Below are 144,179 nucleotides of genomic sequence, written 5' to 3'. Positions count from 1 at the left end.
CAACAGCAGGTGTACCAAATAAAGTACCTTCTGAAAATTCCTGAGCACAGTTCTCACTTCACCGAACTGCCAGAAAAAGAATTTAGAACTGAAAAAAACTTCTCTTTTGTCAACGTTGTGAGTAAAATACACACTTCACCTATTTGTCCTTGGAATGTGTGAATTTTAACATACCAAAATAGAAAAGCAGAAAATCTCTTCTAAAATTGGAGGAAAAAAACTATTGTTTCTTAGAAACACTGAAGATGTGCCATAATACCTAGGCTGCTACTTACCACATTCACCTCAACATCTCATTACTATCCTGTATTCCTCCATCCTTATCTTCTCCCTTGTTCTGTCATTTCTCACCAAGTTTGTAAACTCTTCAGAGCACGGTTCCTTCTTTATACAGGGCTTGACACAAGAGAGGGCATCTGTCCACCACAAAAGAGCAAGTGGTACAGATAATATTATTCTTTCATAAAATGAAATTGGATCTTAAATTGTCCTTTTATATTAGCTGGCTTCACTCGTCACTGATTTTTCAGTACGCTTTGAATTCTGCCTCAGAGGCATCATCTGACTGACACCGAAAGATCTGAGGGCTGGTTGGGGACAGCTAGCAAAGTGTAAGAGGCTATTTAAATTATGAATTAAGCATAACAGGTGAATAATTATGTTTAAAAGATGACCCTGAAACTATCAACTGCTAATACCACCCTGAGATCTCTGAGATAGCAACAAACTGAGATACATTAAACCTCCTCCTGAGAAAACCCAGTGGTTTCAGGTTGGCTGCAGATGGAGAACACCACTTTTGCCATATTCACAAGGTTTTCTTCATAGCCAGAGGGCTGGAAAAGTGGCAGAGCAAACAGCTGTACAAGGCCCAGTTTTGTAAGTATTTATGACAGATCAGGTATTATTTAGACTCCAATCTTCAACTTTTGATTTCCAGCCTGAGGAGCTTACAGCCTCCCTGCACATCTCCATACAAACCATGCTCAGGAGGCTGGATTCCCAGCTGCTGGAATTCGCTGCTCAGCTTCTGAGCGTGGCAGCTCAGAAGACAGAGGAAGGGCCAGAAGGCTGCGACTTGCAAAGGGACTCCATAGAAAAGACAGATTAAATAGACCATAAATTCTTAAACAGCTTGAAGAAGGGTTCTGCTGCTTAGCTCAGAGGAGGGGAAAGGTGGCTTCCCGCTCTCCAAGATTGTTCATCCCTTTCCTTTATTTGCAATTAAAGGATAATCTAGAGCCATTCACAGCAGCGGATGGGGAACAGACAATATCATCATTTCTTGTGCTGTTTTACAGAGTACAAAGGGAAAAACAAGATACGTACAGCAGCTATGATTTATTCCATACTTAAAGTCTCATACACTCATTTAGTACTGGATGAGACCATCTTGGGAGGGGAATTGTGCCTGGGTACTCAGAAGCTGCAGGTAGGGAATGTCTTGTAATACTGAAAGCAAATAAAGAACCTTCTTAGCCCTTGTAGTTGTAGGTAAGGTTGCTTACATACTGACAGTTTAAGATGTAGGCTACATAAAATCATGCAGCAAAAAGCGTTTTGCCTGGTAACTACTTTCACTGTTACATTATTCAGTTATTTTGAGTATGTTTAACGGGGGAGGGAAAATGCATCTTCCTTGTTTTGTATACTCTACTGCTCCAATAGGCAAAACATGAAATTGAACGGTAATAAAGAAATTTGGTCTGGAAATTAGACACTGACAAAATTTTATTTTAATTTTATTACAAGGGATTAAAAAATAACCTGCTAACACTTAAAGTTTAATTTAAACACCTTCACACCTCATCAGACTCCCAAAAGGGAAATTAATGTAGAGAAGGTATGTATGTAATGCATTTTGCTCCCCATTATAAACAGTCAGAACTCAGGAGCTTGCCATCATGAAAATCAGCTTGTCCAGCAGCTCTCTCTCTACTGCTGCAAATGAGTAAGTGGCAGAGGCTTCATTAAGTCTCCTTTTTTAATTTTTCAAAGCAAATTTAAGGGCAGCAAAGGACAAAGTGTACCATTCTTAAAAAAAAAAAAAAAAAAGAAAGGTCATTTTTATGCTAGCTGAAAAATACAGCTCACCGGCATGGCTTTTTTAATGTTCCAAGAACATAAGAAAAGAGATTTTTTTAAAATACCTATATTCTGTTAAAATTTCAGTTAAATCTAACAGCTGCATATGCAGAATTTATAAGATGTTGAGACTGATCTTTACAATGTATTCAAAGAATGAACACCATAAAGAGAAAGACAGAATTGCTGACTGATTCAAAATGTAATTTTACATAGAATGCGGTCAGTCAACAATTCACTTGCCAATTAACACAAGCACCAGCACTGCTCCTTTTGTTTCCTGAGGTAGACAGATACAAACATGTAGGAAGATACACTACCTCCATAATTATTTTAGTTCAAAACCCACTGTTTTGCGAAAAACGATCATCTTTAAGAAAACATATGTAATTCTGAACTGCCTACTTCCATTGCCACTCTTTAAAAATAACACATTAACATTCTTTAAAAATAATACATCACAAGTGTAACACTGTAACACTTATGATGCTCAGATTCGACAGCCGCAGTGAGAATACTTTAAAATATCTTTCTTTTCTTGAGGTTTGAAGAAGACAAGGATGGACTTACACTCTAACGTATCTCAAGATCATCAAAACAAAGGACGAGCTTGTACAAATGGAGATACCATTAAACGGATGTCCTGCCACTTCAACCAAATTGGGTTTGTTTCTGTTATCTTCTGAGTGTCCCATCAGTAATAAAGGCAAGTTCGAGAGCCTGCTGGGAAGGCGCGGCATTTCAGAATTAAGCTACAAGACCCAACTCAGTTTTCATTCTGCAGAAGAGTGAAGTAATCAATGTGCTGAAACTTCAAAACCTCGTTTCCCCAGCTGGTCCAGCCAGGCTGCAGGTTGCGAGCAAACAACTCCAAGCATTCCACATCTGGCTTGATAAACTCTGCCAGAACCGCTGTGCAGGAGAGAAAAAACAAAAAGAAAAGGTAACAACGGTGACAGAGGTACAAGTAACAACAGTAAACAAATAAAATCTCCCCTGTGCTGCTAGTGGATGAAAAACAGAACGTTTCATTAAAAAAGGGAGAGACAGCAAATTAATTTCGAGGGTTTCATCAAACACCTGGACTATTTATAGTGAGAAAGTCATTTAAAATAAGTGCCCTTGAGATTCGGAACAATATTGTCAAGGCCTTCAATAGCCTTGATTTATTGGTTTTCATTTAGAGAAAGGGAATGAGGATTTATTTCAGCCTCTACATAAATGAGTTCTGAATTTTTCACTAATATCAACCAAACACCTCCTAAAGACTCACTTAGTTCCTATAACACAGGGGTAACATTTCTAAAAATAAATGAAACCTTTCCTTAATTAATACCACATTATTTTCCTCCACATCTTAAAGGGGACACAAAAGCATTTTTTAATGACAACCGTTAAAAGGTAAAATAAGAAACACCAGTTAAATAACATAGCACTAAAAGGGCTATAAAAATGCAGGTACTTCTTTTTCCCCCCAAAACAAGCTTGGCAACTGAAGAAATATTTATACACTGTCGTCTTTCATTCAGTAACATAAATCTCAAATTTCTTCCACAGTGGGGCGTTTTTACTGCTCAAATCCAAATAAATAGATGCCTGTCATTAACATCGTGTCACTGATTGTGACTGGTATTCTAGAAGTGATAGAAAAAGATCTTGCATTTCACCTATAAAGTATTATTGCAAACAGTTTATTGCTAAACATGCTACTTGTCATAGAGAGCCATTTAGTTTGTGGTTAGATCAAACAAATTCTTAACTACACTTCCGTAAATAGCTACAAAGATATTACATATAAAAACATGCATGAAAAAAGTGAACATTTAAGGAATAGCCAGCACAAAGGAGGCAGAAACACTGAAAAACATTATCTATACTAAAAATTACATGTTAAGCTTTTATTTTTGTGACAGAGGACAAAAGAAAAAAGACTATGAAACCATTTCCTTTTTCAAAGAATATCATCGTCATTTTTGTTCAGATCTCCCAGTGGTTTCTGAGTTTCTGTGGCTTAAAAATACAGCTCAAATCCAACATTATGCTGCTTGACTCAGTCTCATCAGGTATGATCATTGCAGAAAGCAAAAATACATGCAATCAGCATACATCAGAGTACGAGAAGAAAAGCTTTTTTTTTTTTTTCTTTTCACGCAATCCAAGTTCTGACTTTTTGGACCAAGTTTGCCAGTCACAGACTGCCTGTGAGATCCCAGCTGATCTTGTCACAGATTGCTCCTGTTGCAGAAAGCTGAGCATCCACTTCACTTTCTACTGAGTGTTAAGCAACCCCAGATGCATTTCCTACCTACATGATAGCATCTTCCAAAGCTTCAATCCACTCAAAACTTTTTCATAAGTATTTTGTAATGGGTCTTTCCAGACTTTCTTGTATTTTGGCATGGCATATAAATCTATTCTCCTTCCCCCGGTCTCTAACAAGTGTCAAATGAATGTCTCAGATGGGTTATTACCTAGGCAGCTTTAAATCTAAAAAATCCTGCTACCAGCAGGAATCTTATTCTGCTTCTTTTAGAGGCAAGCTAAAATGTTTAAACAAACCAACATTTGCAGAGAAGAGTCTGGGAGGTTTAGAGGAAAATGTACCTTCTGACAGAAAACTTGCTGCACTGAACATTGCTGTTTGGTGCCACAAGTGTTCATCTAATTAGACACTGCTTATGAGTAGCTGCTATTATACCATTTCGCAAACCCACCATATTAAAAAAAATGTGGTAAAATTTATTGTTCTTTTTCCACACTTTATTTAGCTAAGTATTTCTTGTGCACAATTTGCTGCCAACACGCTCAAAGGGCTGGAGCACCTACCCTACGGAGACAGGCTGAGAGAATGGGGTTGCTCAGCCTGGAGAAGAGAATAAATTCCTAACTACGTTTCAGTAGTTAAGACTCCAAGGAGTCTTTATTGCAGCCTCCCAGTACCCAAAGGGGGCTTGCAGGGAAGATGGGGACAAACTTTTTAGTTCAAAACCATTAACCCTTTTCCTGTCACAACAAGCACTGCTAAAAGAGGGTAGATTCAGACTAAACATAAGGAAGAAGTTTTTTTATACAATGAGGGTGGCAAAACACTGGACCAGGTTGACCGCAGAGGTGGTAGATGCCCCACCCCTGGGAACCTTCAAGGTCCAGTTGTATAGGGCTCTGAGCAACCTGACTAGTTGAAGATGTTCCTGCTGATTGCAGGGAGGGTTGGACCAGGTGACCTTTAAAGGTCCCCTCCAACCCAAGCCATTCTATGATTCTATCACTTTAACAAAGGTCTTCCAAAAATCTGTTCTCTTGATCACCTATGCAAGCCCATGTTGCAGGAGGTTTCACTTTTTTCCACAGAAGAGAAGGAAGAGACTGTGGAAAGCAAAGCTCCAAAGCTTTCAATAAGCTCTCTGTAAGCAGATCCTGACATCTGTAGGATATCTTTTTGACCCTAATGGGCATAAGATCATGCAGAGCTTACTGCAGAGTCAGGCTTTACATAACTTTTTTCCACCCTCCATATAAAAACAAAATAAAACTATTTTGTGCTTTATACAGGCTTCTAAGTAGAGGAAGCAGTTATTTCGGTGACAAAATTTCATTAACAGCATATTAGTACCATTGACATTTGTTCTTAAAATGTATAGATTAAAAATATCATCACAGCACTAAGTCCAGTAATCAAAAACAGTTAAAACTGAGCACCAAAACCTTCCACGCCTAAGAGAACAAGTTTTAGAAGCACAGATTCGACCAACCTCAAAGACTGGTTTGCCAGAAAGCAAAAAAAGAGGTAGCAAAACCCACGGTCAGCTCAGCAGAAGCAGGAAGTTTGTGCCAATCTCTCAATCAATTTGGTTATAGAATTTAAAAAGGAAGTCCCAGGAGCCTCCCCCTCTCCTGCTGACAGAGAGGGGGTCCTTTTTAAAGCCAGAGCTTTTTTTAAAAACAGAGACAGATTACATATAATTCAAGATTACATTGTGGTATGATTTTTCATTGCTAGGTTGTAGGTATTTACATAATCACAACAGGCAGTAACTTCCACTGCAATGAAAATTACCATATCAAGAGGGCAATAACGTGGCTGTATTTTGTTGGCATAAAATCTCATTACACTGGTTTCCTTAAAATAGGAAAAGTCAGTGTTCAAGTTATAATTTATAGCTTCTTTGTTAGGCTTTTACGTCACCAGAAGGCTATCTTAACACAGATCTGACTTGCAGCCCTTAAGTAAACTCTGGGGGTTTTTTCCTCTGATAACAGGTTACAGGATCTACATCAGTAGATCAAATATAAGTTTTTCTACAATAGGAATAGATTAAAAAAAAAAAAACCAAACACAAAACACCACCAACAAAAACACCACCAACCACATTTACTTCTATCTGCTTACAGATACCACTGACAATAAACAGCTTAAACACACGATAAGTAGATTATTCTTTATCCCTTGCAGGTGTAATAACACTATGAGAACAACACAGGCATCTATACTTGGGCATGTAGTGCCCTAGGACACACAAAGCCAGCACAAAGCTGGCTGGTAGATAGAGCACTGGTCTTGTAGAAAAACCACTTCCTTCCAAAGAGCGATCCAGTGGTCAGGCAGGATACCTGCCATACCTGCTTATTCTTAATCCCCAAGAAGTATTGAAGATGCATGCTGCTAAAAATGTTTAAATAAGAAAAAAAAAATTCTGAAACAAGCAACAGTTTCCCCTTATCTTTTGGGCTTCCATCACCTAAATGGCAAGTTCTGCACACCACATAAAGTGAAAATTACTTTGTTGGCTATTTACTGTCTGATTTGTGAGCCATACAACACACAAAACATAGCACCAAACTCATTTCATAGTAACCCTTCAAAAGAGTTTGCAGTGTTTCTAATTATTGCCCAGTTTGCCTAATCCTTGAACAGAGTATGACCAGAAAAAGATGTGAAACTCAGCACAAAGATGGCTTTACATCTCTATCCTTTCTGAGCTTCGAGTTAAACCTAGATATTGATGGACCTATCAATTAGTCTAACAGTAAGGGCTCACACGGTGCATAAGGAAACAAAAGGCTTTTACTTCTTTTTACTTTCCAGAACACTATTATAACAGGGCCTAACAACCCAGGGTTGTTATAGAAGAGTGTTCCAAATATTTCCCATTGCACTCTTCTGCAAGAGATATGCAAAGTGGCTAGAACATAGCCAAGAATGAATTCCAATGTTTTTAGGCATAGTCCTATATTATTTTCTAGCCATAAACGTACATAATTAAAAATTGAAGGAGAAATGGCTGTAACAAGAAGAATCTATAAAACAGGAAAAGGTATGTTAGAAATTCTACATTAGTTCACATCGTCTGTGTAACACAGTAACTTCTATGTCTTCTAAGAGCAACATTGAATTGAATTAGGAAGAAAACCTGCTGTTATTTGAACCAAAACCTGGAGTAATAAGCTTCTTTATGCAAATGCGTTAAAATGAAATTTTAAGTACATTTACAATGACGTATTAAAGCTCCAAGTACTGAACAAGGCCCATGCATCACTAAAAGCCCCTACAGTTGCAATTTCATGGTTAAATGCACTGTAGGAACCCAAATATCTTTTTTTGATGGCTTACTTTAATTTACATCTTTCCCTTCCCCCAGAGAGATAAACTGTTATAATCAGTCATTAAGTGGATACATATGCACCAACATACAGTCTTTACAGTAGTAACGAGAAATAAAGTGCCAGACAGCATCAGTAAATACTAATATTTTTGGCTTTGTTACTACTTAAACAAAGCATGAAGAATGTGTGTGACTCATCAAGTGTCCTTCCCCCCCATTGCCAAATCTCTGCTTCTGTTCAAGTTTCTTCTGAACCACTCTAGGATGTAGCTCAGCTGCTCTCTACTGGCCACTTGAGAATACTGTCTGATCATGAAAGCAATACCCTTTTATAACACTGAAGTCAAAGCATCAGCTACTATGGTCTTATGGTCCCAGTCTTATGGTCTACCTTTTCATTCCATAGCCGTGTTGTTCTGAATGGAGCTGCCAAAACTGTAGGATACACATGGATTTTTGTGAAAACCTTGTAAATTACTGGTGTTCCTCAACAGCAGATTAATTTTTAATTAGACACATAAATGCTGCGCAATGGTATCAAATCCCAGCATTCAAGTAAAGACTCAAGAAATATATACATTAGCACAGACAATTTCTTTCAAAAGCCATTCAGAATCAAAGGATTCCCCAATGTGGTTTCTAGATTCTGCCCTACAAAATAATTGTTTTGAGGACCGTTCTGGCACTAGAATTCTCTGTAATATATAAAAGCTGCTGTTTTGCACCCTTGGATAGCTCACAAGTTTCCTGTTTGTGTCCAAGTGTGCTGTTGAGTATTGGTTTTCTGAAGAGGCCCTAGGTGGCTGCCTCACAAATCACTACCCCACCATTCATTAGCTTAAACACATATACTTTCTGCTGTAAAACAGGCTTCAGAATTGCAAAAAGATTCTCCTAGAACTGCCTTTAAAAAAAAAAAAAAAAGTTTTTAGCTAACCAAAGTATGTGTCTTCTCAGGTTTTTGAGCAGGTGTGTACGTGTATATATATATATTTATATTTATACACACATATACACACATACATACACACACACATATTAGTTTCATAAATACAAGCCCAAAATACAAATTTTGGAGCCTCCCTGAATGTATAACTGTCCAGATCAGCTTCCTAACTGAAATTTTCCTGTTTCTTGGGAAGAGAAAAAGGAAAGCATGTCAGTGAAGCAACCTGTGATGTCTCTCCTCTCTAACAGCATCATGCCTTTCCTCTACCTGCCTTTTCTGATGTGATTACATAGCACCACACGCACCAGGAATATCTGCAGATTCATCATGAGTCTTCCCCTTGGAGGATGAAACCATTTTTGTGTGAGGTATTAAATAATGTTTCTTACCATAGCATTGTAAGGCACTCAGGTCCTATAATGATGGAAGAAGTATGACTTTCTATTGATGAAATTAGTCAGTAAGCTTGCTCCAGAACAACGTGCAAAAGGTAACGTATGACACAGAAATCTTCCAATCCTTTGGACTAAACTCTGAAAAGTTGAATTCATACCCACACTAACCGGCCGGTTGGAGTTACTGCATCAATTTCAGTAAATTAAACACAGCTCCTCAGAAACAAGCAGGGCATGCCTTATTTGTTGCCTATTGTTAACAATTTTAAAATAATTAAGTTTTTGGATTTAAAGGCACAACCGTACTGCAGATATATAAGCAGCTCATGCAGAAATAAAAACATTTCTTTCAGGATGAGATAATAAAGAGGTTTCTGCTTTTACTAACCAAGTAGAAGATATCCTATTTTATACATTCCCAAAGTTCCCCCCTTCCCAGGCGCTTTAGGTCATTTGGCATAACTTCATACATATAGTATCTGTAAACTGTTCCTGCAGCATTTAAAACAAAAATTTAAAAAACTCAACTTTTGTTTACATGTCTACCCAAAATATGCACACAATAATGCTTCTTCTTCTCATATTCATTTTTAGAGACAAAAACATAGATTCCTGACAACATTTTTAGAAATGTTGAGGAATCATAAGTCCTGTTGGGCAAAATTGCTTGGCATATGGGAAATTAAGGCACCTCATATATAAAAATATCTCATTCTAGGTACATCATTTCAGACATCCAAGTCCAATGCCCTACAGAAACAATAAAACAAAACGTACCAGTAAGAGGGGGTTTATGCGAATGCAGACTGCAGGGTATGCTGACAATTAACTTATGTTCTGGAATTGGAAGTACATCTTCAGGTTTCCTGTCGCATAAATCAGAACGGGAAAAGAAGTATGTGAATGAATACCAAAAAATGTGAGGCTGCAGGTCTCCCAGGGCTACTTCAGATGGGAGGTAACACACAGGATGTTCCTTCACAGTCAAACTTCAGGTAAGTTGAAGGGAAGTTAAATGTCACTTAACCATAATATATAAAAGGACAGTTTGTGAAATCACTGAGGCTTTAGGCAAAACGTGGTTAACAATAGCCATAAAAAGCCATTGAGAACAAACAGCATAGGCCTGTATGTTTTCATGTGTAGAAAAACATCAGCATCCCCAAAACTGCACCAGCCTGTGCCAAGGACTCATGGTCCAAGGGAACCCGTCAGCCAACGAAGTCCCATCCACAAGGCTTTTTTATCTAAGCCAGCTCCCTAACACACAGACAGATATAAGGAACAGACAAATGTCCCCATCCTTTAATCTCACTAAAGCACTCCCTCATCCCAAAGCTAGTAAGGCTATTTTTAGGTTCAAAAAAATCAGACAAAAGACGACACCAAGAGAAGACTTTGGGACATTATATTGTATAATGAACAAGTGATATATACAAAGAGAATCCTAACAGCCTCAAAAAAGACATTTACCATAAATATCTTGGCATACCTTAAGGCTTCCTTTACTTCTCCTTGTACTCTCCCCAATACAAGAACTTCATAGGGCTTTTTGTGTAAAGAATCCAAAGGCAATACAAATTCTCCAGCTCTAGTAATCTGACATAAAGGAGTTAAAAATACACAGCGGAAGACTTTCACATACAATTTTTTTTCTGAGACACTTTCTTTGATAAAAAGGAAGATACTGATGATACCAAACCTTCCAAATACAAAAGCACATGGTGATAAACAGACAAATTATTAAGACTATAAAGTGTCACAGTGCAAGCTCTCTCAGTCTCCAAGAACGCCACAAAACAAATCGAGAACTTACTTTTACCCAGTGCCACTCAGCAAGTGTCTTCACAGACCAATGAGGATAAAGTTCATCCTTAACAAAACGTAAGTGTTTCTGTCTATTAGTCACCCAGATGACTACAAGACAATCTGGAGCAGCTAGTGCCGGTACAGGAATCTGCTTGATTTGCCATGAAGACAAGTAGCTGTATCTATATGCCAATACAGTGAGAAACCAAGTTAGTATATACCAAATACAAAAATTGCAAAGCAACACAAATTAATAAAGAAATTACACAGCCAAGACGTTTCAAGAATTATTTCCTGACAAGTCATAAAAATGGATCAAGACTGACACCCAGTGGCCAAATCTGATGGATTCTGACATAAAATCACTAGTGTACGTACTTAAGTTTTACTGAGCAGAACCTTTAACTACGTATTTCTACTATTACCCCAAATAAAGTATTGAGAGTTGTGACTCTGAAGAAGTCTAAAAGCCCACGCTTAATTTAAAAGCCCACGTTTAATTTAAGAACTATCATATGTAATTCAATACTCTCATCTTCACACCAGAAGAAAGCCATTTACTGAAAAATAGCTCTTTAGTCAATGTACCATTATTCGCTTTTCCTAATAAGCAGTCTCTCTTCTGAATGAAAATGACAAGTGAGTCATTTACAAGGGAAACGCTAATTTGACTGGCAAGTTAGAAGGTCATAAAAGAGTAATCAGTTCTCCAATTATTTGCAGAAGATATTCATTATTTTTAAATTACCATTCATGATAAAAGTTCTCTTGGTCATGCAGAAGAGTTCTGCACATTTTTGAGCTAACTATATGCTACACTGGTGAATACAGTATGCTTTCTAGATTCTGTCATTTTTCTCATGATGCTATTTTGGACTATTAGTGAGTTGCAATTCGTGGAACCTACACTTTGCAGCATCAAAAACATTGCCACACTGCCTACTGGAATTGACAACCACTGTCTAGGTACCTGGGATCCCTACACAATGCAACAGTGAGAAACGGGCAACAAGGATAAAATCCAAAGTACCTTCTGGATTAGACTGCCTAGAGAAAACAAGATTCACAACCCAGATGTGAAATGCTTAACAAAGATTAGCCGTCAACAAGGTAACTAATGGCAGCGATAGCTCTTCCACCTTTTCCCTTTATTTTGTAAGGGAGAGAGGGTCTTGCTGGCTAATTCGTGCCTGTGAATAATGACAGTTTTCCTTTGAGAAACTTACATACTTAAGAAAAACACTTGAATGAGTTTAACTATGTATTTCTAGAGGTTTCTGTAGAGCTTTCAAAGTAAAACCTACTAATAAGTCCCTGCATCTTCAAATTATGTCTTCATAACAAGCTTCAAAAGCTACAGTAGACGTTATTCTAGAAAGTTGTAAGGCCATAATTCCTGCCTGCCTTTCTTTCACATGGATACAATTTTATGTTAATCAAGAGAACTCCACTGGCATAAGCCTGATGTTACTCAGCGGAGAAGGAAGCCCATAAAACTTTAAGTTAATGACTTCATAAAATACAGTACTCAGAAAGTTCCTATTGCACTTGAGGATTTTACTGTTGCATTATCACTTCCTCTCTTCTACCCCAACTGAAGCTCAAACTACAACTCAAATTTTAAAAAAATTTAAAAACTAAAGCTTCTAAATTGGACCTCAGTCCTGGCAATGCTTACACATTTACCTAGTTTTATGCCCGTTAAAGTAACCCTATTAATTTCAACTGAATATCTGTATGATCTGGGCCTTACAAAAGAGCTGACTCCAGGCCTTCCTTATAAGTCTCAAGGACTAATATTCTCTCTCCAGTTACATAATTTAAGGTCTACTCTTGCAAATATTTCACAGGCAAAGTATCCAAGCCATTTCAGTGAAATACCTGAGACACTTCATAGACTTGAAGATAAGCATGTGCCAAAATATTTGCTAGTTTAAGCTACAGTCTCACGGTTATATTGGTCTTGGATTGCATCAGTGTTAAATATCCTTTGTAAACTACAATGACAAAGTTTGTTTGATATTAAAATAAAATTTACCTGTTACTTCTTTTAACAGACTTGTTCTCCCATGGTGGATCAATCACAATTACATCATATTTTTTCTTGTCTGAGAAGTGAAATTACAAAAAAAAGTGAGTAAATAAATTTTAAAATAAATCTACTACTTAAAACTCATAAATGCTTAGCTACCTACATACAGACAACACTTAAAGAGCCAATTATGCAGCAAAACCACAACTTTCTTCTATTCTTTCCAAATAAGAAGGTAAAAGGCTTCTAGCATACTTGTTTTAATCTATATAATCATATACTTCAGAGATTTTTTTAGGCTGATTAACCTAAGAAAAGAATATATATGTGATCTGTGTCAGATCCCTCCAAGAAATTTTGACCATCTTTGAGACTTTCAGAAAAAAAAACTGGTAGCAGAATGCAAGTCTCAAAGATGAAAATTTCCCCATGCTTCCACAGCGTCTATGTAATAAGGCTGCCAGCTGAGCTAAAAACTGCAGCCCTGAACACAGACTCCTGTCCCATTTGATCTTTCAGCAGGCCAATTGGGACACACAGAGCTCCAAACCAGCCCTGGAAAACTGTGTTTTGCACTACTGGAGGTGAAGAGAGACAGACAGCTAGACCCAGTGCATGAAATGGAAATTAAGGGACAAGAGGAAGAGAACTGAAAGAGTTTTCATGGGAGAAGCTGGATATACTTTAGTTGGAGGATAGAAGATCCATAAAAAGCAGGACTCTGCAATTTTATTTTTTCCACAGAACGTATTTCTCCCTTCATTGAGTCTGAAGCTAATTATTTAAATACATAATAAGAACAGCAGCTTAATATTTAGTGTCCATTAAGCATGCTTTCTACATCTTATTCCTTTATTAACACCAGAACTGTTATCCTGACATTGGGCTGACCAGCAAGGAATACTTCTCTTCTGGCAGGTGAAAGGGAAGAAGAAAGATAATAATTAAAATGGACAGCAGAATTCCTCAACCCCCCCCCCCCCCCCCCCAAAAAAAAAAAAAAAGCTTTCTGCATGACCCATTAAGGCTGCGAACACTGGTTTGGATTGCTTTTGATTTACTTTAAACGGGTTATTAATTCTAAAATCCCACACCTTCCCTGTCACTGATTTTGGTTTAAGACAATACTCTCAGCTGTGAGGTGCAGCAGCTGAGAAGTCAACTCACATTTGCTACTCATGTTCTTGCTAAAGTGGTGTTCACCTCCAGGGGGATGCAGCAGCTTCTCTGGGGGACACTGGGGTTGGTTTCACAATCAGTTCATGCCTATCTAAACAGACCCTGCCACTGAACAGGATGAATCTGTAAGGGAACCCTTGATTTAAGGCACATAATCTCATCCCTCTCTCATGGTCTAAATCTAGCTAAAGACAGAAGGAACCCACCCCAGCAGCAGCATGGACTTACCTATGTTAAAGCCTTATCCTGCAATCAGGACCCAGCAGCATAGCTAGTGCCAATCTAATGCATTTACACGACTTCTATACTGACAGTGGCTCAGAACACGCTCACAAACTGCCATATTTTGGGCTTCATGTAAAATGCTGCGGCTGAGATTTTGAAATGAGTTTCCTGGAGACAGATACCCCTCTACATGACATGAGCTGCTAACCACTCGAGATTCCTTTGAAAACCCTCACCTATTTGCACAAAGTTAGGAAATGCTGCTGCAAGCTTTCAAAGTGATATTTCTATCAGTGTGATGCTGTATATTAAAATCTGTTCATTGAGTCCTTAGTCATCTTGAAATTAAATGCCCTCCTCAGGCAGGAGAGAAGTGGTAAATTCTAATGCCTAAAGATACTTACAGTTCAGCAGGGGCTGTAAACATGAAATATCAGATAAAAGGAAACTGCTTTTTGGTGGCACCAAGTACTTCTGCCCCATTAACACAACTATCTTTGCACTGTTTGAGCTGTTTTCTGTAACACACGAGAGCAGGTCCTGCTCTGACATAGAGGTTTCATCATCTAGCAGATGTACAGCTTGATGGTCGCTTTCATTCACAGCTGGAAGCTGCTTCGCCATTTCACATAATTCAGCCAAGTCACAGCCAATGTGTCCGGGAACAACATTCTTCCTGCAACTGAGTTCTGCAGCAGTGCAGTGAAGAAAACCACTTTTGAGTCCTTCTTGGACTAAATGCAAAGTGCCTTCCCAAATGAGCTTCCTGACCTGTATGGCCATAAAGAAACAGGGTAAAAATAAATGATCTCTCAAGTATCTACTTGATGAGGGAATGAAACAGAAATCAAAGCATTTTCAATTTGCAGAGTGGGAAAAGGATCCTTGTCAAATACTGAGATCATTGACTCAAAAGCTACAAGGGCATGCTAATGAGGCCATGTTAACTTTTGTTGTTGGCTTTTTTTTTTTGGTGAAGTGGCAATAATTAGAAGCTTGGAGAAAGAAAGAGCGAGAAACTACTGAATAAAAAAATTTCACAGACAATAGAGGTAGAATATTATTGTTCCAAACAAACATGAATTTCAAAGCAATAATTTGAAGTATAAATTCAAATTCTAATCTAATTTCAAGTTACTGTTCCCATAAACACGTTTTTAATTGGGATGTATACTGGGATCTAAAACAAAAAAATAATCAGTATTTTTCCACATTTTGTTTCAAAAAACAACAGTTTATGCATTTTAAAAGTAATATGGAAGTGCAATAAGCAATTAAGTTATTAGAATTTGGTTTTGCAACTTTTCTAAGTGACACATCTCCCAGATAATCTGCCAGTGAGTCCAGGAAGACAAGATTCTTGGAGATATATATACACTCACATTGACTTCAGCACCATCCCTTAGCAAAATTTAGAGACCCAGTTTATTCCCAAATCATTGAGCCTTTGAGTTTTAATTACCAATGAGGCATTCTTGCTCATTTAGAATAGCAATATTTCCAGCTACAGTGGCTTTATCAAAGGTTTCAAATACTTATTATGGTCTCTAAAACTCTTCATTATAGAATCCTCAACTTTACAAGATGCTTTTACAAAATACTCTTTATTACAATTTCCAAATTAATGGGGGGTGGTGGTGTATTTTTTAAAAATAAGTTCTTTAATAGCACCACCATCTAGATATCTGAGGGGACACAGTCGTAATTTTTTATTACCTACACTTGTTACAGTAAAAGTGCATATTGCTTTAACAGAATTAGTAAATATATCCTTAGAAATGCTACAAGTTGTACAGGTGAATTAATGCAGCCAGCTTTTCTTCTTACACCCATGTGTTAATTCTCAGGTGGACGAAGCCTCTTGACTATCAACAGTAACTACTGACTTAACAATTTGTTAAAACAGTGGTTTTAACAAATGGCTGCTGAAGGAATCTACCATATTTTGTACTGTTCCCTATGTTTACTCTGACTGAAATTCATGTGTATTCAATGCCTACTTTCACTGGCAGACACAAATTTGGGTGGTTTTGATTCTTTTTGGAAGATTACTCTAAAGATATAAGTGCCAAAATAATCTGAATTGACTAGCCAACCTTTAACACTACAAATACAGTAAAAACCAATACACACTAACCTGTGAATGGTATCAGAGGCTAACTGCAATCACAGATATTTCAAAACTGTGTCTTTTTTGCGTATTCACTAAAAATGATTTGAAGTTACATAGGCCTTCGAGACATCAAACTTCTCTTCATTTCTTCCCTTATTCCTATTGTTGAATGACTTTATTTTAGCTTAAAGGTTTTCAGACTCATAAACCTATGTTGGATGTTGAACTTCAAAGTTCTCTCCTTTAAGGTGATTCTACAGATACATAGCTTATTCACAACAATAATCACAGGACTATACACTGTATCATAGCAAACCGTATATGCTTACTAGAAAACTGTTGACATATAGAAGAAGAAAAATTTAGTCATGTAAATATAGTCCAAGAGAAACAGAATTAAATAAAAAGCCCAATATAACTAACACCTTTGTCAGTGGAAAGAAAGCAAGCATAGGTTCTAGTTCAGGTCCACATCACTATTTAGGAAATCAGTAAGAATACATCAAACCTTGTCCACAGATCACATTTCTAGGATTTACTAACAGTGTAATTCAGTTGTAACTTCATCAGTACATCACTGACGTGAGCCTAAATAGAGACTTGAGTTCCCATTCATTCATGATGCTTTAGTATGAAAGTGTAAGATGTCAGAGGAAACAATCCCTTCTCATTAGCCAAAAAAAGACATCTTGGAGCACTTTTGCTGAGAAGCTTTGAATATCAGCATAGTGTCCTGATATACTAAAGATGAGTTGATTTTCAGAACAGGCTATGCTGATTATTTCAAATCAGTCACTTCCTGTTCAACTAATATTCAGCTTATCACTGTATAATGCTCAGTTATCAATAACAGTAAAAGGTATTCTATGAATGCAACTTCCAGCTCTTAAAAGTGTCTCAGACGCAGTTTTACGTCTAGTTTGTTTTGCATAGATCTACACAGAAGATACTGCCTGTATGCACTTACTTACTGGAGAGATGACCTTCCCATTACTTGAACAAGCTACAAGAACAGAACTTGTCTGAAACCACTCCATACATGATCCAAAGTCAGGTATCATGCAATTGCGAAATATACTTTTGTTCAGACTTACCTTTGAATGGTATTCTAAAGCATCCAGTTCACCTTGGTTGAATACACATTTCCTTTTACGTTTCTGCATAATGAGCAAATGGGGGGGGGGGGGCGGGGAACAAATCCATATTACTCCATGATGAAAGGAAAAAATAAGTAATCAAACGTACCCGAATTACAAATTAACTACTTTAAAAAGAGAAGACACTTTCCATCTCTTTCTTTTTCTACCACAAGTATAAGTCCAATAAGCAAAAAGACGATGGCAAAATACCTAGGCTGTTGTAGGCATTCTCAAGGTACATAGGCTTAAAGCTGTGTTATGTTACCCATGGCACTGGGATTTGAGAGTACCTACTGCATGCCACAGTTCACGTTCATGCCTCCTTTGGGCCCACACTAGAAGGTATTTGTTCAGTTGCCAAGCGCAGTTTACCAATAATTGGAGAAAATCAGCTAGGTCTTCATGATTACATTTTTTGGTTTAGACCTATGACTGTTATTTTGTTTGGTCCATAAGGAAAAGTACTGAACAACCTACATACTGAAAGTAAATTCCTACTGTCCTTCCCTCCATGTTAATCTGCACAGTTTTGACAGCTACCGCAGTTTCAGCTCAAGTGCCTGACCACAACCAACGTCAGATTTTGTGTGCAACCCACTGCTTTTGAGTCACAGGATGCACATTACTGACACAAGGGACACGAGAACATCCTCCTAAGTGCTTACATTTTCCATGCATCTATTGCGGAAAAGTTCCTGCTCTCCTATATAACCTCAGGAAACTGAAATGTGCAAAACAATGTCAGTGGTACATTACTTACCAGGGGATTGCTGTAGTTTACTGTATTACTAAGAACATACCTTCCTAGCACTGGCAACAGATTCTCCGACATGACTCTTGGTTCCTTCAGGGTGTTCCTCTGTGTTGCTGTTGGCCTTTACTTTTGTGAGACCCACCTCAGGGCATCCCTGCCATAGCTGCTCCTCAGGAGCTGCAGCTATATGGGGCTTAGAAACATCAAAGAACTCCTTCCGAAACACGTATCTCTTTTTTGATGTTTCACCTTCTGTTTCTATCAAATTTGCAGGACCGGGAATAGGACCATCTCTTGATGGGGAGGTGGCTGCAAAGGTAGAAGTAGCACAACAGCCTCCAACACACGCGACAGAAGTATTGAGAGTGACACCACCAGGGTACGCACAGGAGTCACAGACCTCATAGCCACACTGGTTGATGAAAGAGAGATGATCCACGAGCCACCCCGCTGTCAGCCGATGTACCACGGACATCGCAGCTCCCCTTTTCAGGAAGAAAAATCAACTCCCTGAAACCACAGCTGGTAATCATACGCACTTCTTGGAGCAAACGCCTCCTGGGGGAATTTTTTTTTTTAAGAGTACACTTTTCAGAATTCTCATTGTTCAACAAAGTAGCACCTATCTTCTGACAGACGTTACGTTGCACACACAGGACGCACTGCAGAAACTTCTGACTTCAGCAGGTTTCCCTATTATGACTTCTGTTACATCCCAATTTAACTTTTTTTTTTATACTAAACAAGTTTTTATAGTTTTATACTGTATAAGTTTACTCTAAGAGGACTCTTTGAACGAGTTAGAAAACAGCAGCACGGCACAGCAATTATACAAACCAAGACTTTATACGACAGCCCTCAGGAGGAGCAACACAAGCCCAGGGGCAGCGCAGCGGGGACCAGGCCACAGGGCGCACAGGCACACGGGGCCTGGAAGCTCGGATCTGCCCACAGACCCCCCCACCCCCTCCCTCCCCGGCCACATCCCACCGCCGCTCGGCGGGAAGAGCGGCCCAAGGGAAGAGCAGCCCCCTTCCCACCGCACAGCGGCCACAAGCCCCATGGAGCCGGAGGAGAGGAGCTGCGCGAGGGTTCCAAGCCGTCACGGGGGCAGAGAGGAAGGGGACTGCCCTCTCTCTACATCCCTTGCTGCAGCCGGAGAGAAGCCCTGGGTCTCGCCATAGCACAGAAGCGCCTCACGCACTTACCGCCGCTGCTCCGCTCCTTGTGGGCGCCGCCATCTTGTTGTACGGACACGACCTTTCCTCCTAACAATCTCCGGGGCAATCAAGCGGGCTTAGTAGGTGAGTGGCCAGGCAAGCGGAAGTGACGACACCTCTTCACGTCCCCTTCACTCTTTAGCCTGCCTCTTCGCTGCTCCGATGTGACGTCACGCGCTGCGGCGCGTTGCGTGACGTAAGTCGGCGGGCGGATTTGAAATTGAGAGGCGGGCGTCGGTGTCGTTAACGGTAACGGCTGGGGCTGTCGCGATGGGTTTCTCCGGGACGTGGGCCCTCCCCACTGAGGGATGAAGGGGAGGGAGGGCTGCCTGGATGGCCGGCGGTAGCCCTGGGGCCGGCGGTAGCCCTGGGGCCGGCGCCTGTGAGGCGGGTGTCAGGCGGCGGGTACCGCCGGCCGGCCCCTGGGCGAGCCGTTGGCCGCGCACCGGGGGAAAGCCTTGTTTCTGCTGGCGCGTGGGCTCCAGCTAACTCTGCTGGTTTTGGTGTGGTTGTGAAAACAATTTATTTTGTTTGTGCTGGATCCCTGGTAAAGTAATGGAAGAATACGGCTTCTTCCCCAGAGAAAATGAGGTCACGGGTAAACTGCCCGGCATCCTGGCCTGTATCAGAAATAGCGTGGCCAGCAGGACTAGGGAAGGGATCGTCCCCTGTACTCGGCACTGGTGAGGCCACACCTCGAGTACTGCGTTCAGGTTGGGCCCCTCACTAGGAGAAAGACATTGAGATTCCAGAACAAGCCCAGAGGAGGGCAGAGAAGCTGATGAGGGGCCTGAAACACAAGTCTCATGAGGAGCAGCTGAGGGAATGGGTTGTTTAGCCTGGAGAAAAGGAGGCAGAGGGGAGACCTTATCGCTCTCTATAACTACCTGAAACAAGGTTGTAGCAAGGTGGGGGTCCGTCTCTTTTCCTCTTGTCCTGTGGCTTGTTACTTCGGACATGGCCTCAAGTTGCGCCAGGGGAGGTTTAGGGTGGATAGTGGGAAAAATTTCTTCACTGAAAGGGTTGTTAAACATTGGAACGGGCTGCCCAGGGAAGTGATGGAATCACCATCCCTGGAGGTGTTTAAAAGACCTTATAGATATGGTTCTTAGGGGCGTGGTTTTGGCAGTGTTAGGTTGATGATTGGACTCAATGATATTAAAGGTCCTTTCCAGTATAGATGATTCTATGAAGTGGGCCTAAGCTAAACTGTCATGGTTTGCGAGAAGTGGAACTAGAAGTGTGATTGCGAAACACAATTTATATTGATAATGTGTTTTGGTAATGTTTGTAACGAAGGTTTTTCAATTAGTTATAATTCAGTCATTTGAGCCCACCGCAGAAATAAAATAGATCCTCTGTAGAGAGCAAAAGTTGGTATTTTTTGCAGAGTTTATCTCAACATCTCTCTTAACAACGTTGTGGGGACAGTTCGATACTTCCAGTTAGTTTATATTTTGTGTGTGAAGTCTGAAGATAGCCATGCTATTATCTCAGAGTAGGCTTTCCAGTTATTGTGCTATGATACTGTGAGATCATTTGCAAAATCAATAAGCAGTCTCAGAGTTAGTGGATAAGAAATAGGTGGATGGCTGAAGTGCTAGAAAGAGTAGCCATGTTAGCATGGCCTTCCTTCCAGCTGATTGTACCGGAAAACTTCTTAAGTCATTTTGCTTTTGGAACCTCTAGATTAGAAATGACCAGATATAAATAAGGGCAAAATAGTAAGTTTGGAACAAGCACTGGCACTTTCATCAATAAAATAGTTAATTTGAAAGTCTGTAGCTGTTGCTATGTAGTTCTGGAGCCTGGCGTACACCTCTTATTTTTATTTTTTTTTTAAGAGAACCTAATATTTCTGGAAACTGTCACAGCAGTTGGTCCAAAGTACAGTGTTCTTGCTTATTCTGACCCTTTAGAAAGTCATTATGGTGTTTAAAAAAGAAAATACTCTTAGATACTGGATTTTCCAATGCTGATGGATTGTGATTTACAGTTTAGTCACAATGAGACGAAGTTCAAGTATTGCTGGAAGCAGTGGTCGCCAATCTATGATGGCACTGAGAGTGCAGGACAACAACAAGATGGGTCTTCAAACACCTCAGATGTAAGTGTTGATGATCATCTTTCTGAGAATAGGTATATAAAACTCGCTCTGAAGAGATTTACTGTAGTGCATTTGAGTGTGTGAGTAACAACTGGGAAAAAAAAAAGAAATGGGAGCAGTGAGAAGAAAACTCCTTGCAGCCAAGGATATTTACAAAAGTGCTCCAGTTCTGCAAAAATCTTTTATCTATTTGATACCTATGACACATTTCAAATTGTAACTCTTTTTCTTATATATTTCTTAGGAGGTGGCTGTGTGTGTGTATAAAATGTGTACTTATAAATGTTGCAGAAGTGGTTTTGATAATGGACATGCATTAAAATTGAAATGCATTAAAATCTTTTCTAAGATGCGATACTTAGGCTTATACGATTGTGTTTATAGTTTTCTTACATAAGCAAAAGATGAAATGGTGGAAATAGTCACTTGAATCCTTCTTCCTATCTCTCAGGAAGGACAGAGGTACGTTTGGGAAGCTGAGCATGAGCAAACCTACACCTGGAACTTCGGAAAGAAAAGTCAGCTTTTTTGGGAAGAGGTATTGATAGCTCTAGATTGCTGTACTGTAAATTAAAATAATAATAGTCCCACATTGTTTTGTAATTTTTCTCTCTTGACATATTTTCATTATAGGAAATAATGGATCTGAGGCCAGAAGACATTTAGGTCTGCCTACCTATTTCTTTGATCACTAAACAGTAATGCTGTAGAGTAGGAATTGCTTTGAGAGCTATTCTTCCTCTTCAGAATGACATGCACTGCAGACCTTAAGAGCTCCTCAATACATTTGCCTATTTAAGGAAGAATGATATCTTCAGTACACTCTGCCTTAGTTTCTTCAAAGATGCAAACTTTCCAAAATTCTGTAATCTTTTAGATTAGTTCATGTCTTTCTGTGTTCTGATGTCTTACAGGTATCTTCTTTCATAGGACCCCACTATTGCAGGGATCTGTTCTTAAATATCGTAGTCTTTATTTTCAATCACCTACGTCATTTTGTCTCTTCATCTTTGGGGTGTTTTTCTGTTCTATTAAACTTTATTTCTTTCAATAAAGTGAAGAAAATATTCATCTAGGATGCAGTATTCCCTCTGTTCTATGTGTGCCTCATGGCTTCCAGGTTGATGTTGGTTTTCCAATCATACTAAATAAAGAAAAACCTTCAAGCATCCCTTTACATAAAAAATGCAAAAGAAATATAAAAATAGCAATTGTAGTGACTTAAACATTAAGAGAGGAGTTCTTTATATATATTGTCACAAGAACTATATTTATTTTTTGTACTTAGAACTAGTGGGGCTGGAGGTTCACGCAACAGTCAGTATGGTGTGTTCGGGACAGAAAAGATCAAGGATCCCAGGCCACTTCACGACAAGGCATTCATCCAACAATGTATCAAACAGCTTTGTGAGGTAACTTACTAACTTATTCTAAATGTTCATTATTAGGCATAAAAGATTAAAAAAAATATTTCTTTTTCATGGTTTCAACTTTAGATTTTATTTAGTAACTAATGTGCCATGTTTCTTTTTCTCAGTTTCTTGTGGAGAATGGTTACGCCCATAATGTTTCCATGAAATCGCTACAGTCTCCATCAGTTAAGGACTTTTTAAAAATCTTCACTTTTATCTATGGGTTTCTCTGCCCTTCTTACGAACTGCCTGACTCAAAATTTGAAGAGGAAATTCCCAGAGTTTTTAAAGAACTTGGGTAAGATCATTATTTTTAGTCTGTTGTGCTAATACGATACAAATAGAAACTTAAAAGCTAAGAATTCTGCATGATAACTGGGGAGAACAGGTAGGCTTCTTTATTCAGATGATACTTTTAAACTACAACGTTGTGATGATTTTGTCTCACTTTTGTTTAGTTCTAAGTTTGCTCTCTGATTCTCAGACTGCTATATATTTTAAATTTGAACTATAGGCTTGTGGAAGCTTGCTTTGTAATGTGAAATCTAATTATCTCTATTTGTATTAAACTTTGAAAGATAGACACTAATTTTTCTGACAGACTCGTCTGGTTCATTTGGTTAAAATCCAAGAACTAAAAAAAAAATTTCAGAATGTTGGATCCAGTTCATTTAGTTAAAAATAATTTTTCCTGTAATTTCTGTCATTCTGCTTTCAAAGCAACAGGTGGAAATAACAAAAATGACCTCTGAGGTGAAAAAACCACTAAGGAGCTGGGAGTTTTATTTCTAATCTTGTTCAGTTAGTGTTTGGAATCATTAATGCACTAACACTTTCCAAGAAAGAAAATTCTTTGCCTCTTGATAGCAGTGAATTTTCAGTCTCATTTGAAAAAAAAAAAAAAAAGTGAAACGTATTTTACTTCTGTAGATTTGAGCCCACGATGGTGTCAAAGCACCAAGGCTCCTTAGATGTAGGTATAAGTCTTTTCTGTTCGCTTCTCAGTAATTTAATAAAATTTTGTTTTAACCTATAACATTTGAAACTGCTGACCTACCTGAAATGTTGAAAAGGAAGTTGCTTTCAAGAGGCTTTACTCTGCTGCACCAAGAGTGTAATCCTGGATAAAAAGGCTTATTTTGAGAAATTGCTTTAAGTTGTTTTTTGAGAGTCAGAAAATGGACCTAAATAATTAATTTTAAAAAATTCTCAGGCTGAATGGCCCATGAGCACTTGTTTAGAACTGTCACTTTATCGGTAGCTTCTTGTCCTATATTCTTAAAATAACTTTAGGCAGCTGTCGGTCTAAAGATGGAATAAAATCTGCATTTCTGTGTTCCTTGATCTGTAGAAGATTTTGGGAGAATGTCTGTGATTAGCAGTATAGCCTTTGCGTGTTTAATATTTATAGGTAATATTAATACTTTGATATGCAGCTGTTCTGAAATTCTTTTCTGTAATTGCATGACATTAAGCTGATCGTCAGTTGCTTTTCTGTTTTCAAAATGAACTTGACCCAGGAAGCAAGAATCTTGCCCTCTAAGAACAGGAATCCTGTGTATCAGTTTGTTTTCATGTGTTAGGAAATCCTTCAGGCTTGCACACCCAGTTTGGAAGTCTAAACATCATCCATTGGACAGATGCTCCTTCCTTTGTGTTGCCTTTCCTTTGAGGTCTTTGTCTCATCATGAACCACCTCATTTTTCAGCCACTCCTTTTTCCTTAGTACTGCAGTACCCATCTCTCCTCCCATAGTAGCTTCAGAAGGAGGAAGACAGATCTGGATGCTACCAAGGCAACATACTAAGCTGAATAGGAAGAGGCTAAAGAGTATATGAAAGAATAGTTTGCACTTTTTTTGTATGAGGCCTTAATTGCTCCTAATATTTGGATATGCAAAAAAAGTCCATTTCTTCAATCATTTTTTCAATAGCTAGCCAGTTGAGGGAGGTGATTGTCCCACTCTACACCGCAATGGTGTGGCCCCCTCCTTGAGTACTGTGTGCTGTTTTGGGTGCCTCAGTATAAGAAGGACATCGAACTATTAGAGTTTGTCCAGAGGAGGGTGACCAAGATGGTGAAAGGTCTTGAGGGCAAGGCTTAGGAAGAGCAGCTGAGGTCACTTGGTTTGTTCAGCTCAGAGAAAAGAAGGCTGAGGGGTGGCCTCATTGCAGTCTACAACTTCCTCAAAGTGGGCAGTGGTGGGGGGGGTGCTGATCTCCTCTCTCTCATGACCAGCAATAGGATATGAGGAAATGGAATGAAGGCTCTTCACTGAGAGCATAGTCAGTCACTGGAAGTCATGGGAAGTGGTCACGGCACCAAGCCTGCATGATGCTCTTGGTCATATGGTTTAGTTTTAGGTCGTCCTGCAAGGAGCAGGGAGTTGGACTCGATCCTTATGGGTCCCTTCCAACTTGAGATATTCTATGATCACCAAATGAGAAACTCATGATAATTGAATAAAATAGTGCTGTAAGAACACAGTTTATCTCCCTTGATGTACAGTATAAAGTACAATTGAGTTTGTTCTTCCTTCTGTGCCTTGATCTACCTGTAAAAATGTGCCGTTTTGTTTTCATCAGTGTTTGCCACATCTATTAAAATGTATTTTCTTTTGCCTTGTAGGTACCCCTTTGCTTTGTCAAAAAGCTCCATGTACACAGTGGGAGCACCACACACATGGCCTCAGATCGTGACAGCTTTGGTTTGGTTAATTGATTGTGTCAAGGTAGAATTTGTCTTCTTTAAGCCAAATATTTCCACTTTTCAGGCTGGCATGTTAGTTTTAATACAGATCTCTTAAACGCTAAAAATCTTTGTTTGGTATTTGTGTAAAGAAAAAGGTAAGTGTTCATACCTGCAATCTGGGAACTAGCCCTTAGCATTACTTTTAGCAAGTTTTAAACTGAGTTTTTTAAAGTTTTATTATGATAGTTTTGTTTCGTTTTTTTACCATGTGCACTGGTTAAATTTGTGTATGAGAAAGGGGGGGAAAAATGACAATTATACATAAAATGTGAAAAAAGTATCATGTATTTTCAGTGCAGATCTCCTTGTGACATCTGCCATCTTCTAAGTTTGAAGTCTAAGGACGGAATTTTCAATAGCAATTATTCAAGTGTCCTGTGATTGTTGTATAAGGTATGGGGGGGGTGTGTTTGGGTGGGGTTATTTTGTTTGGGTTTTGGTGGTTTTTTTAATAGTGGTAAGTCTCTGTTGCCGCCAGCTCGGATCTGAGCAAAATTTGGCATCTGTGACAAGTTCACCACTGCTGAATTGGGCACACATGAAAATCACATCCTTTATGCTGAAAAGACACATTTGGCTTAGGAAGGCAATTTGGCGTTGTTGAATGTCCAGTTAATGCCTCTTCATCTGTGCTTTTAGTCAACATGGTCTCATTACCCTGATGTGATTGGTCACGTGCTGAAGCAACACCGTTACACCCTGCTTGTTGAAATCTTAATCCAATGTTACTCTGGTTCTTATTATGAACATGAAACTAATATGAAAACTAATGGGAATCTTCACACTTGTTCTTTGTATGTACCCTCGTGCCTTTCAGTTGTATGCTGCCATGAGGGAAAATGCACCATCGTTTGATGATGGACAAAACTGGGGAGGAGAGACGGATGATGGAATTGTACATAATAAGGTACCATAAAAAGTAAATTATTATCAAAATTGTTCAACCAAATTTTGCCATATGCTGTAACAACACAATTTAAATGTACAACAGAACAATTTTAACTGTATTTTATATATTCTGCTCGGTATATAAAACTAAGTTTTCTAGGAAGTATAGTTGTATTATATAAAAAGCCTGAGCAGCTAGTTTCCTGAGCAGGCATTGTGGTCAGTCTACTGGTGAAAACTGGGTATTTAAATTGAAATGCCTTATTCTCTGAGTTGCTTCTGTTTCTGGTCTCCTTTGTGGAGAAGGGGAGTCGTCATGCTGTTTGTTTTAGTAGGGTCTCAGGCATCTTTCTCTTTAGCGCTCTAGTCTGCTAAGGTTAACAGCAGCACAGTGTAAAGACAATACCCTAATTATAGTTGTGGTGCCTCCTGCCAATATCTACTCTGTTTACCATTTAAAAATTGGTCATAATGTTTAACTTCTTAGCCACAAAATAGGGTGGCAATGTAATTCAGGCACTTAAAAATCCAGACACTTACTTTCTTTCTAATTTATCATAGATTATTAGTACTATTCAGATTTTACTCAGTATTAACTCACAGCAGATGTTTGGAAGGGTTTCTATGATGTGCCAGAACATTTAATTAGAAAATTGCAAAAATCAAATTAAATCAGAATTTTGTACTAAGGTTACAAACCTGACAGATGACAAGTAAAAATGCTTTTAAACTAAATGTGTGCTTATACACTCATATTTATGCATACATGTTGAAACAAAAGTTACAATAGTGGTGTAATTGCCTCTGAAAGATGTGTAATTTAAACTCTCCAGTAAATTCTCTTGGGTAACCTTTCTTTAATTCTAGATCAGGTCTCTGACATCTCCACATCTGAAGTACAGTGCTGATATTTACCAAAGAGGTCTGTTAAACAGACCTATAGTTTCCATAAACTAGCCTGAGAGGATCATATGCATCAAGAGAATAAATTCTTAAATATTGCATCTACTATCCTTGTTAGGTGTCCCAGAAAAAAATGTATCAAGTATTTCCAGACCTTTCTTAATGTGAATTCTGTATGCCTCCTGCTGTCTGGATATAATCTGTTGATATTCTGTGTTTAAAGGGAAGGAAAAAAATTGATTTTTACAGAAGTGCTGTCAAACCGATGAAAGATATTTTTGGTGTCTGTTTAATTTCATTGGTTGAGTAGATCTACACTATCTAGATATTTTACAACCCTTTGAATTGTTGAAAACTTTTAAAATTGTTTTCAGCTTTTCCTGGACTACACTGTTAAGTGCTATGAGCACTTCATGAAAGGGGGTGATACTTTTGAAGAACTGGATGCAGAAGTGCGGTCAAAATTAAGTAAGTTTTCATGTTTTAAAGAAATATTTGTGTTACTGGTTTCTTTTCTCCTAGCATCAGTTTTGCTCATTATACAAGTGAAAGTGATCTGAGGTAAGGGAATCTGAAATTCTCAAGTACCTCTCAGTTACTTTGACTTAATTCTCTTTTTTTATGCATTGTTACTGGTACAGACAAGATAGGTCATGCTCTGCTATCAGCTGTCCCTGTGTAACCCTATTGTTTTCAATGCGTTTGTGATAGAAAAGCGGTATACAGTTCCTCAGATGCAAATTCCATCTAAGGAGATGACTCTTGTTTCTGTCTGACAAAGTTAACAATTAAAAAAAGAAAAATATTACCAGAGGATGCACATCTGATGAGTAAGAAAGTTCAGCTTCTAAAACCTCTGAAAATGATCTGCAAGGATTCTAAACTCTGTTGTGAAGGTTCCAGTATATGATTCAGCATGCACCTGTGTTTGATTTCAGAGAGATGGAAAAAAATTTTTTTTTGACTCCTTCATTTCATCACCACAGAAATAGAAACAGAATATGAGAAAAAGGAGGAAAAATAGTTCTTGCTTTCTGTGCCCTCCTATGAAAAGCCAGACTAAGGACATTTCTGTTGCAAGCTGGAGCCATCAGTTGGAGAGGAAACATAAGCTACCGGACTGTTACTAGATATTAGTAGGAAAAAGTAATCCTGCCGTTGTTTGGCAAAGACTGAGGGAAGTAAGGGAAAAGATGTCACAATAGGCAAGGAAGTATGTGGAAGAGAAAGTAGGATACAAATAAGACTACCTGTGAAGCTGGAACAGATGAAACTTATCTAACAACCACTATCCTACAGTGTAGACTGCATGAGAGTTTAGAAACTGACCTTGCAGTAGTGATTTTGAGCTCTTTTATAACATGAGGACTGAAAAACTAATTTCTTTTCTTGTTTGTTTTGGGTTTTTTGCCTATTTTGCTTTGTAATGAAAGGGGTTTTAGATGGGTTTGTTCGTTGTTTTTTTCAATGGGATTTTTTTACAGTTTATGTATATTACAGATAATGAGTTTTTACTGTGCTGAAGCTAAAGCACAGATATTCAGATTAGGTGATGACATTCAGTGAGATTACTTTGTAACCCCTACCACTCCCCCTCCTTTTTTTCCCCCCAGAGGATTTATTTAATATAGATGAATTCCAGGTAGAAGGTTTAGCAGCTGACAACAAAAGACTTCAAGAAGAGATTGCAAGACTAGAAAAAGAAAAGGAAAGCGAGCCGGTTAGTAAATTGTGTCTGTGCTTGTTTATATGGTAGAGTTGAATTTTCTGTTATTGACCATTATTGTCATTACTAAATGAAGATACTGATGATACATTACAACAAATGGAAAATTATTTTCAGTGCTCTATGAAATTTTAATTAGGCCAGGTTATTACAGACTCCTGTACCATTATAGTTCAAGGCATTTACTGCGGAGTCTTCAGTCACTACTTGTTTGATATTGTGCAGATATTGTATTGACTGAAATATTAATAAAATATTTGAGCCACTTTTTTTCTGAACTTTAACATTATCTTTTCCAAAAGTGTCAGTATGAGAACTTCCTAGGGGAGAGAGCATGGGATTAGAGAAAATATTTTGTTAGAAAAGATGGATTCTGCTTTTAATACACCGTGAGTTTAAAAATGGTTTAGTGTCTGTGCAGCTGGCAAATTGAGACTCCTGCCTACTGAGCAAAATGTACTGCTTGTATTCCCAGCTTTCCTTGCCCTTAGTTTTATCTGCCCTTTGTGTATTATTATACTTAAGTTATGAATTACCTGTAGCAAGAACTTTCTTAATGCAATGCCTAATGCAAATCAAAGACTAAATGCTGAAATGCAAGAATTAAGGTATAAACCATCTTTACAGCCTTTTTTGTTATTATTTTAAAGATGCTTACCTTGATTTGGCTGTCACGGAGATAAACATTTATTAAAATTCTTTAATTTTATATTTATGCTATTGAAGTTGACCAATTACTCTATTGTCTTGTCTGGAAAATAAGATCATTGTTTTAGATTAATATAATAGTGGTTGTTCTTTCCATCCATTTATTAGGATCGTAGAGTAACACTACGAAACCTGAAATCGTCTCTTCAAGCAGATGTCCAGAAATACCAGGCTTATTTGACTAATCTGGAATCTCATATAGCCATCCTTGATCAAAAAATGGAAGGTGTTAATGAGGAAGTTGAGACAGCAGGTAAGAAGACCTTGGTCACAAATGGGATAGTGAAGCTAGAAATAGGTTTAAAAGAACTGTGATTCTCAGCTTCAGGACAGAGTGAGATATTTAGTGTATGGCAATGCTACAAATAAACTTTCCAAAATGGATTGCTTATAAAGAGATTATTTTGGCTGATAGCTGTTTGTACACTAGAGTATTGAAATACAGATATTATTTATTCATAAAAATACAGAGAGATTAGGTTTAATAATATAGGCTGGTATTTTATATCTGTTTCGCAACTGTTATCTGAACTTAGAAATGGAAGTAGAAGCAATGAAGCAGGAGAATGCCCGGCTCCAGCACATCTTTGATAATCAAAAGTACTCAGTTGCGGACATTGAGAGAATAAATCATGAGAGAAATGAGTTGCAGCAAACCATTAACAAGCTGACTAAGGAAGTGGAAGCAGAAGAACATCAGCTGTGGAATGAAGAGCTAAAATATGCTAGGAATAAAGAGGCGGTATGTGAAAACCCTACTACACTGAGAGGTGGCTGTCAGTTTTCATCATGCAAACTTTAACTTGGGACTTAGACTATTGCTAACTTCCTTCCTAAATAATTTAAGAACATAGATATGTCTTAACAGGCTAAAGTGACAAGAATGGCTTCTGTTTACAATCTCTCTGAAAAATGTTTGGGTTTTTTTTCCCCTTTTCTGTTTTGAGCATAACAAAAATGTATTCTTTTCATTTTTTTCTGCATCATAAGGGACATAGCTAGAATATGCACCACTGTCAGCTCTCACTGCTACAGCATCAAGAGCTTTGATAACACTAGCTTGAAACTGCTTTGCTAACGCAAGCAATTTCAGGCTAATGTTAAGATTTCATAGCAAAGAAGTAATGCAAAGCTACTGCTTTGAATCAGTATCTCTGCATGCATTTAGAATCACAGAATTGCCCAGGTTGGAAGGGACCTTTCAGATCATCTAGTTTAACCATCAACCTATTTAGGGCAAGATTGGTGGAAGTTCTAATAGATTTTAAGGGCCAAATTCAATTCTGTCCCTCAAACAGAATGAAAAGATGTGGTCCTGTAAGTGGTAGGATGTAAAAGCTTTGCTAGATGGAGAACTAAAAAAAATAAAGTTTTAAATATGTTTTGCAGGATTATGCTTTATCAAGCAGTTGGTATTGAATTCCTCATACTGTGCAAGTATGAAGCACAAAAAACTGGAAAAATACTTATATTGTTTGGTGCTTGTATATAAATGGCACTCATTAATCAGAAAATAGAGCATTTAATAAGCTTTGTCTAGAGGTATACTCAAGTTAAAATTTGTTATTAGGATGTGTGGCTGTGGCATTTCCTGCCAAAACAAATGAAAAAAGGCATATCAACATGATGACTGATCATTACGTTAGTTAGTTGTAATATTTCCAAGCATGTTTTTCCTTCCCTATCAGCTAATCCTGAAAAAAATTGAGGCAGAAAAAAGTATGGCAGATAAGTAGGGAAAACCACAGGTGAAACCATTTACTTTCACCCATACACCCTGAGAAACCTTGTAGAACAAATTCTGAAAGAATCATAAAAGAGCATTTAATCCAAACAATGCAGACTTTTGAACTGTCAATACATACAGCTCTTGCATTCTGTGGCATGACTTGGAATCATGTTTGTACAGAGCAATTCAGAAATCTGTTTAAAGTACTATATGAATGCTTTTTGCCAAGCTTTTCACTTGTATTTCTTCTATGATTTTTGCCCTTTTCTCCTCTGAACAGATTGAAATGCAACTGGCAGAGTATCATAAACTGGCTCGAAAGCTGAAATTAATTCCAGTAAGCGCTGAGAATTCCAAAGGCCACAACTTTGAGATTCAGTTTAATCCTGAGGCAGGACCAAATTGCCTAGTCAAATACAGAACTCAGATCAAGGTAAGTAGAGTCAACACTGAATGTTTCTGTTACCACTCCAAAAAAATGTGTTTCTTTGGAAATGGTGGAAAGGTCTCTCTCAACCTCTCCATGAAACTTCATTGAAAAGCTTGAGTGATGCATTGCCATACCTACGTTATAGTATGGGAAGGAAATTCGGTGTTGGAGGGTATAGCAGCCTAAATAAAAACATGAGAGGGAGAAGATGTGCTGAGGTACATCTTAGTTCAAACTAACAAATTGCATTAGACTGATCCTCTTGTATGTGTATTACAGGCCCCCCTTATGGAGATCATAAACCAGACTGAGGAAGAAATTAGGAAAGCTACTCAACGGAAGATGTCTTTGGAAGATACTTTGGAACAGGTGTGTTGGTTAATGAACATTAGGACTAAGAATGTTATCTGTTGGTCTCATGTGACCTTTGGCATGGGTGAAGTGTGATGTGGTGGGTTGTTTTTTAGTTTGGGTTGGTTTTGTTGGGTTGAGGTTGTTGTTGGGGGTTTTTTTGTGTGAGAATAAGGGTCTCCTTCTGTTCGCTAAAGTAATGTGTATTGCCTGCATTGGAGATTATGCAGCTTACATATATTTGACCATAAACATTGGAAAGATTTGTTTTTAATAAGTTGCCCATTCCAGCCTGTTGTGTGGCTTACCATCACTGGCAAGTTGTCATCAGGAAGACTTTTAGCAATATTGGGTTCAGGATGGATTGGAAGAAGGAGAATTGTATTTCCCCATGCTTCTGCCCCTACCTCAGTTCTTATTGCTAAGCGTGACATTACATGGTGTGGAATATCCTTTTGGCCTATTTTGGTCAGCTGTCCTGGGTATGCGCCTTCCCAGACTCTTGCCTGCCCCTACCCTTCACAGTGAGGGGCCATGGGAGTAAGAGACGCTGTGCAAGAGCTATTCAGCAATAGCCAAGACATCCGTGTGTTACCAACATCCAAAACAAAGCACCATACAGGCTGCTATGAATAACGTTAATGCCATCCCAGCCTGGCCCAATTTAAATAGTTCTAGGTTGCCCTGTGTTGTTTATGATGGCATGGATTTATATGTTGGAGTTCTTTTTGATTTACGTTTTCTTGGTCATGTTTTCATTCTAGGTGAATGTAATGGTAGTGGACAAGAAAAGTAGTGTGAAAACACTGAAAGAAGAAGCAGAAAAGCTGGATGATCTTTACCATCAGAAGCTTAAGGTATAGCTTCTTATAGGTTGATGATAGTTTATCCTTAATCATATCCTTATCCTTAATCCATGTACTTATACCTAAGTTTTTGGTTTGTATTGTTGTTTGTTTGGACCTCTGCCCTTGCTTCCTTCCATTCCTCTTGCAGGATTCTCTCATTCTTTTCAGAAATATTTGAATGCTACCTTAAGTGACTCAGTTCTCACTTTCTCATAAGAGAATCTTGCGTCATACTTTGGCAGATCCTGTAAATCACAAGCTACTACATGCAGTAATAAAAGCAGAGTTAATAGTACTTGGCTTGTCTATTCAGTTTATATATAATAAATATGCTTACAGGTTTTAGTAAATCACACTAAAAACTAAGGAAAACGTTATTTGCCTAAAAGCACATTAAATGTTTTAATGATATAAAATTGTTTCTTTCTTTGTTTTGCTTCCCCAGTGGGGGAGCAGTCCCAATCCTTTTCCTCGCTTCTGGTTTAGCAACAAAACATAGCGCTCTCAGTTAACAACTAGTTGGCTCCTTCACTACCTCCCAACAGCATGGCTTTGGTGGGCCTGTGGTGCCCAGGAGAAAAATGCTGTTTGAACTAAGCTAGTGTTTAATATACCTGCTCTTTCAAATCCAAACTTCTATGCTATAACCACGAAAATGCGTTATTTCACGGCTAATACATGCTTAGGTGGCTGAAGGCAATTAATTTATTGCTTTCAAAACCACCTGAAATTTAGCTTTTGATCAATGCTGTTGCATATACTTTTCTCTTAAAGTGAACTCATAAAATAGTTGCAACTGGATGGTTATGATAAGATGTATGCATGTAATTCCTCATGTAATTTTTGAAATGCTATCCATAATACTTCAGTATTAAAATTATTTTTGAAGAATGATGTTTCAGTAATTTACCAAAATTGCATGTTTAGTTGATAGTGGAATTTATTTGGTTTTGTGTGTTTAATCATGCTAAGTATAGTGTCAACAGTGTCATTCTCCTTGAAGAGATGATTACTTACATTTTGTACTTGTCTTTCAAACACAAAAGGGAAACGCAGTTTGCTTACTCAACTGTGATTTTATTTTTTTTAACCTAGAAACAGTTGTTCATCATGGTCCATTTCTAAGCTATTTCAAGTATGTAAATAACACTTTTTGAGATGAACTATGAAGGGAAAATAGCTGCAACACAAACCTTGAAATACAGTTAGAGAAATAAAGGGAAGGTTAGGTAGGTTTTGGGTGGAAGACTACAGAAAATACCTGAAACTTCAGGTTTGGGGGGATGTCCTTGGGTTTTTTTAGTTTGGAGTTACTTGTGTGAATTCTGAATTCAAGTATTGGGATGCAATCAGGTAATATAAAGGAGAAAAAAACCCACTAATTATTCCTGAGTTATGCCACTTTTATTTATTTTTTTCTCTTTCCTTTACAGGAGGCAGAAGAGGAAGAGCAAAAATGTGCAAATGAACTGGAATTGTTAGAGAAGCATAAACAGTTACTTGAGAGTGGTGTCAATGAAGGTCTCAGTGAAGCCACAAATGAATTGCATGATCTTCAACGACAGTAAGGCCCATAACTTAGAGTTGTTTGTGTAGTTTATTTTGGTTTTTCTGTGTTTTAAGGATAAAGACACTTTCTTGAACCCTAACATAAAATTCCTTGGTGAGCAGGTATCCATCTCAGTATATTAATTACACAAATTCACAATTGAAAAATGTTTCTCCTCAACACTTAATATTTTGCTAGAATATTTCTCTACTGCAGCAGAACTCCTGTTTTCAATGTAACTTTTTTTCATATATATCGTTGTAGTAAAGCAATTAGTTTGCTTCCAAACTTATGTGACAACTACATTTCACAGCCTAAAGTCTGCAAAGACTATTCTGACACTATTCTGATTCTAAGGTACTTTGTTTCTTACCGGTTAGCACAACGTGGTCTTTTTTCTTCTAAGTTGAGTATTAATATACAAATCTAACCTGGTTCAAGTTAATACTAATAGAAAAAATTATGGCTAAACATGATGATATATCAGACTTGGTAAAGTGACTTTTTTAGATGTCAGGAGTTTTATAATTATGGATGTGACTTTCTAAGTGTCTTTATTTTTTAGATATCAAGTTGTTATGCAAACAACAACAGAAGAGAGCAGGAAAGCTGGTGATAACTTGAATCGTCTTTTAGAAGTGATTGCTACTCATGTCGTATCTATAGAGGTAAGTTAAAATTTGATATTCAGAATTAAATCTTTCTAGAGACATTTGCAACTGCAGTTCAACACGTGGAAATTAGAACTTACTCTTTCCAATAAAGTATCAGTTATTTAGAGTTGCTGCACCGAGTCTGTGGATACAAATTAAATAAACTTGGGATACCAAAACCTTTGGTATAAATAGTCAGAATTGATTATTAAATTTCAGCAGTAACATTCTGTCAGGTTTAATCTGCTTCTCATAGGTGTCTTTCAGAGAAGTGTTTAAGTGAAATCACTTAACCTGTGCAATGACTGCTTAAAATCCTTTAGCAGAACCAGTACAATAGAGACCATGATAGTTCTAATGAAACTGCTGTGACTCTTTTCTAGAAATATCTTGATGAACAGAATGTGAAAATTGACAGAGACTATGAAGAATTCATGTCTGAAGATCTATTGTCAATCTTGACCAGAATTCTAGACAGTTATAAAAAGAAGGCTGAAAATCTGTAATTACCAAAAAGGGGAAGATGAAAATTTTGTGTTTCTGAAGCTCTGGTATGGTGCCTTCTAAAAGGATGGGTACTTCCTGTGTTTAGCAATGAAACTGGTTTTAAGTGTAAGGAAATGTTTATGAACATCCTTTTGTTTTATTGACAAAAATACGTTAAAGAATTAAACAATATATTTTCATTTTCTTTAAAAAAGCTTTGCTTACACTTCCTCCTTGCAATATGTTATACATGATTACAAACAACACAACTGTGGATCAGCTTAATTTCATTTTTTCTTTATAATAAAATAATTTGTGCCCTTCTAGGAACATTAGTAAGATAAGAGTACAGTTAACCTGTTAAAATAACAAGCCAGAGGGGACTTAAAGATGGCACCGCAGGTGACAGCACAAATGCAGAGAGTGCTGACAACATGAAATACTGCAATAACTAGTGGATTTTGTAAACTTCTAAGATTGCTAACTGAGAAAAGAGTTAACGCTTTCCTTTCTGGAGTATTGTTTGTGCATTTCATAATATACTTATGTATTTAGCACACATGCGTGACAGTGCACATCCTTCCTCAAGCTTTTTTTTTTTTTTAGTAGCAAGCCAACTGTAAATGTCTTTCAGTCTCCTTCTTGTTCAGTTATCTACAAAACTGCCCAGAGACTCCTCTTACATGAGTAAGATTATTTATTTTTTTTTAATAAAAACCTCTTTGAAAAGATCAGTAGTCTGTAGAAGTTATACAGTAGTCTTGTAAATAGTCTAGAGAAATAAACATAGTCAGTTTGAAAACAAAGTTATAGTTATGTCCCTAATTGCTCATAGTCACAGATGAAACCTCACCGTACTTCTTGAATATGTATAGCAGAGATAGCCCTAAGTAGGACAACATATGAATTCTGGTGATATAGCTAGTCAGTTGTAGATTTGGCTGATGTTGGATACATCAAAATGGACTGAAATAAGTCTGCATTCTTCTTGTTAGAGCAGTAGGACAGACTCTATTTGATTTTTCTTCCTCAGGAAAGTAGCAGTAAAATTAACGTATGGGGAGCTCCAGTCCAAATACATTGAAGAAAATATTACATGTATTTCTCTTTGTTCAGCGCTATGTGATGGTGTCTTATCTACTCTGTATATACCTTTGTGTTTAAAAATAATAATAATAAATCAGCATTTATGTCTTGGATAGTTTAGTTTATGATGGTATTTCCTAAGAAAAGTATTGAAGTATTTGAGTGTTTTTAAGAGTTCAGTGATAAATATCACTGATTCAAATATAGTCATAAAAACAACTTTGCAGTCTGTTCAAAAGTTTTTAACAGATGATAGTTAAATGAAGTTGCTCCTTAATTCTATAACTACTCACAATATTTGAATGAAATGCAGATCCCAAGGATATACAACAAAACTAAAGTTGGACCATCTGAACACAGACTGCAAGTGAAAACTAAGTTGTCTTTAATTCTAGGCTATTTTTGCAGTGCGTAGATAAAACTCAGTTGTCCTTAACATAGTGTATGAATCTTCTGGCTCTGGTATGAGTATTTTCTTTCAGATATTGTGATAATGATGGCGTTACTTAAGCTTCTAACTTTCTGTTCTTTTGCTGTACTCCAGAAGTTTAATTTGACAGCTATAAAAGTTTTCTGACAGGTGGGTAGTATTTATGCTTTCTTCTGTTGTCCTCTTTCATTTTACCTTTACAAACTCTTTTTCTCTTTTCCTGTAGCAGCCTAATCCTTATCAAATCTCAGTTCCTTCTCTTCAGAAACATTTTTTCCTTTGTGATCTTCCTAGTATTTTTGTTATATTAAGCAACATTCTTCTAATTAAGCAAAACTGTGAACCATACAGAATAATCACGTTCCTTTAAAATATGTGCTTATTTAGGGGCTGTTGCGCTCTCTTGGCTGATCTTTCCTGATACATGTTTGTCTCTGCTTCTATAACTGACTGTTCCTGTGTTTATTAGTATCTGCAGGTTCTTTGCCATGTGGAGTAGTCAGCTGACTGAGTAAATGAAAGCAAAATAAATGTCACTTCCAAGGACTAATACTAACACAATGGTACTGAGTTAAAGAATTAAGGTCACAACGACCTTCCTTTGTGTACTGGCAAACGTATTATTCTGAACTTAAAGTAGTCTGAGTAATAAAAAGTCCACATTTGTAATGTTGGCAACAAGTTATTGGGTCTGTATGTCAGTTAAACTGAATTGACATTAGAACGAGCTAAGGCTTTGACTTAGGTTCTGTAAAATGCTATGGGGGCTTTTATGTCGTAATATAACAATAGATTAATATTGGCCAATGTTTACTAGATAAGACATCTCCACATTTTAAAATGGAGGTAATTTTTCAGTGCTTCTTGAACATGGCTCCCATGTGATATTTGAAGTCAAGTTGGTCAGTTATTTTTTTTATTTGTATTCTGGAATATGGCTCTTAAAGTTAGACAACGGACACTTGAACATAGTTACTGCTCTTGATTTCGGATTTGTTTCTTTTTTTTACCAGAATGTAAAGTCTTAATCAGAACGTACCACTGGCACCGGCACATTTCAGTAGTACGAGTCATTTGTAAATTTTTTGGCTTTTGTATGGATACAGTTCGCTCATTTATGCTAGTGTATCTTTTGTACAGTTTATTTGGTATGCCCTAAGTTTATGTATTTTTATACTCAATAAAATTTCTTAAATCTGTTTCTCTGAAGGATAGATTCTTAGTGCAAGTATAGAAACATGACATAAAAAGCACAATTAATTTTATTTTCCTGGAGGAACTAGGTAATTATCTTAGCAGCAGATACTAATTCCCTGACTGTCCTTGCTGTTAAACATGCATTATGTAGAGGAAAAATAAATATCGAAACATCTGTTCCCTATAAATTGCAAAGGAATAAAAATTGTCTTAACTTTTTTAAAAATAGATGGCTTTTAAAAACTAAGGACAGAGGTCCAAGGTACTTTGAGAACTGATTTATGCGCGTAGGTATCCCTTTGGCATGAATCTTCCCAACCAACCTTTTGCTATGTTAAGTATTAAAGGTCTATTTCCTTTACATGACCACGCTTCCATCTGATTTTTTTTTTATACATAGTTATAAAAAAAAATAACACTTGATGCTGTAGAAGCATGGTAGAACTCCATGTATAGCATTGTTCTGTTCCCTGAGTATGTTATTTTTCAAATTTAGTTGCCACATCGCTGTCAAGAACTGGTTAGTTCTTTCTGGAGTACTTTTTTTAGTGTATCGTATGAGCCTGATAAAGCTTTTTTAACTTTGCAGTGTCTATTCAGCTCATGTGTATGAGGCTACTCAGACCCTTCTCATTGGTTTTGCCAATGTACAGTAGTGCACGTCTATGCAAGTCTTTAGTTCCAAGCTGGATAACAATATGTTGTTGTCTGGTTCTGTAATACTTCTGATATTTTGTGTACTTTGGCCTTTAATGGAAGTTCTCACCCTTGCTCCACCTTTTGTGATAGAATTGGAAAACCATGTATCTATTTTTATCTTCTTATTTCTGGAAAGAGTACAAAAGAAGAAAAGGCCAACAGCTGAAGAAATTCCCTTTTTGATCAGAAGAGGGGAAACTCCCCGCAGCAATGCTCTATAGCAAAAAGGAAGTCCATAGTCTTTTACGCCAAGTGACTTTACGCAAAGGAATGGAGATTTTGTAGACAATGGTACTGACTACTACTTGCCTATGTCTAATCTATAGATTATTTAATATGTAAGTATTTTGAGCACTGCAAAGAATATGAAGAGACTAAATGTATTATCTTTTCACTCTTCTCTGAGGAGCACTGTTTTGTTTTAATACTGGAAACCTTAATGTCTCTTTTCCACTCGGTTAACCTTCCTCTTTTGGCAGTAGTATAAAACAGGGAATTGACCTGTTTTTGCAACACTTGCTCTCTCCAGATTTTTGGCTGTGAAAGAATCCTGGCATGATGAAAATCCTGTATTGTCAAGGTCTTTTCCCTTGCAAAGATCTCCACTGTAGAGACTATTGTATCTTCATTGGAGTTTTACATTTTAGGTGCTTGTGGAAGGTTTTTGGTGATATCTATTAGATTTAAGGAATGGAAAGAGCACAGAAAACTCATGCAGCCCTCAGCGTCCTCACCAGATGAGGGACTATTGATGCCTTAGCTAATGTCATATCTCAGGGAAGCTCACTGACATCTTCAGTCCTTTATCGAGAGACTGGCAGATACTGCTCAGGCAGTCTGAGGAAACTTAAATAACTTCTATACTTCTTCTGTAGAACTTGATTTATTTAAAGGCTTTTTCTAGCAGATATCAGTTTGCATCAGTACAACAGCAAGATCTGGCAGAAGAGTATCTGCATGCCATTTGTTTTTCAGAGTTGGAGATTAAAAATTTATTAGAGGAATAAAAGGCAATTGTTACTTACCACAGCTCAGGTAACAGTATCCATTGCCAAGCAGAGAAAATGCTCTAGCTTATTGCTCACACTTGAGACTGGCCACAGTACTGGCCTGACCATAAGTACTACATAAAACACTGCACATGCCAGGTCTGTTGTGCTCTACTCCTTCTGGAGAGAGGACCTTTTGTGAATCCTAGTTCATGAGGGACTACCAGTCCTGGCATTTGCTCAATGCAGGCAGGATCACACATCTGTCTACAGGATGAGTGGCTGTGTTGTCCCTCCATTCCAGAAGTCACAGAATCATAGAATGGTTTGGGTTGGAAGGGACCTTAAAGATCATCTAGTTCCAGGCCCCCTGCCATGGACAGGGACACCTCCCACTCGACCAGGTTGCTCAAAGCCTGGCCTTGAACGCTTCCAGGGATGGGGCATCCACAACTTCTCTGGGCAACCTGTTCCAGTGCCTCACCACCCTCACAGTAAAGAATTTCTTCCTAATATCTAATCTAAACCTACCCTCTCAGTTTGAAACCGTTATCCCTTGTCCTATAGCTACACTCCCTGATAAAGTCTTTCCCCATCTTTCCTATAGGCCCCCTTCAGGTGCTGGAAGGCTGCTCTAAGGTCTCCCCGGAGCTTTCTCTTCTCCAGGCTGAACATCCCCAACTCTCTCAGCCTGTCCTCATAGCAGAGGTGCTCCAGCCCTCTGATCATCCTGGACCCGTTCCAACAGGTCCATGTCCTTCCTCTGCTGAGGACTCCAAAGCTGGATGCAGCACTCCAGATGGGGTCTCACCAGGGCAGAGTAGAGGGGTAGAATCACCTCCCTCGACCTGCTGGCCACACTTCTTATGATGCAGCCCAGGATGCAGTTGATGTTCTGGGCTGCAAGTGCACATTGCGGGCTCATGTTGAGCTTCTTGTCCACCGGCACCCCCAAGTCCTCCTCCTCAGGGCTGCTCTCAAGCCATTCTCTGTCCTTATCTCCAGTCCTTATCAACAGCTTGGTGGTAACAAGGAATCTGTGTGATGTGTCGTCTGTATGGTGTTTTCCCTAGCACCTCATGCGTGAGATCACAATTTTGATTGGCAGTGCCTTATCTGATCAGCATTCTAGTCTTAAGAAGCCATTGCACAGGGTTAAGATTTAAAAGGCACATTATCTGTTACTCCCATTTCACCTCACTCAGGCATTCACTGGTTTGGCAAGACTCCAAAGCAGAAGGAAAGACAGGTGGTGATGGAATATGTATAAATATTTTGAAACAAGCAAAAGGCATGGAATTTAGTTTCACTTTTCATACCATGATTCAGTATAGTGAATGCCTTTATATCAGCAGAAATTACGTGGCCCTTCTGAGAACACTGAACACTAGCACAGTCATGTGCGACTACTGGTGCACCCAGCTGAAAGGAAAGTCCCTCGCTATTCTGTCTGGAAAAGAGGATCTGGAGTTACCAGTCCTAATTATCCGACAGATCTTAACTAGCGAGGGTCAATACATTACATCTGAAGTGCAGAGAGGACACCAAAATAATGGGCTCCGCTTGACTAATACTCTATAGTGACTTACTGTCCTTTTTCTTCCCAAGGGTTTGGCCATCAGTTGTAAGAAAGTCATAAGGAAAGCTGCTGAGTAGAGCCGCACAAGATAAGAGAACTACAGCCAGAGGCTGCACTGTTTGGACAAGTGTAGGTTTTTTAAGAGGAAAGCCACCAACTTGAAAGACACAAAATTGTAAAGGAATAAACAAGAAATCAGAGAACAGCAATTCAGCATCACTGAGGATCTCTTCCAGCAACCAGCAAAGATTCTGGTTCTGAAGGGTTCTGAAACCCTTCCCCCCCGACTGATTACTCTGAAGATATTCCTCAGGTGTTTTATTGTGGGTGCTGAGCACACAAACGCTTAGCCTATAAGAAGCTCCTTAAATCCTAGCTGTCTTTTGTGTGTGCTGCAACAAAACCTCAGTGATACATGCTTACAGACTATCTGCACAGCAAAAGATGCCCACAGTGAGAAAGACAGGGCAATGGTTACTGTGTCACCATCCCAAAATCCAGAGCATGGGGTAACACCATGGCAGAGACATTTAGATGACTAAGCAGTCGACCAGTCTAGCCTGCTCTATCGGCTTGGACTCTGTGGTGCCACTGCTACCGGAGCTGGTGATGAAGGCACTCCTTGATGGCTCAGGAGAAAGCGGCCATTGGTCCAGGCTTACGGGAAGAATGAGGAAACAGTGCCAAAAGCCAAGGTGATAGGAGGAGTAAGAGGAGGAAGCAGCCTTACAGAGAAAAAGCAAGTAACAACAATGCGCAGCTACAGAAAGGCTGGAAGATACTCAAATAAGATCCTGTAGCAGCAATATCAGCTTGAATTGAAAAGCATAACGTCCCACGCATATAATAAGACCCTTCTGTGACAACATATTTATGAAGTTTTGTAATTTCTTACACATCATACAGCAGACAATGATGTATGTGATCACAGTCTTTATAAGTTTTAAGAGTGTGGTTGGAAGGACATCTTTAAACACAGTCAAAAAAAAAAAGTGCCTTTTCAAGCATAACAGCAATAGTGTTCTATTAAAATATTAATGCTTGAAGACATTAATCTTATACTGCAACAACCTTTCCGCAAATTAAAAACTGTGTTTTCTCCCAATGTGTATTTGTCAGATACGTGATTTCACATACTTCTTCAAGAATCATTCATGTTTCTTCGTCTCACAGGGGAAGAAAGTTTTTAAGGTTTGGTCTGTCCTCATTCATTTCCCATGAGAGAGGTGTCTCTGGTACTCACAAGAGCAGCCTCAAGTTCACAAGCTCTGGTCCTCATGGAGGACTTCACCCCAATATCTGTTGGAAGGACAATACAGCAGGGCATAAGCAATCCAGGAGGTTCCTGGAACGGTTCAATGATAACTTCCTTCTCCAAGTGATAGAGAAGCCAATGAGGAGAGGTGCCATGCTGGACCTAGTTCTCACCAACAAGGAGAGGCTGGTGGGGAATGTGAAACTCAAGGGCAGCCTTGGCTACAGTGACCATGAGATGGTGGAGTTCAAGATCCTTAGGGTGGTGAAGGGGGCGCACAGTAAGATCACTAGACTGGACTTCAGGAGAGCAGACTTTGGCCTCTTCAGGGATCTGCTTGGTAGAGTACTGTGGGATAATGCCCTGGAGGAAAGAGGGGGCCAAGAAAGCTGGTTAATACTTAAGGATCACCTCCTCCAGGCTCAGGAATGATACATCCCAGCAAAGAGGAAGTCAGGCAAGAGATGTCAGGAGGCCTGCATGGATGAACAAGGAGCTCCTTAAGAAACTCAAACTCAAAAGGGAATCATAGAATTGTCTAGGTTCGAAGAGACCTTTAAGATTATAGAGTCCAACCACTAACCTAACACTGACAAAAACCATCACTAAGCACCAAAAACCATGTCCCTAAGCACAACATCTATCTGTCTTTTGAACACCTCCAGGGATGACAATTCCACCGCTTCCCTGGGCAGCCCGTTCCAATACTTGATAACCCTTTCAGTGTAAAAAAATTTCCTAATATCTAATCTTACCTCCCCTGGTGCAACTTGAGGCTATTTTCTCTTGTTCTATCAATTGTTATCTGGGAGAAGAGACCAACACCCACCTCACTACAACCTCCTTTCAGGTAACTGTAGAGAGCGATAAGGTCTCCCCTCAGCCTCCTTTCCTCCAGGCTAAACAACCCCAGCTCCCTCAGTTGCTCCGCATAAGACTTGTGCTCCAGACCCCTCACCAGCTTCATTGCCCTTCTCTGGACACACTCCAGCACCTCAATGGGGGCCCAAAACTGGACACAGTATTCAAGGTGCAGCTTCACCAGTGCTGAGTACGGGGACACAATCACTTCCCTAGTCCTACTCACCACACTGTTCCTGATACAAGCCAGGATGCTGTTGGCCTTCTTGGCCACCTGGGCACACTGCTGGCTCATATTCAGCTGACTCTGGACCAACACCCCCAGGTGCTTTTCTGCCAAGCAGCTCTCCAGCCACTCTTCCCCAAGCCTGTAGCGCTGCATGGGGTTGTTGTGACCCAAGTGCAGGACCCGGCACTTGCCCTTGTTGAACCTCACACGATTGGCTTCAGCCCATCAATCCAGCCTGTCCAGATCCCTCTGCAAAGCCTTTGTACCCTCAAGCAGGTCAACAACCCCTCCCAACTTGGTGTCGTCTGCAAACTTACTGAGGGTGCACTCAATCCTCTCGTCCATATCATTGATAAAGATATTAGAGAATAGGCCCAAATACCGAGCCCTAGGGAGCACCACTTGTGACCAGCCACCAACTGGATTTAACTCCATTCATCATCACTCTCTGGGCCCAGCCCTCCAGCCAGTTTTTTACCCAGAGAAAAGTACTCCCATCCAAGCCAGTTTCTCCAGGAGAATGCTGTAGAAAACCATGTCAAAGGCTTTACTAAAGTCCAGGTAAACAACATCCACAGCCTTTCCCTCATCTACCAACTGGGTCACCTTGTCATAGAAGACATCAGGTTTGTCAAGCAGGACAGGGGGTGTCCTGAAGGCTACAGGGGGTGGAAGCAAGGATAGGTAGCCTGGGAGGAATACAGAGAAATTGTCAGAGCAGCCAGGGATCAGGTTAGGAAAGCTAAAGCACTGTTAGAATTAAATCTGGCCAGGGATGTCAAGGGCAACAAGAAAAGCTTCTGTAGGTATGTCAGTGATGAATATTAGAGAAAATATGGGCCCTCTCTGGAAGGAAACAGGAGACCTAGTCACCCAGGATATGGAGAAGACTGAGATACCCAATGACTATTTTGCCTTGGTCTTCACCGGCAAGTGCTCTAGCCACACCACCCAAGTTGCAGGAGGCAAAGGCAGGGTCTGGGAGAATGAGGAATCGCCCACTGTAGGAGAAGACCAGGTTCGAGACCATTTGAGGAACCTGAAGCTACACAAGTCCATGGGACCTGATGAGATTCATCTGCGAGTCCTGAGGGAACTGGCAGATGAAGCTGCCAAGCCACTATCCATCATATTTGAGAAGTTGTGACAGCACGGTGAAGTTCCCAATGACTGGAAAAGGGGAAACATAATCCCCATTTTAAAAAAGGGAAAAATGGAAGACCCAAGGAACTACAGGCTGGTCAGTCTCACCTCTGTGCCCAGCAAGATCATCGAGCAGATCCTCCTAGAAACTCTGCTAAGGCACGTGGAATGTAAGGAGGTGATTGGTGACAGCCAACATGGCTTCACTAACAGCAAAACATGCCTGACAAATTTGGTGGCCTTCTACGATGGCATTACAGTGTTGGTGGATAAGGGAAGAGTAACTGATATCATCTACCTGGACTTGTGCAAAGCATTTGACGCTGTCCCGCATTACATCCTTGTCTCTAAATTGGAGAGACATGGATTCGACAGATGGATAAGGAATTGGCTGGCTGGCCACACTCAAAGAGTTGTGGTCAATGGCTCGATGTCCGAGTGGCGAGCAGTGACAAGTGGCGTCCCTCAAGAGTTGGTATTGGGACCAGCGCTGTTTAATATCTTTGCTGGCAACATGGACACTGGGATTGAGTGCACCCTCAGCGAGTTTGCTAACGACACCAATCTATGTGGAGCAGTCAGCACGCTGGTAGGACGGGATGCCATCCAGAGGGACTTGGACAGGCTTGAGAGGTGGGCCCATGTGAACCTCATGAAGTCCAACAAGGCCAAGTGCAACGTCATGCACGTGGGTTGGGGCAACCCCAAGCACAAACACAGGTTGGGTGGAGAATGGTTTGAGAGCAGCCCTGAGGAGAAGGACTTGGGGGTGTCTATTGATGAAAAGCTCAACATGAGCTGGCAACATGTTCTTGCAGCCCAGAAAGCCAACTGCATCCTGGGCTGCATCATAAGAAGAGTGGCCAGCAGGACGAGGGAGGTGATTCTATCCCTCTACTCTGTTCTTTTGAGACTCCACCTGGAGTGCTGCATCCAGTTCTGAAGCCCCCAACATAAGAAGAAAATGAACCTATTGGAGCGAGTCCAGAGGAGGGACATGAAGATGATCAGAGGGCTGGAGCACCTCTGCTATGAGGACAGGCTGAGAGAGTTGGGGTTGTTCAGCCTGGAGAAGAGAAGGCTCTGGGGAGACCTTAGAGCAGCCTTCCAGTACCTGAAGGGGGCCTATAGGAAAGACGGGGAAGGCCTTTATCAGGGGGTGTAGTGACAGGATGAGCGGTAACGGTTTTAAACTGAAAGAGGGGAGATTTAGATTAGATATTAGGAAGAAATTCTTTACTGTGAGGGTGGTGAGGCACTGGAACAGGTTGCCCAGGGAAGTTGTGGATGCCCCATCCCTGGAAGTGTTCAAGGCCAGGCTGGATGGGGCTTTTTTTTCCATTAATTATTTTTTTCTAGTCCTTTATCTCCTTTCTATTCACATAAAGAAAAAATGGTTTTAAATCTTGCTTAGTTATTAATTCTAATTATGTGAAAACATATTTCACAATTCAATGAAATGGTTTATGAGAAGTATATCTTCCTATCAGTTCTGCATGTTTTTTAATGTAACTCCATGTCCCTTCTTCTTGCTTAATAAGATAGACCAAAAGTTCCTGATTATCCTTCCTATTTTTATACTTTTAACTATAATATTTTCTTAGTTTGGAAATCCCAGCCATCTTAGGCACACTTTCCACAACTAGTTAAATTCTATCTGTAGTCATCTCAGCCATTATTTCCATTGGATTTGAAATAAGCATATCACAGCTGTATTTTTGTTAATGGAGTACACAATCAACAGTGAGAATTTATATCAGTTTTACTCACAAAGCCCAGCTGATGGAGTTAATTTGGACAACAGGAGTGTGAACAAACAGTTCATTGCCCCTCCCCCTCCTCCACCATCTTTCCCTGTGTTGCCTTCAATTTTTAAAAATATAATTTAATCTGTTATCACATTGATCAGATATCTCAGAACCGTGGACTGTCTTCTCAAGTCCTCTCAACTCGACTAACCGGATTGTGTTCTACAAATTTTGTCGCTTCAGTTGCTCACTCACTTTTTTGAAGTTACTGAGTAATAAGTAAAAAAAAAACCAACACAGTATGTGCTGGTTTTGGCTGAGGTAGAATTAATTTTCTTCATAGTAGCGAGTACAGGGCTATGTTTTGGATTTGTGCTGGAAACAGTGTTGATAACGCAGGGATGTTTTCCTTATTGCTGAGCAGTGCTTACACAGAGTCAAGGCCTTTTCTGCTCCTCACCCCACCCCACCAGCGAGTAGGCTGGGGGTGCACAAGAAGATGGGAGGGGACACAGCTGGGACAGCTGACCCCAACTGACCAGAGGGTATCCCACACCATGTGACATCGTGCTCAGTATATAAATCTGGGGGAAGAAGGAGGAAAGGGGGGAACATTTGGAGTTACAGCATTTGTCTTCCCAAGTAACTGTTATGCATGATGGAGCCCTGCTTTCCTGGAGATGGCTGGACACCTGCCTGCCCACGGGAAGCGGTGAATGAATTCCTTGTTTTGCTTTGCTTGTGCACGCAGCTTTTCCTTTACCTGTTAAACTGTCTTTATTTCAACCCATGAGTTTTCTCATTTTTACTGTTCCAACTCTCTCCCCACCCCACCAGGGGGGAGTGAGTGAGCGAGCAGCTGCCTGCGACTTAGAAGACAGCACTTCAGTAACCCTTCAGTACTTTAGCTTGCACGTTATGGTGACAATTCACTGTTTATTTCTATTCTTTGGTCTCTGTCTCTTAGAGGTTTTCCGAGTAATGACGCTGCCATTTCACACCTCAGCAGTTCAAGTAATGATGCTGCTCTGTTTCACACCTTGGGGGTTCTCACTAAGGTACTTTTTGTAACGGGCCCGTCAAACATCTACAGAGTCCTAAATGCAAGATGCCACAAGCTCCTCTTCTTGGAGATAAAACCTTTGTTACCTTAAAGAAAAGCAGCACTTTTTTTTTTTTTTTATTACAGAATTTGGAATTTCTAGTTTTGTACCGACAAAGCATATGTGGGCAGCAGCATCCAGCGTCACTCAACACACTGTGCCACTGCGACAAGCCCTACTAGAGGCGCTGTGAGCTTTATTCTAGTGAAGACATAGCGGTTCTCATTACATGTATACAAAATATTTGCTATCTAAAAATAGCCAGTGCTGGAACTTAGTTCATATTGTCCCTTAATACAAATAAATCAGATACTTAATTTATTCTTTGAACAAACAAACAAAAAAAATAGATACAGGGAGGACATAACGATAAATACATTCACACACACGTAAAAAACACATTCCTGAGCATCATCTGAAATATCAAGTGGCAAGATGAACAAATAATTGGTGACTCTAATGCTACTACTGACTTTGAAAAATAACACAACATCTGACTTTAAAATCCAGTAGATCAATATAAGCAATAATCTTTTTTCTGGCAAAAAAAGTTCCTTTCCATGAGGACTGAAAACGATTACTCAATTGTAATAGAACAAAACACTTCATGCTGCAGAATTAAAACTTTGCAACTGCAGGCACTCTTTAGACCAGCTTACAGATAGGCTGAACAGTGAGGATTTTATTTCCGTGAAAGTGAAGTGCCTGCGTTTCAGGCAGAACCATCCTTCACGCCTTGGCATATTCATTTTTAAACTAGATTAAATAATTCCACAGGTTCTTTTTCCCCAAAAACAGTTAGCATGCTAAAATCAAAGTGCTGTCTCAAGTCTAGAAATACTTTACAAGTATGCTAAAAAACAAAATTCTCTTTAACGAACTCAAAAAGTAACAAGGTTTGATACGCCCTTCCAAATCTCATCAAGTCATCGTTTAGAGGGGCTCTGAGTCACAGCCTATATGAAAACTCCAAAGAGACCCTTCCTCTCTTAACTGGGTAGCACACACGCTCTTTGCTCTCGCAAAGCTCTGCAGTGCTCAGCTCCACTACGCAATTTTCTCTTACAGTGTACAGCATGTACTGTATAGCAATTTTCTTTCTTATAGCGTATAGTACAGCATGAACCTGAGTTCTTGCATGGCAGGGTTTTTTTGTTATTCATTTGTCACTCTCACTGTTTTACAATGCCATCACGATCCTTGCCTTTCAAAGCTAAGAGTCCTTAAAACTTTAAAGAGTCCTTAAAGAAGCAGCTGCACTCTTCTGAGCATTCCCATTTGTACCTCTTGTAGACAAGCAGAACAGAGCGCAGAGGAGGACTCCGTTCCTTCAGACAGTTTCCTCTTTAATTTCATTTTCCTATCCTAAGACGACTACACACCCTACGTACCCCTTGAGCACTAAGATCAGTTGCAATTTTGTACCAAGAAAGCCTGAAAGTAATTAATTTACAATGGCGGGGCGATCATCTTTTTAGAGGGCCTGAAGGGGAAAGAACAAAGTGTCCAGCCATGTATGTCTTCTAGATCCCAAACTGCATAAGAAGTTCTGTCAGATAATGAAAATGTCACCCTCAAAGGCTACAGATAAAAATGTTTCCACTTACAACATTTATGTATTCTTAGACCAGAGATCTCTCTCAGAAATGACAGCAATGAGGAAACTCTTTAAAGTGTTATGCTCAATTGATATAATAGTACTATAAGGCTGTCATAATATAACATCAACTTAGAATGTACGAACAACACGCAGCATGAAAGTATGAACTGCAAGTACAAGGAGATCACAAAAAAACACGTAACACAGTTTTGCCATCATAAGCATAAGCTGTACCTCCCGGAAACCTGAACGTGTGAACTGTGATTATTATTGAATTTGTTTCTCTAAGCTCATTTCTAAAGTGTATCACAACTATGTCCCTATAGGAAAAGCTGTTAGCGTACCCTACAATAAATGATACATCAGAAGATCTTGGCAGTTTCCCAACAAGCACGTTTCACCAGTTCCTTAAAGACCACGAAGGCTGTACTTATTTCTTCAATTATTTTATTTCAAATGCGGCTTTGCAGCTACGCTAGTCTTAACATTGTTCTATAACAGCACAACACAAAAGTCATTAGGGTTTTGCATATACAAAAAAGAACTTTAATGAAGTTTTAATTGAAATTTGACTTTTAAGACTGAAGGCAACACACCAGCTCCTTCCTTCAGAGGAGGAAAGCGTTTCGAGCACTAACCATTAAAAAGAATAAACAACAGCTTATGGATCCCGATCGCCCCGCTTATTTTAAGGCAGACGGGACTAGGACTTCACGCCAGACTTCAGCCAAACTGCCACACGGCCCCGCGGACAAGCCCTCTCCGTTAGGCCACCGCTACAACCGACGGGCGCAGCACCGTCACACACGCCACCGACCGGCTCCCCCCGAGGCGCTGCCGCCCGGGGCGGGCTGGGGATGCCTCCGCCAGGCGACGGCAGCCCGCTGCCGGCCCTGCCCGCGAGCCAGGGCCCTCGCCGCCACCCCCGGCCGAAGATGCGGCGGCCTCGGGCGCCTCAACGGCCGGAGCGGGGGCAGCGGCCAGCCGCAGCATACCGCTGCCCCATCCCAGGCCGCCTGCGCCGCTCCGCCCGGCGGCGGCGGAAGTGACACGAGGCGGAGGGCGTGAACTGCTCCCGCGGCCGCGAGGCTAACGCGCGCTTTCGCTCCCGGCGGCGGAACGGCCGTCGCCGCGCTCCCTCCCCCGCCCCACTTCCGGGCCTCCGCCCCAGCGTCCCGCCTGGCTCCGCCTCCTTCCGCAGCCGGGGGCTTCCGCGCGCGGGACGTATGGCGCCGGGTGGGGGAGCTCGCGGGCCCGGCAAGTAGTTCCCGCCGTTGGCAGCTGCCGCCATCGCTGCGGGACGGCTTCCGTCTCCTCGGCGTCCTAACATGGCAGCAGCAGCCGCGGCGGCAGGCGGCCGCGGGGCTCGCAGGCCGATGCTGCCTCGCTGCAGCGGCGACCGCACCGTGTTTCTCTTCGACCGGCGCTTGGAGCAGGCCGACCCGGACGAGAAAGTGCTCAGCTACGGCAAGGACAACTACCGCGGATTCCGCAGCGCCGTCTGCCAGGTGCTGGCGGCGGGAATGGAGGGAAGAAGGGAGGGAAGGAAGGCGAGCGCGGCGGCGGGGCGGGCCGCGGCCTTAACGCCTCTCCGGCCAGCCGGCGGAGGCGCGTCTGAGGGGCGCCCCAACGCCGCCAACGATTCCGCCCGCCGCGGCTCCACGTGCGAGGGGAGGCGTGAAGGGGGGCCGTTGGGCGGCCGGGGTGTGTGTGTGGGAGGAACAGGGGGGGACGCGCTGCCTTCTCCTTCTGCCCCCGGAGGGTTGAGCGGGCTGCCGCGCCCGCCTCCTTCCCACGCAAACTTTCTTGCCGGGACAGGTGGGCGGACGTCGAGGAGAGGCCGCGCCCGCTCCCGCGGCCGTGTCCTTTGCCCGGGGCCGGGCTGAAAAGCTGTCGGGCCGCCCGCCGCCAGCGGCTGGTCCTGGCGCCCCGCCGTGCGGGAGCGGCCCCTGGCGCCGGGCGGGAAGGCGGCGGGCGGCCCGGCAGCTCCCCCGTGCGGGGAACCGGCGGCGGCTCAGGGCAGCTTCCCGGGACGCGGTGGTTAATTCCGCTGTCCGAGGTGTCGGCGATAAGCGCCGGTGGTTACGCTTCTTGAAGGCCTGTCGCCATTTCTCTGAAGGCCGTTTAAAATGCTTTACCCGGCCAGTTCTTTGCTGTCTCGCGTATCCCTTCGGTTGTCTTTCCTTGTGCAAAATAATTAGAGCCGTCTTCAGGTCTCGTGGAGGTTTCTTCCTGCATATGGGCTGTTTGCTCCAGTTTGCTGGCGATACCAGTAGGCATCACCCTTTTTCTGCTGTGGTTTCGTTTTCTGAGGAAGTCATAAATGCCATAAACCTGTTATCTGCCTGCCCGTGTTTTATAGTGTGAAGTGCGCAGGAAAATCAGCTGTAAACTATGCACTAATTTAGTCTGATACACCATTCTATCTTAGTTTCTTTATCCAGTGTAATTTGCACTTTGCTCTCTAGGATAGAAACTGTTTGAAGGAATTGCTTGGTTCGTCCTACGTCTGGACAGTGTTTATTGTAATGGTTTCCTACTGTGATGAGAGCGTTGAGTTATAAGTGTCAGCACAAGTAGCTGTCACACATGGCTGCCTCTTCCTTGCGCAGTTCTCCTTCGGTGTTCAAAATGGCATACTCATGTTCAGTTAGAGATACTGAATCTGTACTAAAGGTGCTACAACTCAGCAGTAACTTGGCTATAGGGTGTTAGCGCATCACTTGACCTGATCAGCACCCCTAAAGTTAGAAGACTGGAAGGGCAAGTAACTGATTGAAATAAAGAAATCGGTACATCTCATGCAGTGTAACATTCTGAGAAGTTAGACGGAAGGGGTGGGTTCGTGGCCTTCTAAGAACCAACTTTCTCCTTAATGGAGCATCATTATAGGGTTCGTATCTCCTATGTATGACGTGATTTCTTCCAAGAGTTGTCGTAATGGATCCTATCTCAAACTGTACATAACAGATGAATTGCAAGGATACTTTGCATTTTCAGTATTCAGGGCAGATATGTTGATGTTTAACCCATCTTTTTTCTTAGCTTTTGTACTTAATTGGTGGGCTGAAGTTAATGTTCATTTGCAACAAGAGTCTTTCTTTTCATGGCCTTTTTTAATATGTGCTGTACACTCCAGTGATTTCTATTTCCATGCAGCCTCATGGTGTTCAGTAGTTCCCAGAGCTTTTGGCATATTTGTAGTCTTATACAGAAACAAGTCATCATCACAAGATGTGACCAGTCTTGGGTACAAACAGCTTCAGAGTTTTCTTATCTCAAAAATGTATTGACATTGTGGAGTAAGTATTTAAATGCCGTTATATACACTGCTCAGGTGTGCAACGTAGTGTGTGAGAAAATCTGGCACTGCAAAGCAGAACGTGGTGTGTTTGGGTTTGGTGCCTGTGAAAGTAAAATTTTCAAGTATAGTTTCTTACCATGCCAACACGGTGATTCTTATCGCTAGTGCTGGTGGCTGTTTTGGGGTGTTAAGGATGATAGAATTGGTGCTCTTACAAACCTATGCAAGAGGAACCTCCAATGATCATTCCTTTATTGGAGAAGGCCTTTCTCTAATGTGTTGACACAGAGAGATGCCTCTGTCACAGCTAATTTCATTGTGGTGACTCTTTGCACCTCAGAGATTTCATTATCTTACATGTGGGGATCTAACTGCCTCAATGTGCTGCCATGCATTCAGATGGTTTGACATGATCAGTAAATGCTGTTATAGTGAAAACTGGACAGGCTGTTGTGCAGGAAGTTTAATGTCTGATGTCTCTCACACCAACAGCATATGGGTTCTTGTTAGGCTTCTGGAAGAACATTCTGGCGTCTCAGTGCCTCTGGGAATTTTGCGCATTATTTGTGTTTCTCCAGGTGTTGTAGTTTGGCCTCTTGAAAGTTGCAACAAACTACTTTTCAGGAGAAGGGTCATTAATGGGTTTCCCTGACTGGGACAGACTTTCCCCACTTCATGGTGCTGAAAACATATCAGGGAATTGATGAAAGTTCGGGAAGAAAGATTTTATTTTTTTTTTTTTTTTTGATAAGCAAGTTTTGAGTTGTTCAGACTAAGATGAAGTAGTCACTTTCTCCAGTTAAAGCTATTAGAAACCCGAATGTGTGATCAGGTGAATGTAGCGTATCTAGCAGTGTTCATTTCCACAGGTATCCTGTCCGGTGGCTCAAGTTCAGTACAGGCTTAGCTTTAAATTGACTTTCATTGGCAGTTTTGTCTTGCAACTAAATTATTCTACTGTAGCAGAGAAGGTACATGTGCCCTTCCCAGTCTGCCGACTGGGCTGTGGGGGTGGTAATGTCTGACAAGGGTGCCAGAAATATATTAAGCTGTTGGAACTGTTTCTGCTGTGAACATCTTCCTGTGGCATAAGAGAATTCCTTTGGATATAACTGGATACATAGTAGTCAAAGGAGAATGTAAATCTTGAAAAAATAATGAAATTAAACCTGATTGCATTATGTGATGATTCCAAGTTGAAAATACTTGAATGCCCGAAGACATTGTGTTAGGCAGCTACTTTCCGAGACTTATGGGGTTTTTTTCCATAATGTGGAGAGAAAATAAGTATATTCCTGTTCGTGTAGCAAAATAACTGATTCTTGAGACAACAGATTCAGCCACTGAGAGGTGGATTTAGGAGCTGATTCATGTCCTCTCTGTTGTCATATAAAGCATTCCTCCATTATTATTAAAATATTCTTTATTAATTTTTGAAACTTTTGTTTGTTTTGATTTTGAAGCAAATATTCGTTGTCACCTTATGAATTTTCTTACTGTCCCCTAACAACAAGATAATGCATGACAGCGTGGCTGGATGTGGCTTTATGTACTGATAAATTAGCCTTTCCTTTTTTTTTTTTGGGGGGGGGGGGGCGGGGCCGGGCAGGGAGAGGGGTAGATTTTAAAAAAAATCTTTATAGAAGAAGCTGAAGCACATATAGTCGTCACTCTTCTTCCTTGTAGTGATCAATCCTCAATCAGAAACCTCTTAATCAACAATGATCTGTGAACTTGATTATTCCATATGAACGTATGTGGAGCAGTCATGTAATTTCAGTCCCCAGAACCATGAAGTTTTGAGGTTAATAAGTCAATTAAATAGGGAGTTTTGCCTGTTCTTGGGAGTACTATTGCTTGTACACCTTCCTGTTGCCTTTTATTAGGTAAATGCTCAACTGCTTGTCCCAATGTTTAGAATATAATTGGAAAACATTTACCTGTAATGTGCAAAATGGAGCTAAACTTTGCTGGCAGGTAATCCTAGATCCCTTGCTCCTGTTGTCCAGGTACACAGTGAGGTTGGAGCACTTCAGTGTGTTGCTAAGCCAGGCACTTACCTTTTCTGCTTTAAAAGGAGTGTGACCTCTGTGTCTGTGCTGAAAACTGCACCCAAGTTTTATTACGTGTGAGGGGCTTTTTGAGACTCTTTGAGGTGAAGTACCAGTCTGAAAAGAGCTAATGGTCCTAAAATTAGTGTTACTATTTAAATAGGAATCAAACACATTTGTAAATGCTTCTTTAATTTTTTGAAACTTTTCATCGTTGTTGTGACCTTCTTGTTTGAAGAAATATCCTAACAGTCTACCCACCATTTAAACAGATTATTTTGCCAGTCCACCAAAATAAATTCCAGGGTATCTGTAAGCAAAGAGGCAAAAAATGATGTTCATTGAGAGGGAATATGGAGAAGCAGCACAGCAGTGGTGGAAACTCAAGAAATAAGTGTGGGTTTTTTTTTTTTTTAATGTTTGCATACCAATGCCTAATACATAATTTATAATGAAATTATTGGTGATCAGGGAAAAAAAAATTAGCAACTTCTTCTACACCAGAGGGTAAGTCTTAAATGTATTTAAGAGGTATTTGGATTACTTACTAAGCTACTGTTCTGATAAATTTGCTCAATAAAGTACTTCTGTACTTAATGATGAAATCAATCCATCTTGCAATAATTATATTTTTGTATTATAAAATCTATGTTCATTTACTCATTTTTCAAGATTCTGTATAATCAGAAACTAAAATAGATATATTTTAAACATGCCGTGCATACACAAAACAAGCTTTTCCTTGATTTTTAAAGAAACTGTTGGAGGTACTGTAGGACATGTGTAAGCTGCAACAGTATTGTGAGCTTTTTCTGAAACTCATATTTCAGGCTTCACTGAAATGCTTGCGTGTAGCTTCCTTGTTACTGGTATTTCATTGGGAAGAAGGATACACTTTGCTTACCTTACTATGTGTTGACTGATTTGGAAAGCTGAGTGATTTTTAAGTTCCTGCTCAAATTTGAGTGCTGGCGATAAGCTCAGATGCAGACTATCTGCATTCCTTTAGCATTAGTTATCCAGGTGCAACTTCTTACATGTGGTATTTTTTGCTTTTGAAGAGTGGCATCTGAATTCTTACTGTAACCAGTGATGCCATACAAAGTATTCTCATGGAGGAGCTGTATGGAGTTGATGTCAAAATTATGGCCGATAGCTGCACTCATTAGTATTTGTGACTGTGCTTTTAGACACAATGGCTTGTGGAGGTCAGGTAAAAGATCCTGTATTCGTCCAGACTCTGAATAAGTCTACTAATGACAACATACTCTTCGCATAAATTCTAGAGTCTCCAGCTTCTTTCCACTTGTTAAATCTTGCAAACCTTGAAAAGTTGTCTGAGTTAACTCATTGTTGTGGACTAGATTTCATAGACTTGTGTATGTGGCTTCTGCAGAGAGCTTGTGTCATGCAGTTTTCCTTCTCTTCTTTTTCTGTTTTTCCACCAAAATTATGATAACACTTTTTTAAGATACCGCATAAAAACAACTTCTATTATGGAATCTTGTGATAGGTAGTGATGTTCTTAGTGTTTCTGTTGAACTACATGTTCACTTCTTAAGACCTTTCACTAATATCTTTTTGTAAATATTTAGAAGTGTATCAATTGAACTTCTGAAAGTCTTGAAGCTTTTAAGTAGGACAGAGGACAAGACACTTCAAGTTCTGCAGCTGTTGTCTTCTGTAACTCGTTTTTTAGATGGAGGTGACTTTGTCAGTACAGGAGGGTTGGAAAATGTTTCAGAACACTGAAACTGTATTCACTGCTGGCTTTTGTCTGCAGGTTGTCTCTAGTGACCATCTGCCTAGAAGACACAGGCTACTGGATGTTCCTGTATTTCTGTAATATACAACTCTTTGCTTTGAGCTCCGAGAAACGCTTAGAAATAATTTCTGTCCTTTTTGAATGCAACTGCTTTTCTAGGCTTTTGGATCCCATTTCTGTTGATGTCCAAAGATGATATACATTTATGTTCTGATGTGAGGCAAGCTCATTCAAATTATGATTAAAGAGATTGTTATATTTGCTCTGCTACCATGAGTGATCCTCAGCAGGTTGTTGAGACTAGCTGACCCAGCAGTGGACTGGAAAAGTTTGTCTGATTAGCACTCTTATGTGAGTTACTTACAGTTGTTATCAATTACTTTGTCTTCACTTAATCTGTTTATATCTTACTTTTTGTATTTGTTAATTTGTATGAATGGTCTTAGTATTATCTAATTGTATGGATAACTGAGAGATGATTCAAATATCTGAGTATCCATAAGCAGTAAGACAGTTATTGGTTTGAAAATCTGTGATTTGAGAAAATCCTTTTCCTTAAATGTGTTTTATAGTTACATCTGTTTGTTGATCTAATAGACATCTCTCAGTTTAGACTGATAATTCTTTATAATGTGGCATAACGTGGGATAGCTATCTTGTAAATGAGTATCTTGCCAATGATAAATTGGCAAATAGCGTGGGACATTCAGTTAATCACATGCAAAGTTACAGAAGGCTGCAAAGTTCTCAGAGTTTGGACATGGCATTTAGGTTCGTGTTTTAGATTCCTAAACAAGTTCCCACAAAGGAGCCCCTGGATCACTGTGAAATACTCAAAGTAAATCCGTATTTCTTTTATCATGTTAGGTAGCTGAGGTATGTAGATAAATTTTGTGAAAATGGGTAGCTATATAGAACAGCATTGAAAATGTCCTCACTAGATTTCGTTACAATTAACTGATGAGTTTCAGGTCCCTTTAAGAGGGGAAAATTATTTCTAGGCTAGGTGCCACTTTGTGGAAGATGGTTGTGTGGTTTTTATCTCTCTGTTATCCCTTGGCTACATCACCAAACTCTGAGGCCAGTTCTTCACGTCATTCTCATGCATCTGCCTGCTGGGAATGGCTACTGTAGGAGGAGAAAGAGCATTTTAAAGGTGTGGAAGTTGCTTATTGTAGGAAACAGCTGTTTGTGTTGGAAAAGTTTGGGTTGCAAGGGATTAAATGTCTTCTCTAAAGACATTGTAGTTTCGGTTTCACTGTTACATCTGTCATGTGTGAGACTATTCCATTCCTTTAATTTCCAGAGTCAGCACCAGCAGTTATTATTTTATAGTAATAGTCTATAGGACCACTGGAAGCAAACAATGTGTTATTTCTCCTTCATTTACCACTTCAAGCATATCCATGTTACTGCAAGCTGTGGTGGTATACACACAAAATTGAACATTTGGTTCTTGAACGCCCTTTCCAAGGGAGATGGTAAATCTAGAGGTGAAATCTATGTTGACTTCATGTTAAGTGCTCTAGTTGGCTTAATAGCCAGGTAAGCCTCACAGTGCGTGTTCAGATCAAATAGCAGCAAAACTTGCTTTGGTGCTTATGTGCTAATAAGTGAAAGAGAACAGAAATGGAAGCCTATTTGGAGGAGTCTTAGCTGCTGAGGAGTTGTCTGTGATTTGTGGGCCTGTGTTTTGTTTTGAGGTTGGTTTTTTTTTTTATTTTATCAAGAAAACCTGGGACAGAAACAAGTATGCAAGTTGAACCTTGCTAATTGATTCAGATTTAAGGGTTAGAGAGATCACAGTTCATTCACACTTTCATATATTGTACCTGTAAATTGCTCTGCTGACAGCTTCTTGGGCATTTGGCATTCATTTGGCTCTTTCAAAATCTTACCTTTAAGCATTTTATTAATCTCATGTCATAAACGTCCACCAACAAATTGAGAGCTATTAGCTTTATTTATTTATCATGAAACATAGGCAGCGCTCCAGACTGAGCCTCCCGTTTATAAAGAATGCATTGCTTTTGTTTAAACAAAGACAGCATTTTGGCTTATATATCATTTCATAGGTATAATGACTGACATCCTGCTGTTAGCAAAACAGGCTCAACTGAGGGAGTTTTTCTTAATTTAACTTATGGTAAAATAACACAAACTTTTGATTATTGATCGGGGGGGCGGCAATTAAGGGAAATGCCTTTCCTCCCCCTTCTCCAAGCTCATCTTGTGTCATACGCTTCTCTTCCTCCGTTCCTAGTCTAAGCTTCCCTTGTTCTCCCCATGCGTAATGCGCAGTCAGTCCCAATTCCTTTGGTGAGTCAACAGGCAGCGTGAGAGGTCAGGGCCATGTGTAGGGTTTCCCTTTGCTGCCTTTACTCCTCCATGCTCTTTAACAGTTTTAGAATTGTAGAATGGTTTGGGTTGGACCTTAAAGATCATCTAGTTCCAACCCCCCTGCCATGGGCAGCGACACCTCCCACTAGACCAGGCTGCTCAAAGCCCCATCCAGCCTGGCCTTGAACACTTCCAGGGGATGGGGCATCCGCAGCTTCTCTGGGCAACCTGTTCCAGTGTCTCACCACCCTCACAGTAAAGATCTAATATCTAATCTAAATTTCCCCTCTTTCATTTTAAAACTGTGACTCCCTGTCCTGTCACTACATTCCCTGATGAAGAGTCCCACCCCATCTTTCTTGTAAATACCCTTTAAGTACTGGAAGGCCGCACTAAGGTCTCCCTGGAGCTTTCTCTGTTCCAGGCTGAACAACCCCAACTCTCTCAGCCTGTCCTCACAGCAGAGGTGCTCCAGCCCTCTGATCATTTTTCTGGCCCTCCTCTGGACTTACTCCAACAAGTCCATGTCCTTCCTGTGCTGAGGACTCCAAAGCGGGATGCAGCACTCCAGGTGGGGTCTCACCAGAGCAGAGTAGAGGGGTAGAATCACCTCCCTTGACCTGCTGGCCACACTTCTTTTGATGCAGCCCAGGATGTGGTTGGCTTTCTAGGCTGCGAGCACACATTGCCAGCTCATGTTGAGCTTCTCATCAGCCAACACCCCCAAGTCCTTCTCCTCAAGGCTGCTTTCAATCCATTCTCCACCTGGCCTGTATTTGTGTTTGGGATTGCTGTGACCCATGTGCAGGACCTTGCACTTGGCCTGGTTGAACTTCATGAGGTTTGCACAGGCCCACCTCTCAAGCCTGTGTCCCTCTGGATGGCTTCCCTTCCCTTCAGCATGTCAACTGCGCCACACAGCTTGGTGTCATTGGCAAACTTGCTGAGGGTGCACTCAGTCCCACTCTTCTGCTCTAGTGGGTTGTCCACAGGCTACAGCCCTGTGGGAGTAGGAGGACAGAGAGGGAAAATTCCCTGCCCTGACATGGATCCGCCATGGGCCCCAGCACCTTTGGGGCCATCCCTGCTCTGCCATGCAGTACCTCTTTTCAGCGTGTCTTTAGTGCTGTGCGTAGCAACGTCTCCTCTGTTGTGTCTCATTTGTCTCCTCTGTTTGTTCCCCAATATGCTGGAGCAGAAGCACCATGTGCCCTTCTGGTTGAAATTTTGGCATGCAGTGGGTTGTTTCCATCACTTTGTGAGCCATGTGGCACTGGCTGTGACTGGCTCAGGGCAATTCATGGCCTGATACTGCACTGGTCACCCCTGCAGCCCTCTGGCACCAAAACCCTGCAGTCTACAGTCAGTACACCTTCGAGTGTAGCTTAGCAAACAATTTAAATGGCTCCTAGTGAACAGCTGTGGCTGTTTACCCAGACTGTTCAAAATTTCGTTCATTGATATAATCTTCTATACTTTTCAGGTGGCTTATTTCTCATTGTATGCACATAACTTTTCATCTTTGTAACACTTTGACTTTTGCATGTAGTGATCGTATGTAACCAATAGTTTAGGAATCCTTGTCTTTTCTTATATCTACCTCTCTTTTTAGAGACCATATAATTATCATTATTCTTTTCTCCTACATTGTTGATTAATTTGGAGCTTGTATCTGTTTTGTTCCCAAAATGGGAATTCCCAAATGGGTGCATCTTTGGTGCCTATTTAAAAAAGGCCACAATGCTAGGCTGCAAGGGGCTCAGCATTGAAGCCCACACTTTATATCAAGTCAACAAAAGATACCATGATGTCTCTTACATGCAATAATCTTAGTGAGAAATGAAACATTTGACCAAACGTTTTGTATAAGAATCAAATGAAACATCATCAAGTCTTCAAGTAAGTTACCCAGTAGGTTCACTTCTATTCAGGGATGACCAGCTCATCTTCCTGAGGACCACATCCACAGAATGGGACAACTGTGTAGCCACCTCACCACTACCTGGCATAATGGGAAGAGGCAGGGGCTGGGATAACTAATAGTATAGCATAAGTTAAGCTTTCAAACAGATATTTTCTAAGTTGGCTAAAGTTTACAAAGGATACGGCCTCTTAAATTCCTGCATGTACAAGAAAAACAGGTTGCCTTTGGCAGTTAGGACTGCCAAACTTGGTCCATGAACTTGCCTAGTAGCTTATCTCAAAATGACAGCTGTTTGGAGTGAAGCGGAAAGGACCTGCTGCCGCTAAATACGGTAATGCTGGGCTCACCCAGGAAACACGGGTGTAGGTCTGCCTACGAGGCAGTTGTGGATACTTAGTTGAGGCTCACCCATGGAATGGGGGAGAGGACCAGAAGGAGGAGGCTGCCCCTTCTCAGTTAACAGGCTGCTGTCTTGTGTATGCACTACCTCATCCGAACTTCTTGCTGCCTTAAAGTAAATGCTGCATTCTTAATAAGGTTTTGAGAGCAGAAAGAGCTTTTGAGAGATAGAGAAAACAGGGGAGCTGTAATTATACTTGGAGGGAAAAGATTATTATCTGAACTTTCAAATGTAAAACTCTCCAGTTCAGTTATTCCATATTAACCATTAACAGTTGGTTACAGTTTGGTTACTGGTACCAACAGAATGGTACAGTTGGATGTTAGTTTTATAGTATCCATATTTTTTATTGCTTATTTTCCTTGCTCTAAGCAGTTTTTTTCTTTTCCTGCACAGATTTGCCATGTGGTGATTTGTGTAATGTGAGAGGTTAAGTTGAAGTGATGGGAATGTAGAAGAGTTTAAAAAGTACTAATTACTCCAGAGTCTTAAGTAGGAATGCCAATCTCTTCCTGTCATCTCCATTTGTCTCACTTGTACCAAGTGGTATGAGAAATTTGACAATTTTGCTAATTTTGCTACTGGATACTAACTGTACCTTTAACATGGTCACAACTAGGGAGAAGGTAATTGATGGATGTAAAGAAGACTTCTAATGAAACCTTAAATGGTGTTTTAGAAATATTTTGTGAGTCTTGAGTACTAGGGATGGAAAGAAAGACGTATGGGAAATTATGAGGGCAAGCTGCTACAGGGAATGCAAGAGCTTCAGGGAAGAATCTGGCTAAAAGTGCAGAAAGCACCTGTTGGAGTCATGACCACAGGACTGAAGGGTTTGATGGAGTTAAACAAGATCAGAGTTAACTTTTACTTAAATTTCAAAGACGTGGAAAGGCAGGAGAAAATACAGATATTTAATTTATTATTTTGAGAGAGAGATTAGTGTTGGATGTCATGTAGATGTAGAGGCATATAAATGTACATAGAAAGCAGGATAAACAGTCCAAAACTACAGAAACATATTCAAAAGTTGGAGGCAGTAAAGTGGCAAAAATTGTTTAGATTCAGAAGAATGTACTTCAGTGTTTTAATGGTAAAGAATTTTCTGAAAGAAATCTTGATTATTTTTTTTTAAATGTACGATATAATTGAAGAACAAGGACTTCTAATGTGTATCCAACATTTAAAAATATTCAATTGGTTTAATGTCTCAAAAGAGTGTAGTTAAATATGGGACACCCTCTAGATCATGACTATTGCTGTTTTAATTGTGCAGTCTGAAGTAGAGCTGTTCAGTCTCGCTCCTCAGCCCTCGAGGTGATTACCCATAAGACAGTTCCTCCTCCTTAAAATTCCAGTAGCTTGCTAGAACGTATTTTAAGCAGGTAAAAAACCAAACTACTCCAGTACAGACCGTTTGCCTAAGTTGAGAAAGCAAATGAAGTTAAGTTCCGGAATTAAACTGTGTTCTCAGTTAATACAGGGAAAAATATTTGCTCACTTCTCAGTAGTTTGTGGCAAAGTGAATAGAAAGACTGCTTTTTTTTTTTAATGTATTTATCTGAATATTTTATGGAGTACGTAATTATCATAACCAAATAACCTCCAATTTTTGTAGGCATTTGGCATAGCTACTGATGAAAACTTTGTTATCACCACAACAAGCAGGAAGGAAATTACGGAAGATAATTTCAGTAAGTATCTTAGATGGCAAAATAAATGCAGCTATTTCTTATATTGATTGTAAAGACCGTACGATGATTTTTCATACTCTATGACATGTGGAAGTACAAATCCAATAATAGTTTGCCAAGAATTGTTACAAAATTGACTTTTACAAACAAGTTTTTAACAACTACACGTTAGTATGATGACAGTTATACAAGGTAATTTTTTACCTTCCATTACAAATTCTGTAAATGATAGGAAGAAATGGCATATAAATATCTGTCACCTGAGAATACTTGCATTATTAAGCTTGGAAACATGAAAAGATTTTAAATTAAATGTTGTTGCTAGGAGGCTGAGTAGTCAACGCCTAAGAAAAGATAAAGATTACCTGAGGCTCAGCCTGTACTGGTTTTGAGAGCAGAAGTTGACTCGTGCAGTGAATGCTCTTCAGTATGCTTTATATTTCATCTTCACACAGGCGAGCTTGTTCAAGATGGAGTTACTTTATATCTGCTACAGTCAGTTGATCAAATGCTGCTTTTGGCAACCAAGGAGCGAATTGACTTCCTGCCCCACTACGATACACTTGTTAAAAGTGGGATGTACGAGTACTATGCCAGCGAAGGGCAAAATCCTTTGCGTAAGTACTTGCCAAAATAATCTCATGTAAATGATGTTTGTATGAATATAATGTGGTTATGAGCAATTTAACTTTTAGTTACAGCTGGTGGTCTTAACTGTAAAAGAAAAATTAACTATGTTCTTTATAAAAAATTTTTCCTTTAAAAGTGACTCAAAATGGTCATGTAAGAATCCAGATTTACAGAGGGACCTCCTCAAATGCTACTTCAAGAAGTTTGACTATTTTAGAAGTAAAATTATTTCAGTCTTGATAATAATCTTGCGGATGTCATCCAGTCAGGTCAGCATTTATGTTATCAGGTTCTTGTCTCCTGTACTGACTTAGGACTTGGTGACCAGTTTTTGTATGAGCTACCATAGCAATTTGTCTGCTGTCCCATCTATGGTTCTACAAGGCTTAACTTAGCAATGAGAACATGTATTTCTTTAAAAGATGCTGCTTTAGTTTTTATCTAACTGGCATATATAAATATGTAACCAGCCCTTTGTATTGTTTTATTGAAAAAAATAATTTCTGTTTATGGCTTCTCTGGAAATTCTGTCTGTGGCTATGATTACTTTTTAAGTATTGTACATATTAGGTACAGCAGGCTCAAAATTGGACAGAAAAAAATGCAAGCATCAAGACTCAAGATTATACCAATCCCACAGCAATTTGTGTTTCGAAACTATCTCAGCAATGTCTATAAGTAGCAACAGTGTTTTTAAGTACCATTCTCCTTTTTCCCCCTCCTCCTCTCTGCGCTTCATCTCTGTTCCTTGTCCTGCCAAAGACACTTTTTTCCTTCAGTTTTGGAGACTCAAAGTGCACTAATAGTTTGGTCAGTGATATGTGTATTTCTGTGCACAGGAATTGTTGTATTAGACCTCATGAAGCATTCTGTCTAGATCCGTGCCACTACCAGATACCTGAGAAATACTAGGGGAACAGAAAGGCCGTGCAGACATGCAACAAAAGTGATTTGGGGACTTTCGAGTTACTGTCTATGGACTGCTCTTTTTTTGTTATGTCGTTCAGAAAGTAACTGGACATCTTTAGCACTGACAATATTTTGTGGTGTTGAGCCCCCAGCTTAATTGCATGTGATGGGAAGTGTCATGTCGTTTTGTATATGTTGAACTAGTTACCAGTTTTTTCACCTGTTGACCCTACTTTGTATGCTGGGAGAGATCATAAAGTGTTGCTGGCAGATTGGTGAACTTAGTGAATCACACTTTAAACTAACAAACTTGGGGGTTAGGATGCAAAGCCCACACTAGTGGGCTCACACTAGTGAGCACTACACACTAGTGTACTCACAAGCACCAGGATGGATGAGCACACCTACTGCAGTAGTGAGGAATGAACCCAACCCTCCACAAAGGTCCCACCAAAAAGGTGAGACAGTCATCAGTCCAACTGAAGTGTCTTAATACCAATGCATGCAGCATGGACAACAAACAGGAGGAGCTGGAAAGCCACTGTGCAGCTGCAAAGCTACAAGCCAATCACTATCACTGAAACTTGGTGGATGACTGGAGCGCTGCACTTGATGGCTATTAACTGTCAGGAGGGACAGGCAAGGAAGGAAAGGTGGGGAGGCAGGTTGCCCTCTCTGTAAAAAAAAAAAAATGGGTTGACTGCACAGAGCTGTCTTTGAAAAACAGCGGTGTACAGGTCAAGAGCTTATCAGCGAAAATCGGAGACCAAGCCAACAAAGGAAGCCTCATGGGCTGTGTTTACTACAGGCTACCTGATTAAGGGGTGGATGTCGATGAAGTGTTCTTACTTCAACTACAGGAAGTATCACACTTGCAGGCCCTGATCTTGCTAGGGGTCTTCAATCACCCTGACATCCACTGGAGACGCGGCACAGCAAGCTGCACACAGTCTAGAAGACTCTTGGAGAGCACTGAGGATAACTTCCTAATCTAGGTGATAGCCTAATCAGAGGAGATGCATTAGTGGACCTGTGGCTCACCAACACAGAGGAACTTATTGGCAGGGTCAAGATTGGTGGTAGCCTGGGCTGTAGTGATCATGCTCTGGTGGAATTAATGATCTCAAGGGAGAGAGGCTAGGTGAAAAATGTATAGTCAGGACTCTAAACCTTTTTACCAGGGTACTGAAAGAGGGTAGACACAGATCGGACATGAGGAAGAAATTATTTACTCTGAGGGGGGTGAGACACTGGAACAGGTAGCCCAGATGAGTTGTGGACGCTTCATCCCTGGAACTGTTCAAGGCGAGGTTGGATGGGGCTTTGAGCAACCTTATCTAGTGGGAGATGTCCCTGCCCATGGCAGTATTGGATGTCCAGCATTGGAACTAGATGATCTTTGAAGGTCCCTTCTGACCTGAACCATTCTAGGATGGTGTCATTTCTTGTTCACATTTTCTATGCCAGTTGTGGATCTCGGGAGTTCATTTTTCCAGGCATGTGCATTCTGTTTTGCTTAATTAAGGCTGTTTTACTTTTTGAACAAAACTAACAAACCTGAGGTGCAGCAGTGTAAACTAGCCCAGCCGTTCCTTGTCTATGCATAGCTTCTTAAATAGAACTTGATGCCTCTGTTTTTAGCTTAGCTCAAGACTTCTGTAAAGAAAGGCTAATTGAATTGCCGTTTCATTTCCTTGTGGCACTGAATTGATGGTTGCACCTGACGTTGAAAATGAAGGCCTCTGTGTGGTAATCATTACTTGCAGTAGCCATCCAACAACTTTTCACATAAAGATTGGGACATCTTGGACATACGGAACTATTATATAGCATCCTAGAATAATTTAGGTCAGAAGGAATCTCTGGTGATCAAATAATCTAAATCCCTGCTCAAATCAAAGTCCAGTTGAGTTTTGAATATGTCCAAAGAGTAGAAATTCCACAACCTGTTTGATTATAAAATAAATACATCTTTGTCTAGTGGATTTTCCATGTTCCAACTTTGTCAGTTGCTTCCTCTTCTATCACAGTATACCTCTGAGAAGAGTCTGGTTTCATCTTTGTACCCTCCTGTCATGGTTTGACCCCAACCAGCAACTAGAACCACACACCCGCTCACTCACACTCCCTCTGCCCGACCCCCAAGTAGCACAGGGAGAAGCTGGGGGGAAATTCTTTTGTTGGGATAAAGACAGTTTAATAGAACAGTAACGGAACAAGAGAAAAAAAAAATAATAATGGTAAAAGAATATACAAAATGAAGTGATACAATAGAAGTTGCTTTCACCATCCAATGATTGGTTGCCCAGCCCAGCCCATCCCAAGCAGGGATCGTGGATTCCTGTCCCCTGCCAAACAATTTATATACTGAGGATGACATCTATGGTATGGAATAATGCTTTGGGCAGCTTACCCTGTCTGTGCTCCCTCTCAGCTTCTATGGGAACCTGAAAAAGTCCTCGATTAATGTAAACATCACTTAGCAACAACTAAAACAGTATGTGTTACCAGCATTATTCTCATACTAAATCCAAAACACAGCAGCTGCTAGACAGAAAATTAACTCTATCCCAGATGAAACCAGGACACCTCCTAGCAATAAGGCAGCAATAAGGACTCCCTTAGCCTTCTCTTCTTAAGTCTGAACAATCACAGTTCCCTCAGCAGCCTCTCCTTGCATGTGGGGTGCTCAAGCCCTCTGATTGTCTGGAGGACTCCTCTAGACTCACTTCAGTATTTCAGTGTCTTTTTCAGCAAAGGCTAAAGCTGGACGCAGTACTCAGAAGGCATTCTCATGAAGACTGGATAGAGAGGAAGAATCACTTCCCTTAACTGTCTGGTCGGCACTTGGTCAGTGTCTCTGTATGCCTCCTAGGTAGCCCATCTCCTCTTCAACCTTATTCATACTTCTTATCAGCATTTGAAGTTGGTCAGGAGTCTTACTCATCAGTTCTGGCCTTTTGCCACACATACCTGAATTTCTGCACGTTGTAGTCAACTGCTCATATTCGTTGAGCAGGCAGTCCTTGGAGATGTGAGCCATCCAGGGCAACTATTAAAAATGCTCACTAAGGGCAAGAAAGTAATAACACAGGAACAAAGTACCAAAGGGGTGTAAAGTAAAAGAGGGAGAGCTACAAAGGTATAGATCAGTAATGATTGGTGGGTAGATTAGGGTGGGCTGTGTCTGTCAAACCTACATTTTCCCTCTCTTCATATGTCAAGCTTTTTTCTTCCCTCTATTGTTCATGACAATAAGATTGTTGATTGCATAGCAAAGTGTTGTCAACAGTGGGGCTGTTCATTTGGAGAATATAAATGTATGAAGCTGGCAGATATCATACCTCATCATTGTATTTATGTCATGGTGATAGATCTTCAAGCTGAACAGTAGTAGTTCTTTCTGCTGAAAATGAAATACCGTAATAGCCCTAGCTCCTGTGTCATGTTGCAGTGAAATGCATTGTGGCTTACTAGGAGGTACGAGTTATGGACGCTGAAGCCATGCTGAGGTAGTTGGTTAGCATCTTATCTTAGGCTACTCTGATCTCTAGCTGCTTGACTTTTTTTGCTCATTTTACGTGTCAATTTTTTTTTTTTTTGCAAGTGTTTTGCATTGTTTCTTCTTCCACTCTCATCTTGGGTTCAAGGGACTCTGAAGTTATTTGTTGTAAGAAGCTGTGTTTTTCCATATTTGATGGCGACTACAAGAAAAATAAGAACCAAAGCAGCAAAATGAGATATTTTGTTGTGATTTTTATCAGTGTCGCTGATGATGCTAAACTGGGTGGTGAGACAGACATGTCAAAAGGAAGAGACGTCTTACAGAGACACCTGGACAGGCTGGAACAGTGGGCAAGCAAGAACTGTATGAAGTTTAACAAAGACAAGTACAAAGTGTTGCACCTGGGATGACATAACCAGAGAGCCCAGTACAGGCTTGGATCTCTGTGTCTGGGGAGCAGCCCTGCTGGAGGGGACCTGGGAGTCCTGGCGGACAACAAGCTGAACATGAGTGCAGAGCACTGCTTTAGCAACAGAGGCAAATCGGATCCTTGGCTGCACCCCGAGGGCTGTTACTAGCAGATACAGAGATGCGATCGTCCCACTCAGCACTGGTTAGGCTACGCCTGCAGTCCTGTGTCCAGTTCTGGTCCCTGCAAGTCAAAAAAGACACAGACAGGATGAAGAGGGTCTAAAGGAGGCCACAAAGATAATCAAAGGGCTGGAAAACCTGCCCCATGAGGAAAGACTGAAGGAGTTAGTTTTCCCTCCCTGGAGAAGAGAAGGCTCAGGAGGGACCTAATGACAGTATTCCAGTTCTAAAAGGGCAGTGTCCTGGTTTGAGGCAGGCAGCTGCCAAGGGGACGGAGGCTCTCTCTTCACAAGGAGCCACATGGAGAAGACAAGGGCCAATAGATAAAAGTTGCACTGGGAGAGGTTTCCTCCCAATATAAGAAAGAAATTTTTTTACAGTGAGAACAGTCACTGGAACAACCTCTTCAGGGATGTGGCAGCATCCCCATCACTGGAGGTTTTCAAGATGTGACTTGGACAGGGTGCTAGATAATATCATCTAGGCTTCCTTTCCTACTGAAGGTTGGACCAGACGACCTTTTGAGGTCCCTTCAAGCCTGGATTGTTCTATGTTTCTGTGAATTTTTGTTAGTTTACAGACATTAATGCTGACTAACGGGGGGGGGGGGATGTGTGAAAATAGCATTTTTAGGTAAATGTATATATTTCAAAAGTTGCAGGTAGAAATACTGTTCTCATTGCTAGATTCGTGTTAACTGGAAGCATTTGTATTCTTTCAGTCACAGAATTTGATGAAATTCAAATGAGTGCTTTTGACAGTCAAACCACAGTACTTTCCTGAAGCAGTTCAGCCTTGATTTGAACGAGTATACATTTAGCAACCACATTGGATGACTTTAAAAAAAAAAATTAAAAGAAAATTAAAAAAAAAAGTGCTTGAGCATGAGGATATAAGTAGGAAATAATACCAAAACACATGCAGCCCATCCACTGGAACAGAAAAATAATGAACAAAAGAAAACTTAATTCTGGGGCGTGACAAGATGATGTGAGGTGTTGAGTGCAATGGACACAGAACCTTCTGTTATTTGACATTCAGCTGCAAAACTAAGGAATTTTGCTACTATCCATTCATGTTTCCCTTTTAATATACATAACATTGCTACCTGAGGAGTTAATACTATTTTCCTAATACTAGCACAACAAAACTTGTGGGACAAGAAGGTGATGGGAGCTGGAAATTGGGAGCAAGAACCTAGACTGCAAGAATGGAGAGATGAAGGGTAGAAAAATGGAGAAATCTAGTCCTCTGTCATATAGTTATAGTCACTATAACCACCTTATATTAGAACTGTTAAGCTTTGAAGAGGTATACATAGCCTGTGGTTTCTTGTATTCATCTTTCTATAACTGTTTATCAAAACTCCCAATCCCTATTCCTCTATTAAAAAAAAAGTCTCATCTTAGAAGAAAAAGAGGATTTTATAATTGGTCTAGTATCATCCATTTAGCTTTACTTATGGTAGCATTTAAACAAACAGGTTGGTGCATTAAATGCAAGATGATGCATGGTCATCAAGTTCTACAGTGAAACTTGAAGAAGTTCCTTCTGTTTTTATGGTGTTTTATGTCAAGAAAATAAATGTTTAAAGAATTTTTCAGTTTAGAAAGATGTTACACTTTTAAAGAGTTTTGGTTTCAGTGTTGCTGTTTTGGTGTTTAGTTTTTTTTTTTAAAGCAAAATTTAAATTCTTAAATCAATAAATAAAATAAATATATACTGAGGACTGTAACTCTTCTGTGTTGGAGAAATTCCCCAGTATGTGCACAACAATACAACTCTTACTCTGTTTTCATGGTAATAAACAGCACTGCAAACAAACGGTTTGTCAGAAGGAACTTTTACATCTCACAAGATCTTTATGAAGTCATTTACAATTTTTTTGGTGTTCTTTTTGTAAACAAATAGCTCTCTATTTTGGAAGTTGTGCAATATTTCCATTCAATTTTTTTTTTAATGAGTTAATTCATTCCTCAATATTTTAGCAAGTCAAAGTCAGTTTTTTACATACTTTGGACTTTCATATGAATCTTACAAATTCACTCCCAGTCGGAGAAAATGACAAGTTTGTCTTGTGGTAAGGAGCCTGTTAGTTCATCACAGTTCCTAGGTACTTCCAATAATTGTGTTCTTACCATCAACAGTGCTATGAGAAATTCAGTTATGAAACAAATCATAAAGTATATGTACAAAAGCTTTTTCTCTTTTTTGTTTTTTTTTAATCAAGACATTACGTAATTTTGATGATTCTGACACTGCCTGGCTTTTGTCTGTGTTTAGGGAATGTGTTACCCTAATTGCTCAGAGGAAACTAATGTAAGTATGTGTCTGTTTACTGAGTGCTGTCTTTTGAAAACAAGATTTTAATAGGGTTATTTTTTTTCAATATCTTTAGCATTTGCCCTTGCTGAGTTGATTGACAATTCTCTGTCAGCTACATCCCGAAATACTGGTATTCGGAGCATACAGATAAAATTGGTAAGACAGAAGTATTTCCCTTTTTTTTCAGGTGTAGCTTGCATTATCTTTTTTTTTTTCTGGTACTCCTTGTTTTTTGTTTGGTTTTTTTTTTCCCTAAACAGTTATTTGATGACTCCCAAGGAAAACCAGCCGTTGCTGTGATCGATAATGGAAGAGGAATGACTTCTAAACAGCTTAACAACTGGGCTGTATATAGATTGTCAAAGTTTACAAGACAAGGTGACTTTGAGAGGTTAGAAAGTTTTAATCATTTTTACAACAATTAGCTAACTCTGCGAAGGTTAATGGAATATCATTTTAAGACATATCTCTATACTAACACTTAGCTTAAACCTGTCATTCTATTATTATGTATAAATAAACACGTATTTTTTGGAGGTAGGAAACAGAGAATCTTCATAACACAAAACTGGTCTTTCAGTGTTATGATACTGTGATAATATTTTTTTTTTTATTCTCGTGTCCTTTTCTAAGCTGTCTTTGACTTGCCTGCATACAGTAAGGGGGGCATTCTGTGTTCTGCAGAGGGCTTTTTATAGTGTATTCAACTGTTACCTGAAAGCCTTTCAGTAGTGCATTAAGCAGTGTATTCAGTATCTGATGTGCTACTGGAATAACAGATACAGGCTTTTGGTTTAGGGTTTCCTTTTTTGGTTTTTTTTTGGTACCTTAATTGTCTACAATGTAGTGCAAAATTATACCTGAAGATGTCTGTGGTTTTTTGAAGGAGGCTATGCAAAGTAAATGTTTTGCATTTAAAGAAGAAAGTGGAGGTTTATGGTGGGTTTCGCTACTTAAATGAATTAATTTTACAGTTTTGAATCTATTCCCAAGGAATCTTCCACCTCCACAGACAGACTTAACCCTAGCATAGAGAGTTCCAGAGAAGCAGTTACGTAAGTTCTCGAGCTTTAGTCGCTTTTTAAATACCTTAAGCCTAGGACAGTAAATATGGAGATGAGGATCACAGCCTCAATCCTAACCAGTTTGTGCTGTGAAAAAACAGTGTGGAATGTAATGGGGCAGTGGAAAGTGATAATATAACTGAGGAGAAGTTTTCTTGCATTGGAAGCATCTCCAAATAGAATGACTGATATCTATCAAACAAATGGAGATAAGTAATTCTGGGCCATCTAGTCATTTGTAAAGAACTTCACTGCTTTTTGAAATTGCTGTAGGTGAATTTAGTAACAGTAGAAATGTATAGTATTTTTAAGCTACAGGTTTAAACTGTGGGTTGATACCATTCAGTGGGAGGATATCTGTAAATTACACCAGGATACCTATCTACACCTTGTTTTCATTGTGGACTGCTATGATTTAAAAACAGATGTTTGTCTTACTATTTGCTTAAACTATGTAAGACTGGTCATCCATCAAAGCTGACTTGAAAGACATGGAATTTAACTACTGATGAAATATGTAGTCTCTTTAAGACTGGCATAGTTGGCTGACTTTATTTCTCATTTTGACTCAAATGTATTTCTATGAAAGGATGATGTCAGAAAGATCAGGCTTGCTTTGTAATGCATTTTCATTTGCAGCAGCTTCACAGCTAATACCTTGCCATGGTCGAAGGGAGAACATTGAGGGTTTTGCCATTTACCTTCTACCATCAAAACTGTGTCTAATTGCTGTTACTGCAGTACCTATCGCACAGACCTGTTGATCATGTCCCTGTTGGAGTTTCTTTTTCTATCAGATTCTCCCTGCCAAATAGTGTTCCCTCTTTCATCTGAACTTCAGCATAAAAAGATTGTACATACATAGCAATAAGCAAAAGAGTTTCATATGAAAAAGTTGAACTTGTATGATTTAATAAGATTTGGTGTGCTAGAAGGGACAGAAATGTCTTACAAGATGACTTGGAAAAAGAGATAATTTGTCATCATCCTTTTAAAAGTAATACATCAAGAATTTTAGGCACAAACATTTATATGTTGCAAATGTAATATGTCTAAAGTGAAGGATTTTGAACAAAGTGACTGCAGTAAGAATTTAATACAAGCTGTTTAGATCAGAAGTTTCTTTTTAATTTTTTTTAATTACATTTGTCTTGAGAAAACTTATTAAAGCCACTTTTACTCTCAGTGATCATTCAGGATATGTACGCCCTTTGCCAGTGCCTCGTAGTTTAAATAGTGATATCTCATATTTTGGAGTTGGAGGCAAACAAGCAGTGTTCTTCGTTGGACAGTCTGCCAGAGTAAGTAAATGTCAATCTTTTATCAAATCATTTTTACATAAGCAGATTGTTGTTATCCTAGCTTTTTATCACAGCATTAAACTATTTTATTATATTCATTTTAAATCTTATTTTGATTTTTAAATACTGTTTCTTTAATAAAAACAGATGATAAGCAAACCTGCAAATTCTCAGGATGTTCATGAACTTGTCCTTTCTAAAGAGGATTTTGAAAAGAAGGAGAAAAACAGAGAATCAATATATAGTGGATACATTCGAAACAGAAAGGTAAATAGCCTTAATGCTTTCTTCTTTTTAATTGAAAGCCTTTACCAGGTTAGCATGATTTCACTGTATAATATTCTTGTAATACTTGTCTGGTGATATCTTTATGAATCATTTGCACTCTGGAGTCTCTGGAGTGTAAAAGGAAGTAGTGGGAAACTTGAAGACACTATATCATAAGGCTTTATTTGTATTTGATTCTTTTTTCAGTTTAGCTTAAAGGACAGAAATGCCATATAGTTTGACAAATCAGGTTAAGAAAAATAGTTTAAAATACCTTTCTAAGAACAGCAATTGTTTTGCTATGTATGAATCAAAGAAAAATGTCCATTTTCTGAGGTAGTAAGGAAGAAATAAGGGAAGCAAGCTGTGCTTAAGTAGAAAAACTAACCTGCATATGGGAGAAAAGTACAGACAGATCAACAAAACTCAGTGGTTTCACAAATCTCCACTAATTTTGTAAAATAAATTAACTGTTTCGTTGAAAAGTAAAATGAACAGTCCTGATGTTTTTAATGAAGTAGTAAATCTTAAGAAAAAAGCTGTAAGATAAGGAGGAAGACCAAAAAGAACTGTTATTTGGACACTTTTAGGCAAGGGGATAAAGACATAGATGTAGTTAAGGGTGCTGATGGGAGCATAAGTGGGTGCTGTGTATGATGAGGTAATCAGATCTTGATTATAGCCTGTGTCTTGAGGGTTGTATCAGAATTCTTGGCCTTCTGTATGTGTTTGAAAGGAACAGAAGGTGAATAAGCTTTTTATCATGCCAGTCTTGGCTTGGTGACTTGCGACAAAGAATGAATTGTCAGAAATGTACAAGTTTTGGTTTTAATCTGTACGCAATATAGATGAGAAGGTAGAGTCACAGAAATAAAAACCAAAAATAAGAGCAAACAAAATCTGTCTTTTGTAGAGGGCAGAAATGCTTTTCTTCCCCATTTGATGTTAAAAAGGGAGGGTGGGAGATAGAAAAGTAGAAAATAAGTTAATAGACATTAGTTTCATGAAACTGGCAGAATGAGATACATAGATACTACTGAAGAATTCAAGAAGGTGTAACAATCAACTGTTCAAAAAGTTGTGATGATACATAAAACGAAAGTGAAGATATATAAAATGATGGAGTTAAAAAAATTTGCCAGTAACGCTCTGTTAGAGGTAAAAAATAACTTGTAAATATCCAAGAGGGAAGAGATTATGTGAAGCACTCAAGTGATAGAAGAATAACTCAACAAGTGTGGAGATAAAGGGTGGACAATTCGGGTCTAAGAAATTTTTACAAATCATTGAAATAGCCAGGCCAGTTTGTCATATTGATGTGAAATTAAATGTGTGAATTTTTCTCTTGAATGTCTTGAAAAATGGTCTGCAGTGCACCATTTACAGTTAGCTAGGAGATGTGTCCTTTCACCAACTCGGTGATGTGTTTCCTTTTTGCCTGTTTTTCTGCAAAACAAGGCATGAAGCTGCGTTTACTACAGCATGGAAAAGCATATCTTCTCTGTTGTACCAATTGTTTGCAATTGCTATAAAGTTCTGCATCTTTGTATTAAAAATAGCTTCTTTTCTGGATGTACCAAATATAAAGGATTATCCGCTGGTCCAACATGAAGTGTGACATCAACCACTGTGTTTCTATGCAGCTTAGAAACCTCCTGTCATAATAGTAAAGTGCATCCATGCAGGAAGAACAATCAGTACTTTCTGGAATCAGGAATTTCTTTTTCTATGAGACTACTGGATATTTCAGCTGAAACTGAGGATTTGCCATTTCTCTTTGACAGCAAAAGCATGTTTCTTCCACTTCATTTTCTGTTATAGAAAGCAGCCTATCCATTTAAAAGCAAATAGGTTTTTTTCTGGCTTGGTTTTCTTAAAAAAGACTTATGTCTTGTGCACATAATAGTAACTTTTGATGGATGAGAGAACATGGATATCATACAGTGCCACATTAAACATGATTAAATGCATTTCTAGACTGAACACTTCAAATGCTGTGATGAAAGTGAGTTGAAAATGAACTGGATCAGGGATGTCAGATTCTCAGTTTGTTGACTTTAATTTGGAAGCTTTTATTTTATGCATTAATCCTTTGTGATATTTAGCATCATGTGTTCTGTATTATTTTCCTTTCTGTTTTTTAATCCCTTTGAAAGCTGATGGGAGTTCAGCAAGTCAGTTTACGTTCCTGCTTTTATTATTTTGCTCTTTTTGTAGCCATCTGACTCTACTCACATCACAAGTGACGATGAAAGATTTCTTCATAGTCTAATATTAGAAGAAAGGGATAAAGAGAGTTTCACAGCAGTTGTCATTACAGGTGTACAACCAGATCATATGCAGTACTTGAAAAACTACTTTCATCTGTGGACAAGACAGCTGGCGTAAGTTGGTGATTTAAAAGATTTGATTTAAAAGTGGACTACTAACAAAGTCAGATAATTATGAATGACTTCCTCTTTGTACTTAATCATTGGCTTTATTGCTGTTAAGGCTGTTGTTAACGTATTTTCTTAATGCCACAATTAGTCTTCCTAGCTAATTGATTTTATGGACACTACCACAACTGAATGGGGCCCCCCATCCAAAGATCTTTACAAACATCAGTTTCAGTGTGACTGGATAATTGATACGTAATTATCCAATCTAATTATTAATAAACCTATTCAATTTAATAGTTATATTATTAATGTAATAATTAGATATCTAAATATTAACAATTTGATAAGTTACTTTTCTCACAGCTGTGCTCCTGACCTTGATATCTAGTTTTGTATTTAGATTGTTTTTCTTATTATTAATAATATTTATTAATATTAATTAGTAATAAACACAGTCCACTTATTAGTTACATTATTAATGTCATAATTAGATATCTAATTATTAATAACTTGGTACGTTACTCTTCTCACAGCTGTGCTCCTGACCTTGATATCTAGATTTGTATTTACAGATTGGGTTTTTTGCTTTTGTTTTTGGGGTGGGTTGTTTGGGGTCTTTTTAAACAACAACAATAAAAAAGAGGCTGTTGCTCCATCCCAGTTTAAGATGTAGAATGATACAAGATACTGTCAACTCAGTACTAGAGTAGTGTCATCAGTGGGCCTGCAGAGCCTGGAGATATGGATGTCTATGATACCTGTGAATTGTGTGGGCTTATCTGTTAAGATGATGGTTCTATTTGTGAATGTAAACTGAACTATGAAGTCACAGCCTACTTTTGAAATCTGGCAAACCATAGGACCTGATTTTCAAGCTATAATTTTATTTTTGTGTTACCCGTAATCTGATAATAATAGATAAAATGAGGATTAATATGAGGATTAGATAATACCTTATTATATGAAACAGCATTCAGTGTTGCATGTAAGAGATTGTGTCTGAAACCCTTTTTAACCTCATGAAAATGTAGGGGTACATCTACAGTGACAAACAACTTGGGTCCCTTGTTAGCTTCTAGGTGCTCTTCTTGTGAACACCCACACTTACGTGTGTGTGTTAGTTCATTCCAGCGATCTCTTGAAGTGAAAGAACTGCCTCCATTTGAGATGAAACCCAGATGCAATTATTCAAGTATATGCCCTGTAGCTATTACAGTAAAACCAATCAGATTTAGCTTCCCAGTGCTACACAATCCTACATCACAGTTTTAGCTGAAATGGCCTGTTCCCCCTCAAAAACTTCCGCATACCCTTCTGCCATGTCTTTTGCCATACGTGCATGATACCAGTTTCATTCTGCTTTAATGGACGGCAGCGCAGCCCTCATATTGTTTTGGATGCTTTGAAGTGGAGGGACAGAACATGAACTCCCAAAATAATTATGTCTTAAGGCCATGAGAGCATCTTTTGAAGTCTGGAAGAAATGCAGACAAAATGCTAAGTAGTTTGGACATACCAGTCTGCTCTGAAGTCCTGAGCAATGAGACCATGAGGAGCTTTTGTCTGGGAACCAAGATTTCTACTTGCAGGTGCATTTAACTTCCTTCACGCATTCAGTCCCACTGACTTGTATTATCTCATTTTTCTGCAACCAACCAACTTGAGGCTTAAGGACTCAATCTTTGAAGTTGGAAGAATTGGCTAGATTGCTAAAAAGTTGAAGTGAAATGGAATTATGTTCCTCGGTTTTATCAAACTTCATATTTCTGTGAAAATAATTAATCTGTCTGATGGTGTGAATTTTTGGGGGTTTCTTAAATGAGCATAAATACCATTAGAAAATAATACTTATAAATAAAAAAAAAATTTCTAGTAAGCGGATCGCATACATGACTGCTGCCTATATTCAAATGAGGTATCTTTACTTTTTTGTAAATAAGGATAGTGATTGTTTGTTAAATGTTTCTTTTACTGTTAGATGATCAATACAAAACTGGTATCAGAAACGATGTGTGGAAAGCTTTTTGGGCTCTACTTCTTTTTAATCTCCAGAGCACAGAACAAATTACAGTAGTCTTACTAGTTTGCAGTTTGATGTAAAGGGTCTGTAACCATGTAACAATCATAATTTTTTTCACTTACGTATTATTTTCCAATTTGTAATAATACATAAGTATATTACAATTATTTTATCAAAAAATTGATCCTAATATGATTGTGCATGAAGGAGATGAGAGTTGAAAGGAGTGAAAAGGAGTCATTCACTCCCTTTAGTAAATCTTCTGTGCCAGATATACATGTTGACATGGAGTTGATTTATAACAATGCAATGAACCGGTTATATTTTAATAAAAATATGAGTTTATTTAGATTTTTGAAAATTATAATGTGCAATTTGTTAATTTCACTTCCTGAGATTTATTATTCATTTAAAATGTATTTCAGACATATCTATCACTATTACATCCATGGACCAAAAGGAAATGAAACTAATGCTGTAACAAAAGATGTAAGCCCTTTCAACAACATTGACATCGAGGTAGGAGGTTTTATATTTATTAGTCAAAATTCTTTGATGGCAACTTATTTCATATTGTGACTGTTTCTCTTTAATCATGGATTTTGAACTACAGTAGCATTTTAAGATATATATGTGATTTAATTTTTTAAAAGTAATACTATTTATTATTGCAGCATAGGAACGAATGCATTTTGCTAACAAGATGTATATCACAAATGTTAATTACTGGAGGGTTTTTTGGTCTAAGGAAAATCAACTTGTTTTATTTTTTCCCAGATTTCAATGTTCGAAAAAGGAAAAGTACCAAAGATTGTCAATCTTAGGGAGATCAAAGATGACATGCAGACATTGTATATAAATACTGCAGCGGATAGTTTTGAGTTTAAGGCACATGTTGAAGGAGAAGGTATAGTGGAAGGCATCATCCGATATCATCCCTTCCTGTATGATAAAGAAACATACCCTGATGATCCATGTTTTCCATCAAGTGAGTGAAATGTTTTGCTGCTTATCAGTCCTATTATAGACAATCCTACTACTCTAAATGTTTTAATGAAATAGAAACCAGAACAATTTAAATTGAAGTGTAAATTACTATCTAATTTGGGTTGTGGTGGAACAGAAAAGTTCACATCCTTTTGGATGAACAAATCCTGTGAACATATTGGCTGTTGTGGTAACTCATTCACGTAAACCTGATCTTTGACATTAAAGCCATCTGATTTCAAACTATAAACTCTTAGGGAATGCAGTCTGATTGAAACATTTCCACTTTCCTGACTGTTACATCTTTGCTCTAAGAAAGAAATTAAATACCAGCAGTTTGATTCAAGAGATTCTAACATAGGGAATACAACAGAGAACAACATGTAGTCTAAGTCCTTAATGTAAAATTTGTTTTATCCAGTCTTCATGAGTTCTCAGATGCTAGGGTTTTAAAATCATTTGTGTTGGTGATTTTTATTTTTTTTTGATAAAACGAATCTTGAGTTTAATTGTGACAAGATTTTATGGTATTAGAAGAACATCAGTTGAAACTAAGAGGAAAAAGTAATATTTATTCAAACTTGAAATTTGCAGACTCACTAATATTATTCAATCTCTGTTTAAAATTTTTTCTTAGCTTCGTTTAGGTTTTTCTGCTCAGTATTTCTCAAACAGAAAAAAATATTTCCTAATATTGTATATACCTAGCTTGATATCATGTATACTGCTACTGTGCCTAACTTAATAAGTATAGATAATCCTGAATTTAGACTGCTCTGGTTTTTGATATTATAGTAGTTTTTAAAAGAAATTTACTCATGGAGACTGTCTTCTTTTTAATCAAGAACTAAACGATGATGATGATGATGACTGCTTTATAGTGGAAAAGGGGGCCAGAGGAAAACGGCCTATTTTTGAATGTTTTTGGAATGGAAGGTTAATACCATACACAACTGTAGAAGAGTAAGTTGGTAATCTGTTTCTACGGTGTAACCAGTCTGTTTCTATAATCTCATTATAAAAAATGATTTTAATGTCTTTCTGCTTTTTTTTTTTTTAAGTTTTGACTGGTGCGCTCCTCCAAAGAAGAGAGGATTGGCACCAATTGAATGCTACAACAGAATTTCTGGTGCATTATTTACCAATGATAAGTTCCAGGTCAGCACAAACAAACTCACTTTCATGGATCTGGAGCTGAAGTTGAAAGATAAGAATACTCTGTTCACAAGAATCTTCAATGGACAGGTAATAATTTTATCCTATTAAGTATTTCTTCTTGGCAAAGTTCAATGCGTATGATGTAGAAAACTTTACTCGCTCGTCGATTGTTCGCATCACTGAATATTGCCTGGTTTCAGAAGAACTTTCACATTGGACACTTCTGCAGGAAGTTGTAGCAGACATTTCTCTCAGTTTTAGTGAGTAGTAAAGCTGACTCTTTAGATCTGAAAAAATAAGAATTAGTCTTGTTCCTTTTATTTTCTTAAACAATGACTTTATCTAGTTGTTATATGACAGTTTTTGTGGAAAGGTCCTCTTCACAGAGGAATATGGGTGCTGGGGGAAACACTTGCTCTGGCCTGAAGTAGCGCTTCGAAGCTGAAGAATCCATTTATTTTTTTGAGTACAGTATTGCTGTACTCTTATAATTGTTCATGCTCCTGAAATTGTCAGATTTAAATTTTGTAATACGTTAAGAGTATGTATTTGTTTTGTAATCTTTTTATAGGAGCAGCGAATGAAAATTGACAGAGAATTTGCTTTGTGGCTCAAAGACTGTCATGAAAAATATGACAAACAGATAAAATTCACAGTCTTTAAAGGAATAACTACACGTACTGATTTACCATCCAAAAGAATGCAGAGCCCTTGGGCAACGTATGCTGCAATAGAGTGGGATGGGAAAACATACAAAACTGGCCAGCTGGTAAGTTAGTTGCCCGCTGATGTTGGGGTTTGGTTTGTTTGTTTTGTAATAGAGCATTTGAACTCTAAAAACCAAATACTATACATTTGATGCAGAAGTAATGTATTGACATTAATTGTTGTCTTCTCTTTGCAGGTGAAAACTGTTAAGACTCTTCCAATATTCTATGGAAGTATTGAGAAATTTTTTTTGTATGGAGACCACGATGGGGATATATTTGCCACAGGAGGAGAGGTTCAAATTGCTTTGGTAAGACAAATATAAAAAGGATTCACACACCTACTATGCTTATGGAATCTTTAAACATAATCCTGGGTCAGACTTATTTAAACGACTTGTTGAAAATATGGTATTTTTTGAGATTCAGCAGTCTAGAAATAATCAAACTGCTTAGTTACGTTAGTTTTAATGTGAATATATTACAATTATTATTCATGATCAATGATCTGATTTACCAAATTTTGCATATGAAATAAAGTATCATACTTGGTATCAGTAGTGTGTTGTGCATCCATTCTTAACCTTGTGATTTCAGCAAATTTTAGAATAGTGTCTTGTGGTGTCACCAGGTAGCATTTGTTAGCATATTGCATTGTGTCTGTGTCTACTTGTCTAGTCCCATAATAGAGAGGCATTTCTTCTCTCACATATTATAATCTGGCTGTTTATAACTGCACTCAATTGTTTTTCAGGAACCTCAGGCGTTGTATGGTGAAATGAAAGTTATTCCAATCTCAAAACTTGACAGAACAGTGTCTGAAAAAGCTGTTAAAAAATACATAGAGGATGAAATGGCAAGGTAAGCACTAAATTGTAGTAAGTATTTACTTGTGGAGTTCCTCATAACAGTTTTAGTATTTCTTCAGGAAAAAAAAAAAAGTTCAGTTTTATTTCCAAGTGGAAAAGCAGTCAACGTAGGGGAAAAAAAAATTCTAAACCAAGAAGAATTAGTTTGGGGTTGTTTTGTTTTTGTTTTTGTTTTTTTTTTCCAAAAAAAGAGCTTCATGTATATTCTATTTAAGATAAATCACCCTGGTTTTTAACTGACAGTAAAACTGTTCATTCTTTCTTTTTCACTAGACTTCCTGACAAATTATCGGTAACGTGGCCTGAAGGAGATGAGTTATTACCAAATGAAACGAGATTTGCTGGTACACCAATAGGTATATTTTTTCTTCCAAATACTAAAAAGTAAAATGTCGATTTAAAAATACTTTATGCACTTTTGTTAAAAAAACCAAACATACAGAAATATCTAATCACTTATAATACACAGACTATTTTAAAAGTCCATCACTTTTCCTTTTAAATACAGGAGCGTTAAGAATAGAAATTTTGAATAAAAAAGGAGAAGCAATGCAAAAACTTCCAGGTACAAGCCACGGAGGTTCAAAGAAACTTCTTGTTGAACTCAAGGTTATTTTACATTGTAAGTATTTCAGTATATTTAACCGAGTCTTTATTATTTTAAAAATGTATACTGTATTTCTTTGTGTGTATACATATAATGCATATTGGAGTTTGTTAGATGGATGTAGCTGTTAATTTTAGGGACAGTGTCCCATCAGAGCATGTAGTAATGCAAAGCTGCATTTCCTGAAATGACAATTTCTTCAATGCCAAATGTTTCATGTCTTAATGCTATATTATAATTACATCTTCCGTCACATGTAAGGAGGCCCTGTCAGTTCCAGGGTGTTTACTTAATATGTGTAAGAACATGGATGCTTAAAATGGATAACATTTCTGTAATTAATATAGCAATTCATGTGAGCTGCATAAAAGTAGGGACCAGACTTGTTTAGTAGCTGATGTAAAGTCACTTCAGATTTTTAAAAATGAAGTTTCTTCTGTGTTACTGTTTTGTGGTTTCCATTTATGGGTGCTTTACTTGATATTCTTACATTGCGCATGTTGAAGAATTACATTCTTTCCAAGGCAACTGAAATTATTCAGTTGTATGTTCAACACAGAATTAGAACACTAAATTTTCTGAAAACTCTAATCCTGCACATGTCAAAACATATCTGAAATTAATTGAAACTTAAAGTTTTGTTTGCCTTGTTTCTCTGCATATACAACAGGAAAATCCTATTCCTTTAGCTGATAAGAGTTGTAAAAACATTTCTCAAGCACTGGATTTACTGAAGTGATATATGTCAGAGGAAACCACATTGGAAGTATTTTAGCTTCAGTTTAGTATACATGTCATAAGATTACAGACGATGTTTTAATCATAGAATTATTCAGGTTGGAAAAGACCCTTGGGATCATCGAGTCCAACCATCAGCCCCACTCTACAAAGTTCTCCCTTACACCATATCCCTTAACACCACATCTAAACGAGTCTTAAACACATTCAGGGATGGTGACTCCACCACCTCCCTGGGCAGCCTATTCCAGTGTCTGACCACTCTTTCTGTGAAGAATTTTTTCCTAATGTCCAGCCTAAACCTACCCTCTTGCAGCTTGAAGCCATTCTCTGTTGTTCTATCGCTAATTACCTGTGAGAAGAGACCAGCACCAACCTCTCTACAATGTCCTTTCAAGTAGTTGTAGAGAGTGATGAGGTCTCCCCTCAGCCTCCTCTTCCTCAAACTAAACAGTCCCAGCTCCTTCAGTTGCTCCTCATAAGATTTATTCTCCAGGCCCTTCACCAGCTTCGTTGCCCTCCTCTGCGCTCGCTCCAGCACCTCGATATCTCTCTCGTATTGAGGTGCCCAGAACTGGACACAATACTCAAGGTGTGGCCTCACCAGTGCTGAGTACAGGGGGACAATCACCTCCCTACCTCTGCTGGTCACACTATTTCTAATACAAGCCAGGATGCCATTGGCCCTCTTGGCCCCCTGGGCACACTGCCGGCTCATGTTCAGCTGCTTGTGAATTAGAACCCCCAGGTCCTTTTCTGCCAGGCAGCTCTCCAGCCACACTTCCCCAAGCCTGTAGCGATGCATGGGGTTGTTGTGGCCCAAGTGCAGGACCCGGCACTTGGCCTTGTTGAAGCTCATACCATACCATTAGCATTGGCCCATCGGTCCAATCTATCCAAGTCTCTCTGTAGAGCCTCCCTGTCCTCATGCAGATCAACACTCCCGCTTAACTGGGTGTCATCTGCGAACTTACTGATGATACGCTATGTCCTTATCAAGATCATCAATAAAGATGTTAACAGAAATGGCCCCAACACAGAACCCTGGGGAATACCACTTGTGACTGGCTGCCAGCTGGATTTAACTCCATTGACCACCACTCTTTGGGACCACCCATCCAGCCAGTGCTTGATCCAGCAGCCCATATGCTCATCCAGGCCATGAGCAGCCAGTTTTTCCATGAGAATTCTGTGGGGGACAGTGTCAAATGCTTTTCGAAAGTCTAGGCAGACAATATCCACAGCCTTTCCCTTATCCAATAATCTGGTCATCTTGTCATAGGAGATCAGGTTCATCAGGCAGGACCTGCCTTTCATAAACGCGTGCTGACTAGGCCTCATCCCCTGGTTGTGCATTATGTGGCTTGTAATGGCACCTGTTGCGTGGCAGCTGCCTGCTGTGCATGTCCATTGTCCAAGGTAATGAGTGTACTGGGGCATAAACAGGTTGGAATTGAAAAAACGTGTTCACATAATACAGATTATCAGATTATATTTGCCAACAGCCTGGGTGACAAATCAGTGTTTTGCAACATTAACCAAGGTAGACCATCCTGACTTCAGGATGTATAAACTTGAAAGAGGCACAGTGTTTCTGTTGTTGTGTTTTGTCAGCGTTGTTGCTAGCAAAAATAAAACTTAAGTTTTCCCTTTACCTCCAGTCACTGAAAAGTATCTTCAGACTTTCACGTCTCCTGAACACTTTGATTCATTGATGGAAATTTGTATTTATAACTGTTTTTACAGCCCTCCTATGTTAACATTTGTATCTAGTCAATTTAGGAGTCACCAGTGTAATTCTCCCTGTTCTGCACCAGAACACTGAGTAAGTCCTGTAAGTGACAGTTTGGGCATGGCATACCTGTCAAACTCAAACCCCTAGTCTTTCTTATATAAAGCTCTCATTTGTACTGAAGTGGTTACACTCTTATGAAGGCCAACAGCAAACTTCTTATAATGTACAAAAAGTTTGTCTTCTCTTTTGAAGAGTGGAATACCTGGCAAAATGTACTGTGGACTGCCAAGAGGGTTGAGCTATGAGAAACTTCTTATCTGGTCTGTTACTGGGGAGCCTTATACAAGGTTCAGGGCAAAATTTGGGTTGAGAGAATGATGAAGTCGAGGGGTCCCGTGGGGATAAAAAGAGCTGGCAAAGGAAAGGGTAGGATAGCAGGAGAACAAGGCTGTGGGAAACTTCTTGTCTGGGCCATGGCAGGAGCACCTTGTCCAAGGTTTGAACAAGGGAAGCAAGGGCTGGCAAGATGGTTGGGATATCAGTTCTGGGAAAGTTTTTTTTCAAAGTCATGCCTGGGTGGTTCTTGTCTAAGGTGAGTCTGAAAAATAAGTATTTCCATCTCAGAAGAATATTTTTACATCACTCCTGATTACTCAATTAAATTGCAGGTACCTCTGTTAAAATACTCACGTAGGTTCTGTGGCAATAATGAGGTGTCTTTTCAGGTTTTTGAGCTGTTCAGCAAACTGTTTTTGTCACTAAAGTATTTATTTTAGAACTTAGTAGACAGTTCTTCTGACCGAGCAATTATCCTGGCATTTCCCTTCTGTAAACCACAGTAGGAGTTGCTGTTCAGATCCATCTGTCTCTCTCACACGCACCATTGAATTCTCCCAGCTCAGGAAGGATATGGCTATTGGCTATTAATATGTCATTTGAAACAAGAAGACAGGCATTTTTTCCTCTGTCTGTACCCTCCATGGTTTTATACTATACCATAGCTGGGACATTTAGATATCTGTTCTCTATAACCAAATTTAAATAATTTAGACTGAAGTTTGTATTTTTTGCAAAGTCCTACCGTGTCTATGAAAACTTAATTTCTTGTGCTGTTTGTGGTACCAAGTGCAGCCTTCCATATCTCAGTGGTTGTAGGGATACTGGTAATGTTCATAAATATGTTTGGAAGTGTCAAGAAAAGAACATGGTGGTTAGGAAGTCCTAATGGTGCTTTCTAGCAAAACAACAGAGGAGAGTTCAGTAATCACAATTAATACAAAGTGTTTGCAGGGCTTTTCTTCTACCAAAGGGAAAAATGGAGAAATTCCCAAAAAGGTTCTAAATCTTTGCATGTGGCTACACTGTAATAATTTAGTCTGTTATTCAAATAAAACATCAGGATGTTTTTTCATTACAGAGGTCACAACAGCATTGGACATACCTGATAATTTTCTTGCTCAGAACTACTGTTGAGATTGTCTCCTCTTTCAGAAGAGAACGTAACAACCTTGCCTGTAAAAGCGGGAGTTTTCTCGTTTGTTCTCTTCCAAGATCCCATTTGTTTTATTGTTCTCTTTTGTGTATTGCTATGCACAGAAGTATTAACTTCCTTCACTTCCTATAGATAAATTTCCACCTTGGATATCTATCTGTCTGTATTGGGGCAATACAAGAAGAAAGGTGTTCATCTTCCAAGTGTGCATCTTGCGCAATACAGAGAGACTTTCAGTTTAACTTGGTGGCAGCTGACACCGCAATAGGAAAACTGCACTCACTGGAGAAGTTCTGTTTTCTCAGTGTTAGTAACTACCAAAGGTAGAAAAAAAACTCAATATAGAAAACTGAATTGGATTTTAGCACAAAACACCATCAAAATCTATTTTAATAACAAAATTCTTCCAGAATTACTCATTCAAAGAAATACACCTAAGAAAATTGACAGCTGTTATTTTATCTTATGTATGCAATTTGGTGCAAGAACAGGATATGAAACAGTTGTACTTAGCTATAGGACAATGTATATTTTTGGGTTTTTTTACTGCATTTCTTTTTATTCTGTATAGTCTTATTGCAGTCCCATTCTGTATTTATTCTAAGTTATATTTTGAAAAAAAATATATTAATGCCTCTTGAAGTTTCAAGCAATGAATGTTATTCCTGTACTTATCTTAGGTTATAGAATCAGTGACTGAAAAATTGCTTCGAAGTTTTGTTGTGTTCTCTTTTGGGATGTGTCTTAATGCTGCAGAAGTAGTTTTAAAGACAGGTACAATAATTTGGAGCAAAAAAGGACTGTTCTTTTCTCCTTGATTATACATTCAGTCAACTGCACATTTTTACCGTTGCTCCCATTTAAGCTAATTTGTTATGGTTTTTTGTCAAGTTGATCAGTTGCCAGCGTGTAGTGCGCAGCCTACGACTGTTCAGACTTAACAGGGAACATATAACCAAAGAGCTGATAAAATTCAACTTTAACCCTGCTGCTTTCAGTTTAATGTGTCTGAGGCTAGCAATTTTTAATTAAAATGGGATTAGGTAGAGAATTCATTTTTATTGGCTGTGATCATGATTAATTGTGAAGCCGTGTTTATATTTATTAGAAATAATAGTAATACTTAATAATGAATTATAGTAATCCTTGAAAAAATGAAGAATTATGTGTAAAATCTAAATACATGTAGCTAATTGTTTGTTTTTCAGCACCTACTGGGAATAAAGAAATAATTTCTCATATTAGTCAGCATGGAGGCAAATGGCCGTACTGGTTTAAAAAAATGGGTAAGTTCACATATGCAATGTTTTCAGTTTGTTTATAATCTTACTTTTTTTACTTTCTAATTTTATTTTTATTTCTGTTTAGAAAATCTTCAGAAACTTGGGAACTACACTTTGAAACTGCAAGTAGTATTGAATGAAAGTAATGCAGACACTTACGCAGGAAGGCCTCTGCCATCTAAAATATTTAAATTTACTATTATAGGTAAGAATTCCAGTCATGCCACTTTTATTTTACTTTTAGTATTTCTATTTGATTCATTGTATATCCAAATTATTCATGTTTTAGTTGAGAGGTAACTTTCAGCACTGAAAAGTGGCATTTCATAGAATCATAAAATGGTTTGGATTAGAAGGGACCTTAAAGATCATCTAGTTCCAACCCCCCTGCCATGGGCAGGGACACCTCCCACTAGACCAGGCTGCTCAAAGCCCCATCCAGCCTGGCCTTGAACACTTCCAGGGATGGGGCATCCGCAGCTTCTCTGGGCAACCTGTTCCAGTGTCTCACCACCCTCACAGTAAAGAATTTCTTTCTAATGTCTAATCTAAATTTCCCCTCTTTCAGTTTAAAACTGTGACTCCTTGTCCTGTCGCTACACTCCCTGATAGAGAGTCCCTCCCCATCTTTCCTTTACGCCCCCTTCAAGTACTGGAAGCTGCTATAAGGTCTCCTTGGAGCCTTCTCTTTTCCAGGCTGAACAGCCCCAACTCTCTCAGCCTGACCTCATATCATCTCTCATGATATGCTCCAGCCCTCTGGTCATCTTCGTGGCCTCTGCTGGACCTGTTCCAACAGGCCCTTGTCCTTCTTGTGCTGGGGATTCCAGAGCTGGACACAGTACTCCAGGTGGGGTCTCACCAGAGCGGAGTGAATCACCTCCCTCAACCTGCTGGCCACACTTCTTTTGATGCAGCCCAGGATGCGGTTGGCTTTCTGGGCTGCAAGCACGCATTGCCTGCTCATGTTGAGCTTCTTGTCCCCCAGCACCCCCATATCCTTCCCCTTAAGACTGCTCTCAAGCCATTCTCCACCCAACCTGTATTTGTGTTTGGGATTGCCGCGACCCATGTGCAGGACGTTGCACTTGGCCTTGTTGGACTTCATGAGGTTTGCGTGGGCCCACCTCTCAAGCCTGTCCATGTCCCTCTTGGGGGATCTTCCTGGTGGAGTTCCATGGGATAACACCCTGGACGGAAAGGGGGCTCAAGAAAGCTGTTTAATATTCACAGATGACTTTCTCCAAGCTCAAGTCTGCTCCGTCCCGATGAACAGGAAGTAATGCAAAAATGCCAGGAGGCCTGCATGGATGAACAAGGAGCTCCTGGCAAAACTCAACATAAGAACAAAAAACACAAAAGAAGTAGTATAGAGAAGATGGAAATGGGGACAGATTTTTAACTCAGACATGTTCTTTGGTGGTTATTCACTTTGATAGTGCAGAAGTTCTTTTACAGTTATGTTGTCAAATCATTTTTACAGTTGTCATTCACTTAGAAATAAAATTGTAAATGCCGAAAGGTTGGTATCTTTTTGTTGTTGTAACCATTAAAATAATTTTGACTAATACAAGGTAACACTTTCCTTCCCCCTATGATTTTCACATCTCTTCTGCAAAAGCAGCTTTGTGATAATGAGACCTGTAGGTAGTGAAAGTAGGTGTTAATTTGAGTCCATAATAATTTGATAGGGTGTTTATCTACCGTTTAGCTCAGCACTGTATTACTACTTTTTTCAAAGGCCGCTTGGCCAAGACTGTTTGATTCCAAACAACGTTACTCTGATTTACAAGCTCCCATTTTTACTGCTCTGTTTGGTCTTATTTTTTAGTGCCCAATTGGAGGCAGTCTAACAGGGACAGATTTCACAGGAGGGATGCGCTCGGATTTCTTTTTCAAATACTTATCATTACTCATCTTTATCTCTCAGATTTGGGATAGTTGTAGAACAAAAATGGTTTGCTGCACAAATGATTTAATTTTAAAAGAATTAAAGCAATTAAAAGTTTAAGAAAAGCTGTCAACAAGGAACTAGTCCACTTTCAGGTGCTGTATCAATGTTCTAAGTACTTTGGAAGTTTTGGCTGTCCTGTTATTCTGCTATTATGTTTTAACTATTGTTTTTGTTAGTGTAAGTTAAAAAAAAGAGGATCAATGATTTTCATTATAATAGTATTTTGAACAACCTATTTTCTTTGAGGCTGAAAACAATTTGACTTAATTGCAGCCTTAATTAAGAAAAAGCCAATGAACACACATAATTCCTTCTAAAAATGTATTATTCTTTTCTCCTAGAGGGCAAACCAGAGAAATTTTCAGTGGGTCTTTTGGATCTTCCTTTTCGAATTGGAGTACCTTTTAATATTCCTTTGGAATTACAGGATGAATTTGGTCATGCAACACAGTTGACAGCTGGCATTAAACCAATCCTTGAAGCTAGGTAATTCAACTATCTCATTTTTATTTTGTTTTATTTTTTTACTTTTTTTGTCCTTTCTTCATGTGACATTAATATAGTAATTCTTTGGGTTTTCTCTGGGTGATACTTTTCGCATAAATTAACTGGCATTTTGCTTTAATTTCCGTAAGAATATCTGAATGTATCTTGTATATTAGAACACTGTGTTTATTTTTAAATTGATTCTGTTTTGTTTTCTATGTATTTTTCTAGTGGATTGACATTGCAGTATGGAGAAGTAACTGCAGGAACAAAGTGCATCATCAAGGGTGTCACTGCTAAAGGCTCTATAAATAGTTGCCAGGGCAAGGTAAGCTAATGAATTTAAACTTGAAGTAACATATTTTTTAAAAAGACCAAACCACAGAGCAACTAATTTTTGTGTAGAATAGATTATCACATAGTGTTACATAAGTCTGGTCTACAGTAATGACTACAGGTGTTCCTTGGGATATTTTCAGATGATCTCTTACAGCTCTACCTGGAGCAGTTTGTCTTCCCCGCAGCTGCAGTCTGTTAGCTGATGAGGCTGGAGCTGGGGCTGAGCAAGACATGGGTGTGTGGTAGAGTGTACCTAGCATGCTGAATCAGTTGTCTTAGTTTAAACCAGTGCTGAAATCGGTTTAAGCCAAATCATCCTGGTGACTTTTGCACTGAAATAGCATAGGGAGCCATGAAATCTTTCATTATTGTAGTTGAGACGATGAGTAGTAACAGTTAATATGCATGGTAACTACTCGACCTTCTCTAGACGTTTCCAAATTGCTTTTTTCACTCCTGTAGCAAATATACGTCATTCAAATCGAACCTCTCACTGATGAATTCTCAGCATCTAATCAAGCTGCTAATTTACTATAAAAACAAAAACGTATGTTACACGCTAAAAAGATTTCTTTCATAAAACAGATCTCAATGCTTATGATAAATATAGATTTGAATATTTTAAAAAGTAATTTTTAAATTATGTATATGGCCTATTTACACAGTATTCTAACGAGGTCCTAATCCTTTCACTTAGTCTTGCAGTCTAGCATAGTAAAGACAAAGCTGTAACTCATTATACTGTAGCTCAGAAAGAAGCAAATAAAGTTGCTGGTGGAAAGGTGTGTACAGAGAAGAGGGAGCATATACCTTGCTTATTGAAAACTGGAGGGTATTGAATGCAATAAGTTTTGTAGGTAAAGCTGAGAATTTAAGGTGAAGGGCAAGAATAATGACAGAAGATAGAGGTGGATTATGGGAAATAAAGTGTGTAGGAGCAAAAGTGCCAGGCTGTGGCAAGACATAAGTTTGGTGAGGGGCAAGACCAAGAGTCATTTAAGGAACATGCAGTACAGAAATAATACCATACCATAATAATAGAAGAGAAGGGGTGTTATTTTCTCATGTTGCTTAATTCCATAAAATCTCAGAGACAATACAGTAACTGGCACTGAAAGTAGCAGGTCTAATTTGTACGTAAAAAGGACTGTTTAAGGTGGTAATGGAAAATAATGGCAAAAAGCAGGGTGGCGGGACAACAGAGTAAAAACAACAGATAATTTTAAAATGTAAATAGGATGTAATTTTCAGTGCTTAATTTAAAATAAGAAGCAGAGAACACAGGAGAAATTTTCAGCACCTTAAAAGTTGGTTTTGAAATGGTAGTAGAACAGCTAAAATATCTCAGAGAAACAGGTAGTAATAGGATTCTGCAAAAAATTTAGAAGGAGAAATTGAATGAGAGAACAACAAGAAAAAAATGGAGAGGATGGAAAAAATTAAAGTTAATGTTTTTCAGAGAAAGGAGTAAGGAAAAATATGTTGAAGGAATAGTCATGCCAAATGGAGAAGAGAAACTTGATTGAAATAAGAAATAGAGAATATCGCAGTCACCAGTGAAGGAAGCACTGATAGAGAAGAAAGAGAAGGCAGACTTTATTTACTTCTCTAGTCATTGATTTAATTCTACCCCCAAATCAGTCAAGAGTAAAAGAAATATGTTTTGATTGTGGGTGGAAGCAAAGAGAAAATTTTAAGACAAGTGTGTGAGCAATACCAACGCGACTGCTTTCTTATAGGGTTTTGAATACAGTCAGGAGAAGAGTGAAGAAGGGAGTTTAAAAAAGGAAAATAATATTTCTTTATTCTTATTTTCATTTTAAAGTACTGCAGTATACATAGAAGCAGACTTGAAACTATAAAGTAGATAAAGGGATCGTGAAGGGTAAGGGAACTTTCCTAGAGGACACGGATGTTGAAAGATTAAAAGGAATGAGGTTAAAGATGTAAACTGATTAATTAGAGGCAGTATTAAGAAGACAGTATTAAGTAAAAAATGAGTATTGCAGAGAAGGCATTGAAACTAAAAGAAGGGAGGAGTGTCTTGTGCATGAATACAAAGATTGATTTATTATTATACTTATTAACATTAAACTTATTAACTTATTAACATTAAACGTAGGCTATCAGCTATATCCGTTTCCTATGTTTTTATTTCCTACCTTATTTTTCCCCTTCTTTCCCCCTGCCCAGTCCCCCAACATGTAACATTAATATATTTTGCCTCTCCCTTTTCTTGTGATTTGCCGTTTGGTTTAATGGAGCGCCAGCTGATAAGTGCTGCTTGGCTCGCAGGCAGACCATATGGTTGGCTGGCTGGTCAGAGCTGGAGAGTTTTCATGCCTCTGGGTGGCCTGCCATCAGCCGGGGAACTTGTGTTTGATGTGGCTGCAGATGCGATGCACCTGCCCAGGCCTCATTGCACTTTCTGCTTCCCTTACCCAGCAAACCAAAAGAATTGTCTGATTGTTTTCATCCAATCTACCAGGTTTTAATGTTGCACATACCCTGTCAGGCATGGGAAGGGCATAAAACAGGATTATGAAATTAAACCTTTCCAGAGGCAGTGTTTCTGAATGTGTAAAAATGGCAATTCATGGATTGTAACTAAAGATTCTCAAATATCAAATATATAAAATATGAAATGCACGTATCTACAGTGCAACTAGGTTTTAAAGTAGGAGTTTTTAGAATTATTGATTAGTCTGCTTCATTCTCTGATTTTAATGTGAAAATTCTACAGCACTTGTTTTTCTTATGGCCCTATTCAAAGATGAAATGGATAGTAATTGTGGTGCCTTGCCTCAGGCAATTAGCTAAGGACTGCAGAACTTGCAGACCTTTTTTTTAAAACTACTTTTTTTTTAACTGATACAGGGTTTTTTTCCCCACTTAGACAGCCTCTAAGCTGAAAACCAGAAGTTATCATAGCTGCTTTTAATGATTTCAGAACCATGTAGTTTAACATGCAAATCCTGGATGGAACATCTCTGGGAATAATAACATGAAAAAGACAGATCTTAATACAAGAAAAATAATCTTGATTTATATAGCAGTGCAAGAAAATTTGGATAGACTCCTGAAATTTACATATCTATGAATTGACATGACTATGTGAGATAATGTATGACCTGGTTTTGTTAGGTTAATATTTAACCTAAGGTTAATATTTAAAATATTCGTTTCATTAGAACTTCAATCTGAAGGTTACTCTTCCTGGTTTGAAAGAAGACACACAAATCTTTAAAATAAGATTACAGCCTGGTAAGTATCCTTAAAATATTTAGTGAATTTTTGTTGAACTTTATTCTAACACTATTAATTAAAAGCTTCTTTTCCCAAGAAGGTGAAACATTTAGTGAGGCATAAAAAAGAATATTCTAGCTCATCCAAATGATGACTGAAACTAAATCAAGCTAAAAGCATGTCATTCTTGGCAGGAATAACATCAGACTCACAGCCCAATCTTGTCCATTGTTTTAGCAGCTGGAATTTGTCTGCTTACTTGAGACTATTTTTTTTCACTTCTTTTTTATCAATATAGAATCATTGAATGGTTAGAGTTGGAAGGGACCTTAAAGATCATCTGGTTCCAATCCCCCTGCCTTGGGCAGGGAGACCTACCACTAGACCAGGTTGCGCGAAGCCCCGTCCAGCCTGGCTTTGAACACTTCCAGGGAAGTGTTTTTAATTTTTTAAAATCTTTTTCTAACGTAGCACCATTGTATGAATGAATTTCTTATCTTCTTCATTTTTTCCAGCATTAAGCCCTTTAACCTATACTAATCTGCATAGACCTTTTCTGCCTGTAGAAAACATCTCGTGAATGAACAAGTGCTCTTTCAGTTTCTTACCCCAGCAAAGGGGGGGATGCTTTAGCAGTTGGGAGTGTGTCTGAAACTTTCAGTGTTACATGTTGACTTTATCATAATGCACGAGAGGAATATATAAATCTGTAATTCCACTGCCCTTACCAGAATTTTATGTTTTATTAATATCTTGGTGTTGAGGATTCCCTTATGTCACACCTTTTATTCCTTGTTACCTCTGTTTTTCTGGATTTGGAAGATAAGGTATAGTTTGAAGACTGATTACCAGACTTCAGGCTTTCCCATCTCATTTTGCAGAGAGATTGTGTACTTCAAGATTTGTTAGGCCAACAGTGCACAGTTTATTCCGTTATTCTTTATCTTTTGAGGAGTTAAGGCTTCATGTAGAAAATGGAGTGGAACAATCGAGGCAGATTGTATTCTGTATTAGTTAGTTATTTACCTTGGACTGAAGGCAGCTTCATCCTTCATTAGAATCTTTTGCTTTTGGCAATGTAGAGATGCTTCAGTACCTCTTTCTTTCTTCTCTTTGGACTTATCCTTAGCTTTTAAAGCTGTGTTTTGAGGAAGAAGTGAATAAAAGCTCTTTCTTGTTCTTCAGCCAGTGATTTTGAAATGGAAGTTTTAAGGAATGATGCATAAAGAATGTTTCTGAAAAATGGCCACCTTTGTTCCTTCAGAACTTGTCTTTTAATAGTAATGTACTACTTCCTTCTCTTTTGTAATACTGATAAAATAATTATATGTTCCAAGGGGTAGACTTACTTGAATAGCTTCACTATACTATCCAAGTTATGCCAACAAAATTTTCTTTTGCATTTCTTTGCCTGCAAGTTGTAGCTGTGCTGGCTTTGGTAATTAAACTGCTGCACATCGTGATTGATCAGATATCTCAATATTAACGTCTTTGGTTTTAACATGTCAGGAGAAAGCTCCAAGTTTCTTTTTGATGAATGTGAATCCATATAGTGTGTAAATAGCACTATATCATGTGTTTAGACCTTGTATATGCTGAAGTTCATCATGTTTGTCTAACTGTTCCTTAGTGAATTCATGCAGAAGATTGGCAAGTGGTATGTGTTGAAGGACAGGAGTCAAGAACTTGTTGGCATCAACAAGAATTGGTCTAAATTGTTTGTTACCACAAAGAGCTTGATAGCTTGGCTTTAAAACTTTTTGAGATAGCAAAAACTGAAATCCAGTGCCTCACAAGTTACCTGAAATATAACCACTGTTCCACAATTGTATATTTTTACAGGCCCTCCTCGTCAATTGAAAGTAAAACCAGATTCTGAAGTGCTAAGGATTGAAAACGGAACAGCTTTCCCCTTTCAGGTTGAAGTGCTGGATGAATCGGGAAATATAACAGCACAGCCAAAGTTGGTAGTTCATTGTAAGGTAAACTGCATTTTATTACCTGCCATAAGGATTTTGATGCTTGCTTTTTAAAGGGCTAGGAAAAGACCCTATTTTGGCATCTAAATAAAATCTATTATCTTTAATAATGCTTTTGAAGTTTATGTAGCTTGGTAGCCACAACAGCGCCTTTCTTGCCTCATCTATTATGAGTCATTCAGTAAGTTTAAGAATCAGAGGAACCCAGCCTTAGACATGGAAGAGAAAATTATGTGAGGATGTATAGCTACAATTTTAAGTTATTTTAGGTCATATTTACCATATACAATGATAAAATTTGTTCAGGAAAAAAACTTCATGCAGCTTAGGTTTGATAAATTTTTTTACAGGCAAAAATGCAAGTTTACTGCCTAAAATAATATTAGATAAGACTGTTTTCATAAGTACTTATCTAACTTCAGAAGAGAATGCAGGTGTTACTGTGGCTTTTAGAAGTAAAAAACAAACTAGGCCCTGTCGGACCTAGTTTCTTTTTAACTCAAGAAAGTGACTTTTCCAATTCTAGAGAAATCAGTCTTCCAGCAAGAACAGGTAAACAAGTAAAAGTGTCCTTCCTGCTGCAAAATAGTCTTCATTCCATTTACACTTTATGTGCCTATACTATCTGCCTGTAGGCTGGGTCTGCGGTAGTATCATGACATGTTGAATTTGATATTTAAATTCTGTTTGATGTGTAATTTTTAGAGAATTAATGAAAAGGGGTTTATTTAACAACTTAATTGAATTTATTGCCATAATGGCAAAGGAGACTGGCGTTTATGTGTTAATACAAACCAGTTGAATAGATAGTAAATATTACTTCTGTAACTTCTTCCTTTCTCCCACACATCTCTTATCACCTGCGAAAAAATATAGGTGTTGATCTTGCAGGCTTCTGGAAAACTGAAATCTATCAAATTTATCTGTAAATAATCTTATATATATATATACGGACTTGTACAAATAATCATTTCTGGAACAATCCTAGTAGTTCTGTAAAAGAAACTTGAAGTTTAATTTTACATTTTAAATAGTTTTTAGGTGCTTCAAACCTTCCTGTGTATTCTGTGGACTGCAGTAATGCAGGAACAAACATTTTAACTGGTCCAGTTATACATGTACAGAATATCAAGAAAGACCAGATGCTGAAAGCAAGGATTGAAATACTTGTAAGTATTGATTGGGATGTCTGGATGAACAAAAGATTGAAAAGTTTATTATACTGTCTTGCTATTGTACTGAAGTCTTTCATGAATCAACCCCCCAAAAGTTGCTTTTTAGTTACCATAAGCCTGATAATCAGGTGGCTGCCCTTTTTCCTCGCTGGGAAACCATAAAAAGGCTAAGAGTTTTTTCCATTCTTTCTTTACCTCTTACTCTCTGTTTCTGAAATCCTTGAAGTGTTTCAGAAGTATGCATTATTTCTGGGATTTTTATTCCCTTTTTACTCTGTGGATCCTCCTGACAAATTGCCTTCACTGCATAAACATTTAGAGCCAGAATAGGTATGGCAACATGTTCCCAAAACTTCAGTGAAGAAGGATTATTTTTTTTTCCCCAAAGTTACAAATCAATAGCTTTTTGTAGCATTTCAGTCTTAAAGCTCTTGAAGTTTGAATTTTTTAAATGCTGTTGAACATCGCAGTTCTCTTGAAGTCAGGCGAGCCACACAGCTGGAGAAAATAAAACCTGTGGTGTTTTACCCTGAAAAATGTGTAAACGAATACAAATAAGGCAAAATGAAAGGATACTTATGGCCACTCTTAAGAAGTATTTTGTAAATTGTGTAACAGTACTTTCGGAACAGAAAATGTTTTCTAAATAGCTAGCATCAATTCTAGTATCTATTAAAAGTTCTGAGTATTCTGGCTTATTCTTGACAAGTCAAGCTGATTTCATGTTTGGACACCTGATCACACTTGGTAATCCAGAGTAGTGCCATTTATTTATGGCACAGTGATGTTTATGCATATATGTATATTTAATATCTTAATTATGTATCTTTTTCTTCCCACGTACAGAGTTGTAAAGATGTGCCAGCAGTGGAAAAGATCATTAAACTTCTTCCTAGCAGTCATGTTGCAAGACTACAGATCTTAAGTATGGACGGACAAAAAGCTATTCAAATTAAACATCAGGATGAAATTAACTGGCTTGCTGGCGATGTCATGCACAACCTTATATTTCAGATGTATGATGAAGGAGAAAGGGAGATACACATAACTCCAGCTTTGGCAGAAAAAATCAAGGCAAGTACTTTTGTGTAAGCAGCAACATAATATGGGGGAGATAGAAAATACTGATTCTCTAAAATCCATAGATGTCAGACTACAAAATAATATTCCTCAAGACTGTATTATTAAAAATGGGAACTCTCTGCTTAATAAATTTTTAAAAATCGTTTTATGAAAATTATGTCCTTCATGAGATAAAAACACTTCATGAAATGTTAAATAATGCTTCAGGGTAGGATTATGTAAAGCAGATTAGTAATTTCCAGTGCTTCTCCTAAACATCATAAAATAATTCCAACATAGTTATGATTCTTCAGGTCTGGGGTTTTCCTGACATTCAGGAACCTTGAATAGGCATCTTCCTTCATGAAGGTTTGCTTACAAATCTTATCCCCCTGTCTGTGTACACATGTGGAGCCTAATACAAAGGTAGAGCTTCACCAAATATGTGGCACTTTTTTTGGTGAGGTTTTTCAGAATCAGATCTTTCCTATTTCAAGATAAGTGAGGGAAACACTAATGTATGTTTTGTTTTGTTTAGGGTTTTTTTTTTTTTTTTTTTAAGAGTAATTTTCTGTATTTGGGAAGATAGCATTGGTTACTGTTGGGAAATGCACAGGCTTTCCATTGAAAGCTTCTATCACCTGTATGTTACTTCAGCATATTTGGAATCACCACAGATGTATTATGTAGCAAGTCATTAATAATTTAGCTTTTGATTAATTTAAGAAATTTTAATTATAGGTTAACTGGACACCTAAAATTAACAAAGAACATTTGATTCAGGGATTATTACCTGATGTCAAAGTACCAACATCGGTAAAAGATGTACGTTACTGTCTAATTACTTATCTTGATGACCATGTGTCTTTGGAGAGTGCGTTCACAGTCAGGTTTGTTCATTTGAAATACTTTTTTATGAATTATGTTGTTAGCAAAAGACTGTAGATCTGTAGTTGGGGTTAAAAAAAATCTTTCCACAGAAGATGAAATAATGAAAGCAGTTGGCAAATTAACAGGGGAATGTAGATTTGGGGGGAGGGGTGGGGGTTTTTATGCAAATTGTTTACAGATGAGAACATTACCTGTGTGAAAGACTCCATCGAGATCTGTTTGTATCCAGCCCTATAATCACTTTTGTAAGTATACATACACTGAAGAAGTTTACTGCTATTTTTGAAAACTTTCAGTAAACATTATCTTATAGAATAATTAGTTTTACTGAAGAGTCAGGTCACCGCTTACCGAAGAGAAATATCACTGTGAAGTTAATTGTTACCCTTACAGAGGGTATTACTTTGGAGCTAAAGACAGTATTTATCTAGCCAAATGCTGGATGCCTGTATCTGGGATCTCTAGTCAAAAGTGACATGCTGTAAATTGAACTTTAGAATTGCCTGCTTGTCACTCCTAGTGAGTCTGTGCACTTAGCTCTGCTTACTGTATCTTCATAAAGTTTGTTAAGAGGAATCTGATTCGAAATGGCTTTAGTGTATTTCATGTGTTCTTAATAGGTTAAAATTAAGTAACTAGTTCATGGCACACTGATGCCAGGGATAAATTTGCAGCAATTTGACATTTCACAGATCTGCAGTGGAAAAAAAAGATTACGTGACCAAGCAAAAAGTTTCTTTAGAACACTGGGAGCATAATGCTTGTAAAAAGCTATACATGATGCAGCTCTGTCAGAGACAGAAAAATTTTCAGTTAAGTAGTAGTTTGTGTTTTAAGAAGAGCAGAAAAGTGTACTGAATTAATACCTCTCTTCTTGAAAGGAAGTAGAACAGTGGATTGATATATTGAATATTTTTAGTATATCTTTGCTTGCCATTGAAAAGCAGTCTCAGATCAGGGAACTTCTATTCAGGGGTTATTCTTTTGTAGTTGTCATAAAAATTAACTGGAGGTCATTCTAATAGGATTTTTAAAAATCTCAACATAATTTTTAGCTTCGAACACGCAAGGGGAGTAAAAAACTTTGTGTTGGATAACTCTTAAGTAACTTACGCGTCAGATAATTCTTAAGTATTTGGGGAAGCAGCACATAGCACATGTTAACCTTCATCAAGTAAATGGAAGGAAAGGCTGAGAGTGTTTAAAAGCATCCCAGAATGTATTTTTAAGTAAGTAGTGTTAGTCACAGTTTAGGTTGATGACTTCTGCTCAAAGAAGCAAAATGACTTAGCAAAAGAGGAAATGGAAATCTGATTTTTCGTTTTTTTGTGGTTGTTCGTCTTCACCACCATTTTTGTAATGTGCTCTATTTGCTTTTAAGGAAAAACTGTATTACTAAAAATTTTAAGCTATGTTAGTTGTATTCAGGTCCTTAAGAAGTCAGCAAATATTTTTGTAGCAAGGGAGACTGATACCTTTGTATGTGTATATCAGGATTAATGTCAATATTATAATCGGTTTTACAGTAATAAATATATTTTAATATGTAGACAATTGTACGTTACTTTGGCTTAAGAGATTTTGAGGAAATTTTTTTTCAAGATTTAAAATACTCCAAACTTTAATTTTGCTTTAGCTGGCTAATGATCTCATCTATGGTAAAATACTGGTAGGCAAGTTATTATAGATAAGGTAGAATCCCATAACATTGCTGTGGTTTGTTATGTAAGCAGTGTCTGATATGCTCCCCCTGATAAGATTGAGGTGAAAGCTACTATGTAACTTGTGTGCACATTGGGCTTGATCGTCTAAAGGTGTGCAAGGATAAAATAAAATTTTAAAAGAATTCATTGCGAATGAGTGATAACTGCTGTATGCTTTATCATGCCTGCTATTATGTTATAAGTTATTACCTTCATGAAAATTATTTAAGTCAATTTTCATATGCTGACTTAGGCCACGTCCTGATGAACCCAAGCACATTAAATGTAAATTGAAAGGACCCAACACACTGCAGATTGGTGAAGAACTACAAGGTGAAATTGGTGAGTATTTGTATATTCTTCAATTTCTTGTAAGATACATTTCTTTTTCTTTGCAGTTTATTAGCCTGTTATGTATACAGATGTCATCAAGAGTGAATTGTCTTCAGCTATTTTAATTTCACATTCTCATTCATGGAAAGATGATCAGGCTTCTGTAATTGCCGTTTTACAATTCCGGAGTTACTCTTCGATAAAATTTGCCTCTTAGTTTGTACATTGGGACATTCATCACACTGAGTTCAAATTGTTTGTAAATTTTTGTTTAGTTCGTGTATTCTGAGATCTTACAGGCCATAACAGCATTCAGACTATTTCAAAGGCATAGACTTCAAAGCGGAACATTTTAAGGTTAACTTTAACCTAAGAGGAAGGCATGTTAGGGATCACTCTTCTCGTTCTCCTTCAGTTTCTATATGTAGTTGCTATATGACATGGTAAGAAATTAAAAATTCTTAAAGTATTTTGGGACATTAAAAGCTTCTGCGTGAGCGAAGAAAAGCACGTAGGACAAACTAACAGGTTGAAAAACAGCTTTCAATTTTAAGATTTTTTGTTGTTTTAACTTTATAGCAAGAAATAATCTTTTTATTCAAAAAAAGTGGGAAGCACAAGTATATGATATGATTTTATAGATACATTTTTTTATACCCTTTTGATACCCACAAGATCGGAGGATCTTATCAATGTGTATAAATGCTCGAAGAGAGGGTGTAAAGAAGATGGAGCCAGGCTCTTCCCAGTGGCAGGACCAGAGGCAATGGGCACAACTTGAAAGACAGGAGATTCCCTCTGAACATCAGGAAATGCTTTTTCACTGTGAGGGTGACCGAGCACTGGCACAGGTTGCCCAGGGAGGTTGCGGAGTCTCCGTGCTTGGAGATACTCAAAAGCCATGTGAACGTGGTCCTGGGCTACCAGCTCTAGGTGGCCCCATTTGAGCAGGAGTGTTGGTTCAGGTGACCTCCGGATGTCCCTTCCAACCTCAGCCATTCTGTGGTTCAGTGATATTTCTCTATACTGTGTGTATGTTTTATACATTTATATTCCGTATGTTGTATAATGTTTCATTAAAGCAGCTGCTGAGGTAATCATCTTAATAATCGTTTTAATCCTCATCATCTTTTTTAACAGATGTAGTGATTACAGATCAGTATGGAAATCAGATTCAGACAGTGACATCTGCATGTGTAAATTCCCTTGGAATTTCTGGGCCTGGACTTGACAAATCAAATTTGAAAATAACTTGGCAGGTATTTATGAGATGTCATATAGTTTATTTCTCTGTGGCCTTTGTGTGGTAATTGTCTCAATTGTGTCACACAGAATTGAACCAAAACTGTGTAAAGCTAGTCAAACTGGTGGTTTTGGCAGCGTTAGGTTGATGGTTCGATCTTAAGGGTCCCTTCCAACCTAGACAATTCTATGTTTAAGATAGAGACTTAAAGGGTAAGATCATATGATCCTGTTTTAAGGAATACAGGAGCATCTGTTAAAAACTTTATCACTGCTGCAGCTATACAATTTGTGGGCCAGTTCACTTCATTCTTGAGTCAGGTTTGCTTTGTTTCTAGTCCATTGCTTTATATGTTTTCTTCTGTTTTTATTTATGGTGGTACAGTTGATTTTATGATCTTTTGAAGAACCTTGTAGAACAGCCTACTGATATTGTCTGCCATAGTTAAATTTAAAATGCATTCTGTAGCTTTTAAAATAAGTTGTATGTAACTTTTATACGTTGAAAAACAGGTTGCTGAGAAATGCTTGAGTTTGAAATTGATCACTTCTCACACAATAAGTCCATTTGAATTTAACAAAAGGAATAGCACTTATAGCTTAATTTTTAGTCCATTGTCTCACAGTAAAAACAGAAATAGTGTCTAGGAGGCATAGATACTAAAATAGCATATTGAAAAAAATGAATAAATTATACTTCTGTTTATTTGTTCTTGATAAAATCTTTTTATTTCTCAATAGGAAAGTACTCTAACAATGAGAGTGAAAGGTATTCGTTTTAAACCATGTTTACTTGGAAGCAAAGAATTGTGCTTTGCTTGGCGTGAATTTTCTGACTTTCTGAGAATAAACTTAACTGCAGGATCCCCTGCTAAATTGCAGTTTGTGGATTGGCCAGAGTTAGAAAAGGTAAGTTGAACAGTGTTTGTTTGGAAAAAAACCAACAGGGCCACTAGTCAGCAAGTCTTTTGTTTCCAGAGCTTTTTGAAGCACAGGATTCAAAGCTGAAAACACTGATTTCTTAGTATTGATACTTGTAAAAATTGACGGAATATGGCAGCTCTAGAGACATATTTTTTTTTAATTCTATAGAGGATAACATAACACAAAAGGTAAGTATTTTGCAATTTGTCTAATTATATAGACATATTTTAAATGGGACTGTAGACTTGAAGCATTTTTCATACAATAGCTAAATATATTAGTTTTTTAAAAGTAAGCTTATTTCGGAGTAATCTAACTCACGTTGTGTTTACTACACCGTATTTCTTAGTATCTCTTAAACTGTTTATTCTGTCCCATTTGCCCTTCTACAGATGCATCTTTATTGTCTTTGGTGCAGCAGTTTTACTGTGGGCTGGATCCTAACACCCATCTTCCAAGGCTATTTGCCAGAGTTACTGTCCTTAATGGTAGTAATAGTTGGCAGCTCATCTTTCCGTTATCTGTTCTTGGGGTTTCTTTGAGGTTTAGGATGTAGAAGAAGTCCCAAATTTACTTAAGTTTACAAGTGTTTACACTCAGAAAATGGGGAAGGGAGTACAACGCTTATATCAAATGAAAAGGATGGAGATTTTCGATACCATCCATTTATTTGCAGTGATTTTTTTAATTATTTTTTTCAATGTTTACTTCGGCTGTTCAAGTGATAGTGATGAAGTTGCAGAAGAAAGCAAAATAGGATCGGCATGTTGCGAAAATGGAGAAGGAAGTTATTGAAGAAAAAAGTCAAACAAAAGGTTCAGAGAATATCGTAACTATTTTTACTCTCTAGGAAATTGTCAAGGCTTATCAGAAAGTAGAAGTTTTAGGCCATTTGCTCTTTCTACAACAAGGAAAATGTTTCATACGCCTTTTCAGAAACATGTCTGTCTTTTTAGTCACATCAACATGAGTAACACGTGCAATTCAATTCAAGTAGTGCAATTTATAATGACAAGAGAATGTCAATGGGAAAACTCTAGAAATACCTTCTTGGAGTTTTACAGTTCTGTCATGGTCTAGCTGTTATGGGAGACAAATAGCATGGAAAAGGCAGACATTATTGTGCTGGGGATTGCTGACCTGCTGTGAACGTCTGATATACCTAGAGCAAAATAGTATAATGCGTTTGTTTCTCTTCCAGCCTGTTTCAGTAATTAATGGTAGAGAATTGCAGAAGCCCCTTATTGTTCAGCTGTGCGATCAGTGGGGAAATCCATCTCCTGAACCTAATGTCAAAATCAGCCTTACAAAGAGTATCAACTTAAAGGTAAGCATAGGCCTTATTATATGAACTTTTTTTTACACAAATTTCTCTTGTCATGTGTACATTATCTTCTTCATTTTCAAGACATTTTAGGAAAACAGAATAAAATATTGTACAGGCACAAAAGAATAGTTAATGTCATATAATAGTAGTGTCAGTGAGTAACGTAAACAGTTCCCAGGACAGATTGCTCAGCTCCCTTTCACTATAACAATCACAAATGCAACAAAATTCCTATAGTACAGTGTCCACTTGTCATTGGTATACATTCTGGACCTTCCACTGAACCTTTTTCCAAATTCTGCGTGCACACCACTCCACTCCTTCCCCCGCTTTATCTGAGGTAATTTAATGAATAATATTAATGATGACATGGTCTAAACTGGCAAACAAATCATTTTTATCTGGTGGTTCTTTGATTGTAGTTCCTGAATATGTGACTTATGGTCTTTATGTAAAGCTAGTCAGCAGGGTTTGCTCCCTACTTGATTATCCCTCTGAAAAGCATTGGTGCTATAAACCAAGTTAAAACAATGAGGTTGCAAATCTAATCCAAATTTAAGTTGTTACTGCCTTTTCAATGAGTGAGGTACGAGTGTCAGAGGATCTGCACATTGGTCTGTATGAAGAAACGCATTTGACGAAATACTCCATTAAAATTTTGGTTCTTCTTGCTGGGGGGGAAAAAAAAGTCAAATTGTTAAACATTCGTAACTTTCGGTGCAGACACTTTTGTATTGAATGTGTACATTATCAATACAGGATGTATTCATTCACCTCTGGACATGACATTTTTTTTTCATACAGGGCTGGTCTTGTTCCCTTTTTGTTCCTGCTTGCCATGCATTTGTGTCCTTCAGTACTCTCAGAACCAACAGCAGCCAAGAACTTTCTTTTGCTCGCCCCTCAAGAACTGTGTCACAGCCTCACCTTTCCCCCAGTTTAACTACGCTACTATTACTTATTTTTATTGCATTTCTTTTTAAGGAAGTTTCTTTATATCTTGAACACTTTTGGCTTTTTTAAATCTCTTGCCACAGAAGTCTGCCTCATAGTTTGGGGTTTTTTTTTGTCTGCCCCAACTACTGCCTTTATGATGGCAGCTGCAACTCCTCGATGCTTCTGATTATGTTGTTCTTGAGAGAACATACAAACTTGACAGTAACTCTGTGTAGTTGTGCTGCCTGATCAAAGAGATGTTGTGGTGGCGTGCTGTGTCTTTTCAGACATTATACCGTCCACCAGAGATGACTAGCAGCATGTCTTAGGAAGTCTGCATGCTCTTTATCCAAGTGGGATGTGTGCAGGAGAAAATGTTATGAAAGCCAAAGTGGATCATTGTTATAATGTGCTTCTTACAGTGCGTTCTCCCAGAGCTTAACACTGGTATCAAAGTTACTTTTGTACATTAGCAGAGCAACCAACTGCTCTTTGCTAAACAGACATCGGATCAGTATTCATGAGTATCTTGGAGAACCTCTTTAGAGAACTGTCTCGCCAAAGTCTCCCAAAGGAAATCAGAAGCTTCTGGGAACTGAAATTCTCAGATAAGGTGTCTGCCTATATTTTGCATCCCGTCTTCTAAGTCTCCTAAGCCTGATATTCTGCAGCATGTGCTTCCTGTACTCCATTCTCTGTCTTACAGGTCCAAAACTAAATGAGTATGGCTGAACAGAAACACTCTGAACTCCTACATGCAGCTCAATAATGGAAATGTACAAAGCACGGGTTTCTGTAAAAATAAAGAACTTTCCATTCTGTGCTGTACAGTAATTTCGAATACAGACTTATTCTGTTGAATTGAATATACTCTTCAGAAGAGTTTATGAAATGTCTGTCAATTTTTGTTATTTCTTAGTATATGTTTACAGTGCTGTCTTCCATTTGAACCATTAGGCACACATTAGGCCATTGCCTTTCTCTAGTGACACAGTAGGATAAATTAATGCTTCCGTAGCTGACCCATTATGAACAAACTTTCACAAATTTTTTCCCTGATGTAGTTTCATTCTTTTAGCTTACTGACATGAGATTTTGGAAATAAAATAATTTTGGAAGAAGATCGCCCACTTCAAGTATTTCAAAAACGTTGTTTTTGTGTAAGTGGACACTAGACACTTAGTCTCCTGAAATTTGTGCTGAAAGTAGCAAAGGGAGACAATTAATGCTGAACGCTGTTCAGATAATGGCAAACAGTTGCACCACATTGTTGTGTTATATCATCAATGAAAAAGCTGATTCCCTTCGTTAGAGGAATTCGTTACAGAAGAATTCAGAATGTATCCCTGGCTTCCTTTGCTGTTCTCCAAACTCTAAAGCTGTTATCTGAGGTTCTTTTGATACAGTGATAAGGTATTTCTTAGGTAAGGCTAAAGTAGCATACACACACATTTGCAGAAGAAATAGCTTCTGCTTACTTTAAGAGTGTATTAGTATTCTTTAAGATTCACAGTTGTTTCTTTGAGAGGATAGGCATTCTCTGTCTGCTACACTGGAGTCCATAGTTTCAAAAAGTTGTACTTGATGAAGAAATGAAGTGATAGCTTCTCTGCTAATTAATGTGTAAAGGCAAGTATGACTTAATGATACTGTCAATGATAACAATTCACTTCAGTGCCAGGGAAGTAAGTACTGCAAAGACAGGGTGCACATAGAAAACACATCTTGAAGAACACCAGTGAGTTAAAGGGGAGTTATTTTCTAACAAGAAAAATTCCTTTAAGCGAGAATTCCTTTAAGTCAACAGTAGAATTTATATTGACTTCAAAGGACTTAAAATCAGACCTAATTAATGTGCCAGGTAAATAGGAGATTTATAAGGCGTTGATCACAAGTGGTGTTCCCCAGGGCTCAGTATTGGGGCCAGTTCTCTTTAATGTCTTTATCAATGATCTGGACGAGGGGATCCAAGTGTACCCTCCATAAGTTTGCAGACGACACCAAGTTGTGTGGGAGCATCGACCTGCTTGAGGGTACAAAGGCTTTGCAGAGGGATCTGGACAGGCTGGATTGATGGGCCGAGGCCAATGGTGTGAGGTTCAACAAGGGCAAGTGCCGGGTCCTGCACTTGGGTCACAACAACCCCATGTAGCACTACAGGCTTGAGGAAGAGTGGCTGGGGAGCTGCCTGGCAGAAAAGGACCTGGGGGTGTTGGTCGGCAGCCGGCTGAATATGAGCCAGCAGTGTGCCCAGGTGGCCAAGAAGGCCAATAGCATTCTGGCTTGTATCAGGAATAGTGTGGCCAGCAAGGCTAGGGAAGTGATCATCCCCCTGTACTCAGCACTGGTGAGGCCCCAGCTCGAATACTGTGTCCAGTTTTGGACTGCTCACAAGAAGGACATTAAGGTGCTGGAGTGTGACCAAAGAAGGGCAACGAAGCTGGTGAAGGGTCTGGAGCACAAGTGTTACGAGGAGCGGCTGAGGGAACTGCCGTTTTTTAGCCATGGAGAAAAGGAGGCTGAGGGGAGACCTTATCACTCTCTACAGCTATCTGAAAAGGAGGTTATAGGAAGGTGGGGGTCAGTGTCTTCTCCCGAGTAATTGACGATAGGACAAGAGGAAATGGCCTCAAGCGCACCAGGGGAGGTTTAGGTTGGATAGTAGGAAAAATTTCTTCACCAAAAGGGTTGTCAAGCATTTTAACAGCCTACCCATAGAAGTGGTTGAGTCACCATCTGTGTAGGTATTTAAAAGACATGTAGATATGGTGCTCAGGGACACAGTTTAGTGGTAACTTGGCAGTGTTAGGTTAATGGTTGGACTTAAAGGTCTCTTCCAATCAAAACAATTCTGTGAATTTGTGTTATTATCCTAAACATCACTGACAAGAAGCATTAGATTAAATGCCATTTCTTACGGTATAGACATTAATTCTGGTTTTTCATTAAGTTTTGATAAATAAGGTGGTGTACTTCATCACTTATAACACTTTTCACTAAGTTGTCTAACAGTCTTACATTTTTTGTCAGTGGGACTGGAATGGGGGAAGGGGAAGAGAGACACGGATGTTTCAGTTATTTTTACTCCAGTTGTATAGTTCTTTAATTTTTTGCTACCCGGGAATTTTTGTACAGACTGGAGAAACACTGTAAAAGGGAATAGTTTGTAGGAGGTTTTAGAATCTGAAAATATACTCAGGTTAACGTGTGCTATGGATGACATGATTGCATCAGTAGCTATTACAGAAATAACATTACCAAATATTTGAACATAGTAATGAACAAAAATAAGCTAGTCCAGATAAAGTGGTTGTCTTCCAAAACTGACAGAAAATTCTGAAACCTCTCAATATTGTGTTCATAACAGTGTATCTTTCCCAAACTTAAGAGTGTAAAAATACAAAAAAGCTATTGCTCAAATGGAAAGACAGTATGCAAGCAAATGAGATACACATTTCATTCTAAGACTTGATACTCCTTCTGTGTCATTGAAAGAATAAATAAATTTTTTTTTTGACAGATTGTACCTTCAAACCAGCAACATAAAACAGATGAAAATGGTAGGGCTAACCTGGGAGTTATTAGTATTCATGCGCCTAGGTAAGTAGTGAAAACTATGTGGAAAAAAACTTGAATTCTGAAATGTCGCTTGCTAGATCTATTTAAGCTGCGCATTTCATAAAATACATACCAAGAATTAATCTAGAGCTGAGGTCAGACGTTTATTATTTATATGCCAATGGAAGGCCAGATAGTGAGCTTTCAGAAATGAAGTGCTTAGCTGAAAAAAAAATTCAATAGCTGCTTCTTTTGGTCTTCTGAGAAGTTGCTGCTCTAATTTTCTGAATCTTGTTTTTTCCAGTCATGGTAAAACACAGCTTATAATTGTCAACCTGTTCCTAGTGCAGATGCTGTCATAAACCACTTAAAATGTTTGAAATGTACAGGCTTTGGGTGACCAGTTCTAGATGCTGTGCTTTCAAAGTAGGAACACATTTTGGGAGTGTTGGAACTCCACTTCTCTGTGTGCTAACCGTTGTTTTAAAGGATTAAGTAGAGCAGCCAAAAGGATTTTAAATATATATGTATTTATTTTTTCTTATTTGCCATAGAACTAATGAAGTCTCATTTCCTGCAGATGTGTGCTGTGGCTCCTGCTTCTTCATGTCAGTCACCCTGGCTCCCCTTACACTCATATGTCCCATCTGACTTTTCAAAGTCTGACTTTCTCACTTTTTCATCTGACTTTTCATTATTTCAATATCCTCCTCATGTTCACAGTTCTGCAACCCACTACTTGTATCCCTGAGCTTTTCTTGACAGGACTAGGTTGGCTTTAGGTAGCTTAGAAGCTAGCAATAAGTGCTTGTTCTTAAACTTCTGAAATATTTCATGGCAGTTAGTATTTTTGCATTCATATCTGCAGGATTTGACCCATAATATTATTTTGCGTTTGGTAGAAAATCTATTTTAAATGCTATTGATGGTGTTTAGTGTGTAATGGCTGCATCTTGGTAGAAGGAGGATGAATAGTAGTTATCAGTATATTACTGGAGGTTACAAACAGGTGTGCTCAGTGGTAACATCATGTGTGTCATTCCATAATCAAAACTCGCTGGGGAGTACAGCCTCTATTCGGTTAAATATTATTTTCCCAGTTCTGTTAAAAAAAACTTAAATTTCAAGTTTTTCATACTGTAAAAAAAAGAGTTATTCTATAGCAATGAAGTCGTAATGAAGTCGAATACTTGCAGTCCAGTTTGCTAGATGTGAGTTGTACGCAGATTCACTCTTTGGAAACTATCAAAGCACAATGCTTCTTAGACAGCATTTTAAGTAGCTGTGTTTGCTTTCCACCTTACTGTCTTCTGCAACTTAAAGCTGTAGTTGCTAGTGTCTTACAGACAGACAATGAAACGTGATCAAGCTAATGAATATTAAAGGAAAATTAATAAGCTAATAAGTTTTTATAATTTCTGTATATTTCAGGGGAGAGCACACTTTACAGCTTAAAGCCTCATACAACAAGACCACATTAGATTGTCCTATAATCACATTCAATGTCCTGCCCGATCCTGAGAAACCTGTCCGCTTGAATGTTAAATATGACAAAAATCCTTCTTTTCCAGCAGGAGGTACCTTCACCGGTAAGTTATAAGGATTCTTTGGTGGAAACCAATCACTCCAGAGCTTTCTAAACATATGAAAAGCTATTTTGATGATTCACCTGATATATTTTCTTACTTTTTTTTTTGATCTGTTTTGTCTCAGTTCTTTGTAACCGCCATATCTGAGATGCCTCTATAACACATGGAGAGAAAAGATACTTCATCTTTGGAAAGCATTTCAAAAGACCACTTATTTATTTGTTCCAAATTATTGGCTTTGTCTATAAATGGTAAAACTATGGAATCTCTTTTTTGTCCCTGATGAAATACCATATTTCAGTTTTTGATCTTCCCAAAAGATGGTCTGACCTAGTTCATGCATGCTTTCCCTCATCTCATTTTCTGTGGAATAGTAACAAAGGAGATAGCTGTGAAATTATAGACCACCTGTGAGCCAAGAGGAACTAAAAAGTGATCAGAAGTACACCAGGGCCAGTACAAAATATTCTTTTCTCTTGCCGTATTCGTTCACAAAAGGATGATCTTTGCTTTCTAACTAAGGCTGCTGAGTCATAAAAGGAAAAAAAAAACCCCACATCTCATGTTTTATATCCCAGTAGTATTCCCAGTAAGCAAAACAGATAAAGAACAAGTTATGGCAATGAGGAAACATCTTCTGCTAAAAGCAAAACAGAATTTGAAACCTCTGGTTTTTGCTGTAAGGAAACTTTGGCAGGAATAAGGGACTTATTCTAACTAATTCCATGAATTCAGGAAATAAGTCTTCTTTACGATAACCATGGGAGATATGGTTCTTGAATTTGTCAGTGAAGTTTGCAAATTTACTAGCTCTTCTTCCCAAAAAAATTTGTCTTCAATTTGCAGTAACACCATTTGCACTACGGAACCATGACACAAAGATATTGTTTAGAAAGCTGAAGTTCTGTCTAAATAAGTTAAATAGAAAGCTAGTAGTAATGTATTACGTAATTACGTAATACCATAATAAGGAAGGCAAAATAATACTTCAGTAACAATTTATAGAAATTAAAAAACAAAAAACATTTGAGACCTGGGAAGCGTGCTGTATTTTGTCAGTGGTACCTGTGAAGGAGAGTAAAGTAGTTTCCAAACTAATTTTATTTCCCATTTGATCTCATCCTTGTTGTTTTTTTTTTTTAAAAAAAAAAGTTTAAAAATCACATTTGAATCTTCAGTAGATGACTTTTAGACCTATTTGATGAAGTAAATACTAACAAATTTCCTATACTGAGTAGTACTCACTTAAGAACTATAAATTAATTAAGGCATGAAATGGCTAAGTTACTAACTCTGATGTGCTAATCCTATTTAATTTGGCCTTTGTTTGAAAGGAGTAAATTAAGGTGGCAAATCTGATGTAGTTTTCAAAAAGTTTCAGGAGAGGTCAGGGAAGCTTTTGATCAGTAGGTGTGTTTTCAGTACTGGGCAGTTGTTGGAAGGTATATAAAGAATATCATTAAGTTGGTACATGGATGAATGTAGAAATGGGAGCAGGCTGGGAACTACGCGACTTCTGTACAGGAAGGTGGTGTCTTTCAAAAGTGTTTGAAGGAGTGGACAACTGTGTGAATGTGAGTGATCCTGCTGATATAGAGTACTTGGCTTCTTAGAGAGCTTTCAGCAAGTTCCTTAACCAAAGACTCTTAAAGTAGGCTGTTACAGGACACTGTCTTTCCTATATTTCAGTTTTTCCCATGCCTTTAGGTTGACTTAACACGCAAAAAGTTGTCTATCTAAGGAGAGTTTTCAGTTCTGTTGCTGTTTCACAGTTTTATTTCAGCGCAAGCATCTGATTTTTTTCCCACCTATTCTCTGTACTCCTTTGTAAATACTTCCAGATTCCCAGATGATAAAAATCTCTCAAAGTTGACAAAACCAGAAAATCTGCTTCATACAAATCCATTTGTTGTATCCCAAGCCTGTGTGAAGTACCTGCAACATGTATTCAAAATTTAGAATAAAAAGGATTTATTTATAGTACTAGGAGTTGAGAAGCAGAATAACTCCCACAAATATGAGGTCTGTGGTATGGGGGCTTGTTTTTTGACCAAAGAAGGTTCATGTTCTAAGATAGCAATTATACCATGATAACTTGATAAGCTAAAATTTTTATGGAAAGAGAGTTTTTGTTCTTTAAAATACTCCGTACAGTGTTATGAACTTGACTAAATTCACAAGGTATTTTAGTTTTCCCTGGAAGCAGCATACTATAGAATCAGAATCACAAAGTGGTTTGAATCGGAAAGGACCTTTAGATCCTTAAAGTGCAAAATTCAGTTCTACGTGAGCAGTGCAGCTTCAGTTACATGCATGAAATCCACCTGTAACCATAGTGTCAAAGTGCTTACTTCAACTAGAAGAAGGGTAGCTTTATTCTCATTTGGATTCCATTTCCTTCGGACCACTAAACTTTCAATGGAATATATAGGAAAAGCTGAATGTTTCAGATTGGGATATAAAATGGCAAGTATTTTGGCTGCAGGACCAGTCAACAGCAAATGGAGTGAAACATGTCCCTATCTCCTACTTCTAACAGATTTAAGTACATTATATTAGTCTATAAGAAATAGCCAAAATAGCCAAACTCGGCTTCAGATTCATACTCTGAGTCCTTTTTTTTTTATTACAGTGTGGCTAATAGATAGGGAAAATGGTAGGGGTGTTGGTACAGTCTCTTTCCCACTACTGCACCTTTCCATTAGTTCAATGGCTAAAGCACTTGTGAAGGAAGAGGGAGATGTGGATTTCCTGTCCTTGAAGGAAGAATCAGCTTCTTAACTAGCTAATGATTGTTCTTCACTGAGAGCAAGAAGCAGCCTGGCTTGCCATTTTGTTAAGAATAACCTGGGAAATTCGAGGATATTTTTGAAGCAGTCGTTGGATAAAGTAGATGTGTTTTTTTTTTTCTAAGGATTGTTACCTAGTCTGATTACAGGAGGAAGAGAAGGTTTTCCATATCCAGTTTTAAATTTTTTGTTGTTTGGGTTCTGTTTGGAATGCGGGTTTTGTGTGGTTTTCCTTTAGGTATGAGGGAGACACAGAAATTCCTGGAGTTTGGACTTGGTAATTGTGAATAAAAATAATCTTGAGAAAATGTTGTCTTTCATTCTATAGATTTTATGGTTAGTGTTCTTTCTGAAGATGACAACGTTATTAAAAATATTAATCCAGCACGGATTTCCATGAAAATGTGGGAAGGACAGAGCAGCGGAACTGGGATACCAGTTGATGTAAGTTATCAAAATGCATTTTCAAAATGGGTTTCAAAATGCCAGCATAGGAAAAACATATTAGCTTTAGAAACTTTCCTTCACTTAACTTGGAACGGTATCCTGTTCTAGTTTTTAAGTAACAAGTATTACATATCAGTCATATTTGCTTGTCAATATCTGTCCTGTTACAAGATGTCAGACTGTTCAAATGTCAAGCTTATAGTAAGGACAAAAATGTTACTGCTCTGCAGAAGCTAACTAATAAATAGCAGGGACGCTATTAAAAGTTGCCGCCCTGAAATTTGCAAAGAAAAGACTTGGAGAATTAAGAATAAATTATCGATTATCTCATTGAATTACTGTATGCTGTCAGCACTGCAAATCATTAAGACTTGCTAGCAAATTACAAGTAAGGTACTTAAACTTTCAATATATTGTATTAAATTTTTTGCATCTGTCCTTTCAGGTTACAACATTTAGCTGTAGTAAAGTGAAGGATGACAAAGAAGATGGCTTCTTTTACTTCAGGTATAGGAGCATTTGTTTTATAATTACTGATGCAACTTATTGGACAATATATGTAATTTGAAATAGAAACAAGAGTTTTAGATTTTGATAATAACAATCTGTTACAGATTTAGTATGATACAGTGCTACAAAATGGTAAAAGATAATAGCAAGATGCAATGAACATGAGGATTGAATTCTTCCCTAGATTCATTTTATATTTGTTTAGCCTGAAAGCAGAGAAGAAAGGAGACTAAGATAATGTATTAGAATACATGATGACAAATGCTAGCAACGAAGGGACCACAGCATCTGCTTGTCACTTGGCTAGTAACATTCCTTAAGTCTTTTCAATGTTACATTCAACTGCTGTAGAATTGCAGGCTGGACAAAGTGAACTTAACTCTGATTTAATACCTTTTGTAGCTGTATCTTAACCCTGAACCGTGACCTTGGCCCTGTCGGTTTAGTGCTCTTTCCTTGGGTTACTTATTCAGAGATGGTGTCTTCAGCAGAACTAGAGCTCATTATAAGCTGATGCCCGGCAGCCACATCCTTCAGACTTCCACCAAGTATGAGGTGCATTTCTGTGACCTTGTTCTTTCTGAGAAGCTCTCAGTTATAGGTGTAGTTAAAACATAAGAACTCCCTGAAAAGTTATCAAAACAAGGCATTCTGCGTCATGTATTTGTAACTCCAGAAAAAGAAAACTGGAATGAATGTGCCAGTGTGTAGTCATGCTAATAAATGTTCTCCTGTGGAAAGCACTATGGTCATCGGCGTGATATAAACTAACCTATATAGAGTTGAATATGGAATTATTAAAATCTTGACATTAGTACCTGTAGTATTAGTTGTTCACAAATGTCTAGAAATAAAACTCCCCACCTTTTTGAAAAATTTGAAAGAACAGCCAGTAGGCAGAGACTACCCATTAGCAGCCCTTGTAGGAAAGTACATACTAGTCATTGCTGCCTGTCTCTGTGCCAGCACTCTCTGCCACCTGGCTTCTCCCAGGTTTCCCTGTCCTTGGCAGTCACGGATGGTTTTCATCTATTTAACACCAATCAGTAACATGGATACCATTACGCAGTCTTACGGTTTTCATAACAATTGTGCAATTTCTTCTTTTTCTAAAGCATATGTCTAGTTAGATGGCGTTCAGCCGTGAGATCCTTAGCGGATTATTTACCACTCAGATTTTTTTAATGCATCCTGACAAGGCAGATGCTACTTTCAATCTTAACCTAGATAAAATGCAGAAAAGAGGTAGAATTGTTTCTTCTCTGCATGAAATACAAAAAGGAAAGGTCATGGCCTATTCTAGAAATAGGTAAAGCTTTGGGATTTTGTTTTTCACAAGTTAAGCGTTCCAAGGAATCTTGCATCTTACTCCTTCCCAAACAAAATAAGAGGAAACAGATTGCTTAATGTTACTAACAAAATAGATAAAATGCTTTATGTTGAAAACAAAAATCTCATTAACCAATTAACCAAGTGTGCCACAAGTCATCCTCTTGGAGTAACATCTGAATCTTGGTTAGAGACTGTTTGCGTCTTCTCAAAAGTTTCTGAGCCTTCAGAAGTCACTGCCATCTCTTGTTAAACACTGCAGCAGTCTTCTGGATGCTGTGTGGCCATCCTTGCTAGGTGAAGTTCTGTTTATAGCAGCAGAAGTGCAGGCGTCTGTCTTCCTTTTGTGTTTTGATGGTAGGGCTTCTTTGCCAGTAGTCTGCACTCTGTAAGCTGTAAGGTAGAATGAAAACTCTTGGACATTGGTCCAAGTTACCCAACTTTGCACACTTTCTGAAGAGGAGGAGGAATTGGCTACCCAGATTTCATGTAAATTCAAGCCAAAGATCTCAACCTCTGTATGCTCTCTTCCAGAAGCTTTATGAAAATTCATAGAATGGAAAGTGAAATGAGGTAGACTTGTAGATTTCTGAATAATAGGGCCACAACAAACTTCCTGTCAGCTAGTAGAGACAAACTCTTGGAGGAGACTTTCCTCATCCAAGCTTCCAAAAGCCTTATTCTAGTTCTTGGGAAACTTTCATGGTATTCTTGCTGAAGGAGGAGTAGTATGAGGAGTACTAAAATATGTCATGCCTTAACAGGACTCTCTAAAGTTTGGAGTACTACTCAGAATTTGAATTGCTTGCATACTTAACATACTTGTCACTTCAATATTGACTCGCTTTTGTTTGGGTTTTGTTTTTCATTTATTTAGGGATAAAGTTGTTCCTGAGAGAGTGGGCACTTACAGCATCCAGTTCACCTTTGCAATGGATAAGACAAATATGCTCAACAGTGACCAGGTTTGAATCTATAATTAATTACATGTAGCCAGGAACATGTAATACAGAATCATCTGGGAGAAATATTGTGTTGTAGATTCAGAATGCAAATACTTTCACGTGCAAGCTTTGCAAAAATTATTTTTTTTATTTTTGATAGTTTCTGATTTCAAACTGTTGATGATCAAAATATGTTTTCATTGGCTTTTATAACTAAGCAGAATTTTGTGGAATAACAGAGCCGCATAATTTGCAACCTAGTAGAACTGTTTTATGGTCGTGCTAATTTATTTCAAGATTGTCAGTAAATTTCATGTGCATTTGTTTCAATATTTTTTGAGCAACCCATGTGTTCAGGTGAATTGCGGTGAATTATATCAGTCTTTATTTTATTTTGTTTTATTTTATTCTTCCTCCTCTTTCTGCTAGATTATAGTTGAAGTTGTACCTAATGACCCTGTACGCTTGTTACCTGATCCTTTACCAGCTACTCCAGCAGTTTCCAATGTTCGAACTCTTACTAGCCGTACACTGGTCAAGGATTTATACCTCCATGTAATGGTAACTATACTTTAATACAAAATCATAATTAGGCAAATATATAAAACCGCTAAAAATATGTTGAATTTTGCTGTAAGGCATTGCTGCTATCTCTTTGCAGATTAACTTCACAAGAAAGATGGAAATCAGTGATTTCCAGTATATGACAGGTGCATCTTATTTTATTTACATACAGACGCCCAAAACTAAAAAATACAATCCTTGCTGTCAGGCACGTCAATTGAAACCCATTTCTCGTTGCCACAGGAAAAAAATGTTTCAAGAATAGATTTAGTGGGAAAACACTTAGATATACAGCAGATGTTTCTCTCTGTGTTTTTTCTTCCAGGAGACAGTTTCTCTTAGAAATCTTGTATTACAAAAAATAAGGTTTCCTGAACTTTGAACGTTCACAGGGATACAGGGAGGTCACTTAGCAGTTAGCACCATAGGCAAAACAGACTCAAACTTGTGGAAAACTAATTTAATTTATCACCACTTAAAATAGATTTGAGCGGTGAGAAACAAAGACAAAAAAAGTAAATCAACACCCTCTGCCCTGCCCTTTCCCAGGCTGAGCTTTGGTCCGGGCTCCTCTACTTCTCCCCAGGTGGCGTAGGGGGATGGGGAACGGGGATCATGGTCAGTCCATAGCAGCTCCTCTGTGCCGCTCCTTCTTCCTCACGGTTTCCCTGCTCTCGTGTGGGTCCTTCCGTGGGCTGCAGTCCTTCATGAGCTGCTTCAGCATGAGCTGTCTCCACCGGCCGTAGTCCTTCAGGAAATAGCCATCGGCTGTGGCCTGGTCTCCCCGCGGGCTGCAGGGGAGTCTCTGCTCTGGCACCTGGAGTGCTTCCCCCCGCCCTTCTTCTCTCACCTTGGTGTTCCCTCTGCTGTTCCTATTTTTTTCTTCCCTTTTTCCTCTGCCTGTGCATTTTTGCCCTGTCTTAAACGTATTTTCCCCGAGGAACCACCATTTCGGGGCTGAGGGGCCCAGCCGTGCCCTGCGGTGGGTCGGTTGGAGCCGGCTGGCACCGGCCGTGTCCGGCATGGGGCAGCCCCGGCCTCTCCTCAGAGGCCCCTGCCCCCGCCACTGCCAGCACTTTGCCACGCAAACCCAATGCAGTATATAAATGGATTACTTATTTCGTTTCATGTTCCAAACTAACTGGGTTTTTGTCTTTTTTACTTACAGGATGAATACAACAACCACACTGGAATTGATCTAGTTGGCAGAATAATAGCAAAAATTAAGAGCCCCAATGAAGATGAAGATATAGAGATCCCGCAGTTTGAGGGGAAAGTCAGTACAATTGAGTTTCCGTTCGACAAAGGATCATCTGAAATTGTAAGTGTTCCTAAAGTACACAGTTAACTCCATGAGCAACAGATCTATTAAGGCCAATTTTCTACAGTTTCAAAGTTGATCTTGCACCTCGTTGTGTTTTGTGGAGGGTTAGTGTGTATTGTAGCCTTCCCTTACTGATGAGTAGAAGAATTATTTCTTCTGTCTTTGGTTGCTGATTTTCAAAAAACCCGAAGGAAAGACATTCTTTAAACTGGTTATTCTTGCCAAGCGAGGGAAGTTTATGACTACATTCCGAAACACAGTTAGGGACTGGGACATACAGGGGAATCCAGGATAAGTCTTTTCCTCATTTGAATTTCACATGTAAATAACACTTCACTAATCAGCAGTTAAACCATTAATATTAGCAGTATTTTACAATTTTATTTATAAAATAAAAACTATGCTATCTGGCTGTAATATCTTAAGATCATTTAGTCTGACCTCTTCATATATATGTAATTAAATTTTAACAGGTTCTCTTTACATTTTGTCACATTAACTGGGCTTACGTATACTTTGCGTAAAGGCATTCTATCCTCATTTGAAGAATTAAATAAAACTACCATTTCTCTTTAAGCTTTATTTCAGTTATTAGTGCCCTTGACTGTTAAAAATGCTTGCCTTATTTCAGTTTGAAGCTCTGGCTGTAGCATCATGCATACCTTTAAAAGTACTGTATATTGTAGTCACATCATCACAATCACTTTGTCTTCAGCAAATACAGATTGAATTTTCAAAACCTATGAGTTCCAGTTGTAACAGTTGTTACAAAGTATAATATAAAAGACACAAGTTAAAACCTGCACAAACCCAGAAACTGCTCAAAACACACCAAAACACTCCCAGCTGAGTGTAGAGCGACACATTTGTTCTGAGTGGAATGGTCACAATATCACAGTATCTCTCTTAAAGCCTACAGAGAACTTCATTCAATAGGACTACTCATGTGGTGAAATAGGTGTGTATATATAGGCATTTTTTTAAAGTTGCTGAAGTGTTATATAAGAACTACAGAGCAAAAGTATACCCCTACTTCCTTTGGTTCCTGTGGTTGTCACATGTTTTACTAGCCTGAAATCTATGGAAATCTTCAAACAGTTAGAAGGTGTACTGAAGGAGGATCTAACTTTTTAAAGAAATTTTCTCAGCCACCTTTTCTACCTCGTTCATTGGAAGCAGCTTCCCAGCAGACCAGCATCAGTGTGTGGCAGGTGGAGGCAGACACTGCCTTAGCAACAAATACAAAATCTCCCAATACATCTTGGAAATCACTAGAATAAAACCCCAGCAGAATGACTAAAATCTACAGATCCTACATACAAACTTGTTCATAATATATTATATTCAGTACATCAACTGCTTTTATGAAACTACATAGATGAAACTTTATGACACAGCATAAATAATTGTCGGGCAAGTGGGGTGGGAAAAAAGTACAGATAAAAGGTCAGCTATAACCACTGGTCTAATGAAATAGCGCTTGTCTCCACAAATCTTGCATTTACACCTGTGGTAGAAATTTGAACAGATGTTTAAAAATTCATACTGTTGAGGGGAGTAATAACCCCATAGAGTGGACTCTGACAGTTCAGATAAAATTATTGAATAATTTCTCAGACTCCTCACCAGTGCAGAAGTAACAATTTTTTCATCTCCATGTGCTAGTAACCTGCTGTTGAGCTGTTGTGCCCTTATAATACTCCAGTCTTGCTTCAGTGACTAAGCTAACAACCTGTGTAATGGGGGAACACGATTTGGGGTTTTCTTGTTTGGTTTGTTTTGGATTATTATTTTTTTGTTAAGCAAATGCTTTTTCTTTCTACTTGTATATTCCTGTTTTGTTGGGCGTCAGGGTGGGGTTGCATTCTTTTGCTTTCTCGTTAGTGTGAACTAGTGAGATACTACTGCTTTTGACAGTATCTTGTGTTCCTTAGTCTTCCTTAGGGAGTAATTTCATTTCAGTGAATCCCATATCTCTTCCCCTCTTTGGGCAGTTTTCAGTTGTCTAGTTTATACTGAGTTCTCTGACTTTAGACAACTGACAAAACTCATGTGGAAAGGATTTGTTGGTTGTGATACAAGGTACTTTTCATATGACTCCCTAATGGGAAGGGGACACACTAGTATATTTTTCAAATACCTTGAAATTGTTCCGTCTTGTTTGTAAATATAATCATGTGCAATTAGCATCAATGTAATGAAACATAGATAATCTGATGTGTTTACCCTTACACTGATGTTCAGGAATACTAAACTTGTTTAATGAAGGAAAATGTTCACATTTTTATTAGTGTAAATTTTCTAAGGAAAAGATATTTCCACTACAGACTTCTGATTAAATATGTAGCTGCAATATCTTTGAAAGCCATGAAGACTATCTTTGAAGATTATATATCTATCTCTTCTTTTAGGCCGCAACCACCTCTCTCTTGATTTGGCCAGTTGAGTAGCAATTTCTACATGTTAAAGGTGGAAACAGTATGAGTTTTATTATTAGCATTATTCATTTTATGCATGATACCTTTCCCAAAGTAACAGCACATTTAGATATTACCTATACTAATTTTATTTCTGTTTACCATTCTTTATGGTTTTATATTATTTCCTGTGTGTGTAAAGAAAGGTGAAGGATTTAGTTTGTCTTTTCCATAAGGAATTGATAAGAAATGGGATGTTCTTGTAAGTGTTTGGATATATATTGTTCATTCATTTGGGACCTGCTGTCTACTTCCATGGTAACAGCAGTAACTTTAACTCAGCACTGGGAGTAGTTTGGTTTTCCTTCTTTGTGTTTATGCATTGAGTCTTTCTTTTTAATGTTGCATTTGCATTTGCTCACATGCTGAATGAAGTATATCCAAGAAAATCTTGCTTATGGGGACAGTGCAGATAATATTTTTTTCTAAGCATATTTCTCTTAGATAAAATATATAGCCAGAAATAATAAGATTCTTTAAACAGGTAAAATGACAATCTTAATTCTTAAATAATGAAATAGTTACTGCTAAATTTTTGTGGTTTGCTTCTTTTTGTTAGGTATAAAAGGCATTTCCAAACCAACGCTTAAAACTGTAGTAATATTGTATAGACATCGTGTGTTAGGTAACACTATAAGATTTAGTATTTGAAGAATGTTGATTTTATTTTGTGTGTTACCTCAAGTGTGAACATAAACTTATGTTTGTTTGTTTGTTTGTTTTATTAGAATCTAGTGCTGGCTGAAAACAGTCCTGGAAGAGATAGCACTGAATATATTCTTGTATTTGAGCCAGATCTGCCAGCTTTGAAAAAACCTTTGGAACCATACCGTCTGTCATTTATGTTTTACAATGGTATGTTTTGGTTATTCTCAAATGCTTGCTTTTTCTTCGAACCAGCTATTTTTAGGTCCATAAAACTTCTTCAGAACTGTGTAATAGCTTAATAGATGTTTGCTGTTGTTTAAACCAACTAAGTATGTTATCTTTATTTCTGTAGATTTCAAGAAGCAGCAACAGATGGCAACGCTTACAAAGGAGAGAGACCAATTATCTCAGTCCATAGGTGTTTACAGAAATTGGTTTGATACTACTAATCAGCTTGTAAATGAAATGAAATGTAAGTTCAATCAAATATAAAAATACATTTCCTGGGAATTAAACTTTTTTTCCTTTCATAATTTTGAGAATATAGAGAGGGGGGGAGAAAAATTGGTATTGAAATCACGAGGTACAGTAAATAGGGGGGAGAGGAAGGGAGTATATCTTTGTATTAGCAGGGAAGCATCTAGTTACTTGGATGGACCTACCTAAAAAAGGTCTTGATTTGAGGTAGGATGTCGTATGTCAAAACGGTCAAAAGGAGGAATAAAACATGGAAGTTGGTGGTCTGATTTTTTTTTTTTTCCCCATGACTGCCTTTAACTCCCATCTTTGCAATGGATGTGTGAATGCTCATTCATCTGCAAAGTCGACAGTTGCCTAAAAACAATTTCAGGGAATTAATTTCAGTTAATCCTCTTTCAATACGTTAATCTTATATTTTCAAAATATTTCTTTCCACACACATTTGACCCTATGTACATTATTCAAAAGTATCATGTACCTATTCATTGTTTATCTCTATGTTCTTCAGCAAACGTTATCCTTTATACAGTCTGTTAAACAGCAGAGCAGTGTGAGCGCAGTTGTTTAGGGGAATGGGAGAGAGGAAGGAAACATTTTCTTTGCTTTTTTTTTTTTTTTTTGAATCGTCTTGTCTGTTCATCAGAAGGTTTCTTTTAATAGATGCATTTTGAATTTTTATTTTAAGTAGTCACTGAATGTAAATAAAGCACGCTGGAATTAGAAGATGCTGCTGTTTCTCTACAGGGCTATGTTTCTCTTACTTGCTTACTGCGTGTTTCTATTATGGGTGCAAATTTCTGAATTCCAGTGTGAAATGCAAAAAGTTTTGTTTCATATTTGCAGGTTTTTGCAGAACTCTAGAGAGTAACTTAGAGCACAACATTTTCCTTTATGCTTAAATAGTATTTCCAAATAGAAAGCTATTTGAATAGAGAGAGTGGGAAGCAATTCACCTGTTTACTCGTTTGTTTTCAAAATTGCTTCAGTTCAGATATGAGACTTGAGGAAATGGAGTCCAGAAACTGGAAACTGTCATCCCATATAAGAGACAAAAGAGGGTAGTGTAAGCTACCACTGTTCCTTTCCTTCTTGTCTTTTCACCTGCTGGAGAACCATTTGTAAAGATAATTGAGGATGAAAAGGAAAAAGAGCTTGCATTCTCAGACTGATCTAAGGATTAGCCCCATTGCTTCCTGAAGCTGAAAGAGATGGCAGCTGCTGAAATTGCTTAGAAGCTGGACAAATCAGAAGATCTTTGTGGACAAATCCTTATATTCTGTGCTGAAATCGAGAAGTAGATACCAACAGCTGTGGCTGGCATAATTCTGAAAAGTTGTAAGAAATTCTGTAAGAAATGTTCCATTGATTTCTAATATTTCCTTACTCTCTGTTGATTTTATTCTTTTCAGGTCAGGTTAAAGAAGCTGAAACAAGAGAAACTCACATGAAGAATGAACTGAAAAAACACCAAATTGAAATACCACAGACAAACAAAGTATGTCTTATTCCTTACTAAACTTCCTAGCATCTTAAAAATAAATCTAGCCTTAATATGAAATTGATAAAATTATATAACATTATTGAATCACAGTGGTATGTACACAAACACCTGTTACTGAAACCCTGAAAATTTAAACCATGAGGAAGATTTGTGGATCAATGCCAAACTTAAATTTATTTTTTTTTACTGTTCTGGTAGTGTGACAATCTCTTAAAGAAACTACTAGAGAAATAAGAAAAACTACTCTTTTCTATCTTGATCTTACCAGTTGCATTACTGGTACTGCTGGTTTTAATAATGGGCAGGCTGATCAGTATACACTGGATGTATTCTGGCATAAGTAGACCAAAGGAAAACACTTATTTTCAGAGAATTAGAGAATTTCATAGGTTACTGCCAAAATTGATATAAAAGTAAGTTTGAAAGATTCAGGGCAATGTACCCCATTGCTAATTTCCCATAAAGATCCAATTATATTTTAAACATTTTAAAGAAAATTCTCAAACTGCAAACATTTTTTAAAAAAAATGTAAATTATCAGTTATCTTCAGATCAAATATGAACAAGTGTTACAGTCATTAATCACAAATCAGTAAAATTAAATTATACTCGTTCTGCAGTCATGATACCCAAGTTCCCCAGCTGGCTAAATTTTGCTGGCCTGGACGTACCCTTCTAAAGTGGTACCCTTTTGTACATTTGTCGTTGCCTTTTCCTACTGATTTAAACTTTCCTCAGTTTTGGATTTAATCAAGCTCTGGTAGCTCTTTGCGAAAAGGTCCCCAAAAGTCTTTAAAAAAAAAAAAATAGTAGTAATTAAAAAGTTCATAGTCACAATTGCAGTGTGCCTGCTCTTGTGCTCCTCTGAGATTATATGCAGTGGTCCCCTATACATTAAGAGTCTGTTTCAGATTATTGAATGTTTTTTGTTAGGAACTTGATTGACAACAGGTAAAGTAACTGCTTCTGGAGCTCAGCCCAATGATATAACCTTGCTAACTTTAAATTTCAATTCTCAGCTTCAATATGTGGATTCTCTTATAAAACAAAAGAAGTTGGACCAAGAAAGAGTAATGAAACAGCCAAGGCGAACTTGTACCCTCCCAAACTATCCAAAAGGCAACCAGGATATTTTAGGCAAGGTGAGTTTTCTCTCAGAGAGCCTTCAAATGAGTTTTGTTGGTTCCAGGAAGTGGTAGTGATGAAAAATTAGCCAACTGAATATTCAAGTAATTTTTGAGGAGCGTTAAAAAGAAGATAGCATTCTTAACCCATCAGATGACCAGCTCTTCTAAGAGAGCCATCAACAGGGGAATTAGATACCTGATTGAAGTTGCAGGATGATTGTGATGAGTATGAAAAGGGGAGGTGGCTTTGGCTTCTGTTTTGACTGTTGTAACTTCTGTGTTACAGATTGCACATTTAGCACAAATTGAGGATAACGAAGCAGCAAAAGTTATCTCTTGGCATTTGGCAAGCGACATGGACTGTGTAGTCACACTGACTACTGAAGCCGCTCGTTCTATTTTTGATGAAACACAAGGTCGACAACAGGTGTTACCCCTTGATTCTATTTACAAGAAGACACTCCCTGATTGGAACAGGTAGAGAAAGAACAATGAAACTTCTGCATTTGTATTACATACTTCAACGTTTGGGGGTTTTTTTTCCTCTAATTTATTTTTTAAACTTTACTCTTATTAAAGATTCGAAGTATAAAATTTCTGGCTTCATAATTGTGGCAACAGTAAAGTCACTTGAATTGTTAGCTGAAATCATAGCCTTATATCTTTAATTGCTGTGTGTTCTTTATTTAATAGGAAGCTTCTATTAAAAATAAGAGTATTTGCCTTTTTTTTTTGTTTATTTCCTTCTACATGTTTTCTAGAGCAGGAACTTTTTTTTAATAATTCTAGTGCTTCAAATCAAATTCTAACTTTTTAAAAAATCTGATTCTGGAGTACATTCCCTAAAATCATGTGTAGTAATAGAAATTCATTCTGCTGTTTTGGTTTCCTGGAAGATAAAGGAAAATATAATAATTCTGTGCCTGAAAGTAATTTGCTTATGAAGATGACTGCTGATATCATAAAGAATGCCTTTTAGAAAAGATGGGATGTGCAGATGTATTTATAATGTCCAAAATCTCAGTTTTTATAAAATACTGCATTGAAACTTTTCCATAAAAATAGTCATATGAATTTGTTGGATATATGTCTCATTACAAATTAGCTTTTCACCAAAGCATCTTTAATATTACTGGTATTTCAGATAATGTTGGGGTCATTTAGCACCTCATGTGGAAGTGTTAAGGTGCATTCAATTCAGTTTGAGATTTCTGACTAGATTGTCACAAGTAGTAACGAAATATGGACAAATTACTTTTTTCTCTTCTTTTTTTTCTCCCTCGCTCTCCTCTTTCTTTAACTAGGCCTTTACCTCACTTAAGAAATGGAAAAATCTGCTTCAGAGCTATTGGAAATCCTGTATTTGCCAGAGATCTGTTAACTTTTCCAGATAATGTAGAGCATTGTCAAACAGGTAAGTGATACAAAGACATTGTTCATAACTGCTTTCTTTTTAATAACTGAAATACACAAACATCACAAATCATAACCCATTCAGTAATTTTCACTAAGACATTTGCAAATACCAGTGTATATTCCTCATGAGGTCTGCTGGTAAAAAGAGGATGATGATACTAGCGTTAAATATTTGCAGGTGACTGTTGTGAAAATTTAGCAATGACTGCTGTCCTCTGCTGCTTGTTGTATTTTTATATTCTCTACCATATGTAAGTTTGGGTTTTTATAAATTGCTGCAGCATTATCTTATTCCCAAGCTCATGTAAGCAGAAACTGAAAATCATGGTATTAGTTTTATATTTTCATATTGCAGAAACCACTGCTTTTGTTAGGCTGTTTTTCCAGTCCTCATCGTCTCAAAAAAGTGTAGTGCATGGATTTATGTATACTCTGACTGAACTGTAGGCGACTATGTATGTTATGCTTAAATAGTTACAGTAAGAAGAAGCTTTCAGTTTTTATGGAGATCTCAGTTTAGGGAACCACCAACCTCCTGCTCTTTCTAACAATGTAGCAGTACCTACCTTCCCCTAAATTAAATAGACCTACTCCTTGATACGGAGAGTTGGAATCTGTAATTAGTTCAGTAAGTTTTACATTTTACTTCACAACTTCTTAGTATTGAAATATTCCTCTCTACTGTTAATAAAGAACCAAATTTAGTCCAATTTATTTTCAGAAAGTTAGATACTGTCAGAGAATTTAACTACAAATTCTTCGTTGTGTCCCTTGGGGGAATTTAAAAACAACATTGCTCGACATATCTCATGCAAGGCTACATCGAGTCAGGCTTTGTACAGAACAGTCTTTTATTAGCAGAAGAAAAGACTTAAACTCAATTGGATCATGAGCCTGTGAATGGTGGTTTGTTTTTTTTTCTTCGATAACCCATTGAATATTAAGAAACACTACAATTCAAAGAGGATATAAAAAAATGATCATTTATATAATTTCCTAAAGCTTGGGGTTTTATTATGTGTGTTTTCATAAATGTAAATGTAAGATATCAAGAGAGTGCTTTGGTGGAAAATAGTCAATTATGCCATAATACTAAATTTTTTTCTTTATGAATTCTTTGATGAAAACAGGAGATTGCATATTTATCCCAATCTCAGAATAAAATTTTGTTGAAAAAAGATAATGGACTTGGTATTTCCCTTGCACTTGTTTGAAAAGCTGTAATAATGATGCCTCAGAATTGATTTTTCAAAACTCAAATTATTTTGTTGCGGAGAAATTTCATGGTTCAAAAAATTACGTTTTTCAGTGTTTGGGATGCTCTTGGGTGACACTATCATTATAGATAACTTGGATGCTGCCAACCATTACAGAAAAGAGGTATGTTTCAATTATTCTTGTGACTTTTTAAAACAAATATATTGCATACATATTTAATACAGTACAAACCTAGAATAATTGCTAAGATTAGTGCTGCATTAGTTATAAGTGTGCTTATTGTCTGTAAGCCTCAATGCACTTCACAGTGAATGAATTCATTGTTATTGGCACTGACAAAATTTACCTCCATTCAACAAATTCCATTATGCCAATGTTGTCATGAAGCATGGGACCGTGTTTTTAAGGACAAACATTTGTAGTTTTGCTACTAGTGTTAAATGCAAATTCTTCGGTACTTTCCTAGTCTGTGTATGTATAATAAAACAGTGAGTCTGAGGCACATGATAAAATTTCAAATACACTAAAATGACTAAGATCTTGATGTGAAACTTACTACACCTTTCTGTGGCCCATTTTATTTAGGTTTAGTGGGACACATTTTAGCAGACAAGAGTCTCTGAGAAAGTCTTGACACTGGGCACTTTCAGTCTAACAAGAATTGAAATAATGATTCAGCATAAGAATGTAGAACTGTACTTATGAAGCATTAAGCTCTTGGGGCTGGATATTCTTTTTTTTTTTTTTTTTTTTTTCCCTCTCCAGAAGTATAAGAAATTGTACTGCAGGGTGGTTCTTAAGAGAACAACAAGTTAACAAGGAACTTCTGGTGCCATCTAAGATTAGTTGCTTGTTTCATTCTTTCACAGTCAGTGCAGCACGGGTTTCGTGCTTTGGGCCTGACCAGATCTTCTACTTGGTGATTCTGTTCCCTTTTTATTGACTACTGCTGGCTGGTAGCCTGGGAACAAGGACTGTCTTGAATGGTTCCAAAGAATGTCTCAGAAATATGGATAGAGTCATAGTAAAAAACAGATGATTGACATTAATGTTTTGATTTTCATCATGGGTTACAACCATCTCAGTGTCCATCAAGTGAACAAATAGCTACCACTTTTCAACTGTGAAGACTGTATGTGCTTCTTTCATCAAAAAGTATATATTTTTTTACTGCAAAATCAAACAGAAGAGACAGGAGAGTCGGATCTTGGTTGTTAATCAGTGTCAGGAGATAGACCATCTGTGTCTGTTCAAGAGAAGGAGTTTGTATATGTAGTCATTTCTCAAAATGAGATCTGGATCATTTCACTTGGTTACTCTGTCACCCCATTTGTTTCAGTCACCCACCCCAGGTAAATTTCATGAACTGTACGGAAGCTTTATTTAATACAATAATAAAAAAATTCTTGGATTTTAGATGCTTTAAATCCTGTGCATTTAAAAAAAAAAAGCTATCTTCACCAAATAATTGAATAAGTTCTCACATTTTTTATCAACACTAATATTTATTGCCATTACTTCATAGTATATGTTGATAATTAGCTTTTTCCCAGTATAGATCTAAATTCTGTCTCCAGACATCTGTTAAAATCTGAGGACACAAAAAACCCCAAAATATAGTTTTCATAATTATCAGTGGTGCTGTTTAATTTTAATATATGTATTCTATTACTTGAAAGCAAAAGTCATAAGATGTAATTTCATAAATTATTTTCTTATTAGAGAACAAGCTGCATCATACTTCAAAGATACAAAGCTTCACAACAGCATTGCTGAAAACTTAGACTTATTTTTATTTTATTTTATTTTTTTTCCCATGGAGTTACTAATTTAGTATCACTTTTTGTACCTGTGTAGGTTGTTAAAATTACACATTGCCCTACTTTGCTGACGAGGGAAGGAGACAGGATTCGCAGCAATGGGAAATTTGGAGGCCTTCAGAATAAAGCTCCTCCAATGGACAAACTCAGAGGAATGGTATTTGGAGCACCCATGCCAAAACTTTACTCTACTTTCTCTGGACAGATAGGTGGGTTAATGAAGTCATGAAAACACAGAACTTCCAAAATTATATTGCATGCCTATGTTTGTTATTCTCTTATGCAATATAAAAAGGAAAACTTCAACTTGGCATAAAGTTATTTTTAAGAAATATGACCTGTACAATGTCCTATTTGAGAATTTGCCTTGTCTTATAAAAGCTATAGCTATTAAATTTCCCGAAGGAAAATATAATAATCATGAGATATTCCCCATTTTTCTTAGCCTTATTAAAGAAAGAGCATAAGCAGCGGTAATCATTCAAACAGCAGGTATGAGAAGCTGACTGAATTCCAGCATCCTTGAAAAGCAGAAGTTTCAGGTCTTTCTCCTCCAGAAAAACCATACATCGATTTAGGATTTCTTACTGTGCAAGTAAACTCTATGAAGCAGTGGTTGAAAAATTCCTGTTCTCATCAGTCATGCTCGACATCATCTATGTTATTTCCCTAACAAGAAGATACCTTGTATTTCTTGTGGGATCACTGATGTTTCATTATGTGCTTGGATTCTTTCTTTCAGAATAGAGATTATAAATGAAGTTAAAAGATGGCAGCCTCTGACACGTAACAGCTGACCTGACTGATTTTGTAAAACACTGAAAAGTCTTATTGACAAATAAGATTGTCCTTTCTTTTGAAAATTAAGTATTTGAGAACACGAAGTTTTTCTATGACGGTATTCCTAGAAATGTCCAGTGGAGAGGGGTGAGGAGAGAACGAGAGAGACAAAGCACATGTACCTATTAGAGTAGCCTTATGGATGAGCAAACTACTTAACGTAGACCAGTTGAGTGAGAAAAAAGACTAAAAAGATCTTTCCTAGGTATTTCAGTAAAAATATGTTACATGTAGGAAAAACACAGTAAGCCATTTCAACTGCAGACTGAAATACGCTGGGTTTAGCACTCTTTATATTTGTCTATCAACACATTTTCAATTGTTGAACTCAGTTATTACCCAGTGTGAATTAAATTGGAATTGTCTATAATTCAGTACAGGAACAATCATGGTAGAAGAAAAGGGCATGTTTTAATTTCACTTGGATAGTTACTAGACATTTAAAGGAAAATAATAGTGAAATTCCATATAAAGGACAGCACCTCATTACACAAGACTTGTTTTGAACTGAATTCCAGCCTTAACATTAGTTGTGACTTGCTGCTCTTCTATATTTGTAGCATAAAAGGAAAGTAGTTACTTAAACTGTGATTACACTGACGAGGTACTTCTGAAATAAATCATACTAAGAATTTACAGTGCCTTTTGTCAGTCTGCAGTAACTACCTATGTGAATGCTTTCACCCTGTGGCAAATGTAAGGTAATTTAGTGTTCAGTTAAGCTTTGTGCAAGCTACCTCATATTCACCACAAAGTGAAATGAATGAGCCTGGGCTAACATGCTTGAACCCTTTCTTTATTATTTGACGTATTTATTGAATGCCTGGACGAAGAGAAATTCTTCGTTTCATATGTTGAAAGAGGAGCAAAGTTTGTCAGCAAAATATTGCCTTGTTTAAATATCCATAGGTGGGACAAAGTGAAACTCGGGAAATGTTCTCTTGTTCCACAAGGTGGACTAGAATTCAAGCCAGTAGTACAAGCTTCAGCTTTGTAGCACTAGAAGCAAAACATACTACAAGTACATTTAATGGCATCGGAGGTAGAGGATTCAGTTTGGAGCACACAAGTGGCAACATGTGTAAAGAAATACCTACTTGCCACGTCATTTTCAGAGTTCACTGGTACTTTACTGTGATCTAAGATACGGGCTCAAAAAGAAGAGAGACATCAAAAGACTGGATGTGATTTTTTTTTTTTTTTCAGTCTCTTTACAGTCATTTTAAGAACAGCCACTGGTCCACTATAAGTTTGGGTGGTTTTTTTTTAAGTAGCACTTTTGAAAGATCTGTTTTCTTGTCAATGTTATACATTGGATTGCATTTGGTAGCCTTCTAACTCAAAGTGACCACTTATTTACTGTTTTGTGTGTTATTATTTTATTCTTCAATTAGAACTTCTTCAGCAATACCGTACAGCAGTGGTGAAACTTGATAATGTGAATAAGGACCTTGATTTACAGTTGCAGTCACTTAACACTCCAGAAATGCAAAAGAAAAAACAGGAACTTGCCGAACAAGAGAAGAGCCTCATGTTAATAGAACAAAAATTGGGTAGGTTATTGTATTGTATTTTTGGTGTCCTAAAGGAGGAGAACTGTTAACTGCATCCAGATGTATTCTACTGTTACAAACTCACAAGTTCAAACAATGAAAGAAGATGGTTAAAATTAATTAAGAGCTTAGAGATGTCTCATGGTAGGGACAGAATAGAAAAACTGTATGTAGTATGATGCTGCAGATATTGCACAGGCCAGCACTGCCCTGTAGTGTGTTCAGATAATAAAAACGCGGTCAGTTAGTGTCTTGTGAACATGAAACTATGATCTTGCTAATAGGAGATTATATAACTGTTAGTCTGGCTGGCCCAGCGCTGGAGAACATTGACATTCTTTTTGCAATGACTGCGCAGTAAAGAGCTGAGTTGCTTTTGCTAAGGAAACACAATCAAAACACCGTACTATAAAAAGAAACACCCCTAATTCTGCAGGGATAGTATTTCTTAGAAATGTTTTTTATGTCAATATCAAATAATTTATGATATTTCAAACTATATTTTAAAAACCAACATTTACTCTGTGACAACTGCAAATAAAACAAATGTTTTTACCTGTCATCTTTGAACTCAATTTTAGACATAAGGTAACAATAAAATTTATGGCATGCCTAAAAGCCTTACTTCAAAGGTTTAACATTACTGTTACAGGGTTCATTTATAACAAATATGATTAATTTTTTTTTTTAATTTGTTCTGAACTTGCAACTTTTTCATAGGTATGACTCCATCAGATAAAGTCATGGAATCATTTCAGCCTATGATGTTGGATATGCCTGACACTCCCATCCCTCCCAAAAGAATGCGAAGAGAAACAGTAAAAAAATTGTATAGGTAAGTCTGGTCTGAATTTAGTCGTTACTTTCCCATATCCTGAATTCAAAGCAAAAACTAGTTTAGATTTTTTGCATGGAAATTTTTTTTTTAATTTGTATTTGTATACAATAACCAACAATGAGTAGAGTTTGTGTAAGGCTGATTTTCAAAGTATTTATTTCCTTTAAAGTTTCTGGTGTTATTTAAGCTTGATATAAAGGTTTGCTTACTAATTCTGTTTCTCTTTCTGAACTGATTGATTGGAATCTTTGTGCATTCTTGTTCCCCGTATTTTCTGGTATACTCAACTCTGTTACACCCCAGAAGTATTTGAGATGGCTTGGCCTGTAAACTCTTAAGGTTTGATGTCAAATACTGGGCAGATGAACAGAGAATGAATTATTCTTGCAGAACAGAGAAAGAATCATTCTTACATAACTTTTTCTAAGTAACTGTCTGAGGTGAGCTGGTGGTAAAGTATTTAACACAGTTACCTCTTTACTTGTGTATCTATCATTAGCTTCTGTGGCTAGTGAGCATTTGTACACACACAAAAAACCCCAAAAAAACAGGGAAATCTGTAAGTCTGTGTCTTTGAAATGACATGGAACTAACTTTTCCATTTCTCATGTCTCTCCTCATGGCTGCATCGTTGTCTTTGCTGAACTATGGTCATATTTTTGAGATTACTTAAATCTTATTCAGTTGCATTTTGTAAATCTCGGAATGAGTTTTCACTATATTACTGTGTTTCTTTGTTATTTATATTTGCTATTATTTTAATTTTTTTATCCACATGTAGAACTTAAAGGGTCATGTGTTTAAACTATGTAATATTAGCCCAAGGCTGTTCCTCATTTTAACAGAATAATTACAAGAATAAGACGCTGTGCACAAATACAGGGTTTATAATATTTATACTAGTGGGAGGTCTGTGGTTTTGCATCAATTATCAAATACATATATAAATGAGACATATATTTTTTTATATATATATATATATACACACACACAAAAGGGCTTGGTTTATAAGGTACTGTGCTGTGTTTTTGTTTAGCTCAGAAGAATGGATCTCCTCTCCCTCAAAGAAGCAGCAGCAACAGCAGCAACAGCAACTGCTGCAAATAACCCCTTCAGAACTTAATGGACCTCCACGAAAGAGAAAGGCATAGACTGATGACACTTGCTGGAAATAGCTATGCATTGAAAATGTGAATACGTTCAGTTAAAAGAAATTCACGTTGTATTACCCATTACTATGAAGATTTTTATACCGATAGAAGATACAAATGTATTTCAGTTAGTAGTAACAAAAATTCAAGTATTTAACATTGATAGCCTAATTTTTGTATAGTTAATTTTCATTTCTAAAGGCTCTCAGAGTTTTTATGTTCGTGTGTGAAAAAAGCTTAAAATATATCCTTTTTTATTTATGAAAAAAATCAATCTTTTCAATAAAACTGCTTCAATACAAAGCACTTTGAGTGCTAATCGATTGTAATAAGTCAGTCAACAGATTGTGCCATGAAATAAGATTTTAATTTTAAAGAGCATCCCAAGCAGTCTCGGGGAAGAGAACTTTCTGGACTGCTCTTTTTTGATGGATGAGCTGTCAAGGTAATACCAATTTAAAAGGGAAGGTTGGAGCAGCGATATACTGAGATCTAACCACAGCTGTTTGTAGAGTCTTCAGTTACCTACAAGCCAGTGTCTAAGGCTGTGTCCAAGGTGTTGACATGGAAATTCTTATCTCCTTCAGACAGTGACAATGGAAAAAACAAAGTAGTAATGTGTGAGTATGAAAAGTGTAACGGGTTCACTATTTTATGGGTTGCGGGAGAGTGGTGAGGAGGTGCAAATGAGACTTAATGTTGTACAAATGCTAACCACTTTTCAGCATCTGTATTACCACAACCCTCATAAAAGAACTCCGCTGCTTTAACAGGTCAAAAATCGGTCTTTGACACCAAAAATGTCATTATGACAGAAGGCCTTGAGTAGGAAATGGCAATATCACAAAGGAAAAAGAAAAATCCTTACAGCTGAACTGTGTGTATGCATTTTAAGAGTTGGAAATGGAGACTTAAGCTGGAGGTAAAATAATCATGTTGGGAAACTGTAGATTTCTGAACACTATTTTACTTTAGCAGGCTGTCTCCAGCTTTAAAAGAAAAAAAAAAATGATGATTCTGTTGGCTTTCCTAAATACCAAAAGAAAATTAAAGTTTTTCCATGGTTTAAGAAATGGAGTCTTAAAATGCTACAGAAAGTAGTCAACAGTTAAATGACACAAACCAAAAAAAAAAAAAAAAAAAGGAGAGTCAAAAGTCACCTCTAGTGATCTGCACCACAAGGGTTTTTGTAATGATCAGGGCAGAAAGGGACCAGGCGTAATTAAAGATAGAATTTCAGCCAGGGTCAGAGTGAGCAGCTGGAAATAGGCTTGATTGGATGAAAAAGGTGGGGCAAGAGTAGAAAGCTAAACACCAGCCTTAAAGAATTTCCGCTTTGGAGTGAAAGCTGGTATCAAATCTACTGATTTATACTCAGCAACAAACATTTTATATACAACTTTTCTGAAAGGGACTTTAAGCTTAAAAAGACATGATACATCGTGCTGGAAGTTTCAGAATGCTGGTTGCTGCTGCACATCTCTGTGACATTTTAATAAACTGAAATTTCTGCAAATTAAGGATGCAATGCATTCTCTGGTGAAAGGTTCTCCAAAACCTCAAGTCTTAATGGTAGTCTAAATTATTTTAGACATCAATTTGTCCTTTTCTTAAAGAAAAAAAACATATCCAAGTATAATGTAAGATCAGCCAAAGACTAGGCTAGCCCTGCCTCATGCCTTTTCCCTGCGTTCCTAAATTTAGACATCAAGACTTGAACCAGGCAGCCATAATGGAGGGTTTGCCACAAAAGAAATTGTGCCACCACACTGAGTGACTCGGTAGTACTTCTTTTAAATCATAGAATCTTCATGGTTGGAAAGGACCTTTGAGACCATACACACACACAAAAAAAACCCCAAACCCCTACAATCTCTGCCACTAGAGCGTGCCCTGAAGTGCCAAATCTAGACGTTTCTTAAACACCTCTAGGGATGCATTTATTTTAGTTCTGACATTTGCCTAGTCCCAGCTTTCAGCCTCTGGCTGACCTTGAATCCTATTTGATTAAACACCTATTGTAGCAGAAATGTCTCCTCTTGAAACTCATCTCTTGCCTTCGGTGGTCAGTGTAGGCACTCCCAGCGCCACGTGATGGATCTCCCTGCTGGAAGAAGGAAACAGGAAATTAAGGATGGTTTCCAGAGTTGCGCAATAGCTAGCGGAGATTTCAGGGAATTTCACCAGGGAATTTTCAGGATTTTTCAGCAGAGCAATTGCAGGTTATTACAGTGCAAGTTACTGCCTTGCAGAGCTTTTTGGGGCAGCTGGTTTGGTCCTGACAAAACATTAACGCTCTGGAGGTAAGTGTCCATTTTATTTTTTTCTTTATCCATTCTGTACTCTGTAGCAGAGCAGACTAGGGACTGAAAACTAGGGTGTGGATGTTCTCACTGATGTCGTGAGGGGCTGGTGGAGCGCAGTGCAGGAAGTGTGAGAGGAGGTGGTTCTTGCTGGGGCCTGGGCCAGCTCATGGGACACAGGAGCTGGTTTCTGATGGAGGCTGGAAGCAGCTCCAGGTGGGGAAGGGCTGCTGCCTGCTGCTGTGCCATGGGGAGACGGAGCAGCTGCTCAGCAGGACTGGGTGGTGATGGGATGGGGGAGTGGGCTGCGGGTGCATAAGGACTGGCCTTGCCTGAACTGCAGCCGGTGGCACGAGGCACAGAGCGGAGCTGGCTGGGAGTGCCCTTGGCAGGAGAGGAGGCAGGAGCAGCTGGGGGACCCGGGCAGGACAGGGTTCACTCCGCAGAGTGCAGGCAGGGTTTCTTTGCCTCAGCTTGTCGAAGGGAAGAAGAGTGCAGAGGGAGCTCTGCTAGCAGGGAAAATGGGGATGGAAGTAAGAGTGCCTCCTCCAGACCTCACCTTCTCCATTTTTCCCCAACAGAGACTCCTAGAGACACTCACGTGGTGCTGCTGTCCCTGTGTGGGGAAGCGTCTGCAGTGGGCACTACTGTGCAAGGACCTATCGCTGTACCCTGTCAGGAAGCTGAACAGGAGGCCCACTGCTGTGCCAGGTGACCCCACTGCACACGGTGGGCTCTGTACACACGCCGTCCCCCCTCCCCAGCAGTTTTCCTGCTCAGAAGGTAGATTAGATTTCCCCCATTGAAAGACCCGAGACCTTGCCCTTGCCCCATCAGACGCCAATATCATCATGTTGTATGCTGGGCTCATCAGTGAAGATGGAAATCGGAGCACTTGTCACTTAAACAAGGAGACCCAGGGAGCTGCACCTCTATGGTGTCAGCTGCTGTGTTCTCCCACAGGACAGGCAACCTCTGACAAAGCATACCAAGAGGAACCTAATGTGAGCTTGGGCTTGCGTCAGCAACTGTACTTCTTCCCAGTCTCCCTCCCTTCAGCAGAGGAGAAAATGGCAGGGCTCTTTTTCTTTCACCCATCCCTAAAGGACCATAGCTTGACTTGATGTGTAAGATCCTCTTCCCCTAGGCTGGTGTGTACTTCCAGGCTTTCTGCTCTTCCTCCTTTAGCAAGCAGGGATGCAGAAACTGCCTGTGTCGGGTGAGTGGGGATACCCCTTGTAACCCAGTCAGTGACAAGTCCTTCCTTTCCAAACCACGCAGTTGTGGTGTTACAGCCCCACCATCAGTACCATGGCCCCGGCTCCACAACTAACATCCCAGTATTGCCATCTTTTCCGGTACTTCTCTAGCCACATGTATCTCATCTGTGACTTCTTTCTTCTCCTCCAAGGCCTCTCTGAGTCCCATTATCAGCCAGGGCTCCAGCTCAGGGAAAAAGCAGTGAAAGAGAAGGAGGAAAGGATGATGCCCAGGGGAGCAAAAGGAAGGCAGAGCAGTAAGCGAGGCGGGGAACCACTGCAGGATGATGCTATGCTATTGCTACCTCAGTAGCCTGGATGAAAAATGCACCCATTCCAAATGTCTGCTGAGACACTTTGTGAGACTCGAGTAGTAGAATTACCGGATGTTTTATTCTGAAGCATCTGAAGTAGGTGCATATTGGATGAAGGTAGGTTTATATTGCTGTTCTGAACTCCATTTCAGCTAAGCTGGTCAAGAGATATGCAGTCATTGCTGATGAATGGTCCATACCATCAATTGCTCACAATAGGAAGAGAGTTAAGTTGCTTGCTGTAATGTGATCTTTTCAGGAATGCAGTTTGGTGCATTTTGCAGTTATTCCTCCATCCCTTTTGCTGTGTGGTTTTAGATAACTGGGACCCAGTAGTTCAATTGAGGGGGAGGTGGAAGTGAAACAAATTCAGTTGTCCTTCTTGGTGAATGAAGCACAACTCAAGTGGTGAGCAGTCAAAGCAGGTCTAGCTCGCTGAGGTGTGTGTGTATGTTTGTTGATACAGGAACAGCAATCCCCCAAGATATTTGAAAAATCACGGCAGTCAGGTGAAGTCCCCGGTGACTGGAAAAAGGGAAATATTCCACCCATTTTTAAAAAGGGTAGAAAGGAGGACCCTGGGAACTACTGACCTGTCAGCCTCACCTCTGTGCCTGGGAAGCTCATGGAACAGATCCTCCTGGAAGATTTGCTAAAGCACATGGAGGTGATTTGAAACAGCCAGCATTGCTTCACCAAGGGCAAGTCCTGCCTGACCAACCTAGTGGCCTTCTATGATGGAGTGACTACATGAGTGGACAAGGGAAGAGCTATGGATGTTGTCTATCTGGACTTCTCTAAGGCCTTTAACACGGTCCCCCACAACATCCTTCTCTAATTTGGAGAGATACAGATTTGATGGGTGGACTGTTCAGTGGATGAGGAATTGGTTGGATGGTCACATCCAGAGAGTAGTGGTCAACGATTTGGAGCAAGTCCAGAGGAGAGCCACAAAGATGATCAGAGGGCTAGAGCACCACTCCTATGAGGACAGGCTGAGAGAGTTGGGGTTGTTCAGTCTGGAGAAGAGAAGGCTCCAGGGAGACCTTATTGTGGGCTTCCAGTACCTGAAGGGGGCCTACAGGAAAGATGGGGAGGGACTCTTTATCAGGGAATAGCAATAGGATGAGGTTACCCCCTCTTAAACTGAAAGAGGGAAGATTTAGTCTAGATATGAGAAAGAACTTTTTTATGATGAGAGTGGTGAAACTCTAGAACAGGTCTCCCAGAGAGGTAGTAGATGCCTCATCCCTGGAAAGAATCAAGGTCAGGTTGGACAGGGCTCTTGAGCAACCTGATCTAGTTGAAGATGTCCCTGCTCATTGCAGGGGAGTTGGACTAGATGACCTCTAAAGGTCCCTTCCAACCCAAACCATTCTATGATTCAATCGAAGATCTCCATTTTACTTGATGCTGCTCAGGTCTTTGAATGTTCATTAAAAATTAATGTTAGTTGTTCAGGCAAATATTCCATTCCAAGAGTCAGTTTGCTTCAGACTTCCCATTTGTTCTTTTTGTTGCTAATCCTAACAGTCATTTTCTAACGATACTTTCATCCTGCTTTATCACAGTTTGTATTTTCTGACTCCTCAAGTGTACTTCTCTTTTAATTTCTTTTTTTTTTTTTTTCCCCATGTGATAGCAACAAAGGAGTCAGTGTTTTTTTTAAAGGTCTTTTTTTCATCTCTTTTCCTAGCCAGATTCTTAATCAAAGACTTTTATGATTACAGAATGCGGCTGAGGCTGTCGTGGTGTCATTTTATGGACATTGAATAAAGCATTAGTAAGGAACTCTCATTAAAATGTTGTCTGCCTTCATGCATCAACATTTTCTCCCAATAAATTCTGCTCCCAAGGTTTTTTCACGTTTAGGAAACAAAGCCAGTTAAGATTGCATTTCATTAGCACACGGCAAGTATAATCGTTTCCACTGAGGCAACGCCACAGAACAGATCTGCAGTCAGTTCCTTTTCACCTGCCGGGATGCAGTCCAGCATAAGAGAAGCCCAAATTAGCTTTAGTTTTTTCTTTTTTAAAAGTCTGTTTGCTTATCCTCTAGCAATTAAAATGCATTTTACTGATGGTAGCAGTAACAGTATCTTTCAGTATGAAGTAGCTCTTAGCCTCCCTTTCTGCCTGTTGCTGGAAAGGGTGTATCCAGTGATCTTGACATTCCTGCCACGCCAGATCATCTCCCCAGGCTTCAGCAACAGGGATCATTTCTGTTTCATAAAAAGTATAGACATGTGTATGTGCATACACACACAGAGATATATCTATATATGCATACATATAGTTCCTCTACTATTCCGTATTTCCATAAACAGGCTCTTCCACACCCACTGTGACTGTGGAAATTCATAAAATTGCAACAGAGACAGAGCGGCGGTGTTGACTAGCTGTAGTTTAGCTGCACAGATAATCTGTCTCTGCCTGTGTTACATGTCTTCTCTCCAACGAAATGCTTCCAAGGAACAGGCAGTCTCAGCTGAACAAAGCTTGCATATACTTTTGTGCACATAAACTAATTGAATGCGATTTTATTTTAAGCCAACCTATATATAAAAGTAAGGAAAACTTTCAGATATTAGAGGCAAACAACGAGTACCTTCAATTTGCAAATATATTAATTCCTCAGTTTTTACTGTATGTTTAACATATGTTAATGGCTTCTTACAACTCTCACTAGTTTTTATAGGACAGAGTATTTATCAGGGCTCTAAAGAAATCCCCACTCATTACTTTGTGTGTAATTATTTTGTAGGATGCTAGCAGCTAGCTGTTTACGACTACAATATTTAGGCCCTGTTTGTATGCACAGAATCAAGCACACATGTAGTTTGCAACAGAAACGGGCCACAAAGAATAGACCTTCCTTCAATTTCCCAAAATTGAAAATATTTAACAACAGAACTATTTGTTTCCCAGTCTTACGCGAGAACAAAGTGTGCAAGATTTTCTGAATTCTTTTTCATCTAATAACATAGTCCAAGAATTTTTGCCTAAACTATGCAATATTCACTTTTTTTATCAAACAAATGTTCTAGTTGCTTGAAGGATATTTAGTGGGCTCTCATTTCCTATTATCCACTCCCTCTTTATCCCTTATCCTATAACTTTGGCAAATCAAGTAAACTGTATCATGCAAGAAGTACACAAATTGTTGCATTCAAGCTTAATTTCTTGAACAGGAAAATTACTTTATTTTCCCCCAATGTACTTGGGAAGTTTGGAAGAATGGTGAACCAATTCATTAACTGCGGGAACCTCTCATTCATAATTTTTTCATTAAAAAATTGGTAGGTTGAAAAGTTACTGAATAAAAAACTGGATTATTGAATTAAAAATCGCTGCTACATTGTTTAATGGAAATGATCCCAAGAAAACTAGAAGTTAACTTTCTTCAGTAAACAGTTAATGAGAACAAGTATTTCATATTACACACAGCTCCTCATTTTATCACGTTATGAGCAGATCCAAAATATAGTAATGAAATGGCAGTATCTTAAAATTAGTACTTAATTAAAATGAAAATTAACTACAAACTAACTCATAAAAAATGGGCAAGGCAGACTGGTGTGGTCCCGCTTTGTCTTCCTTTCAAGGACCTGTCTTTTTAACTCTAAGAATCTTTTAGCACGTACGTGCGCGCACGTGTATAACATCGACCTAAATGAAGGGCTGCTGTGTCTGAAGTCACAGACAGCAGGTCCATCCCAGCTCCAGCTGGAAGAGCGGGTTGTGCAAGAGGAAGATTCATGACAGCCTGAGGAATGCAGTGAAAAGAATTCTTCCCAAACAATGGAGAAGGCCATTCCGCAGTTGCTCAAGAGCTTCTTTTCTTCAGTAGAGTCCTGGGGCAATTCTAGGACAGAGGATGTCTTGTGAAAAGTGAGAAGGGGTGGTTAGAAGTCCTCATAATGCTAGGCACTTCTGGCAGAAGCAGTCATGAGAGTAGTTTTAGTAATGCATGCCAGAGCTAGCTCAGTGATGGGAAATCAAAGCAGAGCTGCTGAAGTGGAAGTACGCGGAAGACTGGGACACGTGCAAGAAGCCTCGCATGCTGAAATTGAGCCTGTTCCTGTTGCAACTGGGGGTCTTTGCAGAAAAATTGGCTACAGAGAGCTGCCTTCAGTATAGCAGCTTTATCTTCCATCATCCATGCCTGAATTGACCTGAAAGGTATAGAGAAAAGCTGGTTGAGTCAAACTGCTGCAACAGTGGAGTAAAAATGGGGATGGCTTAGATCAATTGCTAAGTAATGGTGTGTTGCTGTTGCAGTGTGTTGTTAGACAGACATGTGCAGCCTTGCCACTAATCATGTCCTTCATTGGCATTTTAACCACTGTTTTGAAGTTTGTAATTACATTCTGAGTGGAGAGCCTTCAGATGCCAAAGGCACTTTATTGTCAAGCACAGCTTGAAGGGAAAAGAGTCCCTCTGAGAGTGGGTGGTCAGGCTTATCTGACTTATCCAGCTGGACTCTGGATGGAGATTTTACCTACCTGCAGAACTGAGCCCATCGGGGAGTCAGCGCCAGAGCATCCAACCTGTACAAGATTTGACCATTCTTGTCCTCCTCCTTACTCTGCAAACACTGTGAGGCCAGCAGGAGTGCTGGCGGGGGGCTCTACTTGTCTCACACCGCACAAAGCCAAAAGGGTCTTCACTTTTTCCTCTTAACTGTTACTGAGAGTAATCTTGTGATGCTTATAGAGTCTCTCTCTGCTCTACCAAACTTTGCCGCCCACATATGCCAAGATATTTCAAATCTAAACAAGAGCCCTCAGAGATTTCTGAATGGAGGAGTGTGTGGCAGGGAGTGGGGAAGTGTGGAAGCGATGGGGAAGGTGTAAGGAATCAGACATTGATGGCTTTGAAATTTGAGTCTGAAGTTTTACATCTCCCAAAAGGAGACCTGACAGTTTGTTAGGTCTCTGCTGCTGGATGCTTCCAAGACTGAAGTGGCTTGGGGTTAGAGATGAACCAGCTGTGGAGGCTACTGAGAGATGACTTCAAGAGTCCTCAAGATACTCAGCTCTGTGGTAGGAGTTTCCTACAATTAGATGCTGAAGGCAACAGAGAAGATGAGCAGAAAACCAGAAACTGCTGGAGCTCCTGAAAATAAAATCCCAGGTAAGTATTTGAGAAGTAACGTGAAGGCTGAACTGAGAGACAGACATATCTGTCAACATTAGACAGAGTTACTGTGGTAGATTTATGGACAACCTCACCAGTGAGACTCCTGACGTTGACAAGTAGGCGCGGTTTCTGGATTCTAGTGATTACACATTGCAAAACCCAAAGGCGGTGGATCTTCAACTTACTTATGCTAAATACCCTATTCCAAAAGACTTTTTATGGGCCGCTTTTCCTCAGTTCTGTGATGACATAACTTCCCCGAGTCACTGAAAGATCACAGAGATGGAATCAATTTTAAGCAAGGTTTGGTGGTACAATAAGCCGTTCTTCTTATGGGAAACAGAACTCTGATTTTTTTTTTTAGCTTTCTCATCTTCCTTGTGGGGGTTTTTTGTGGCTCTCAGAGCCAGAGCCACCTAATCCCCACTTACTCAACCGCCCACTGAATCACAGCGTGGGAACATGTGTTCTAGGCTATGCAAGTCCAAGTAATTTTTTATGTTAATACTAATATTTCAGAAGTGTAAGCAGTATTTTCTAGAAAATGGAGTGAGCTTGGAGAAAGAGAAATAACTATGGATATATGCAGATACACTTCATGTACTTTACATACAACATGTCAGGTATTCTGGAGAAGAGTTGCTCCTTACATATTGATAGACTGTTTCTTAAATCCCGTAAATACATTTAAAATGTTCACGTTGATTTTTTTTTTTCCCTGAAGTGCTCTACTTTCTCTTATCTTAGAACAGTAATATATATGACTTCTGGTGTTGAGAAAGATTGGAAACATTATTTTAACCAAATGTGTTGAAGTGCAAATAACAAGTGAACTTTTGAACTCTCTTGCATTCTCTGAGGGTCTGGAGGTGTCGCTGCCAGGCTTGGAGCAATAACAGAACACGGATGCTTTCGTTAGAATTTTGGCAATTAGAATTATCTGGAATTAACATGGGATTACAATTGGGATGCTCCTAAGCAACTTCAAACCTCATTCATGCTTCATGATGTTGAATCAAATGGTATATTTTTACACGGTTTTTTGTTTTGTTTTGTTTTTCATATGTATCTTCTCAATAGTAGAACCATGTTTTCAAGTGATCTGTCAGCATTGTTTCATATTTTAGATCCTCTTTAACTCAGCAGATAAGAAAACTAGCATAGCCAAAAAACAAAGGATATTTGCAATGTATTTGTTTGGGGGTCCAGCTTATCACTTCAAACTGGATTTCTCTTGAATAAGCGTTACCCAGTTTCTCTTCTGAAAGTTTCTTGTATGTAAGAGGGTAATAGTGACCCTGTGTCAAATGCATGATAACATTATCAAAATAGAGGAATTTGGGGTCAAAGAGTTTGCTGGTTAGCTCTGTTGCCAAGACTGACTGTTCCAGATCCTTATAAAGACATGCTGACACATCTGTGTAGTATGTC

General features: G+C 38.5%; 3 protein-coding genes across 11 annotated transcripts in view; 2 read left to right on the top strand and 1 right to left on the bottom strand.

Moving 5' to 3' along the window:
• METTL4 (methyltransferase 4, N6-adenosine) overlaps nt 1-19,597 on the bottom strand; it is a 28,485-nt gene extending 8,888 nt beyond the window's left edge. The window contains exons 1-9 of one of the 7 annotated variants that reach the window (XR_010069996.1): nt 18,330-18,927; nt 17,485-17,547; nt 14,682-15,048; nt 12,880-12,949; nt 10,849-11,023; nt 10,525-10,631; nt 9,810-9,898; nt 2,656-2,997; nt 1-416 (exon numbers count right to left, since the gene is read on the bottom strand). The exon at nt 1-416 is cut by the window's left edge and continues 4,059 nt beyond it. Coding sequence is in view for 4 of the 7 variants with exons in the window: in XM_063326656.1 (XP_063182726.1) it covers nt 2,852-2,997; nt 9,810-9,898; nt 10,525-10,631; nt 10,849-11,023; nt 12,880-12,949; nt 14,682-15,048; nt 17,485-17,547; nt 18,330-18,758 (1,446 nt within the window). In the remaining 3 variants the exon portion in view is untranslated. The other 6 variants (XR_010069995.1, XM_063326656.1, XM_063326659.1 and 3 more) reach the window with 6 other exon arrangements.
• On the top strand, nt 19,450-38,664 carry NDC80 (NDC80 kinetochore complex component). Of its 3 annotated transcripts, none has more exons than XM_063326651.1 (17): nt 19,450-19,587; nt 21,500-21,610; nt 22,062-22,148; nt 22,899-23,022; nt 23,148-23,320; nt 25,651-25,753; nt 26,591-26,680; nt 27,939-28,032; nt 29,178-29,284; nt 30,107-30,251; nt 30,535-30,740; nt 32,008-32,160; nt 32,437-32,526; nt 33,273-33,365; nt 34,790-34,920; nt 35,471-35,573; nt 35,942-38,664. In XM_063326651.1, the coding sequence occupies exons 2-17, from the start codon at nt 21,510-21,512 to the stop codon at nt 36,062-36,064; spliced, it is 1,923 nt and encodes a 640-aa protein (XP_063182721.1). In that variant the 5' UTR covers nt 19,450-19,587; nt 21,500-21,509; the 3' UTR covers nt 36,065-38,664. The 3 variants fall into 3 exon arrangements, with proteins under 3 accessions (XP_063182721.1, XP_063182723.1, XP_063182722.1); XM_063326653.1 differs by having other exon boundaries at nt 19,575-19,699; XM_063326652.1 differs by lacking the exon at nt 19,450-19,587 and adding an exon at nt 19,706-19,752.
• A 12,507-nt stretch (nt 38,665-51,171) lies between these two features.
• On the top strand, nt 51,172-135,206 carry SMCHD1 (structural maintenance of chromosomes flexible hinge domain containing 1). Its single transcript, XM_063326650.1, has 48 exons — nt 51,172-51,471; nt 63,366-63,441; nt 63,897-64,058; nt 71,475-71,557; nt 71,662-71,792; nt 73,652-73,766; nt 73,914-74,033; nt 76,251-76,417; nt 78,860-78,953; nt 79,212-79,422; nt 80,267-80,384; nt 80,483-80,666; nt 81,151-81,348; nt 81,484-81,597; nt 82,041-82,147; nt 82,429-82,511; nt 82,664-82,777; nt 87,936-88,013; nt 88,096-88,215; nt 90,306-90,450; nt 90,682-90,778; nt 93,981-94,053; nt 95,878-96,017; nt 97,049-97,183; nt 98,036-98,263; nt 98,993-99,141; nt 101,099-101,187; nt 102,319-102,437; nt 103,162-103,329; nt 104,546-104,671; nt 109,128-109,207; nt 110,597-110,754; nt 113,872-113,987; nt 114,436-114,497; nt 116,707-116,794; nt 117,203-117,334; nt 118,506-118,658; nt 121,867-121,993; nt 122,139-122,258; nt 123,676-123,761; nt 124,787-124,909; nt 125,181-125,371; nt 126,199-126,308; nt 127,620-127,690; nt 129,386-129,557; nt 131,583-131,741; nt 132,462-132,576; nt 133,616-135,206. Exons 1-48 carry the CDS (start codon nt 51,292-51,294, stop codon nt 133,728-133,730), a joined length of 6,102 nt encoding a protein of 2,033 aa, XP_063182720.1. The 5' UTR covers nt 51,172-51,291; the 3' UTR covers nt 133,731-135,206.
• The last annotated feature ends 8,973 nt before the right edge of the window (nt 135,207-144,179 follow it).

Source organism: Chroicocephalus ridibundus, chromosome 2 (genome assembly GCF_963924245.1).
Source record: "Chroicocephalus ridibundus chromosome 2, bChrRid1.1, whole genome shotgun sequence".
Classification (NCBI taxonomy): domain Eukaryota; kingdom Metazoa; phylum Chordata; class Aves; order Charadriiformes; family Laridae; genus Chroicocephalus; species Chroicocephalus ridibundus.
The sequence above is the reverse complement of the archived record's forward strand: the minus strand, read 5'-3'. Positions and strand labels throughout refer to the sequence as shown.

Excerpts from the sequence above, each read along its gene's own strand:
- NDC80 (XM_063326651.1), top strand. The coding sequence starts at position 21,510 with ATGAGACGAAGTTCAAGTATTGCTGGAAGCAGTGGTCGCCAATCTATG. Across the intron at positions 32,161-32,436 it reads AATACAGAACTCAGATCAAG|GCCCCCCTTATGGAGATCAT; the intron begins GTAAGTAGAGTC and ends TGTGTATTACAG. Across the intron at positions 34,921-35,470 it reads TTGCATGATCTTCAACGACA|ATATCAAGTTGTTATGCAAA; the intron begins GTAAGGCCCATA and ends TTTATTTTTTAG.
- SMCHD1 (XM_063326650.1), top strand. The coding sequence starts at position 51,292 with ATGGCAGCAGCAGCCGCGGCGGCAGGCGGCCGCGGGGCTCGCAGGCCG. Across the intron at positions 80,667-81,150 it reads CAAGAATCTTCAATGGACAG|GAGCAGCGAATGAAAATTGA; the intron begins GTAATAATTTTA and ends ATCTTTTTATAG. Across the intron at positions 82,148-82,428 it reads ATAGAGGATGAAATGGCAAG|ACTTCCTGACAAATTATCGG; the intron begins GTAAGCACTAAA and ends CTTTTTCACTAG.